The sequence below is a fragment of the Leptodactylus fuscus genome, chromosome 11 (genome assembly GCF_031893055.1).
Source record: "Leptodactylus fuscus isolate aLepFus1 chromosome 11, aLepFus1.hap2, whole genome shotgun sequence".
In the NCBI taxonomy this organism is placed as follows: Eukaryota; Metazoa; Chordata; class Amphibia; order Anura; family Leptodactylidae; genus Leptodactylus; species Leptodactylus fuscus.
In genome coordinates this window covers 10,045,709-10,173,340 of record NC_134275.1, presented here as the reverse complement: position 1 = coordinate 10,173,340, position 127,632 = coordinate 10,045,709, and the positions used below count along the sequence as shown (strand labels likewise).

The 127,632-nt window shown below is 50.7% G+C and overlaps 1 protein-coding gene across 1 annotated transcript; it reads right to left on the bottom strand.

The window, feature by feature from the left end:
• Positions 1-5,993: 5,993 nt before the first annotated feature.
• Positions 5,994-125,075, bottom strand: MED27 (mediator complex subunit 27). The gene is made up of 8 exons (XM_075260287.1): positions 124,867-125,075; positions 124,233-124,377; positions 87,549-87,679; positions 58,222-58,315; positions 19,084-19,191; positions 14,888-14,929; positions 8,877-8,954; positions 5,994-6,383 (listed from the first exon to the last, which is right to left on the bottom strand). Exons 1-8 carry the CDS (start codon positions 125,070-125,072, stop codon positions 6,249-6,251), a joined length of 939 nt encoding a protein of 312 aa, XP_075116388.1. The 5' UTR covers positions 125,073-125,075; the 3' UTR covers positions 5,994-6,248.
• Between the last annotated feature and the right edge of the window lie 2,557 nt (positions 125,076-127,632).

Here is a 127,632-nt window from a genome sequence, read left to right as displayed (position 1 = left end):
CCAGCAGAATAGTGAGCGCAGCTCTGGAGTATAATACAGGATAAGTAATGTAATGTATGTACACAGTGACTGTATCAGCAGAATAGTGAGCGCAGCTCTGGAGCGTAATACAGGATAAGTAATGTATGTACACAGTGACTGTACCAGCGGAATAGTGAGCACAGCTCTGGGGTATAATACAGGATAAGTAATGTAATGTATATACACAGTGACTGTACCAGCAGAATAGTGAGCGCAGCTCTGGAGTATAATACAGGATAAGTAATGTAATGTATGTACACAGTGACTGCACCAGCAGAATAGTGAGCGCAGCTCTGGAGTATAATACAGGATAAGTAATGTAATGTATGTACACAGTGACTGCACCAGCAGAATAGTGAGCGCAGCTCTGGAGTATAATACAGGATAAGTAATGTAATGTATGTACACAGTGACTGTACCAGCAGAATAGTGAGCGCAGCTCTGGAGTATAATACAGGATAAGTAATGTAATGTATGTACACAGTGACTGTACCAGCAGAATAGTGAGCGCAGCTCTGGAATATAATACAGGGTGTAATTTAGGATCATGACTATTACTGACATGGAGTTTTAGTTCTTCCTACCACATAATATGATGTTTAGTTTTTAACACTTCAGATGTAGAACTGCAAGTCCCAGAAATGTCTACAACCTTACTATCCCCCTCCCCCTATTTTAGAGGTTTGGCGAGGACACGGCTCCGCCATCGCTTCTCTGTACTCCTTGGATTAATTATTCATGGCTATGTTTATTTTGGTCCAATAAAGTCACCTTGTTCCTTGGCTTTGATGGGATGGGATTGAGGATGTGACGGGGATTGTCAGGAGGAAGCTCTGCCAAGACGACGAGCAGAACCGCACATAACTTTATCTTCTAATTTTTGACAGCAAAACTAAGAAACCGGCATGAGAGCGGACGGCGGGGGTCCCGATACTGGAGATTCTGCACTCAGACGCGTTACTGCACATCAAGGGTTTCAATGTCAATCACATTCTTTACAACAATATATCCAAGTGAGCACTCATCTAATGTGTCATCTGTGTAACGTATCAGATGGAGGAAACGGATTATATAATGTCCTGATAGAAAACAGAGAGCAGAGAGCACCCCGACATGTGCCCAGAAATAACCACAAAAACAAATATACATATATATATACACTAAAACTAATGATGGGGGGGCAGGCTGACACTCGGGGTACAGGATAATGACAGGCTGACACTCGGGGTACAGGATAATGACAGGCTGACACTCGCGGTACAGGATAATGACAGGCTGACACTCGGGGTACAGGATAATGACAGGCTGACACTCGGGGTACAGGATAATGACAGGCTGACACTCGGGGTACAGCATAATGACAGGCTGATACTCGGGGTACAGAGTAATGACAGGCTGACACTCGGTACAGGATAATGACAGCTGATACTCGGGGTACGGGATAATGACAGGCTGATACTCGGGGTACGGGATAATGACAGGCTGATACTCGGGGTACGGGATAATGACAGACTGACACTCGGGGTATGGGATAATGACAGGCTGATACTCGGGGTACAGGGTAATGACAGGCAGACACTCGGGGTACGGGATAATGACAGGCTGACACTCGGGGTACGGGATAATGACAGGCAGACACTCGGGGTACGGGATAATGACAGGCTGATACTCGGGGTACGGGATAATGACAGGCTCACACTCGGGGTACAGGATAATGACAGGCAGACACTCGGGGTACGGGATAATGACAGGCTGACACTCGGGGTACGGGATAATGACAGGCTGATACTCGGGGTACGGGATAATGACAGGCTGATACTCGGGGTACGGGATAATGACAGGCTGACACTGGGGGTACGGGATAATGACAGGCTGACACTGGGGGTACAGGATAATGACAGGCAGACACTCGGGGTACAGGATAATGACAGGCTGATACTCGGGGTACAGGATAATTACAGGCTGACACTCGGGGTACAGGATAATGACAGGCTGATACTCGGGGTACGGGATAATGACAGGCTGACACTCGGGGTAAGGGATAATGACAGGCTGACACTGGGGGTACAGGATAATGACAGGCTGACACTCGGGGTACAGGATAATGACAGGCTGACACTGGGGGTACAGGATAATGACAGGCTGACACTGGGGGTACAGGATAATGACAGGCTGACACTGGGGGTACAGGATAATGACAGGCTGACACTGGGGGTACAGGATAATGACAGGCTGACACTCGGGGTACAGGATAATGGCAGGCTGACACTCGGGGTACAGGATAATGACAGGCTGACACTCGGGGTACAGGATAATGACAGGCTGACACTGGGGGTACAGGATAATGACAGGCTGACACTCGGGGTACAGGATAATGACAGGCTGACACTCGGGGTACGGGATAATGACAGGCTGACACTCGGGGTACAGGATAATGACAGGCTGATACTCGGGGTACGGGATAATGACAGGCTGACACTGGGGGTACAGGATAATGACAGGCTGACACTCGGGGTACAGGATAATGACAGGCTGATACTCGGGGTACGGGATAATGACAGGCTGACACTGGGGGTACAGGATAATGACAGGCTGACACTCGGGGTACGGGATAATGACAGGCATCTACTACATTACCTGTACTCAGAGAGTTATCACTGTGTTATCTGTGATGTTACATAGGACTGCCGGTGACATCTACTACACTATCTGTCCCCCTACCCCTGGTGTGTGTGACCGCTCCAGCTCTGCTACATATGCAGTAGATTTTAGACTTCTTACAAGGACCTCTCCACCATATTGCGACTTACAATATAAGACAACACTGATGAATGTCACTTTCCTGCTGAATTATGGGGGACGTTGCGATCCTCGGGGGCTTCTGGATGGAGATGACTTTTACGACCTGATGATTCGGAAAACTTTTTCCCATAAATGGAAACAGAGCCCAAAGGGGACCCGGGAGGAAGCGCGGCCGCTGACAGGAGGCCTTGAGGAGGAAATTGCTCTGTTTTTCTATGTCTTGATCAATATGAGCTCCTGAGGCAAACAGAGTAACAGCAGCAAACGGCCATGAAAAATTCATGATGGGGGACTGGGGGGTCCCAAGGGGCACAAATTAAACAATCCCCTACAAGTGTACAGTATTGACATTGAAATGGAAGTGAGAAGAGGGAGGTGAAGGTAAGAGGACACGTCTGCTCAGATACGGCAGAAGATTCTCCGTAGATCTAAGACCTGAGCGGTCTCGGATGGGTCGTGTCTGGTATTTTAGTGAATGGGACTGAGCTGTGAGACCAGACAAGGAGTCGGATCTGGTCACCCCTGCCTTGTGCTAGACACTAAAGAAGGCTGGGGAAGAGAAGACGCGAAGCCTAAGAAAACGTCTACCACAATAGGGCGTCTTCTCGTAGGGGGAGGGTATTCTATAGGCCAGGACACACGATCACCCTATTCATGGCCGCACATGCGGAGACCCCCAGAGATACTCAACAGACTCGCAACCTCCACTCATTTCTATAGGAATAAGGAAGGAGCAGACGACATGTTGGGAGAATCTTCTCACTGCGACCGTACAAGTAGCTCTGACACCTGACAACACGACACCGCCACCACCGACTTCTATGGCGGGCGAAGACTTGATATGCCTGGACAGAAGTTTGCAAGACCCCTCCGTCTGCGCTGCGATGACTTCTTACAATTCAGATACGTCACATGACACAATAGCTACACGCAACGGATCAGCCAATACCAAGCGCAAACGGTGCAAGTCATTGAACATGGCAGATACATGGAGAGGGGGGAGTCTATAGACGCAGAGTAGACAGGTCCGGGCTCTCGTAATATATAGGGGGCATCTGGTGCGGGGTCTGATATTAATATTGGGGGATCAGGTCAATGGCCTGTTATTAATATTGGGGATCAGGTCCACGGTCTGATACTAGTATGGGGGGGGGGTCTATATACATTTTGAAGACCGTTCTCTACCCCATGAGACCACTCCCCTCTATCCTTTCAGCTTGTCTTGACTCTTTGGTGGATATGGGGGAGGGGGACGGGTTTTGCGTACCCTACAAACGAGTTAAAGGGGTCTTTCCTGGCGACAGGATCCCTGTAATGGACACAAGGCAGACCCCATCAGTAACACAGTCATCTCAATAGACATGGTGTATACGGCTGCACGTGCAATGGCCGTGAGAGGGTTAAGTCCGTCCAGGAACTGCCATAAAGCAGAATAAGGAAGGTAATTGTGTGGTGAGGGGATCAATAGCTCTTCTTCATCTTATTCAGGACAACCATCCTCCTGCCTTTTAAGTCTAATGGTTTGCTTGTAGCACAGGCCAAGATGTCACCGGGTACGTGGAGCGGAGCGATGGGACGCAGCGAGCCCCCCGCCCGAGGATCCCCGCAGCAGACTGACGCCAGACTTCTGCAGGTGAAACGGCCAAGCACTAAAAGCTCTGCCGGCCACCTCAGCGATAAGCAGCGAGCCCCATATATAATTAATACCGCTATATAGCGTCCAGAAAACGTGCTGCGGCCTGCAGATTCCTAGAGAACCAAGCCTTAAAGGGGAACTCCGGCCAAAACATAAAAAAAGAGTGATGACGACTATATGGATTGCTGCAGTCTCCTAACTACTTCCCAGGCACAGCGCCCCACCTTGTATAGTGGCTCTACTTGGTAGTGCAGCTCAGCCCTGTTCATTTGTATGGAACTGAGCTACGGTATGGCCATGTGACCAATGGCCGTGATGTCATTGGCCAGGGAACAGTAAGCGGCACTCTATATCACAGGCCTGGACAACCCCTGACTACCCTCGCCCCACAATTAAGGGGTGGTGATTAGACTAATACATCTGCTTTCTTTCAGGAAGAGCGCCACACCTGTCCTCAGGGAATGTCAGGTACTGCAGCTCAGCTCCACTAAAATGAATGGGATGAGTTGTAATACCACATATAACCTGTGGAGAGGAGTGGCGCTATTGTAGCAAAAACAACTCCTTTAATGGGATTGGCTAGTGTTATGTAACGGAAGGCAGATGACTCGATAGGAACATCTTCTACAACTTACCAACTTGTCTCACAATTTCTAAGATCTCCGCTTGCCGTCAGGGAATTCGTGCTTATATCCTGATACAACTGTGACAAACCCTCCGCTGTAATGTGTCTTCAGAACAAACCCCATCACCAATATGAACTCATTGGTCTTTCGTATAACATGGCGCCCGAGGCGTAGAAAGAGGGAAGTGGCGAATCTATAACGGAATAAGAGCCGTGCGCCAAAGACGCGCCATAATAACAGGGGTGTAGGCCAAAAACAGGCGCACAGGTCATAGTAAAATTTGTTGTTTTTGTTCCAGTTTTTGCAGCGAAACCTCATTAGGACGGGGATGGATTAAGGCGTCGCGGCGTTGGCTAATGATCTGCGCGCTCAGACGAAGCTTCCTGTTTGTGTGTGATCTCTCCATGAACCTTCTGGGGGCGGCGGGGGGAAATGATCTCAGCTAAAGGACCCACGAAATGGAGAGACGACTGCTGGGGATTTAAAGGAGAAGGACAAAATACAACAAGAGCGCCCCCTACTGCGGTTAAAGGGGATGTCCACTTTGGATAACCAGTCTATTGTATACAGCAGCCCTAGAAACGCTGGATTATTCCATAATTTGCCCCAAAACCCTTTCATTTCTTTATTAAGTCTCGGTATCTTTTTTTTAAGTCCCCCTTCCCCCCCATACAATATACCCCAATACATACACCCCATATGTGTAATACGGAAAACTCCTGTATGGCGTAGTAGTGCGGCACAGAGCAGAAAGGGGTTAAGATCCTCGCTTAGTATCGGTGTCAGTTCACATCACAAAACTCGCTTTTTTTCATTAAACACAAATATTTATATATATATATATTTTTTTTTTTAATAAAATTGAAAAAAATATTAATGGAAAATCCAAAATTTTTTGTACAACGCCAACTATGGGCCAACGATCAAACAGTCCACGTCTTCTTGTTCTTGCCAAATCCTTAACGCCCCTCGAGTCCAAGATCTGAGAAGTTTCCAAATGTCCCCATGGCGGCTGAGGCGAGGAGCGAGCTGGAACATGAAGGTCTCCTCCGTGCAAGGTCCGAGACCCCCGAAAGCTGCAAATATCTTCATCGCAGTCCAATAACTGTACAGAAAGCGGGCATGGGAGTAACACCCCCTCCCCCCAGGCCATAGGTGGGCCCCTACTGGCGGCAGGTATCATGGAAGGCCTCTAAGGTTCGGAAATCCCTCCACGTGGGTGGCAGACCGTCCTGCAAGAACTTTCCGCAGCGCTGGCACGGAGCCTGGAACAGCTTGATATAACTTCTTAACCAGGTCTGCAAAGGGAAGGAGGGGGGAGAAGAAGTGGAATCAAAAATGTCATCCTAGCTGTCATGTTTAATGCTCTGGGTGACGGGATGAGGCGCTCTGGCTCGCGCCCAGGCCAGACATGCTGATCTCACAACCGCCAAAGTGTGCAAATAACGCCACCGCTTCTACATCTCACAAGGTCACAAGAAAGCTGATATATAATAAAGAAAATAAGAAAAAAGTGCCAGAAATTGTATTTTTTTTTTTCTTTCTTTTTCCTCCAAGGCTCAGCGATCCTAAAAGCGGCATCCCATATGGCGAGGAAACGTTATTTACCCGGCAGTATGACCGCCATGGGCACCAGAAATACTCTGCGCTGCTCAGAGACAGAGATATTAATACAGCAATGTGAAATAGAGGGAGAAAAAATGTTAAAGGGGCGCTCCGCCCAAATCTTATCAATAAAGCCGGCTTAAAGGGATCGCCACTGATATAAGTGGTCGCCCCGTCAGCCATTGACAATCCCTCCGCCTACATGGTGAGCAGCCGTGGGGTCTACTGGTATGGCTGTGAAATGTAGTAGGATAAGGCTTTATTCACACTATTGATAGAATACGGGTGTCTACAAGTCGATGGAGTGGCCGCCTTCTACAAGTCTGACCCCTGGTTGGTCCCGTCCCCTTTGCCCCGCCCCTGAGGAACGGCCCTGTATTAAACATAGGGGTACGTTCTTACACTAAGGGCCCTGACATGATTATGGTGAGGCCGTTATCTTCTATGAACACCAGTGGGGTGATATCCTCGCTGGGTAAGGACGCCATGTTCTGCTATTTCTCTAGGGGCGTCCTCCATTAATGGAGCTTTCCTACACAGGCCCAGATGAGCTGCACAATGTTGTCCCTGCCATGTCCACCATAGGAGGGGGTACGGGGGGGCTCAGCAGAAAATGACATTTTACTAGATGTATTTCTCAGGCATTAGGTGCCTGTTCCCACAGTAACCAGCGAGTCCGAGACGTCTTCCCGCTGATGAATGAGACGATATCGGCGCCACATTCTGCGGCCGGCTCCCTTTGTATCCAGGAGGAACGCATCCCTCTAAAATCCTGACAGGTTTTGGGAAAATGAGAGCGGTGCGATCGGTGGGTAAATAAAAACCTGAGGGAGGCGAAATAGTTACAGACTCAATATGTCTTCCTTCAATCAATACGGAGGAGAGAATGAGGGATGGGATGCGGCCCGGGACGCACATTTGTCTGAGCTCCTGCAGAAACCGTCAATATCCGACATTGCAAAAAAACAAACACTTAAAGGGGCAGCCCCGCGATGGAGTCATAAAAGGGAAGAGAAGGATCTAGGACAAAGCTCCGGCTGCTACAAAAGACAAGATCCTTCATACATGGCCGACTCTAGACCGTGAAGGGTTAATGTGAAGTTTTTGCAAAATATTGTCGAACTATGCCGAGAGCTTGTGAGTGGGCCGCCCAATTCTGGGGTACACCCTGCTCTTATATAATGTAGACAGCCCATCACTCCCAGGATTGGTCTCCGGTCACTACATGGCGGGGGGCATATGGGTAAGATCTACACCTCAGCTGACCGGAGACGGGTGCAGGATATCGGCACTTATATTGAGCGTCTGTCAGACTCTTCGGAAAAAGGATCTCAGCTGGAGCTACAGCCGATCAATCGCAACGGCCGCAGAGTAACCCGCTGCTGACGGTGCTGCCAGGCTCCGCGTTTCCAGAATGTTCCACTTGTCAGACCAAATCTGGAAACACGGAGTGGGGGGTATAGATAAGTAGTGAGTGATATGTAGGTAATGCGAAGGCCATTAGACTGCAGGAACCCCTCCTGGGCCATATACATTAGGGCTCTATTCATAAGGTTGCAGTCCAACATGGCGACCACTGAAATCAATAGACATGGCTGCCTGCACCGGACGGCCTGGACCAGGCTCTCAGGTGGGTCGCAGGTGTCAGGGGACAGACCCTAAAGCGAACCCTAGCACAGCAGTCCAGCCCCGGCCGCCAAGGGGTGTGTGCTGTCCGGAGCCGGTCTAACGCCCGATACGCTGCACTAGTACCTGGATACTGTATATGGGGGTGATATATACTTCGCTGTATTGAGTGTTGTGAGTTATTGGAGTCTTAAGACATTTTAGGGGCTGGTCAGGGGTCTATGCATGCACTATAAATGAGCCTGCCATAGAGGTGACCTGACAAGTGTCCGATTATCAGATTAATTCCTGCCAGGATATCCGGATTAGAGGAAGTGTCACTGTAGCTACAGGTGTAATAGTAGAGATGGAGGAGGGGGAGGCGGAGGGGCAGGCGGGGGTCCCCTGGGTGAAAGTTTAACACAAGAAGATTGGAGAACAGAACAAGGGAAGGATAAAACACTGGAAATCAATAATCTCTGAATCGTCCATTCTGCAAATGCAAAAGACGTGATAAAGCTTCTCCCCTGCACCCGCCGCGCCTGGTTATAAAGTGGCGAGGCTTCTGGGCACGTACTCACCATAAAGGATCGCACCACCACGTCGGGCATCTGCGGCAGCTGGTAATGTAGCAGAGCTGTTGTGGCGTGGTCTGTAACCTGGAATATAAGACAAGAACAAAACACATTGAGTCAGGCTGGTCATTCTGGGACTTGTAGTACAAAAGGTTGCAAAGGGGAGGGAGCCCCAAAGCAAATACTAACGGCGAAATAATTTTTTAGTCCCCTCCACCCATCCGCTGTCTCCTTTGCATTAAGGGGCCATACTGGGACACAAGAGCCAGAGACCCAATGAACAAACCCAAATCTAGGATCGGTTCACTTAGACTACAGGGGGTGCACCAAAGCTAAAACCTGGAGGCAGTATTGGCCTAATGCAGAGAGTCCTGAGAATGGGGCATGGGGGCCCGGACTCCCTGGGGTCACAGCCGATGCACGGCACATGGGGGGAGGGAGGAATAAATGAAAGGGATTGGAATAGTTTGACGGAATTCTTTTTGGGATTAATTATAGACTGATGCGGAGCGGCCTGTGGCGCCCGGACGGAGGAGAGCGCGGCGCGGTGACAGGAGTTTGTAGTGACTCTTGTCTGGATCCGGAGAGGAGATAATAGTCAGCCGCAGACAGCCGCCCCACTGCAAATTCCCACCTTCCCGAAAATTATTTGACACATCTAAAAAGTGTAACTACACATCTGGTGAAACGCGAGCCTGCAGGCAACAGGGCTGTCAATCGCCGAGACAGCCTTTATCCGAGCAAACAGCGGCAAGAAAAACACGGCGAGATCAATGATGAACGGGGGAGACAAAAACAAAGCTGAGAAACATTGAGATGTATGGGGGGGAGGGAAGAGCAATGGCGGAAAGTTACCTGCCAGGGACAGGAGTGACGGAAGCGAGAAGATCAATAGGCGCAGGAGGTGTCAGCGCTGCCCTAATCTCTGCGCCATGATCGGGACATCCATGTCCTAGACTCGCGGCGGACTGTTGCAGTCAGTGGTATCCGTGTCCTCACCCACCTGCTCACTGCTTCACGTCTGGGCCATGCAGAGCCTAGTTCACACAGTGCAGTGCCGCGACGTCATCCTGCTGCCTGCGCCAAGTCAACTCAATGAGTTCTGAGCTGCTCCTCTTCATGTGGTAATAGAGAGCAGGGCGCAGCCATCATGGCGGTCGGGGACGATAGAATTACTTGAACAGAGTCCATCTTATTTCTATTACTTGAGTGCTTGTCACCCAGCTTTCCTAGAGTCCTGAACAGCGCGTCTGCTTAGATATGCAGTGATACTAAAGCAGGGTATATACCTTTGTCTAACTATACACATTCGACATTCAGGAATTTAAGAAAGCTGAGTGACAACCCACATAAGAGCCGTGTTAGTAATCATGTAGATTTTCACCCAGCTTTCCCAGAATCGTCTTAACACCCTGACTGAAGAGGATGACCCTGGAGCGTAAGATTCCTGGAGCCTCTTTATCTGACATATCATAGACTTGAAGTGGTCAATTCTGAAGATGGCTGGTGGTCACCCAGCTTTCCCAAAAAGAGATAAAGCCAAGGAGAAGTGATATGACCCACTTGGGAGCAATAAAAACGGTTAAACAGGAGGTCACCCAGCTTTTCCAAAAACGCAGTATCACTAAGGAGAGGCTGTAATGGCGGCCATGTTGGCCATCACCCAGCTTTCCTAGAACCCGCTACAAACTAGGGAGAGGCTACTCTAACAGTCACCCAGCTTTCCTAGAAGCAGTAAAAGCTGGTCAGATGACAGGTGTACCTATTTAGGAGCAGGTGCGATCGCTCGGCCCAGTTATTGACAGCTGGTAACGTACGCCGGGCCGGACATGATGAACATGTGACGCGCTGGGCTTCATGTCGGCGGTGCGCAGGGTATCGATCGCCCCCAACAAAGGAGAACTGATAAATACAATTTGCTTGTAACATTCTGACCCTATTAGTCTCATATTAAGGCTTCTGGGAAGACAGATGGCGGGCGGCTTGGTGAATGACCGTGAAGTTGCGCCCTCGCTCACCTTGAGCCCGGATCATCAATAGCCGGATCTATCGGCCTCATGAATGCATTCATGCTCCGCTCTGTAGCCGGCTTGCACGCTATTGACGGGAATATATTTTCATACATTAGCCGTATTGTCTCTGCTGCATCTTTGCAGTGTGGAGCGGGGAGGGGGCGTCCAGCCTGTGGCCTGATGGTACCTGCAGGGGGCAGGCTGGCTGGTAATGGCCGCAGAGGTCTGCGAGGTCCACGCTAATTATTTACTCGCAAATTCCTTCAAGGACGCCAAAACTTTGACTAATGATTTGATATTTTTAATCAAAAGTTTATTCTGTGAAAGGCTGAGGCTGAACCTGCAAGACCCGACTAATGCAGACTGGACGAACCCAAGATGGCGGCCTCCGCTGGGGGTGCACTTCCTGCAGGAAATGGTGGATATTTACTCTTTCAGTGTCTCGAATGGTGCACAGATCAGCACAACTGCCTAGTGACTCCTCCAGTTGTGTGTGTCAGTCTATACTGCAGCTCTGGCATTCTGTTTGTGAATCTGGAAGATCTGAATGCGCAGAGCAGTAGGTCCCGCACATATATTCATCTATATGTAGTCAGAGATGAAGACGAAGGGCGCTCTGACTTTGGCGGGTACGAGGCCCTCTAGACTGGCTGGCAGGATAAGGGTGAATGGAGCTCGCAGAGACCCAGGCACATTCAGAAGAATGGGACCGATTACCTGCCACAAATCTGCAGTGTGCACATTGCTTCGGCAGACTTAATGGAGTAACGACCTGCGAAACGGTTAACGTTGGACGCGATGGCGGCGGCTATAATCAGCCCGGCCTCCCGATGGGGCATTCATGGGCATTTTGGCTTTTGTTTGGTTTCTTCTGAAGCTCGGCATGCCGCGCGGCGCTGTGTCTACTAACTTACCATCGTCTATTCATCTCGGAGCTGGCTACCTGGAGTTCTGTCTGAAGAGCGGCCGCACACATCGGGGAGCGAGAGCGGCCGGACCGCCAGGACGCTCTAAACAGCCCATTTACTGGAGGAGTGTAAATGCCACCATGGCCGGAGCCTATCTGTGGTCGGTGGGGGGCCCATTCAGCCTCCATTGTGGCAGTGCCCCCTCCGGGAACCAGGCTCGCCTTTTATCCGCGGTCTATTGTGGCAGACAATACCAGTCAGATTTAGACTTGGACGACACAAAGGGAAGGCGTGGAGGGCGGCTCTGCCCCTAGGATCAGGTTCATGATCGCCCCGGAGGGTTTCAGTAATTTGTGCCGTAAATTAGTATTCAAGTCTCCGGATTCAGAGGGCAAAGGCAGAAAGTGACACCGCCAGACTCATTACAAGTACTCTGTGACACCCGCTATACACAGGGGGCTTTGTAGGGTCCGCATATCACCGAGCTGCTGCAACGTGGGCCTGAAAGAATCTTCAGTCTATGAAGGGGTTAAAGACAGATCGACTAGTTAGGATTAAAAACAATCATCTCCGGTGACCATCGTGTCCCCTCCAGGTCATAGGGACGCCCAGTGCAGCTCTACAGTGCGAGGGGCCTGACAAAGGCTCCACCGGCTTAAGGGGTAATTCACACAATGCGACTAAAACTTAAACGTAACCAGAAGGTCCCAGTCTAGAAATATATAAAGAATACAGATCTGAGCTCCTGCCGGTCTCTGCAGCAATGGCTCCTGTCTGCTCTGTCTGCCTGATGGAGGCTGACCTGCCCCAAAGAAGAAGTCAGGCCCTGCAGACTATTTATAGGAGAGCTCAGTGACCCCATGTCCCTAAGACCCTCTGGCTCTGTTCCCAACTATGCTCCGGTCTCAACCTGACCTCTCTCCTGACACTGACCCTTTTCTCTGCTCCTTACCTCTCTCCTGACTCTGACCCTTGTCTTGGTTCCTGGCTAGAGATGAGCAAGTACTGTTCGGATCAGCCGATCCGAACAGCACGCTCCATAGAAATGAATGGAAGCACCTGGTACTTCCGCTTTGATGCCGGCCGGCTGCTTAACCCCCCGCGTGCCGGCTACGTCCATTCATTTCTATGCGAGCGTGCTGTTCGGATCGGCTGATCCGAACAGTACTCACTCATCTCTATTCCTGGCCTCTCTCCTGACTCTGACCCTTGGCTCTGTTCCTGACCTCTCTCCTGACTCTGACCCATTGCTCTGCTCCTGACTATGGTCCAGTCTCTGACCCTTGGCTCAGTTCCTAGCCTCTCTCCTGACTCTGACCTCTCTCCTGATTCTGACCTTTGTCTCGGTTCCTGGCCTCTCTCCTGATTCTGACCCTTGGCTCTGTTCCTGACCTCTCTCCTGTCTCTGACCCATTGCTCTGTTCCTGAATATGGTCCAGTCTCTGACCCTTGGCTCGGTTCCTGGCCTCTCTCCTGACTTAGACCCTTGTCTCGGTTCCTGACCTCTCTCCTGATTCTGACCCTTCGCTCTGTTCCTGACTCTGACCTTTGGCTCTGTTCCTGACCCCTCCGCTGATTCTGACCCTTGGCTCTGTTCCTGACCTCTCTCCTGACTCTGACCCTTGTCTCGGTTCCTGACCTCTCTCCTGACTCTGACCCTTGGCTCTGTTCCTGACTACGGTCCAGTCTCTGACCCTTGCCTCTGTTCCTGACTACGGTCCAGTCTCTGACCCTTGGCTCTGTTCCTGACTATGGTCCAGTCTCTGACCCTTGGCTCTGTTCCTGACTACGGTCCAGTCTCTGACCCTTGGCTCTGTTCCTGACTACGGTCCAGTCTCTGACCCTTGGCTCTGTTCCTGACTACGGTCCAGTCTCTGACCCTTGGCTCTGTTCCTGACTATGGTCCAGTCTCTGACCCTTGCCTCTGTTCCTGACTACGGTCCAGTCTCTGACCCTTGGCTCTGTTCCTGACTATGGTCCAGTCTCTGACCCTCGGCTCGGTTCCTGACTATGGTCCAGTCTCTGACCCTCGGCTCTGTTCCTGACTATGGTCCGGTCTCTGACCCTTGGCTCTGTTCCTGACTATGGTCCGGTCTCTGACCCTTGGCTCTGTTCCTGACTACGGTCCAGTCTCTGACCCTTGGCTCTGTTCCTCACTATGCTATTGTTCTATTAGTGTTACTGCCACTAATAACTATTTTGGGGACTGCTCAGGAACGTCTATTCCATCACATGGGGGGTAAGGCTGAAGAACAGGCAGATTCCGTAGACTTCACTCCCCAGTTCAGCCAGCGCCAAACTGACTCTAGTTTAGAGGGTGCACATCTTAAAAGATAACATAACAGGAGATTTCTGGATGCCAGAAAAGCTGGGTGATTATTCCTGTCGGAGTCATGTTGGCCGTTACCCAAATTTGACTCTGATGGTTTCGTTTTTCGGTGGGGATGGGGGGCAGCCCTGTGAGATGTGTCTGGTAAGCTTAAGGCCTCGGAAGTTCAAGCTAAAAATTATTTCATCAAAGGTACAAGAATCTCCAGACTTCAGACGGCATCTTAAGGGGCGGGGGAGGGGCGGCGGCTGAGCTTTTACCCCTGTTGTGAATGATTTTGATGCCAGCCTGGGCAGTTTACAAGTAAAATGATCCTCAGCGCGGCGTATTGTGGAACGCGCTGCTCCCGACCCCTCCGGCGCGGCCGGCCCTTCATAAACAAACCTAATAAGGCAGATCTGCTGAGGCAGCGAATATTGGGGAATAAAGACGCAGGGCGAATTCATTTCTCTCTACCAGGGGGACGGCCGCTGGGGTAGAGGCCTCCCAAATCTCCAAGCGGGAGAAGAGAGTGAATCTGATAGTTTTGCACTGGTAATCGACACTGTACTATCAGACAGATGAAACGAATTCCAGCGTATTTTAAGGGATTATCTGTGAATATGAAAACATGGCCGCTTTCTTCCAGGAACAGCGCCAACCCTGTCCACAGGTTGTGTCTAGTAGTGCAGTCTCATTGAAATTAATGGGCTGAGTTGCAATACCACCTCTGGCCTGCACATGGGTGTGGCGCTGCTTTTGATAGAAAGAAATATCTGCTGCTCTTACCTTCTGGAAGACTTGATAGTTAGACTTCGACCAGATGTCCAGCTGAAAAAGAAAAGAAAAAAGGAGTGAGAGGTCGGTGACTGTTATATGATAACGGTATAATGCAGCCTCAGACCCTCACAGCTGCACTTCCACTAACCCACCATACTGGCATGGGGGCACTGCCGGACTTCTGTAAAGTGTAATTAAGCGCCGACGCCAGGCCGTGGGGATTTACATATTCAACGAGTACATGAATTATTAAGACCGGGCTGAAGATCAATAAGGACAGGGCTGCGGCTCCTCATCTCATACAAAGTGCTGGACCCCGGGATGTCCTTGGCCTGTGAGCCCGGTCTGACTATGGAGGATGGCAGAGATCAGCAACAGGCCCACTACCTAACACCAGGCACCCTGCTGCAGTATACAGTGCCCCACTGATGCCCAGATGCTATATATACAGTATATACTGACCAATGGTTCTGTAAATGTTATATATACAGTATCTACTGCCCCACTGCTATCCAGATGCTATATACACAGTATATACTGCTCAATGGCTCTGTAGATGTGATGTGTACTGTATATACTGACCTATGGCTGCCATATGCTATATATACAGTATATACTGGACCCCTGCAGATGCTATAAATACTGTATATGATATATGTATATAGTTCCCTAGATGCTAATCTCTATCTCTCTCTATAGTATATACTGCTCTACGGTTTCCCACATTCTATATGTAACTTGCACTGACCTATGGCTGTAATAGTTTTTGACCCTTTGCTCCCCAGTATCTCCCCCACCCGCCCGCTGTCTGGGCCCACGCTGCTCCCCATAGGGCGATACCTCAGACAATACAGCGATGTTCCCACCACGGTTGGATTTTGCAGAATTTCCAATAATTATTTCCAATCTAAATTTTAAGTCAAGTTCCCCCTCCCATAGCTAAGCTCTCGCCCGCCTCCCCAGCCGCTCGGACCCCGCACCCTCCTCGTATTTACTAGCATTGCGGGACAGGATGCCATTTTCTGAAGGTCGTCCGAATGATTTCAAAGTCGATAAACGAATCGCAACCTTCCTTGCATCTCATATCAAACGGGGACGGTGCCAGCCCCTATTATAGAAATCAGATTCCGCCCCCTCCCTGCCGGGGCGGCCCCCCCTCCCCCAGACAAGTTCTACGCTCGTCTTTGAAGTGGTAGGGAAGCAGGGATCAGAAATTACCCCAGAGACGGCTCTGGTGATCTTTGAAGCTCGGCTTTGATAGCTTTGTGCTTTTCACTTGCTGAGGTTGGGATGATGTGAGCGGCCGCTGACGTGGGGTAATTAATGAAGCCGTAGTCTGAACAGACGCCGCTGCTCAACAAGAGGACTCAATGAGGGCGCTTAAGCATCTAACTGCTACACAGGCGGGTACATGGACTACAGAGCCCAGGAGGGACGGCCGGAGCCCCAGAGGAGCCGCCTGCACAGAACCTACCTGTGCAATAGGAAGCCAGCAACTGCAATGCACCAGGGCAGACATGGCGGCATTAAAACCAGGGCTACAGGGCCACTTTTCGTGAGCGGTTACTCTGCGGCCTCACTGCTTAGGGACCAAGTCGCCAGAGATTTAGGAATTGCAGCACCAAGAGTGCAAGGAGACGGTGCAACAATGCAACCAATGACTGCGAATGTGGCCGTGCGGTAACAAACAAGTCACACAATCTCCCCACTTGCTACATTTTCGGCGCAGATTGCAAGTTGCAGGGAACTTTGCTAGCAGAAGCTTCAATGTAAAAGTCTAAAGGGTGTTGCAAATGCTACAAAGCCAAAAAAACCAGAAGGCTCCAAGGTGCAAGTTACAGACAAATTGCAGAGTTTCTTTGGCTGTGCAACATTAAGTTGCATATAAGTTGTACAAGCACAGTATTAAGCACTTTAAAGGGGACTTTTCAACCCCCTCAACCTCTTAGCATCATTCAATAGGTGGCGCTCCACTGATTCCGGTGCAGTTGGAGTTTTTCCTCTAGCCTGCACCGTCCTCGAGCAATCATTACTGTTAGTTTCAGCACAATTAAGGTGGGCGGATCCCTGGCCATCGGCTCCGCCCACCTGAACGCTGAGAGCACAATTGTGCAGAAAATTACAGAAATGATTGTTCGGGAACAGTGGGGGCTACAGAAAAAAATCCAACTGTTCTGAAATCAGGGGAGCGCCACCGATTGAAAAATGCAAAGAGTTGGAGTTGATGGAAGTGGTGAAAAATCCCCTTTAAAAAGTTTTTGCAAGTGTGTTGCAGCTGCACTCTGTACTCTATGGTAAAAAAAAGTCATTGATACCAAGCTTTATCAAGCAACTGAATGGCAAATAAGACCTGTCAAGATTGGATTAAAAGTATTTTAGTTTAGAATTCTTGGACAGTAAAAATCTCCCTCTGAAAGCGATATCTTTCAACAAAAATCTGACTACTAAAGCCGGATGAAATAGATACAATTCCAGACATAGGTAATGTATACACAGCATACATAGACAATATAGCCATAGAGTACACAATGTATCCACAGCATACACAGACAATGTATCCATAGCAATTAGACTGTTCAGAGTCTTCTGCATTGTTAATCAGATTTTTCTAAAAACTAATGCATATGGAGGACCTCTAACTCCCTGCACAGACAGACTACAGGGGTACTTGTGAGGGCTGCAGAGGTCACATGATGGAGATCGCCCCCCTTGCTGCTGCAGACTTTTCTCGACACCGCGCCGGTAAGACATCTGCATGCTAACAACCTCTTCTGCTGCGGCCTCTGCTCGTTACGATGTGGCCTTTGGGTCTGAAGAGCATTGTCTGAGCTACAATCAGTCAGGGAACCTGATTCCCATATTAATGCGATACATAGCGCTTCGTGGGCAGGCGTTCTGGTGTGGAATGGGTTAAAATTTGCGCCCCTTTAACCCTTCCTGATTTAGTACGGTGACTGGCGGCCATTGCCCCGGGTGGGCAGAGGGCCTTTCACTGCGACGTCGCGCGGTTAATCGCATTCTACTTTGTCATTTGCAGCACTTCGGAAACCGCAGATCAGTGGTTGTTGTATTTGCAGAACACGAGGGGTTAACACGAAAAGCCAATTACATGAGCACAGTCGGCTGTGAAAACCAAATTAATTTATTAGCTGTTCCAATGTTCCAGTGGACAGGAACGATATTTTTTTTTTGTTTTAACATATTCATCTGTTCCCGTCTGCCCTTTTTGCTCGTCAATAAATTTAGGGAACAAAATATCCCCGAGTAACCCCGATGTGACAATTACCAGCGCACCGGGAGAGACGGGAGCACGGGGGTGCGGGAGCCGGGCGGCGTGTTGTTCACAGCTCTGTAAATATCACAAGCGCCTCGGCGAGGTTCTGTTTGCCGCGGATCGCCGTGACCTCTTCATTCAGCAACTGTTGATGCCAACTGAGACCTGAGCCGCAGACTGGCAGGAGGCCGGGCCAGACAGGACAATATGGCAGATCACTCACCGTCTCATTTGTTCTGGGTTACAGGGGCTCTAGTCCATCGAGCCCATTCACATGCTACTGTTCTCTGGTATCAGCCATTACAGACCAGCAGAGATCAGACTCTGCCTTGTCAACATTCACATGAGGGATGAGCCCCATTTAATGAAATGTTTGAAGGGGCCATGGCGTCCAGGTGAAGGCTGCGGCTTCTTCCTAGTGACCTATGTCACACTGTCCTATGGGTTTCCCATTCAAGTTATTGGGACTGAGCTGCAATACCAGGCAAAGCCACTATACCAAGTACGGCGCTGTGCTTGGTATGGGGTGAGACGGCTGCAGTTCTCTCCTGAGTGCTCATTAATCAGCTGATCGGTGGAGGTGCCCCAACAATCTGATAGTAATATAAAAGTCACAGTAAACCCCTTTAAGGTGCACTGGCCCTTTAACAGAAAAGTATTCCCTATATGCAGGACACAGTGTAAGTGTCTGACTGTGTGGGGTCCACTGCTTAGATCAATAGAAGACGGAACACAATGTGAACAGAGCCCTGGCGCACATGTCTGCACACCGCTCCATCCACTTCTATGGGGCTGATGGAGATGGCACACGTGCACCGGCTCACATACTCCTGACTGATGGGGACACCCACGGACACTTATCTCCTATCCTGTACATAAGGATAAGTGTCCATAGTAAGACAACCCCTTTAAAGAGGTCACATGCTCTTACCTTGCCGTCTTCCGTGTACACATTTTCGTTGTAGCCCTTCACTATGGTGCGGTCGATGAAGAGGCTGCGCATCACCACAATCACTTTCAGCACTTTCCCCAGGGTCACCTGCAAAGAGAGGAGGGGTTAATAGCGGAAACGTCCTGCAATGTGCGAAATACTCCAAATCATCACAATCGTCAAGACCTCTGCTGCCTGTCAGTGAATAGGAACATCCTTATTACCTGTCCTGGCTTAAAGGGTTAATCTAGTAACAAGTGACTCCCGAACCACTGGATCTGAGGTTGTCCGAACACTTAGACCCTCACCATTGATGTGAACAGGGGACACGAACCCCATTAGATTGGAGCAGTGGTCGGGGTGATGGAGAAGGATCAGCTCTTGTGATCTGTGGGGGTCCCAATGTCTGCACCCTCTCCGATCAGTTACTACTGGAATACCCCACTAAAGTATTCCCATCTGATCAAGTGCTAGAAGAAGCCATTGCTTCATAATTTGTGGGGCCCGACCTCTGGGACCCCCGCCAGTCCTGAGAATTAGGGGGCCAGACCAACCCTCACCTACTGATCATACAGTAATGGAGTATATTTGTTGCAATGGCTTTCACCCTGCACAGTCAATCCTTGACCGGATTCAATTGTCACAAAACCTCAGCTGTGACAAGAACAGGTTTCCATTCACTGCCCCTAAGCCGAGACGACTCGCACCTCTCCCCTGTCCTGGGACTTTGTTACAATGTATCAGCGCAGGCGACTTATCTACAAGGAGTTGGTGATTTTTCTTTAGTTTGGGATGGTCTTTGATCCATCTGGCAGATGACGGAGCGGGCGAGGCTCGGCTGCGTGGCAGACATTTCCATGGCATCCAGGTCTATGGGGCTGGCACAGGGATAAAGGGCTTTTTATCACAGAAGACGGGACGGACCGAGCCGCTTGGCACGTCAACATGTTTCTTCCACTTATGGCGCTGCCTGCCCAAGTGGACTGTGTTGCAGTGCCAGTACAGACGGGCAAGGTCTGCCTCGGGTCACTAGCTGGAGGAATAGCCGCTGATCAGAGCTGGCACCGTCTGTGCCCAGATGGCAGATGGAACGGTTCGCTCCGCGCAGCTAAACTGGTCTACAAACTATTAAGGATTCATTTAGTAAACCCGAGGTGTTGCGTCTACTTGTCAGGAGAAGGGGCGGCTGGCATCGCCATGTGACATCTTAGGGGCACCCACCATGGATCCAAGAGAACTTCAAGAACACTTCAAAGAGGACCTGTCACCGCCTCCCTCTCTTTTCATCCCTTAATACCGGCCCTTCCACCGATTCTGGTGTAGTTACAAAATTTTCTCTAGCCCCCACCGTTCCTGAGCAATCAGTGCTGGTATTTATGGTGTCTGATATGGTAACTAGACTCCCTAATGACAAGTGGGAGGTGTCAGACAGGTAAGGGGGCGTGGCTCAGAGGCAGACCGTGTCACAGTGCTGAGTCACACCTCCTTACCTGCTCCTGCCTGACACCACCCACTTGTCATTAGGGAATCTAGTTACCAAAAGCTAACTGAACTTACTGCTTGGGAACGGTGGGGGCTAGAGGAAAAATCCCAAGTATTCCGGAATAGATGAGAAGAAATGGAATTGTTGGAATTAGTGAAAGGCCCCTTTAAGGGGAAACTCCACCAAAACAATTTTCCTGCTCTGTCCCAGATGCTTTAAGAGTTATTAGTAAATTTGCACAAGCTAAGCTGCAGTGTAAAGCATAGGGGACAGAGCAGCATGTGAGGCTCTAGTGAGCCAGGAGGAGGGCGTCATAGACAACCCCTGTCCATACAGGGAGAAAAGTGGCTGATAACAGGGGACAGTAGAATCCACTTCATTGAGCAGCTGCAGGTTTAGTCACTGACCACAATAACAGGGGGCAGCGTTGGCCTTAGATTGACAGCAGGGCAAGAACAAATTTTGCAAGTATCCTGGCAGTCCCCTCCCCTATGGCAGGTGGCGCAGGGACTCCGCACGTCGCCCCATCAGGACGGCTAATGAAGTATGACACCGCTTTGGCAGCGGAGAGGAAGAAGTGACAGATCGACATCTTCTGAAAGCCCCAGACGGAAGATCTGCACGAGAAGAAAAACTTTCTCAACCTTTCCAAAGACTGAACATGAAATATAGATGCGGCCAGACCGATCCCCCGCCCACCGCTTATTTAGCTAAATCCCCAAACAATTTCCTGGCCAGTGCCCTGGTACAAGCTGCGGGTCACCAAACAATTATCTCTGCGGCGTCCTTACAGTCCGTGTAGGTCAAGGAGCCTCAGAAGACCAACTCGGGGAAGAGGGGGCGCCACAGGAAAGATCAATGTGCCCCCCACCCCTTATAATACCACCGCATCCATATTCACTAAGGAAGCCCCCCCCCATCTAATGACAATTTGGTTCTTTCCCCCATTTATCTGTCTGCAGTCTCAGGGTCAAACCACCTGCTATTAGGGGGGGGGGGAACCATCCCAGAGACACATGGGTAGACGTTGCAGCCGGGGTGTTACCAGCTGGCACCTTCTTGGGCACGTTGCAGTTGGGGTGTTACCAGACGGCATCTTCTTGGGCTTTAACTGTATTTGTGAGATTAAAAAGTCTCAGAAAAAAAAACAAACATCTGCAAAATCTGCTTTATCTGACACGGAGAAGGGAATTAAGAGGAAGACGACGATTCTTCCAAGGATTTGGCTGATTCTGCAGGTTTGGGCTGATTTATAACATTCATGCAAATGATGAGATTTAAGAAACTCTCCTGACAGCAAAAACTTCATCACTGAGGTCTTCAGGGTTCCTCTAAGGAGGTTGGGGCATCTTGTAAGATGACGGAAAGGCCTACTATCTCCTAATACACAATAAAGGGGTCTCTCCCATCAGCGCCCCTATGTTAGAAGCCACCCCAGATTGTGACGGGTCACGGCCACAAATACATCGATCACAGTGTCCACGAGGTCCGTCAAAGCTTCGTAGGGGTGTAGAGATTTGGAATAATACACAATTCTATTCCTGACGTTTTTTTAATTTTTGGAAGTGTCAGTGACTGATGGTCTGGAATTATATTCTTAACCAAGATGCACCAGCCATTTTCATCCTTTAATAGTCACCACTCTGCTGATTCCAGTACAGTCAAAATTTTTTCTCTAGCCCCCATAGTTCCTGAGCAATCTGTGTAATTAGTTTTGGTGCCTGATATGGTAACGAGACTCCCTAATAACAAGTGGGTGGTGTCAGGGAGGAGCGGGCGTGTCTCAGAACTCGAACACTGCCCGCCTCTGATAGTTTAGTCACGCCCCCATCACAGACAGCCAGTGTCAGAGTCCCGCCCCCTTGCCTGCTCCTCCCTGACACCACCCACTTGTCATTAGGGAGTCTAGTTACCATATCAGGCACCAAAACTAACAGCACAGATTGCTCAAGAACAGCGGGGGTTAGAGAAAAAATTCCAACTACGCCGAAATCAGTGGGGAGGAGCCTATTAAAGCCTATAGAATTTGTGGAGGCGCTGAGATGTCTCTAAGACTGGGCCACATTGCACGACCTCCCAGGAAGACACAGCATAAGGAAGATATAAGAGATCGGCTTCTGTCTCTCGTCTGGCGGCTCGTCAGGGGTTAAATAGTCGGGGAAGTGAAGCTAACTTGATGCCAGCAGAAAATCAGGAAGCTCTGACTATAATACCGGGGGGATCGCCCTTGTAGGGCTGCACTGTACTCATTATATTGTTTTACTACAAAGCTATGAATTTCAAGCACTCGGGATCCTCGGGGGAAAGCTCTAAATCCCTATTAATAAGGAAACAATACCCCCCCCTCCCCCCCCATCTCACCTGCCGCCTCTGCCACCGGCGCACGCGGGCACAGAAACATCACAGGCACCCACAGAATGAATACAATTAGGAGAAACCCAGTAAATACAATTCATCAAGTCCTTGAATCGTCCTCGGCTTCTCAGGATTGCTTTACCAGGAGTTGTCACCCAGCTTTCCCAGGAGCAGATCGGACGATCTAGCGAGAAGGACCCCAACTATTCTTTATCGGGGGCAGTAAACTTTAGGCTCGTGTATGTGTTTCATTAGGGGAGGGGATCACTGCTCGTAGACATCAGGGCCACTCTGTGAGCCATCCAGTCGGGGAGGGGAGGTAGCATGGGGAACATACATCCCTAAAAAGGAGGGCCAATCTTTTCTTCAGTTACGGGGGGCCTCTGCTCTTCGGGCCAGACAGGGTACTATATTTTATGGGGATGATGTGGGGTCAGGCTGCCCTACACCACCTGGGCCATGGGCTCTCTGTCTTGCCCTATATTCCACCAGGGGGCGCTCTACTTTCTGTGTATAAAGGGTCTCTCTGCTGGTCAGTACACGATGCTTTGCCATTCTCCATGGGGCTTACTCCACCTTCAACACTTGGGGCAAATCTTTCCTTTAGCCTCTTGTTTATGTAGGGTGGGCTGCCAGCGTTGGATGCCGTGTCTTGCATGAAGGGCCACAAGGGGCGCTCTACTTCAGGGTGTGGCTGAGGGATTTCTCTACCCGTCACAACATCTTCCTTCGTGCTTCCATATGTGGCCCATAAAACCATTAGTATCTTTCCAAGTCTTTTAGTGCAGAGCCAATCATGTCCTGCAATCCCCAGGGGGCGCTCTCCTCATTGTGTGTACCTGGTTCCCTGCCCACTAGCACATCTAGCCATGTCCACTGGCATGTAGCTCATTCTGCCCTGTAGCATGTGGGGCGCATGGTGCCTTCACCCCGCAGTACAGATAGTTGCATTCTCCACTGGCGTATGCTCTGTCCTGCCCTAAGGTCAGTAGGGGGCGCTCTACTTTCAGTGTTAGAAGGGCCCCTTTGGAAAAAAAAAAAAAAAAAACTAGTACATGTTGTGCTTCCGTTTGCTGTGAGGCTCATTCCACCTTCAGCATCTGGCGCCCATCTTTCCTCTTGTACATGTGGGCCGGGTATCCCAGTGGGGGGCGCTCTGTCCTTCCCTAAGGTCCACAAGCTGAGCTCTAGCTTTAGTGCCCGCCAGTATATGTTGCACTGCCACCCGTACAGGGGAGTGTACCAGTAGTGGCCACTCTATATGGTCCTATGATCCCCAGAGGGCGCTCTATTGGTATACGTTGCGTTCTCAGGAGGGCCAAGCTTTACCCCTCTGAATTGTTAGGTAAGTTTCGGTAGTGAGCGCACAGCCCTGCCCTACATTTCTTAGTTGGCGCTGTACTAGTACATCCTGTTTTGCACATTAGAATTGGGATTATTCTACCCTGCACCATCTGGGGGCCACTCGTTCCTTCACATTACAGGATACTCCAGTAGTGGGCGCTCTCTGTTCTGCCTAAGGTCCCCCTGGGGTGCAGGAAGGAGAATATCTGTCCATAGTAATTGCTGTCTTACACTATGAAATCATGCTCAACCCATCTGTTAGCTCGAAGGCCAATCTCTTCCACCTTCAGTGCTGCAGATACTCCATTAGGGGGCGCTAAGGACTCCACAGGTTGCTTTACGTCCCACTGGCATGGGCCCAGTCTCTCCATCACCCTACAGTACAGTGGTGGGCGCTCTGCTTTGCCCTTGGTGCATGGCTCTCACTATACCCTTTCCTTCCCCTTCCACTAGGGGGTGCACTCTGCTCCTAATTTCTATCTTTACATTACAGTTGCAAGAAATAATCTCCTTGCAGAGTGCGCCCCTCCATGGCCGCCCCACCACACCAAGCATTATGCATGCCGGTGGCCGATCGGAGAGGCCCGACCTTGTCAGCGTGAGCGAGCCTGTTGTGTGCGATTACCGCCATCCCCACAATGTCAAACAAGGACAATCAGCACTTTTGTCAGATGAGACAGAACAAGGGGAACGCGCCGCACAAACTACAGCGGGATCGAAGGAGCATTCACAGCCCTAGGAGGAACTTTGAAGTGGAGAAAATGTGAGGTGCTGAAATATTAATTAAGTGCACATTACAATACATTCCTTCAGAGCCGCGGAGGGCGCCGCGCGCCTCGTGCAACTTTTAAGGAAGTGGAGATTGCTGGAAGATCCTCCTGGTCGCTAAACGGCCTAATTATTTCCCAAACACCTCTCGTCTGACAAGGAATTATCTGAGAAAAGTTTTGCTGACTGGCTGCGGGGCTTGTGTGCTCCTTAAACTTTGGTGACATTGGCACTCCCGAGGGAGAGAATTGTGTTGGCGGCTATAAATATACATCTGGTTACATCGGGTCCCGTAATGAGGACCAGCCAATTGTCTCTAATTTACACTGATCACCGCTGGGATGCCGCAGACTGACGCACGCAACGACAAGACCTTCCTGCTCCTCTGCACCCCACAAAATCAATTCCACCTTAAAAGGGGAGACTCGTTCTTAGTCATCACCCGGCATGGAGGACTGAGAACCAAGAAAGCCATCGATTCCAAGATCAACAGGGTTCAAGTTATTGGGGACATATGCCAAAATCAGTCCGACTGCCTGCGGGTCCTTTATACAGCACCCTGAGACATCCGCCTACCTACAGGTCCTAGGTACAGCACCCTGAGACATCCACCTACCTGCAGGTCCTTTATACAGCAGCCTGAGACAGCCACCTACCTACAGGTCCTTTATACAGCACACTGAGACATCCACCTACCTGCAGGTCCTAGGTACAGCACCCTGAGACATCCGCCTACCTGCAGGTCCTATATAAGGCACCCTGAGACATCCGCCTACCTGCAGGTCCTTTATACAGCACCCTGAGACATCCGCCTACCTGCGGGTCCTTTATACAGCAACCTGAGACATCCGCCTACCTGCAGGTCCTATATAAGGCACCCTGAGACATCCGCCTACCTGCAGGTCCTTTATACAGCACCCCGAGACATCCACCTACCTGCAGGTCCTAGGTACAGCACATCGAGACATCCGCCTACCTACAGGTCCTTTATACAGCACCCTGAGACATCCGCCTACCTGCAGGTCCTTTATACAGCACCCTGAGACATCCACCTACCTGCAGGTCCTAGGTACAGCACCCTGAGACAGCCACCTACCTGCAGGTCCTATATACAGCACCGTGAGACAGCCACCTACCTACAGGTCCTAGGTACAGCACCCCCGCACCATCCGCCTACCTGCTGGTCCTTTATACAGCACCCTGAGACATCCGCCTACCTGCAGGTCCTATATACAGCACCCCGAGACATCCAACTATCTGCAGGTACTATGTACAGCACCCTGAGACATCCGCCTACCTGCAGGTCCTAGGTACAGCACCCTGACACATCCACCTACCTGCAGGTCCTTTATACAGCACCCTGAGACATCCTCCTACCTACAGGTCCTATGTACAGCACCCTGAGACATCCACCTACCTGCAGGTCCTTTATACAGCACCCTGAGATATCCTCCTACCTACAGGTCCTATGTACAGCACCCTGAGACATCCGCCTACCTGCAGGTCCTAGGTACAGCACCCTGAGACATCCGCCTACCTGCAGGTCCTAGGTACAGCACCCTGAGACATCCGCCTACCTACAGGTCCTTTATACAGCACCCTGAGACATCCACCTACCTACAGGTCCTTTATACAGCACCCTGAGACATCCACCTACCTGCAGGTCCTTCATACAGCACCCTGAGACATCCGCCTACCTGCAGGTCCTATATACAGCACCCTGAGACATCCACCTACCTGCAGGTCCTAGGTGCAGCACCCTGAGACATCCGCCTACCTGCAGATCCTAGGTACAGCACCCTGAGACATCCGCCTACCTGCAGGTCCTATATACAGCACCCTGAGACATCCGCCTACCTGCAGGTCCTAGGTACAGCACCCTGAGACATCTGCCTACCTGCAGGTCCTTTATACAGCACCCTGAGACATCCACCTACCAGCAGGTCCTTTATACAGCACCTGAGACATCCGCCTACCTGCAGGTCCTAGGTACAGCACCCTGAGACATCCGCCTACCTACAGGTCCTTTATACAGCACCCTGAGACATCCGCCTACCAGCAGGTCCTTTATACAGCACCTGAGACATCCGCCTACCTGCAGGTCCTAGGTACAGCACCCTGAGACATCCGCCTACCTACAGGTCCTATATACAGCACCCTGAGACATCCGCCTACCTACAGGTCCTTTATACAGCACCCTGAGACATCCGCCTACCTGCAGGTCCTAGGTACAGCACCCTGAGACATCCGCCTACCTACAGGTCCTTTATACAGCACCGGAGACATCCGCCTACCTGCAGGTCCTAGGTACAGCACCCTGAGACATCCGCCTACCTACAGGTCCTTTATACAGCACCTGAGACATCCGCCTACCTGCAGGTCCTAGGTACAGCACCCTGACACATCCGCCTACCTACAGGTCCTTTATACAGCACCTGAGACATCCGCCTACCAGCAGGTCCTTTATACAGCACCCTGAGACATCCGCCTACCTGCGGGTCCTATGTACAGCACCCTGAGACATCCACCTACCTACAGGTCCTTTATACAGCACCCTGAGACATCCGCCTACCTGCAGGTCCTATGTACAGCACCCTGAGACATCCACCTACCTACAGGTCCTTTATACAGCACCCTGAGACATCCGCCTACCAGCAGGTCCTTTATACAGCACCTGAGACATCCGCCTACCTGCAGGTCCTATGTACAGCACCCTGAGACATCCACCTACCTACAGGTCCTTTATACAGCACCCTGAGACATCCGCCTACCAGCAGGTCCTTTACACAGCACCCTGAGACATCCGCCTACCTGCAGGTCCTAGGTACAGCACCCTGAGACATCCGCCTACCTACAGGTCCTTTATACAGCACCCTGAGACATCCGCCTACCTGCAGGTCCTATGTACAGCACCCTGAGACATCCACCTACCTGCAGGTCCTTTATACAGCACCCTGAGATATCCTCCTACCTACAGGTCCTATGTACAGCACCCTGAGACATCCGCCTACCTGCAGGTCCTTTATACAGCACCCTGAGACATCCGCCTACCTGCAGGTCCTAGGTACAGCACCCTGAGACATCCGCCTACCTACAGGTCCTAGGTACAGCACCCTGAGACATCCGCCTACCTGCAGGTCCTAGGTACAGCACCCTGAGACATCCGCCTACCTACAGGTCCTATATACAGCACCCTGAGACATCCGCCTACCTACAGGTCCTTTATACAGCACCCCGAGACACCCGCCTACCTGCAGGTCCTTTATACAGCACCCTGAGACATCCACCTACCTGCAGGTCCTAGGTACAGCACCCTGAGACACCCGCCTACCTGCAGGTCCTTTATACAGCACCCTGAGACATCCGCCTACCTGCAGGTCCTTTATACAGCACCCCGAGACATCCAACTATCTGCAGGTCCTAGGTACAGCACCCTGAGACATCCGCCTACCTGCAGGTCCTAGGTACAGCACCCTGACACATCCACCTACCTGCAGGTCCTTTATACAGCACCCTGAGACATCCTCCTACCTACAGGTCCTATGTACAGCACCCTGAGACATCCACCTACCTGCAGGTCCTTTATACAGCACCCTGAGATATCCTCCTACCTACAGGTCCTATGTACAGCACCCTGAGACATCCGCCTACCTACAGGTCCTAGGTACAGCACCCTGAGACATCCGCCTACCTGCAGGTCCTAGGTACAGCACCCTGAGACATCCGCCTACCTACAGGTCCTATATACAGCACCCTGAGACATCCGCCTACCTACAGGTCCTTTATACAGCACCCCGAGACACCCGCCTACCTGCAGGTCCTTTATACAGCACCCTGAGACATCCACCTACCTGCAGGTCCTAGGTACAGCACCCTGAGACACCCGCCTACCTGCAGGTCCTTTATACAGCACCCTGAGACATCCGCCTACCTGCAGGTCCTTTATACAGCACCCCGAGACATCCAACTATCTGCAGGTCCTAGGTACAGCACCCTGAGACATCCGCCTACCTGCAGGTCCTAGGTACAGCACCCTGACACATCCACCTACCTGCAGGTCCTTTATACAGCACCCTGAGACATCCTCCTACCTACAGGTCCTATGTACAGCACCCTGAGACATCCACCTACCTGCAGGTCCTTTATACAGCACCCTGAGACATCCGCCTACCTACAGGTCCTAGGTACAGCACCCTGAGACATCCACCTACCTGCAGGTCCTTTATACAGCAGCCTGAGACAGCCACCTACCTACAGGTCCTTTATACAGCACACTGAGACATCAACCTACCTGCAGGTCCTAGGTACAGCACCCTGAGACATCCACCTACCTGCAGGTCCTTTATACAGCAGCCTGAGACAGCCACCTACCTACAGGTCCTTTATACAGCACACTGAGACATCCGCCTACCTGCAGGTCCTATATAAGGCACCCTGAGACATCCGCCTACCTGCAGGTCCTTTATACAGCACCCTGAGACATCCGCCTACCTGCGGGTCCTTTATACAGCACCCTGAGACATCCGCCTACCTGCAGGTCCTATATAAGGCACCCTGAGAAATCCGCCTACCTGCAGGTCCTTTATACAGCACCCTGAGATATCCTCCTACCTACAGGTCCTATGTACAGCACCCTGAGACATCCGCCTACCTACAGGTCCTAGGTACAGCACCCTGAGACATCCGCCTACCTGCAGGTCCTAGGTACAGCACCCTGAGACATCCGCCTACCTACAGGTCCTATATACAGCACCCTGAGACATCCGCCTACCTACAGGTCCTTTATACAGCACCCCGACACACCCGCCTACCTGCAGGTCCTTTATACAGCACCCTGAGACATCCACCTACCTGCAGGTCCTAGGTACAGCACCCTGAGACACCCGCCTACCTGCAGGTCCTTTATACAGCACCCTGAGACATCCGCCTACCTGCAGGTCCTTTATACAGCACCCCGAGACATCCAACTATCTGCAGGTCCTAGGTACAGCACCCTGAGACATCCGCCTACCTGCAGGTCCTAGGTACAGCACCCTGACACATCCACCTACCTGCAGGTCCTTTATACAGCACCCTGAGACATCCTCCTACCTACAGGTCCTATGTACAGCACCCTGAGACATCCACCTACCTGCAGGTCCTTTATACAGCACCCTGAGACATCCGCCTACCTACAGGTCCTAGGTACAGCACCCTGAGACATCCACCTACCTGCAGGTCCTTTATACAGCAGCCTGAGACAGCCACCTACCTACAGGTCCTTTATACAGCACACTGAGACATCCACCTACCTGCAGGTCCTAGGTACAGCACCCTGAGACATCCACCTACCTGCAGGTCCTTTATACAGCAGCCTGAGACAGCCACCTACCTACAGGTCCTTTATACAGCACACTGAGACATCCGCCTACCTGCAGGTCCTATATAAGGCACCCTGAGACATCCGCCTACCTGCAGGTCCTTTATACAGCACCCTGAGACATCCGCCTACCTGCGGGTCCTTTATACAGCACCCTGAGACATCCGCCTACCTGCAGGTCCTATATAAGGCACCCTGAGAAATCCGCCTACCTGCAGGTCCTTTATACAGCACCCCGAGACATCCACCTACCTGCAGGTCCTAGGTACAGCACACCGAGACATCCGCCTACCTACAGGTCCTTTATACAGCACCCTGAGACATCCGCCTACCTGCAGGTCCTTTATACAGCACCCTGAGACATCCGCCTACCTGCAGGTCCTTTATACAGCACCCTGAGACATCCACCTACCTGCAGGTCCTAGGTACAGCACCCTGAGACAGCCACCTACCTGCAGGTCCTATATACAGCACCGTGAGACAGCCACCTACCTACAGGTCCTAGGTACAGCACCCCCGCACCATCCGCCTACCTGCTGGTCCTTTATACAGCACCCCGAGACATCCGCCTACCTGCAGGTCCTATATACAGCACCCCGAGACATCCAACTATCTGCAGGTACTATGTACAGCACCCTGAGACACCCGCCTACCTGCAGGTCCTTTATACAGCACCCTGAGACATCCGCCTACCTGCAGGTCCTTTATACAGCACCCTGAGACATCCAACTATCTGCAGGTACTATGTACAGCACCCTGAGACATCCGCCTACCTGCAGGTCCTAGGTACAGCACCCTGACACATCCACCTACCTGCAGGTCCTTTATACAGCACCCTGAGACATCCTCCTACCTACAGGTCCTATGTACAGCACCCTGAGACATCCACCTACCTGCAGGTCCTTTATACAGCACCCTGAGATATCCTCCTACCTACAGGTCCTAGGTACAGCACCCTGAGACATCCGCCTACCTGCAGGTCCTAGGTACAGCACCCTGAGACATCCGCCTACCTACAGGTCCTTTATACAGCACCCTGAGACATCCACCTACCTACAGGTCCTTTATACAGCACCCTGAGACATCCACCTACCTGCAGGTCCTTCATACAGCACCCTGAGACATCCGCCTACCTGCAGGTCCTATATACAGCACCCTGAGACATCCACCTACCTGCAGGTCCTAGGTACAGCACCCTGAGACATCCGCCTACCTGCAGGTCCTAGGTACAGCACACTGAGACATCCGCCTACCTGCAGGTCCTATATACAGCACCCTGAGACATCCGCCTACCTGCAGGTCCTAGGTACAGCACCCTGAGACATCTGCCTACCTGCAGGTCCTTTATACAGCACCCTGAGACATCCACCTACCAGCAGGTCCTTTATACAGCACCTGAGACATCCGCCTACCTGCAGGTCCTAGGTACAGCACCCTGAGACATCCGCCTACCTACAGGTCCTTTATACAGCAGCCTGAGACAGCCACCTACCTACAGGTCCTTTATACAGCACACTGAGACATCCACCTACCTGCAGGTCCTAGGTACAGCACCCTGAGACATCCACCTACCTGCAGGTCCTTTATACAGCAGCCTGAGACAGCCACCTACCTACAGGTCCTTTATACAGCACACTGAGACATCCGCCTACCTGCAGGTCCTATATAAGGCACCCTGAGACATCCGCCTACCTGCAGGTCCTTTATACAGCACCCTGAGACATCCGCCTACCTGCGGGTCCTTTATACAGCACCCTGAGACATCCGCCTACCTGCAGGTCCTATATAAGGCACCCTGAGAAATCCGCCTACCTGCAGGTCCTTTATACAGCACCCCGAGACATCCACCTACCTGCAGGTCCTAGGTACAGCACACCGAGACATCCGCCTACCTACAGGTCCTTTATACAGCACCCTGAGACATCCGCCTACCTGCAGGTCCTTTATAAAGCACCCTGAGACATCCGCCTACCTGCAGGTCCTTTATACAGCACCCTGAGACATCCACCTACCTGCAGGTCCTAGGTACAGCACCCTGAGACAGCCACCTACCTGCAGGTCCTATATACAGCACCCTGAGACAGCCACCTACCTACAGGTCCTAGGTACAGCACCCCCGCACCATCCGCCTACCTGCTGGTCCTTTATACAGCACCCTGAGACATCCGCCTACCTGCAGGTCCTATATACAGCACCCCGAGACATCCAACTATCTGCAGGTACTATGTACAGCACCCTGAGACACCCGCCTACCTGCAGGTCCTTTATACAGCACCCTGAGACATCCGCCTACCTGCAGGTCCTTTATACAGCACCCTGAGACATCCAACTATCTGCAGGTACTATGTACAGCACCCTGAGACATCCGCCTACCTGCAGGTCCTAGGTACAGCACCCTGACACATCCACCTACCTGCAGGTCCTTTATACAGCACCCTGAGACATCCTCCTACCTACAGGTCCTATGTACAGCACCCTGAGACATCCACCTACCTGCAGGTCCTTTATACAGCACCCTGAGATATCCTCCTACCTACAGGTCCTAGGTACAGCACCCTGAGACATCCGCCTACCTGCAGGTCCTAGGTACAGCACCCTGAGACATCCGCCTACCTACAGGTCCTTTATACAGCACCCTGAGACATCCACCTACCTACAGGTCCTTTATACAGCACCCTGAGACATCCACCTACCTGCAGGTCCTTCATACAGCACCCTGAGACATCCACCTACCTGCAGGTCCTAGGTACAGCACCCTGAGACATCCGCCTACCTGCAGGTCCTAGGTACAGCACCCTGAGACATCCGCCTACCTGCAGGTCCTATATACAGCACCCTGAGACATCCGCCTACCTGCAGGTCCTAGGTACAGCACCCTGAGACATCTGCCTACCTGCAGGTCCTTTATACAGCACCCTGAGACATCCACCTACCAGCAGGTCCTTTATACAGCACCTGAGACATCCGCCTACCTGCAGGTCCTAGGTACAGCACCCTGAGACATCCGCCTACCTACAGGTCCTTTATACAGCACCCTGAGACATCCGCCTACCAGCAGGTCCTTTATACAGCACCTGAGACATCCGCCTACCTGCAGGTCCTAGGTACAGCACCCTGAGACATCCGCCTACCTACAGGTCCTATATACAGCACCCTGAGACATCCGCCTACCTACAGGTCCTTTATACAGCACCCTGAGACATCCGCCTACCTGCAGGTCCTAGGTACAGCACCCTGAGACATCCGCCTACCTACAGGTCCTTTATACAGCACCGGAGACATCCGCCTACCTGCAGGTCCTAGGTACAGCACCCTGAGACATCCGCCTACCTACAGGTCCTTTATACAGCACCTGAGACATCCGCCTACCTGCAGGTCCTAGGTACAGCACCCTGACACATCCGCCTACCTACAGGTCCTTTATACAGCACCTGAGACATCCGCCTACCAGCAGGTCCTTTATACAGCACCTGAGACATCCGCCTACCTGCAGGTCCTATGTACAGCACCCTGAGACATCCACCTACCTACAGGTCCTTTATACAGCACCCTGAGACATCCGCCTACCAGCAGGTCCTTTATACAGCACCTGAGACATCCGCCTACCTGCAGGTCCTATGTACAGCACCCTGAGAAATCCACCTACCTACAGGTCCTTTATACAGCACCCTGAGACATCCGCCTACCAGCAGGTCCTTTATACAGCACCCTGAGACATCCGCCTACCTACAGGTCCTAGGTACAGCACCCTGAGACATCCACCTACCTGCAGGTCCTTTATACAGCAGCCTGAGACAGCCACCTACCTACAGGTCCTTTATACAGCACACTGAGACATCCACCTACCTGCAGGTCCTAGGTACAGCACCCTGAGACATCCGCCTACCTGCAGGTCCTATATAAGGCACCCTGAGACATCCGCCTACCTGCAGGTCCTTTATACAGCACCCTGAGACATCCGCCTACCTGCGGGTCCTTTATACAGCAACCTGAGACATCCGCCTACCTGCAGGTCCTATATAAGGCACCCTGAGACATCTGCCTACCTGCAGGTCCTTTATACAGCACCCCGAGACATCCACCTACCTGCAGGTCCTAGGTACAGCACACCGAGACATCCGCCTACCTACAGGTCCTTTATACAGCACCCTGAGACATCCGCCTACCTGCAGGTCCTTTATACAGCACCCTGAGACATCCGCCTACCTGCAGGTCCTTTATACAGCACCCTGAGACATCCACCTACCTGCAGGTCCTAGGTACAACACCCTGAGACAGCCACCTACCTGCAGGTCCTATATACAGCACCCTGAGACAGCCACCTACCTACAGGTCCTAGGTACAGCACCCCCGCACCATCCGCCTACCTGCTGGTCCTTTATATAGCACCCTGAGACATCCGCCTACCTGCAGATCCTATATACAGCACCCCGAGACATCCAACTATCTGCAGGTACTATGTACAGCACCCTGAGACATCCGCCTACCTGCAGGTCCTAGTTACAGCACCCTGACACATCCACCTACCTGCAGGTCCTTTATACAGCACCCTGAGACATCCTCCTACCTACAGGTCCTATGTACAGCACCCTGAGACATCCACCTACCTGCAGGTCCTTTATACAGCACCCTGAGATATCCTCCTACCTACAGGTCCTATGTACAGCACCCTGAGACATCCGCCTACCTGCAGGTCCTAGGTACAGCACCCTGAGACATCCGCCTACCTGCAGGTCCTAGGTACAGCACCCTGAGACATCCGCCTACCTACAGGTCCTTTATACAGCACCCTGAGACATCCACCTACCTACAGGTCCTTTATACAGCACCCTGAGACATCCACCTACCGGCAGGTCCTTCATACAGCACCCTGAGACATCCGCCTACCTGCAGGTCCTATATACATCACCCTGAGACATCCACCTACCTGCAGGTCCTAGGTACAGCACCCTGAGACATCCGCCTACCTGCAGGTCCTAGGTACAGCACCCTGAGACATCCGCCTACCTGCAGGTCCTATATACAGCACCCTGAGACATCCGCCTACCTGCAGGTCCTAGGTACAGCACCCTGAGACATCTGCCTACCTGCAGGTCCTATATACAGCACCCTGAGACATCCACCTACCAGCAGGTCCTTTATACAGCACCTGAGACATCCGCCTACCTGCAGGTCCTAGGTACAGCACCCTGAGACATCCGCCTACCTACAGGTCCTTTATACAGCACCCTGAGACATCCACCTACCAGCAGGTCCTTTATACAGCACCTGAGACATCCGCCTACCTGCAGGTCCTAGGTACAGCACCCTGAGACATCCGCCTACCTACAGGTCCTATATACAGCACCCTGAGACATCCGCCTACCTACAGGTCCTTTATACAGCACCCTGAGACATCCGCCTACCTGCAGGTCCTAGGTACAGCACCCTGAGACATCCGCCTACCTACAGGTCCTTTATACAGCACCGGAGACATCCGCCTACCTGCAGGTCCTAGGTACAGCACCCTGAGACATCCGCCTACCTACAGGTCCTTTATACAGCACCTGAGACATCCGCCTACCTGCAGGTCCTAGGTACAGCACCCTGACACATCCGCCTACCTACAGGTCCTTTATACAGCACCTGAGACATCCGCCTACCAGCAGGTCCTTTATACAGCACCTGAGACATCCGCCCTACCTGCAGGTCCTATGTACAGCACCCTGAGACATCCACCTACCTACAGGTCCTTTATACAGCACCCTGAGACATCCGCCTACCAGCAGGTCCTTTATACAGCACCTGAGACATCCGCCTACCTGCAGGTCCTATGTACAGCACCCTGAGACATCCACCTACCTACAGGTCCTTTATACAGCACCCTGAGACATCCGCCTACCAGCAGGTCCTTTATACAGCACCCTGAGACATCCGCCTACCTGCAGGTCCTAGGTACAGCACCCTGAGACATCCGCCTACCTACAGGTCCTTTATACAGCACCCTGAGACATCCGCCTACCTGCAGGTCCTATGTACAGCACCCTGAGACATCCACCTACCTGCAGGTCCTTTATACAGCACCCTGAGATATCCTCCTACCTACAGGTCCTATGTACAGCACCCTGAGACATCCGCCTACCTGCAGGTCCTTTATACAGCACCCTGAGACATCCGCCTACCTGCAGGTCCTAGGTACAGCACCCTGAGACATCCGCCTACCTACAGGTCCTAGGTACAGCACCCTGAGACATCCGCCTACCTGCAGGTCCTAGGTACAGCACCCTGAGACATCCGCCTACCTACAGGTCCTATATACAGCACCCTGAGACATCCTCCTACCTACAGGTCCTATGTACAGCACCCTGAGACATCCACCTACCTGCAGGTCCTTTATACAGCACCCTGAGATATCCTCCTACCTACAGGTCCTATGTACAGCACCCTGAGACATCCACCTACCTGCAGGTCCTTTATACAGCACCCTGAGATATCCTCCTACCTACAGGTCCTATGTACAGCACCCTGAGACATCCGCCTACCTACAGGTCCTAGGTACAGCACCCTGAGACATCCGCCTACCTGCAGGTCCTAGGTACAGCACCCTGAGACATCCGCCTACCTACAGGTCCTATATACAGCACCCTGAGACATCCGCCTACCTACAGGTCCTTTATACAGCACCCCGAGACACCCGCCTACCTGCAGGTCCTTTATACAGCACCCTGAGACATCCACCTACCTGCAGGTCCTAGGTACAGCACCCTGAGACACCCGCCTACCTGCAGGTCCTTTATACAGCACCCTGAGACATCCGCCTACCTGCAGGTCCTTTATACAGCACCCCGAGACATCCAACTATCTGCAGGTCCTAGGTACAGCACCCTGAGACATCCGCCTACCTGCAGGTCCTAGGTACAGCACCCTGACACATCCACCTACCTGCAGGTCCTTTATACAGCACCCTGAGACATCCTCCTACCTACAGGTCCTATGTACAGCACCCTGAGACATCCACCTACCTGCAGGTCCTTTATACAGCACCCTGAGACATCCGCCTACCTACAGGTCCTAGGTACAGCACCCTGAGACATCCACCTACCTGCAGGTCCTTTATACAGCAGCCTGAGACAGCCACCTACCTACAGGTCCTTTATACAGCACACTGAGACATCCACCTACCTGCAGGTCCTAGGTACAGCACCCTGAGACATCCACCTACCTGCAGGTCCTTTATACAGCAGCCTGAGACAGCCACCTACCTACAGGTCCTTTATACAGCACACTGAGACATCCGCCTACCTGCAGGTCCTATATAAGGCACCCTGAGACATCCGCCTACCTGCAGGTCCTTTATACAGCACCCTGAGACATCCGCCTACCTGCGGGTCCATTATACAGCACCCTGAGACATCCGCCTACCTGCAGGTCCTATATAAGGCACCCTGAGAAATCCGCCTACCTGCAGGTCCTTTATACAGCACCCCGAGACATCCACCTACCTGCAGGTCCTAGGTACAGCACACCGAGACATCCGCCTACCTACAGGTCCTTTATACAGCACCCTGAGACATCCGCCTACCTGCAGGTCCTTTATACAGCACCCTGAGACATCCGCCTACCTGCAGGTCCTTTATACAGCACCCTGAGACATCCACCTACCTGCAGGTCCTAGGTACAGCACCCTGAGACAGCCACCTACCTGCAGGTCCTATATACAGCACCCTGAGACAGCCACCTACCTACAGGTCCTAGGTACAGCACCCCCGCACCATCCGCCTACCTGCTGGTCCTTTATACAGCACCCTGAGACATCCGCCTACCTGCAGGTCCTATATACAGCACCCCGAGACATCCAACTATCTGCAGGTACTATGTACAGCACCCTGAGACACCCGCCTACCTGCAGGTCCTTTATACAGCACCCTGAGACATCCGCCTACCTGCAGGTCCTTTATACAGCACCCTGAGACATCCAACTATCTGCAGGTACTATGTACAGCACCCTGAGACATCCGCCTACCTGCAGGTCCTAGGTACAGCACCCTGACACATCCACCTACCTGCAGGTCCTTTATACAGCACCCTGAGACATCCTCCTACCTACAGGTCCTATGTACAGCACCCTGAGACATCCACCTACCTGCAGGTCCTTTATACAGCACCCTGAGATATCCTCCTACCTACAGGTCCTAGGTACAGCACCCTGAGACATCCGCCTACCTGCAGGTCCTAGGTACAGCACCCTGAGACATCCGCCTACCTACAGGTCCTTTATACAGCACCCTGAGACATCCACCTACCTACAGGTCCTTTATACAGCACCCTGAGACATCCACCTACCTGCAGGTCCTTCATACAGCACCCTGAGACATCCGCCTACCTGCAGGTCCTATATACAGCACCCTGAGACATCCACCTACCTGCAGGTCCTAGGTACAGCACACCGAGACATCCGCCTACCTACAGGTCCTTTATACAGCACCTGAGACATCCGCCTACCTGCAGGTCCTATGTACAGCACCCTGAGACATCCACCTACCTACAGGTCCTTTATACAGCACCCTGAGACATCCACCTACCTGCAGGTCCTAGGTACAGCACCCTGAGACACCCGCCTACCTGCAGGTCCTTTATACAGCACCCTGAGACATCCACCTACCTGCAGGTCCTAGGTACAGCACCCTGAGACACCCGCCTACCTGCAGGTCCTTTATACAGCACCCTGAGACATCCGCCTACCTGCAGGTCCTTTATACAGCACCCCGAGACATCCAACTATCTGCAGGTCCTAGGTACAGCACCCTGAGACATCCGCCTACCTGCAGGTCCTAGGTACAGCACCCTGACACATCCACCTACCTGCAGGTCCTTTATACAGCACCCTGAGACATCCTCCTACCTACAGGTCCTATGTACAGCACCCTGAGACATCCACCTACCTGCAGGTCCTTTATACAGCACCCTGAGACATCCGCCTACCTACAGGTCCTAGGTACAGCACCCTGAGACATCCACCTACCTGCAGGTCCTTTATACAGCAGCCTGAGACAGCCACCTACCTACAGGTCCTTTATACAGCACACTGAGACATCCACCTACCTGCAGGTCCTAGGTACAGCACCCTGAGACATCCACCTACCTGCAGGTCCTTTATACAGCAGCCTGAGACAGCCACCTACCTACAGGTCCTTTATACAGCACACTGAGACATCCGCCTACCTGCAGGTCCTATATAAGGCACCCTGAGACATCCGCCTACCTGCAGGTCCTTTATACAGCACCCTGAGACATCCGCCTACCTGCGGGTCCATTATACAGCACCCTGAGACATCCGCCTACCTGCAGGTCCTATATAAGGCACCCTGAGAAATCCGCCTACCTGCAGGTCCTTTATACAGCACCCCGAGACATCCACCTACCTGCAGGTCCTAGGTACAGCACACCGAGACATCCGCCTACCTACAGGTCCTTTATACAGCACCCTGAGACATCCGCCTACCTGCAGGTCCTTTATACAGCACCCTGAGACATCCGCCTACCTGCAGGTCCTTTATACAGCACCCTGAGACATCCACCTACCTGCAGGTCCTAGGTACAGCACCCTGAGACAGCCACCTACCTGCAGGTCCTATATACAGCACCCTGAGACAGCCACCTACCTACAGGTCCTAGGTACAGCACCCCCGCACCATCCGCCTACCTGCTGGTCCTTTATACAGCACCCTGAGACATCCGCCTACCTGCAGGTCCTATATACAGCACCCCGAGACATCCAACTATCTGCAGGTACTATGTACAGCACCCTGAGACACCCGCCTACCTGCAGGTCCTTTATACAGCACCCTGAGACATCCGCCTACCTGCAGGTCCTTTATACAGCACCCTGAGACATCCAACTATCTGCAGGTACTATGTACAGCACCCTGAGACATCCGCCTACCTGCAGGTCCTAGGTACAGCACCCTGACACATCCACCTACCTGCAGGTCCTTTATACAGCACCCTGAGACATCCTCCTACCTACAGGTCCTATGTACAGCACCCTGAGACATCCACCTACCTGCAGGTCCTTTATACAGCACCCTGAGATATCCTCCTACCTACAGGTCCTAGGTACAGCACCCTGAGACATCCGCCTACCTGCAGGTCCTAGGTACAGCACCCTGAGACATCCGCCTACCTACAGGTCCTTTATACAGCACCCTGAGACATCCACCTACCTACAGGTCCTTTATACAGCACCCTGAGACATCCACCTACCTGCAGGTCCTTCATACAGCACCCTGAGACATCCGCCTACCTGCAGGTCCTATATACAGCACCCTGAGACATCCACCTACCTGCAGGTCCTAGGTACAGCACACCGAGACATCCGCCTACCTACAGGTCCTTTATACAGCACCTGAGACATCCGCCTACCTGCAGGTCCTATGTACAGCACCCTGAGACATCCACCTACCTACAGGTCCTTTATACAGCACCCTGAGACATCCGCCTACCAGCAGGTCCTTTATACAGCACCCTGAGACATCCGCCTACCTACAGGTCCTAGGTACAGCACCCTGAGACATCCACCTACCTGCAGGTCCTTTATACAGCAGCCTGAGACAGCCACCTACCTACAGGTCCTTTATACAGCACACTGAGACATCCACCTACCTGCAGGTCCTAGGTACAGCACCCTGAGACATCCGCCTACCTGCAGGTCCTATATAAGGCACCCTGAGACATCCGCCTACCTGCAGGTCCTTTATACAGCACCCTGAGACATCCGCCTACCTGCGGGTCCTTTATACAGCAACCTGAGACATCCGCCTACCTGCAGGTCCTATATAAGGCACCCTGAGACATCTGCCTACCTGCAGGTCCTTTATACAGCACCCCGAGACATCCACCTACCTGCAGGTCCTAGGTACAGCACACCGAGACATCCGCCTACCTACAGGTCCTTTATACAGCACCCTGAGACATCCGCCTACCTGCAGGTCCTTTATACAGCACCCTGAGACATCCGCCTACCTGCAGGTCCTTTATACAGCACCCTGAGACATCCACCTACCTGCAGGTCCTAGGTACAGCACCCTGAGACAGCCACCTACCTGCAGGTCCTATATACAGCACCCTGAGACAGCCACCTACCTACAGGTCCTAGGTACAGCACCCCCGCACCATCCGCCTACCTGCTGGTCCTTTATATAGCACCCTGAGACATCCGCCTACCTGCAGGTCCTATATACAGCACCCCGAGACATCCAACTATCTGCAGGTACTATGTACAGCACCCTGAGACATCCGCCTACCTGCAGGTCCTAGGTACAGCACCCTGACACATCCACCTACCTGCAGGTCCTTTATACAGCACCCTGAGACATCCTCCTACCTACAGGTCCTATGTACAGCACCCTGAGACATCCACCTACCTGCAGGTCCTTTATACAGCACCCTGAGATATCCTCCTACCTACAGGTCCTATGTACAGCACCCTGAGACATCCGCCTACCTGCAGGTCCTAGGTACAGCACCCTGAGACATCCGCCTACCTGCAGGTCCTAGGTACAGCACCCTGAGACATCCGCCTACCTACAGGTCCTTTATACAGCACCCTGAGACATCCACCTACCTACAGGTCCTTTATACAGCACCCTGAGACATCCACCTACCGGCAGGTCCTTCATACAGCACCCTGAGACATCCGCCTACCTGCAGGTCCTATATACATCACCCTGAGACATCCACCTACCTGCAGGTCCTAGGTACAGCACCCTGAGACATCCGCCTACCTGCAGGTCCTAGGTACAGCACCCTGAGACATCCGCCTACCTGCAGGTCCTATATACAGCACCCTGAGACATCCGCCTACCTGCAGGTCCTAGGTACAGCACCCTGAGACATCTGCCTACCTGCAGGTCCTATATACAGCACCCTGAGACATCCACCTACCAGCAGGTCCTTTATACAGCACCTGAGACATCCGCCTACCTGCAGGTCCTAGGTACAGCACCCTGAGACATCCGCCTACCTACAGGTCCTTTATACAGCACCCTGAGACATCCGCCTACCAGCAGGTCCTTTATACAGCACCTGAGACATCCGCCTACCTGCAGGTCCTAGGTACAGCACCCTGAGACATCCGCCTACCTACAGGTCCTATATACAGCACCCTGAGACATCCGCCTACCTACAGGTCCTTTATACAGCACCCTGAGACATCCGCCTACCTGCAGGTCCTAGGTACAGCACCCTGAGACATCCGCCTACCTACAGGTCCTTTATACAGCACCGGAGACATCCGCCTACCTGCAGGTCCTAGGTACAGCACCCTGAGACATCCGCCTACCTACAGGTCCTTTATACAGCACCTGAGACATCCGCCTACCTGCAGGTCCTAGGTACAGCACCCTGACACATCCGCCTACCTACAGGTCCTTTATACAGCACCTGAGACATCCGCCTACCAGCAGGTCCTTTATACAGCACCTGAGACATCCGCCTACCTGCAGGTCCTATGTACAGCACCCTGAGACATCCACCTACCTACAGGTCCTTTATACAGCACCCTGAGACATCCGCCTACCAGCAGGTCCTTTATACAGCACCTGAGACATCCGCCTACCTGCAGGTCCTATGTACAGCACCCTGAGACATCCACCTACCTACAGGTCCTTTATACAGCACCCTGAGACATCCGCCTACCAGCAGGTCCTTTATACAGCACCCTGAGACATCCGCCTACCTGCAGGTCCTAGGTACAGCACCCTGAGACATCCGCCTACCTACAGGTCCTTTATACAGCACCCTGAGACATCCGCCTACCTGCAGGTCCTATGTACAGCACCCTGAGACATCCACCTACCTGCAGGTCCTTTATACAGCACCCTGAGATATCCTCCTACCTACAGGTCCTATGTACAGCACCCTGAGACATCCGCCTACCTGCAGGTCCTTTATACAGCACCCTGAGACATCCGCCTACCTGCAGGTCCTAGGTACAGCACCCTGAGACATCCGCCTACCTACAGGTCCTAGGTACAGCACCCTGAGACATCCGCCTACCTGCAGGTCCTAGGTACAGCACCCTGAGACATCCGCCTTCCTACAGGTCCTATATACAGCACCCTGAGACATCCTCCTACCTACAGGTCCTATGTACAGCACCCTGAGACATCCACCTACCTGCAGGTCCTTTATACAGCACCCTGAGATATCCTCCTACCTACAGGTCCTATGTACAGCACCCTGAGACATCCACCTACCTGCAGGTCCTTTATACAGCACCCTGAGATATCCTCCTACCTACAGGTCCTATGTACAGCACCCTGAGACATCCGCCTACCTACAGGTCCTAGGTACAGCACCCTGAGACATCCGCCTACCTGCAGGTCCTAGGTACAGCACCCTGAGACATCCGCCTACCTACAGGTCCTATATACAGCACCCTGAGACATCCGCCTACCTACAGGTCCTTTATACAGCACCCCGAGACACCCGCCTACCTGCAGGTCCTTTATACAGCACCCTGAGACATCCACCTACCTGCAGGTCCTAGGTACAGCACCCTGAGACACCCGCCTACCTGCAGGTCCTTTATACAGCACCCTGAGACATCCGCCTACCTGCAGGTCCTTTATACAGCACCCCGAGACATCCAACTATCTGCAGGTCCTAGGTACAGCACCCTGAGACATCCGCCTACCTGCAGGTCCTAGGTACAGCACCCTGACACATCCACCTACCTGCAGGTCCTTTATACAGCACCCTGAGACATCCTCCTACCTACAGGTCCTATGTACAGCACCCTGAGACATCCACCTACCTGCAGGTCCTTTATACAGCACCCTGAGACATCCGCCTACCTACAGGTCCTAGGTACAGCACCCTGAGACATCCACCTACCTGCAGGTCCTTTATACAGCAGCCTGAGACAGCCACCTACCTACAGGTCCTTTATACAGCACACTGAGACATCCACCTACCTGCAGGTCCTAGGTACAGCACCCTGAGACATCCACCTACCTGCAGGTCCTTTATACAGCAGCCTGAGACAGCCACCTACCTACAGGTCCTTTATACAGCACACTGAGACATCCGCCTACCTGCAGGTCCTATATAAGGCACCCTGAGACATCCGCCTACCTGCAGGTCCTTTATACAGCACCCTGAGACATCCGCCTACCTGCGGGTCCATTATACAGCACCCTGAGACATCCGCCTACCTGCAGGTCCTATATAAGGCACCCTGAGAAATCCGCCTACCTGCAGGTCCTTTATACAGCACCCCGAGACATCCACCTACCTGCAGGTCCTAGGTACAGCACACCGAGACATCCGCCTACCTACAGGTCCTTTATACAGCACCCTGAGACATCCGCCTACCTGCAGGTCCTTTATACAGCACCCTGAGACATCCGCCTACCTGCAGGTCCTTTATACAGCACCCTGAGACATCCACCTACCTGCAGGTCCTAGGTACAGCACCCTGAGACAGCCACCTACCTGCACGTCCTATATACAGCACCCTGAGACAGCCACCTACCTACAGGTCCTAGGTACAGCACCCCCGCACCATCCGCCTACCTGCTGGTCCTTTATACAGCACCCTGAGACATCCGCCTACCTGCAGGTCCTATATACAGCACCCCGAGACATCCAACTATCTGCAGGTACTATGTACAGCACCCTGAGACACCCGCCTACCTGCAGGTCCTTTATACAGCACCCTGAGACATCCGCCTACCTGCAGGTCCTTTATACAGCACCCTGAGACATCCAACTATCTGCAGGTACTATGTACAGCACCCTGAGACATCCGCCTACCTGCAGGTCCTATGTACAGCACCCTGAGACATCCACCTACCTGCAGGTCCTTTATACAGCACCCTGAGATATCCTCCTACCTACAGGTCCTAGGTACAGCACCCCGAGACATCCGCCTACCTGCAGGTCCTAGGTACAGCACCCTGAGACATCCGCCTACCTACAGGTCCTTTATACAGCACCCTGAGACATCCACCTACCTACAGGTCCTTTATACAGCACCCTGAGACATCCACCTACCTGCAGGTCCTTCATACAGCACCCTGAGACATCCGCCTACCTGCAGGTCCTATATACAGCACCCTGAGACATCCACCTACCTGCAGGTCCTAGGTACAGCACCCTGAGACATCCGCCTACCTGCAGGTCCTAGGTACAGCACCCTGAGACATCCGCCTACCTGCAGGTCCTATATACAGCACCCTGAGACATCCGCCTACCTGCAGGTCCTAGGTACAGCACCCTGAGACATCTGCCTACCTGCAGGTCCTTTATACAGCACCCTGAGACATCCACCTACCAGCAGGTCCTTTATACAGCACCTGAGACATCCGCCTACCTGCAGGTCCTAGGTACAGCACCCTGAGACATCCGCCTACCTACAGGTCCTTTATACAGCAGCCTGAGACAGCCACCTACCTACAGGTCCTTTATACAGCACACTGAGACATCCACCTACCTGCAGGTCCTAGGTACAGCACCCTGAGACATCCACCTACCTGCAGGTCCTTTATACAGCAGCCTGAGACAGCCACCTACCTACAGGTCCTTTATACAGCACACTGAGACATCCGCCTACCTGCAGGTCCTATATAAGGCACCCTGAGACATCCGCCTACCTGCAGGTCCTTTATTCAGCACCCTGAGACATCCGCCTACCTGCGGGTCCTTTATACAGCACCCTGAGACATCCGCCTACCTGCAGGTCCTATATAAGGCACCCTGAGAAATCCGCCTACCTGCAGGTCCTTTATACAGCACCCCGAGACATCCACCTACCTGCAGGTCCTAGGTACAGCACACCGAGACATCCGCCTACCTACAGGTCCTTTATACAGCACCCTGAGACATCCACCTACCAGCAGGTCCTTTATACAGCACCTGAGACATCCGCCTACCTGCAGGTCCTAGGTACAGCACCCTGAGACATCCGCCTACCTACAGGTCCTTTATACAGCACCCTGAGACATCCGCCTACCAGCAGGTCCTTTATACAGCACCTGAGACATCCGCCTACCTGCAGGTCCTAGGTACAGCACCCTGAGACATCCACCTACCTACAGGTCCTATATACAGCACCCTGAGACATCCGCCTACCTACAGGTCCTTTATACAGCACCCTGAGACATCCGCCTACCTGCAGGTCCTAGGTACAGCACCCTGAGACATCCGCCTACCTACAGGTCCTTTATACAGCACCGGAGACATCCGCCTACCTGCAGGTCCTAGGTACAGCACCCTGAGACATCCGCCTACCTACAGGTCCTTTATACAGCACCTGAGACATCCGCCTACCTGCAGGTCCTAGGTACAGCACCCTGACACATCCGCCTACCTACAGGTCCTTTATACAGCACCTGAGACATCCGCCTACCTGCAGGTCCTATGTACAGCACCCTGAGACATCCACCTACCTACAGGTCCTTTATACAGCACCCTGAGACATCCGCCTACCAGCAGGTCCTTTATACAGCACCTGAGACATCCGCCTACCTGCAGGTCCTATGTACAGCACCCTGAGACATCCACCTACCTACAGGTCCTTTATACAGCACCCTGAGACATCCGCCTACCAGCAGGTCCTTTATACAGCACCCTGAGACATCCGCCTACCTGCAGGTCCTAGGTACAGCACCCTGAGACATCCGCCTACCTACAGGTCCTTTATACAGCACCCTGAGACATCCGCCTACCTGCAGGTCCTATGTACAGCACCCTGAGACATCCACCTACCTGCAGGTCCTTTATACAGCACCCTGAGATATCCTCCTACCTACAGGTCCTATGTACAGCACCCTGAGACATCCGCCTACCTGCAGGTCCTTTATACAGCACCCTGAGACATCCGCCTACCTGCAGGTCCTAGGTACAGCACCCTGAGACATCCGCCTACCTACAGGTCCTAGGTACAGCACCCTGAGACATCCGCCTACCTGCAGGTCCTAGGTACAGCACCCTGAGACATCCGCCTACCTACAGGTCCTATATACAGCACCCTGAGACATGCGCCTACCTACAGGTCCTTTATACAGCACCCCGAGACACCCGCCTACCTGCAGGTCCTTTATACAGCACCCTGAGACATCCACCTACCTGCAGGTCCTAGGTACAGCACCCTGAGACACCCGCCTACCTGCAGGTCCTTTATACAGCACCCTGAGACATCCGCCTACCTGCAGGTCCTTTATACAGCACCCCGAGACATCCAACTATCTGCAGGTCCTAGGTACAGCACCCTGAGACATCCGCCTACCTGCAGGTCCTAGGTACAGCACCCTGACACATCCACCTACCTGCAGGTCCTTTATACAGCACCCTGAGACATCCTCCTACCTACAGGTCCTATGTACAGCACCCTGAGACATCCACCTACCTGCAGGTCCTTTATACAGCACCCTGAGATATCCTCCTACCTACAGGTCCTATGTACAGCACCCTGAGACATCCGCCTACCTGCAGGTCCTAGGTACAGCACCCTGAGACATCCGCCTACCTGCAGGTCCTAGGTACAGCACCCTGAGACATCCGCCTACCTGCAGGTCCTAGGTACAGCACCCTGAGACATCCGCCTACCTGCAGGTCCTAGGTACAGCACCCTGAGACATCCGCCTACCTACAGGTCCTTTATACAGCACCCTGAGACATCCGCCTACCTGCAGGTCCTTTATACAGCACCCTATTTCCCCCGTAAAAGATGAGACTCAGAAGTCATTGCCAGCGATGGAGGTCTGAGAACCAAGACTGGCACTGAGATCAGCAGGGTTGATGTGCTCGGTAACACGGCACAATCCTTCTGTCTAAAGGCAATCTCTTTAAAGATAGATTCCACCACAAATTATTTTGGCCCTCAGACTTGATGTAAAGTGTGACCGCTGAGAGACCTGTCCGAACGCAGACTACTCTCCCCCAATTATTGTGTGACCACAACTCGAAACATGCACTGGAAAGCAAAGGCCGCCCCGCCATGCTGGTGACTGTAGTTACAGCCTAAGAACAAATGTGGGAAAGAAAGCCAAGAGCGAGCGATTACCAATGTGCGGCCGCGTGCAGGCTCCAGCTTGAGCCGCATTAATGGTGACAGCCTCCTGTTCTAGAGGAGAAACTTTCCCCCTTATGTCTTAAACTTGTTCTATCGATAGCCGGTTAGACAGCCCTTCGCTTTTTAATATTTCGCCTGTAGGACGTGAGCCAGCGCGACCTTGATGTGGAAAATTTTAATTCAAATCAATATGTGAGCAAGGTCAATGCAAAATTCAATTAATATGAATGGAAATGTAAGACGCGCCATTCCTGCAGGAGGACGGGGAGTGCGAAATACCCGAGTATTGTAATGTGGTTGTATTAATTTCTATCTGTAACAGCACGTAAATAAGGAGAGCGGAAGTAAAGAGAGATACAGAATATTCTAGAAGAGGATAAAGTGATATCTGTAGTCAGAAATATAATCTACTGACCACGTAATATTAGAAACATCACTATTACTATAATACTGACCCTACATGCAAAAATATAACCACTGTAATACTGCCCCCTATATACAAGAATATAACTACTATAATACTGCCCCCATACACAAGAATATAACTACTATAATACTGCCCCCTATGTACAAGAATATAACTACCGTACTATAATACTGCTCCTATGTACAAAAATATAACTACTATAATACTGCCCCCTATGTACAAGAATATAACTACTATAATACTGCTCCTATGTACAAGAATATAACTACTATAATACTGCCCCCTATGTACAAGAATATAACTACTATAATACTGCTCCTATGTACAATAATAATGTATATTCTTGTACATAGGAGTAGTATTATAGTAGTTATATTCTTGTACATGGGAGCAGTATTATAGTAGTTATATTCTTGTACATAGGAGGTAGTATTATAGTAGTTATATTCTTGTACATGGGAGCAGTATTATAGTAGTTATATTCTTGTACATAGGAGGTAGTATTATAGTAGTTATATTCTTGTACATAGGAGTAGTATTATAGTAGTTATATTCTTGTACATAGGAGTAATATTATAGTAGTTATATTCTTGTACATAGGAGCAGTATTATAGTAGTTATATTCTTGTACATAGGAGTAGTATTATAGTAGTTATATTCTTGTACACAGGAGCAGTATTATAGTAGTTATATTCTTGTACATAGGAGGTAGTATTATAGTAGTTATATTCTTGTACATAGGAGGTAGTATTATAGTAGTTATATTCTTGTACATAGGAGGTAGTATTATAGTAGTTATATTCTTGTACATAGGAGGTAGTATTATAGTAGTTATATTCTTGTACATAGGAGCAGTATTATAGTAGTTATATTCTTGTACACAGGAGCAGTATTATAGTAGTTATATTCTTGTTCATAATACTTCCCCCTATAGACGTGAACATGAAGCTGACTTGTCGTACTCTGTATTTGGCTTGTTGTAGCGGTGGAGTAACGTTCAGGGTTTGGGCTCGCATCCATACAAGGTGCTGACGCTGGCAGTAATGTCCTCGTTTTGGGGCCGCAGCTCTCCTGCACGTGCATGCTTGTGTTTGATGAGGCTTGTTAGTAAATAGCAGGATAGGTTGCAATTAAGCCATTAGTTCTCAGAACAAACACGGCTTGTAATTCGCTCCTTGTGCGCGGTGTTGCGGTGCTTTGGAGGGGCGCCTGGCATTTACCTTTCATTAATCTAACTTAATTGCAAGAGTGCATGTTTTGAGAGCAAAGTCAACACGGGCTGCGGGCGCGGGGCACAGGCTGGCGAGGGCTATTTTGCTGGGTAAACACCGCTGACAGCAATTATTCCTTCAGTCTTCCATAAGGTTACCTAAAGGTTACACGACTGCGGCGCTCTCACCTAATGAGCCGTGATACGGCCTTCATAGACCGCACAGATGGCCGAGTGGGCTGCCCACGCCGGAGACGAGCCCAAGACAAGGCAAGGTTACAAGCAGCGGCTCCTGTCAGATACGTGTTAGACCAGACAGCAAGCAGAGCTACTGGAAACTGAAGATTTATTGAGATGGCGGTTTTATAATCAAAAGTGCACTGGGATAAAACATGGCGTCTATTTGGCGGTCTGTGCATCTGGCAAACACTTAGACAAAAATATCCGTCTCTGGTACAAGATACACCAAATCTGTTGGTCCCCGATAGCAAACCCCCCAAAGTCCTAAGAAGTTGCAGGTATTACCGTCGCCTGACCATGTGACGTGCGGGGTCGCTGACTTTAGACTAGGTGAACCGCCAGATCGTACACAATGCATACTAAACCGTCCATATGGATCGAGCACGCCACATTCCACCGCTGTAAAAGATCAACGTGACATTTCCTAAACACCCGGCCCTTTAATTTGATCGGTTGTAGTAACCTTGTGAGACGCAGGTAATGACTGTTAACAGGAGCGCGGCGCGGCGGCGAGCTGTGATCTCACGCCGAGTGCTAGCAGGGCTCCCGCAATGTGGAATGATTTAATTACATGTGCTGCAGAAACGCCTCAGTGTGCCGCTCATTAGTACACATTAGCGGGATGGGAGCCAGCGCCGGGGGTGGGGGGAGAGGGCTGCATCACCCCATCTGCACGCTACACCCTTCAGGGACCGAATTACAGAACAGTCACTATGGGGTCTACATGTCCGACCACCGAGGAAGAGACCGAGACTGGAACTATAGGGGAGTCCATAAGAGCTCCTGCTGCCTGATATTTCCCACCACTGAGAGGCGCCATTGTCACCAGATTAATAGCATTCACTTGTCAGTGGTTTTAATGTTATGTCTTCCACATTCGCCAGTCTATACGGTCATAGTCATATACTATATACAGGGTATGAAGTATATACTAGATAGATCTTACGGCAGAATAAAGCTGGGCCATCCCAAAATCCGGCCACCTGTAATGTCCATGTGAGCAGCAGGTGGCGCCATTCCTAAACCTAAGGGCCGACCCTATACCCTGGACTGTACGAGGAGACGCCACAAGGTACAGACTACAGGCCACTAAGTAGTCACAAGTGCAGGGAGGGGTCGGGGGGGGCGACGTCGGCTCGGACCACGGCCATAAAAAACCTCATCAGTTCTTCCTCAATTAGAAGTGGCCGTCCTTGACCCGCGAGGGCTCTTATTAGGAATGACAGCTCCGGAATCCATCACCATTTACTGGAACCGCAAATATGGCAAAAAGCAGAAAATCCACAAACAGGAAACGAGCGGCGGAGAAATCCGGAGATATTATACAGTGTACATCTATATATATACACATATACGGAGAGAGACCCAAACTAGCCACAGCAATACCTGGGCAGGGTATATACCATCAGCCTCTAGTGCTGTCCCTGGGCTGGGTATATACCATCAGCCTCCAGTACAGCCCAGTGTAGGGAATATACTATCGACCTCTAGTGACTGCCCCTGGGCTGGGTATATACTATTGGCCTCTAGTGCTGTCCTTGGGCAGGGTATATACCATCAGCCTCCAGTACCACCCCAGGGTAGAGTATACACCATCAGCCTCTAGTGACTGTTCCTGGGCTGGGTATATACCATCGGCCTCTAGAGAATGTTCCTGGGCTGTGTATATACCATTGGCCTCTAGTACCACCCCTGGGCAGGTTATATACCATCGGCCTCTAGTGCCGCCTCTGGGCAGAGTATATACCATCAGCCTCTAGTACCACCCCTGGGCAGGTTATATACCATCGGCCTCTAGTACCACCCCTGGGCAGGGTATATACCATCGGCCTCTAGAGACTGTTCCTGGGCTGTGTAAATACCATTGGCCTCTAGTGCCGCCTCTGGGCAGGGTATATACCATCGGCCTCTAGTGACTGTTTCTGGGCAGGGTATATGCCATTGGCCTCTAGTGACTGCCCCTGGGCTGCGTATATACCATCGGCCACTAGTACCACCCCTGGGCAGGTTATATACCATCGGCCTCTAGTACCACCCCTGGGCAGGGTATATACCATCAGCCTCTAGTACCACCCCTGGGCAGGTTATATACCATCGGCCTCTAGTGACTGTTCCTGGGCTGTGTATATACCATTGGCCTCTAGTACCACCCCTGGGCAGGGTATATACCATTGGCCTCTAGTACCACCCTTGGGCAGAGTATATACCATCGGCATCTAGTGCCGCCTCTGGGAAGGGTATATACCATTGGCCTCTAGTACCACCCCTGGGCAAGTTATATACCATAATCCTCTAGTACCACCCCTGGGCAGGGTTATTACCATCGGCCTCTAGTGACTGCCTCAGGGCATTTCGGGGCACTTTTGTACCACATGTCACATTATCCCCTTTATGAGGATTGTAGTGAGCGGGGTAATACATTATTGAGCACGCAGCGGTGGCAGCGGTGTACACACTTACAGTCACTACTACACGGTGCATCGGGGCGACTGAACGGCGCAGACTTATTTAACCCCCACAGTCCCAAAATTCTGAACATGGCAGCCAAACAGAAATAAAAAGTGACCACTTGGACATAGGGGGCGATACCAGACATCTGAGGGGGCAGAAGTCAGACTTTAAGCATTAACCCTTCGATTTATAACCTTCGGCGACCCTTATAATAAGCTGTGAAACGTGACAATGGGAACATATAAAAGTGGGAGGCATCAGAGGGCCCGAGACGAATGGTACACGGGGCCGACACCTCAGCAGTGATCCATCATGTCAGGGTGCGGGGTGGCGGCGCTGCGATGAGTTATCTCTCCTCTCACACCATGTTCTGGAATGGACTGTCTGCGTTCATCGATAATTTAGGAGCCCGGGTTCGTTCTAATTTATTGCGCTTCGGCCTAATCCTTTTGTTCCATGGTGGACATGATGAGTGTGACACGTCCCTCAGGAGACGGGGATCGAGAATAATCGCCATATCTGTGTCTCCCGAGAGTAAATCAGGTCATATAAGACACAACGGACAGGTCAGTCTAATGAGAGAGACAGAATATGGCAGAAGCAGGGGGGCCCACTGGTCAAGATGGCCGACTGACTGCATGAAATCAATGATGGAACGAAGAAGAAGGGGTCAGGGCAGGAGAAATACTGGGGTCAGAGAAGGCGGGAGAAATACCAGGGTCAGGGCAGGCGGGAGAAATACCTGGGGTCAGGGCAGGCGGGAGAAATACCTGGGGTCAGGGCAGGCGGGAGAAATACCTGGGGTCAGGGCAGGCGGGAGAAATACCGGGGGTCAGGGTAGGCGGGAGAAATACCGGGGGTCAGGGTAGGCAGGAGAAATACCGGGATCAGGGCAGGCGGGAGAAATACCGGGGGTCAGGGCAAGCAGGGGAAATAGCGGGGTCAGGGCAGGAGAAATACCAGGGGTCAGGGCAGGTGGGAGAAATACCGGGGGTCAGAGTAGGCAGGAGAAATACCGGGGGTCAGGGCAGGTGGGAGAAATACCGGGGTCAGGGCAGGTGGGAGAAATACCAGGGTCAAGGCAGGCAGGAGAAATACCAGGGGTCAGAATAGGTGGGAGAAATACCGGGGGTCAGGGTAGGCAGGAGAAATACCGGGGTCAGGGCAGGCGGGAGAAATACCGGGGGTCAGGGCAAGCAGGGGAAATAGCGGGGTCAGGGCAGGCGGGAGAAATACCGGGGGTCAGGGCAAGCAGGGGAAATAGCGGGGTCAGGGCAGGAGAAATACCAGGGGTCAGGGCAGGCGGGAGAAATACCTGGGGTCAGGGCAGGCGGGAGAAATACCTGGGGTCAGGGCAGGCGGGAGAAATACCGGGGGTCAGGGTAGGCAGGAGAAATACCAGGGTCAGGGCAGGCGGGAGAAATACCGGGGGTCAGGGTAGGCAGGAGAAATACCGGGGTCAGGGCAGGCGGGAGAAATACCGGGGGTCAGGGCAAGCAGGGGAAATAGCGGGGTCAGGGCAGGAGAAATACCAGGGGTCAGGGCAGGTGGGAGAAATACCGGGGGTCAGAGTAGGCAGGAGAAATACCGGGGGTCAGGGCAGGTGGGAGAAATACCGGGGTCAGGGCAGGTGGGAGAAATACCAGGGTCAAGGCAGGCAGGAGAAATACCAGGGGTCAGAATAGGTGGGAGAAATACCGGGGGTCAGGGTAGGCAGGAGAAATACCGGGGTCAGGGCAGGCGGGAGAAATACCGGGGGTCAGGGCAAGCAGGGGAAATACCGGGGTCAGTGCAGGCGGGAGAAATACCGGGGGTCAGGGCAAGCAGGGGAAATAGCGGGGTCAGGGCAGGAGAAATACCAGGGGTCAGGGCAGGTGGGAGAAATACCGGGGGTCAGAGTAGGCAGGAGAAATACCGGGGGTCAGGGCAGGTGGGAGAAATACCAGGGTCAAGGCAGGCCGGAGAAATATCAGGGGTCAGAATAGGCGGGAGAAATACCGGGGGTCAGGGCAGGTGGGAGAAATACTGGGGTCAGGGCAGGCAGGAGAAATACCGGGGGTCAGGGCAGGCGGAAGAAATACCGGGGTCAGTGCAGGTGGGAGAAATACCGGGGGTCAGGGCAAGCAGGGTAAATAGCGGGGTCAGGGCAGGAGAAATACCAGGGGTTAGGGCAGGTGGGAGAAATACCGGGGGTCAGAGTAGGCAGGAGAAATACCGGGGGTCAGGGCAGGCAGGGGAAATAGCGGGGTCAGGGCAGGAGGGAGAAATACCGGGGGTCAGGGCAGGCAGGAGAAATACCGGGGTCAGGGCAGGCAGGAGAAATACCGGGGGTCAGGGCAGGCAGGAGAAATACCGGGGGTCAGGGCAGCCGGGAGAAATACCAGGATCAGAGTAGGCAGGAGAAATACCGGGGGTCAGGGCAGGCGGGAGAAATACTGGGGGGTCAGGGCAGGTGGGAGAAATACTGGGTGTCAGGGCAGGCGGGAGAAATACCGGGGGTCAGAGTAGGCAGGGGAAATACCGGGGGTCAGGGCAGGCAAGAGAAATACTAGGGGTCAGGGTAGGCAGGAGGAATACCGGGGTCAGGGTAGGCGGGAGAAAAACCAGGGTCAGGGTAGACAGGATTATATAATAGGGTCGGGGATGCGGGTGAAGTATAACAGCTAGCAGAAGAAGTAAGGGTATGTTCACACAAAGTTATTTGTAGGCTGAAAAAAAAAATCAGCCTCCACTCGATACAGTTTTTCACATTTTTTTATGTCTTTTTTTTTTGTTGTTGTTGCATTTCCCCCCTAATCCAGGCCTCCTCATGCAGAATGTGTGCACTCGGAGACGCCGCGTCCTCTCGGAGTTCCCGCTTTCATCCTGTCGCTGTTGACACTGGAAATATCAGATAATTAACTATTAAAATATGGATATAACGGCACGAAAAGTAAAAAATCCATGAAATGCCACAATCCGAGGCAGCCCCCACCCCCGGGCCGCCTGCTCACCCGCGGATGGCCCCCTGTTCCCACACTGCTTAAACACAGCACTTTGCAGCAGTGAGGATGCCGCAGGACGCGCTTTGATGTGCGTTTAGAGCCAATCAGGCGGCAGCTTCAATACTTACCCCTCACCCTCCCCAGTAACTTACATAATGGACTAAACTTCTACTTTGTTACTAATGTTTTTCCCTCCGGAGCAGAACTCCTGACACGGGGCGGGGGCGAGCTCGGCATGTCGGACAGATTACTGCAGGTAGGAGATGATTCTTCTCTGGACGTTTCGGTAATTATCACCCTGAGATTAATCACGTGAGGGCGGGAATGGCCAGCCCCTGTAAACTAGGCCGTGTAACCCCTCGTCATACCATAACTAATGGTGCGGGCGCCGTGACCACCGGAAAACACTCTCGGCCCATCTGGCACTAAACTTAGGTTATATCACACTGTCCTCTCCTGTCACACCCAAAGCTGCATCCAGGACCCACTGCACTCTAAAGACCAGATTAATTTCAGCTATGCAGCAAAAGAAGTGACCATCTGCGGGTGCTTTGGATGTGACTAGAGGAGAAAAAAATAAAATGACTACAAAACAGAACAAAATTCTGTCAATTGCAATGGTGTAAAAATAAAGGAAGACTTGTGGCGGAGATTCTGAGCGTCCCCTTGTGCAGACCCCGTACAGGTTGGGGGGACGGTGAGCTCGCCACAGCCCGGGGAAGGCAATCAGCGGCGGCGTTGGGCGAGATGTAAATAAGCGCGCTCTCCCAATTTGTTTATAAATTGCAGCGGATTACAATCCATCAAGGTAATAGATTGGAGAGACGCGCCACATGGTGTCAGATGAAGAATGGCAGCCGCTCCGCCATCCGTCACACAGCTCAGGTATACGGCGAAGACAGGAAGGCGATATTACCAGGGAACAGGAATTAACAGGACGCCATGATCGACATCCACAAGGAAGGACGCCGGGGGCCGGATAAAAGCCTGTGGGGGGGCCCAGGGGCAAAAAAGGTGAGTGCAACAGCAGCTACCAACGTAATACTGCCATACTGAGACCAAATAATACCAACATACTGTGCCAAACACAGAGCCCATGTAACACCGCCACACAATACTGAATGACACACTATACACTACCAATATAATAGCACAATACAGCGCAACATACAACATACCTATACAAGTGTACCAACACCATACCACCATAAGACTGCGAGAAATATCACCACCATCATAGTGCCAACAGAAATGTGACGGCAGCTCTGGCAGTGATTGGAGTATACGTTGACAGCAATGATACTGCGTGTGATAAGAAAGGTAAATGTGCTGTGGCCCTTTAAATACCGCCCATCGCGTGACAGTGGCGCGTTCAGACGGCAGCCGCTATGTGTTGGCCTGATGAACAGCGGGCGGACTTTTTTTGGGGGGTGTTTTGACGCTAATTGGAGGAGACACTGAATATATTGTGCATCTTTTGCTGGCGATTAGGGTTTGTTAATTACCGCCATCCTATCGCCTCCCTCCATTGTCTGCTGATTGGATTTGGCCGCCCGGCCCCCCGGAGCAGGTGTTCACTTTACTTTTTAATTAGAAGCCCCAGAAAGGCGGCGATTTCTTTTCAGATTCTTCCCCTGAGGCAGCGCTCGATCTGCTTCCCAAAACATCTTCAATCTGCCGCCTGGACGCCGGCTCCAAGGAGGAAAAAAATCGCCACCACCTACCTGGAAAACTTACACAACTTTCTTCCTCCCCCGCCCCACTTACAAGCCCCATCATTTGCAGCTCTGTTTTCTGCAGAACTAATACTGGTTACAGCTGAGGGTTTGTTACAATTGTATCAAGGCTCGGAATATCACATCAGCGTTCGGGGAGTCCGCTTGGGAAGCGTCTCTACAATATGGCGCTGTGACTTTGTCCACTCGCGGGTCGCTGAGCATCCGCACACCTGAGTAAGCGGCAGTGGTGAGGACATGGACGCTGTGAGTGCTACTTCTGCCTGACAAGGCGGCGTCTGGCTCCGTAGGGACACACGAGTGCCGACATCCATGAGCTAATGGCCGAGGCGAGCGCTCCATCCCAGCCCATTACTGATCTATGGCCATGAGCACGCGACTATCCACCCGCTACACTGGGCACCCACAGGTTGTGCGGAAACATAGGGTTTAGGCAACATCTCCCCAATAAAGATAAGACCTTGAGTGTGTACTTGGGAAAGATGGGTGACAAGTCATTTGACTGCCAATAGAGTAGACACCCAGCTTTTTTTTCTTTTTTAAAGCAGTCATCCATACTAAAAACAAGCAGATAAGCCTTACAGGACTCTAGAAAAGCTGTGACATATACAATATTACATGTCAGGGAACTAAATACGACAATTATTACTGTGGGCGGAGCTGTGACTACCCCAAAGTGGGAGGAGCCTGAAAATATCCTGGAGTTATACAGAATGCCGCACTTACCAGCAGCATGGCGGAAGTCCCATTGGGTCTTGATAAGTGGATGGTCATCTCTGGGAACATGCGGTCAATCCGGGTAATGACGTCATCAATGTATCTAGGGGAGAAAGTGGAAAAGAAGGGAATTTAGTAACCATGGCAACTTCTAATAGTGCAGTATATAATAGTGTAATAGATTGTATTCCCCTGTCCTACAGTCGGCCTCTCCTGACATGGCTGATAACAGATGGTAATAGATTGTATTCCCCTGTCCTACAGTCGGCCTCTCCCCTCCTGACATGGCTGATAACAGATAGTAATAGATTGTATTCCCCTGTCCTACAGTCGGCCTCTCCCCTCCTGACATGGCTGATAACAGATAGTAATAGATTGTATTCCCGTGTCCTACAGTCGGCCTCTCCCCTCCTGACATGACTGATAACAGATAGTAATAGATTGTATTCTCCTGTCCTACAGTCGGCCTCTCCTCTCCTGACATGACTGATAACAGATAGTAATAGATTGTATTCCCCTGTCCTACAGTCGGCCTCTCCCCTCCTGACATGGCTGATAACAGATAGTAATAGATTGTATTCCCGTGTCCTACAGTCGGCCTCTCCCCTCCTGACATGGCTGATAACAGATAGTAATAGATTGTATTCCCCTGTCCTACAGTCGGCCTCTCCTCTCCTGACATGACTGATAACAGATAGTAATAGATTGTATTCTCCTGTCCTACAGTCGGCCTCTCCTCTCCTGACATGACTGATAACAGATAGTAATAGATTGTATTCTCCTGTCCTACAGTCGGCCTCTCCTCTCCTGACATGACTGATAACAGATAGTAATAGATTGTATTCCCCTGTCCTACAGTCGGCCTCTCCTCTCCTGACATGACTGATAACAGATAGTAATAGATTGTATTCTCCTGTCCTACAGTCGGCCTCTCCTCTCCTGACATGGCAGATAACAGATAGTAATAGATTGTATTCTCCTGTCCTACAGTCGCCTCTCCTCTCCTGACATGGCTGATAACAGATAGTAATAGATTGTATTCCCCTGTCCTACAGTCGCCTCTCCTCTCCTGACATGGCTGATAACAGATAGTAATAGATTGTATTCCCCTGTCCTACAGTCGGCCTCTCCTGACATGGCTGATAACAGATAGTAATAGATTGTATTCCCCTGTCCTACAGTCGGCCTCTCCTGACATGGCTGATAACAGATAGTAATAGATTGTATTCCCCTGTCCTACAGTCGGCCTCTCCTCTCCTGACATGGCTGATAACAGATAGTAATAGATTGTATTCCCCTGTCCTACAGTCGGCCTCTCCTCTCCTGACATGGCTGATAACAGATAGTAATAGATTGTATTCTCCTGTCCTACAGTCGGCCTCTCCTGACATGGCTGATAACAGATAGTAATAGATTGTATTCCCCTGTCCTATAGTCGGCCTCTCCTGACATGGCTGATAACAGATAGTAATAGATTGTATTCCCCTGTCCTACAGTCGCCTCTCCTCTCCTGACATGGCTGATAACAGATAGTAATAGATTGTATTCCCCTGTCCTACAGTCGGCCTCTCCTCTCCTGACATGGCTGATAACAGAGAGTAATAGATTGTATTCCCCTGTCCTACAGTCGGCCTCTCCCCTCCTGACATGGCTGATAACAGATAGTAATAGATTGTATTCCCCTGTCCTACAGTCGGCCTCTCCCCTCCTGACATGGCTGATAACAGATAGTAATAGATTGTATTCCCCTGTCCTACAGTCGGCCTCTCCTCTCCTGACATGACTGATAACAGATAGTAATAGATTGTATTCTCCTGTCCTACAGTCGGCCTCTCCTCTCCTGACATGGCAGATAACAGATAGTAATAGATTGTATTCTCCTGTCCTACAGTCGCCTCTCCTCTCCTGACATGGCTGATAACAGATAGTAATAGATTGTATTCCCCTGTCCTACAGTCGCCTCTCCTCTCCTGACATGGCTGATAACAGATAGTAATAGATTGTATTCCCCTGTCCTACAGTCGGCCTCTCCTGACATGGCTGATAACAGATAGTAATAGATTGTATTCCCCTGTCCTACAGTCGGCCTCTCCTGACATGGCTGATAACAGATAGTAATAGATTGTATTCCCCTGTCCTACAGTCGGCCTCTCCTCTCCTGACATGGCTGATAACAGATAGTAATAGATTGTATTCCCCTGTCCTACAGTCGGCCTCTCCTCTCCTGACATGGCTGATAACAGATAGTAATAGATTGTATTCTCCTGTCCTACAGTCGGCCTCTCCTGACATGGCTGATAACAGATAGTAATAGATTGTATTCCCCTGTCCTATAGTCGGCCTCTCCTGACATGGCTGATAACAGATAGTAATAGATTGTATTCCCCTGTCCTACAGTCGCCTCTCCTCTCCTGACATGGCTGATAACAGATAGTAATAGATTGTATTCCCCTGTCCTACAGTCGGCCTCTCCTCTCCTGACATGGCTGATAACAGAGAGTAATAGATTGTATTCTCCTGTCCTACAGTCGGCCTCTCCTCTCCTGACATGGCTGATAACAGATAGTAATAGATTGTATTCCCCTGTCCTACAGTCGGCCTCTCCTCTCCTCACATGGTTGATAACAGATAGTAATAGATTGTATTCCCCTGTCCTACAGTCGGCCTCTCCCCTCCTGACATGACTGATAACAGATAGTAATAGATTGTATTCACCTGTCCTACAGTCGGCCTCTCCCCTCCTGACATGGCTGATAACAGATAGTAATAGATTGTATTCCCCTGTCCTACAGTCGGCCTCTCCTCTCCTGACATGGCTGATAACAGATAGTAATAGATTGTATTCTCCTGTCCTACAGTCGGCCTCTCCTGACATGGCTGATAACAGATAGTAATAGATTGTATTCCCCTGTCCTATAGTCGGCCTCTCCTGACATGGCTGATAACAGATAGTAATAGATTGTATTCCCCTGTCCTACAGTCGGCCTCTCCTCTCCTGACATGGCTGATAACAGATAGTAATAGATTGTATTCCCCTGTCCTACAGTCGGCCTCTCCTCTCCTGACATGGCTGATAACAGATAGTAATAGATTGTATGACAGGGGAGTCCTACAGTCTCCTACCTGCACTGATACAATGTAACAAACCCTCAGTAATACTAATAAGTCAGAGCTAGGTAATATAATACTGAGCACGGCTGTAGTTTCTTTATTATTATTATTCTACTCCAGTCACACCCAAATCTGTTACTTTGCAGTGAGCGCCTAGTGATGCAGGACGAGGTTTGCTGTGCCTTTGCTTTGGCTGTAACCACAGACACTAATCGCCTTTTCTTGGCGGGGTTCTCCTTTAGGCTGCTCATTAGTGCAGTGTTGCTGACCAGCCTGGGCGAGGAGGGGGCAGGAGAGACACTTGTTTGTTGAACTTGTGACATATGATGGCGGCTCTTCCCACTTTTTTGCGGCTGAGTGACAGGCGGCACATTACCGCAGTCCTGACGCCGGCCGCTCGCTCAGCAAAACTGTTTTTTTAAAAAGTCTTGTCGCTTTGCAGGAGAACAAAGGTCACCGCTAACTATATGCTAATAGAGACATCAGGAACGCAACTCCAGCCAAACCACGATCAATACACATCTCCAGCGCTGGACACTGGCCGGACCCTGCAGAATGTAATGAGGCCGCAGATCTGCAGCGCAACGGCACAAGGAATTGGAATGGGGGGGAGGGGAGGAGGTGTACACCGCTCAATCTGCGGCCGCACCAGGACAACAACTCTCAGCTTAACCCATGGAAATAAAAATATGAGGAGGGGGCAGCAGAACACACTGTATGTAGGAGGCCCTACTGAGGCAGAACCAGTGGCCAACACCTCATTCACCTTCATAGCCAGTGGCCACCACCTCATTCACCTTCAAAGCCAGTGGACAACACCACCTTCACCTTCATAACCAGTGGCCACCACCTCATTCACCTTCACAGCCAGTGGCCCCCACCTCATTCACCTTCACAGCCAGTGGCCCCCACCTCATTCACCTTCACAGCCAGTGGCCCCCACCTCATTCACCTTCATAGCCAGTGGCCCCCACCTCATTCACCTTCATAGCCAGTGGCCCCCACCTCATTCACCTTCATAACCAGTGGTCACCACCTCATTCCCCTTCATAACCAGTGGCCACCACCTCATTCACCTTCATAGCCAGTGGCCCCCACCTCATTCAACTTCCTAGCCAGTGGCCCCCACCTCATCATCTTCCTAGCCAGTGGACACCACCTCATTCATCTTCACAGCCAGTGGCCACCACCTCATTCACCTTCCTAGCCAGTGGCCCCCACCTCATTCACCTTCCTAGCCAGTGGCCCCCACCTCATTCACCTTCCTAGCCAGTGGCCACCACCTCATTCACCTTCCTAGCCAGTGGCCCCCACCTCATTCATCTTCCTCGCCCGTGGCCACCACCATACTCAACCCCAAAACCAGTAGCCACAAACATATTCACCTGCAAAGTGCCAGCCAGGGGCCTAGGGACATCATCCCACCAATCAAATACTGAAAAAAAAACACGTCACATGACCACCCTCTGCGGTTTTCACCCTTTCTTAAAGGGATTTGACATGCACTTTTCTTAAAGGAAGGGTCTAACTTTGCAAATAGCGTTTTTTATGGTTTCAATGTATCTAAAGCTTTGCAAACCGTTACAAATCTTTGATTGTTTTGTGCCTACAGCTTCTATGTCTCCATGGTAACAGACTACAGACACACGGGGTGTAGTCATGGGGGTGGATTTATTAGGACCAGCACTTTTTGATGCCCCGCAGCAGTTCACACCTAAGTTATGGCGGCTGGTCAGGACTATTTGACTCACGGGCAGGTTTTTGGCTGTAGGACTGTGGGATCAGACTGCGCAGGGTTTCGCTTGTTGTCTGAGGCCATGGAGACACCTAGCTCTGTATAGGAGCTGCAGGCAGGAGAGTCTAGGAGATTTTGGCTAGATCTTGCTTCCATTGGTCTGGTATACAGTCACATGTCTCAGCGGGTAGCATCGGTAGGGATCACCGCTCCCCGTCCCAGCTCTCACGGTCAGGATCCTCTCGCTGCTCCTTTCTACAGCAACAGCATCAAAAACCACAAAGCGACAAAGAGCGATTCTCAACACCCAAAATTGTGATTAGCGCCTGGACAGATGGCGCCGAGCCTGACCCCTCTTCTTCTGGAGCGCTTCCAGTGCTGGTGCGATGCCGCTCGGCTTCAGAGAGATTTAAATAGCAATGAATCCCACACAGCGCAGGAGACATGCTGTTCACTCCATACACCCCTGCAAAGTGCAGAAAGTAGGCAATTCTGGCAGCAAGACAGCGGCATGAAATAATCACATGAGAAGACGCCGAGCGCCGGCTGCAGGACCGACCGAGGCTCGCAACGTGCTGCGCGGGGTGGAGGCCAACATGACCTGGAGCTCAGGAGAACGGGCCGGCACTGGGGAACCTACAAGAGAAGTCCTTAAAGGGATATTCCAGCATTTCCATTTCACTAACAGAGAGGAAGGCGGTAACTCCCTCACATTGGCGACCGTACTGCGTAGTGTGAATAGACTCTAAACGGGAAGAAAGAGAAATCCGCAGCATGTCCATGAGTGTACAGAGGTCACACCCGCAGCATGTCTATGAGTGTACAGAGGTCACACCCGCAGCATGCCCATCAGTGTACAGAGGTCACACCCGCAGCATGCCCATCAGTGTACAGAGGTCACATCCGCAGCATGCCCATCAGTGTACAGAGGTCACATCCGCAGCATGCCCATCCATATACAGAGGTCACATCCGCAGCATGCCCATCCATATACAGAGGTCACATCCGCAGCATGCCCATCCATATACAGAGGTCACATCCGCAGCATGCCCATCAGTATACAGAGGTCACATCCGCAGCATGCCCATCCATATACAGAGGTCACATCCGAGGCATGATCATCCATATACAGAGGTCACACCCGCAGCATGCCCATCAGTGTACAGAGGTCACATCCGCAGCATGCCCATCCATATACAGAGGTCACATCTGCAGCATGCCCATCCATATACAGAGGTCACATCCGCAGCATGCCCATCCATATACAGAGGTCACATCCGCAGCATGCCCATCCATATACAGAGGTCACATCCGCAGCATGCCCATCCATATACAGAGGTCATATCTGCAGCATGCCCATCCATATACAGAGGTCATATCTGCAGCATGCCCATCCATATACAGAGGTCACATCCGCAGCATGCCCATCAGTATACAGAGGTCACATCCGCAGCATGCCCATACATATACAGGGGTCACATCCGCAGCATGCCCATCCATATACAGAGGTCACATCCACAGCATGTCCATCCATATACAGAGGTCACATCCGCAGCATGCCCATCCATATACAGAGGTCATATCTGCAGCATGCCCATCCATATACAGAGGTCACATCCGCAGCATGCCCATCCATATACAGAGGTCACATCCGCAGCATGCCCATCCATAAACAGAGGTCACATCCGCAGCATGTCCATCAGTGTACAGAGGTCACATCCACAGCATGCCCATCAGTATACAGAGGTCACATCCGCAGCATGCCCATACATATACAGAGGTCATATCTGCAGCATGCCCATCCATATACAGAGGTCACATCCGCAGCATGCCCATCAGTATACAGAGGTCACATCCGCAGCATGCCCATACATATACAGGGGTCACATCCGCAGCATGTCCATCCATATACAGAGGTCACATCCGCAGCATGCCCATCCATATACAGAGGTCACACCCGCAGCATGCCCATCCATATACAGAGGTCACATCCGCAGCATGCCCATCAGTATACAGAGGTCACATCCGCAGCATGCCCATACATATACAGAGGTCATATCTGCAGCATGCCCATCCATATACAGAGGTCACATCCGCAGCATGCCCATCAGTATACAGAGGTCACATCCGCAGCATGCCCATACATATACAGGGGTCACATCCGCAGCATGTCCATCCATATACAGAGGTCACATCCGCAGCATGCCCATCCATATACAGAGGTCACACCCGCAGCATGCCCATCCATATACAGAGGTCACATCCGCAGCATGCCCATCCATATACAGGGGTCACATCCGCAGCATGCCCATCCATATACAGAGGTCACATCCGCAGCATGCCCATCAGTGTACAGAGGTCACATCCGCAGCATGCCCATCCATATACAGAGGTCACACCCGCAGCATGCCCATCCATATACAGAGGTCACACCCGCAGCATGCCCATCCATATACAGGAGGTCACATCTGCAGCATGCCCATCCATATACAGAGGTCACACCGGCAGCATGTGCATCCCTATACAGAGGTCACATCCGCAGCATGCCCATCCATATACAGAGGTCACATCCGCAGCATGCCCATCCATATACAGAGGTCACATCCGCAGCATGCCCATCCATATACAGAGGTCACATCCGCAGCATGTCCATCCATATACAGAGGTCACATCCGCAGCATGCCCATCCCTATACAGAGGTCACATCCGCAGCATACCCATCCATATACAGAGGTCACATCCGCAGCATGCCCATCCATATACAGAGGTCACATCCGCAGCATGCCCATCCATATACAGAGGTCACATCCGCAGCATGCCCATCCATAAACAGAGGTCACATCCGCAGCATGCCCATCCATATACAGAGGTCACACCCGCAGCATGCCCATCCATATACAGAGGTCACACCCGCAGCATGCCCATCCATAAACAGAGGTCACATCCGCAGCATGCCCATCCATAAACAGAGGTCACATCCGCAGCATGTCCATCAAAGGTCAAATGTGCAGTAAATCCATTCAAGTCAATGGAGAAAACCTGCAATGTGCTCAGGCCCGAGGGCTGTCAGACTACAGGTAGGCCCGGGGTGAGGAGTTTGTCCCTAGAAGGTGGAAACTTTGGGGGGACCCTCGATGCAAACAATGTCGGAAACAGCATCAAGTCTCGTCATCTCGCGCAATGATAATAAACTGCACCAAAGGTGTCAAAATATAATAAAAATTCTTCAAAAAAAAAAATATTTTTTTTCAAATTCATAAATAACCAACCACGCGCCATGCAAATTACTATCCGCTCGGAGACGCATCCTGTTGATGATCCCCCCCATACTCCCCTCCCCCGCCCTCTTTGAGGTTGATTTTTGATTTATTTATTAACCTCTGTAGACGCGAGGAGCTGATAATTTCCTCGTGTGCGCAGCTGTCTCCCGCACAAGTCCTTACATGTCAGCACGCCGGCCGCCTCCGTCCTCCCAGCAACACCAATTAACAATGTTTAATAAAGCAGAAGAAGATGGAGGAGAATGCTCAGTGATATTCCCGACGCCGAAAACGCAATGGAGACCATTCCCTGGGGGAGGGGCGGCTGATACTGGGCACAGGATAGATGCAGAGACAGTAGATGGAGGGTGAAGAGGAACAACCCCAAAATATAGAAGGATTTAAGAAAAGATCTGTTCCTCAGAAAGCAGGAACAATATGGTGGGATTACTAGCCCATGCATACACCCCCACCCCCACCCTGCAGGGAGTATACACCCCCATTCTTGTAGTTTCCTATTCAATTCCACCCAGGGGGCTCCGGGCTGAGTCTTTGCAGGATGAGAAAGCATCAGATCACTGGGACCTGGGAAAGTGGCCGGAAATAGCAGAGAGGCCCTTGTCATACAGCCCCATATACAGATGGAGTAACTTTTCGGCCCTGGCTGTACCGCCCCATATACAGGTGCCCACTGGATGTTGTTACTTTTCGGCCCCGGCTGTACCGCCCCATATACAGGTGCCCGCTGGACATTGTTACTTTTCTGCCCCGGCTGTACCGCCCCATATACAGGTGCCCACTGGATGTTGTTACTTTTCGGCCCCGGCTGTACCGCCCCATATACAGGTGCCCGCTGGATGTTGTTACTTTTCGACCCCGGCTGTACCGTCCCATATACAGGTGCCCGCTGGATGTTGTTACTTTTCTGCCCTGGCTGTACCGCCCCATATACAGGTGCCCGCTGGATGTTGTTACTTTTCGGCCCCGGCTGTACCGCCCCATATACAGGTGCCCGCTGGATGTTGTTACTTTTCGGCCCCGGCTGTACCGCCCCATATACACGTGCCCGCTGGATGTTGTTACTTTTCGGCCCCGGCTGTACCGCCCCATATACACGTGCCCGCTGGATGTTATTACTTTTCGGCCCCGTCTGCACCGCCCCATATACAGGTGCCCGCTGGATTTTACTTTTCTGCCCCGGCTGTACCGCCCCATATACAGGTGCCCGCTAGATGTTGTTACTTTTCAGCCTCGGCTGTACCGCCCCATATACAGGTGCCCGCTGGATGTTGTTACTATTCGGCCCCGGCTGTACCGCCCCATATACAGGTGCCCACTGGATGTTGTTACTTTTCGGCCCTGGCTGTACCGCCCCATATACAGGTGCCTGCTGGATGTTGTTACTCTTCGGCCCCGTCTGCACCGCCCCATATACAGGTGCCTGCTGGATGTTGTTACTCTTCGGCCCCGGCTGTACCGCCCCATATACAGGTGCCCGCTGGATGTTGTTACTTTTCGGCCCCGGCTGTACCGCCCCATATACAGGTGCCCACTGGATGTTGTTACTTTTCGGCCCCGGCTGTACTGCCCCATATACAGGTGCCCGCCAGATGTTACTTTTCTGCCCTGGCTGTACCGCCCCATATACAGGTGCCCGCTAGATGTTGTTACTTTTCGGCCTCGGCTGTACCGCCCCAGATACAGGTGCCCGCTAGATGTTGTTACTTTTCTGCCCCGGCTTTACCGCCCCATATACAGGTGCCCACTGGATGTTGTTACTTTTCTGCCCTGGCTGTACCGCCCCATATACAGGTGCCCGCTGGATGTTGTTACTTTTCGGCCTCGGCTGTACCGCCCCATATACAGGTGCCCGCCGGATGTTGTTACTTTTCGGCCCCGGCTGTACCGCCCCATATACAGGTGCCCGCTGGATGTTGTTACTTTTCGGCCCCGGCTGTACCGCCCCATATACAGGTGCCCGCTAGATGTTGTTACTCTTCGGCCCCGGCTGTACCGCCCCATATACAGGTGCCCGCTAGATGTTGTTACTCTTCGGCCCCGGCTGTACCGCCCCATATACAGGTGCCCGCTAGATGTTGTTACTCTTCGGCCCCGGCTGTACCCCCCATATACAGGTGCCCGCTAGATGTTGTTATTATTCGGCCCCGGCTGTACCGCCCCATATACAGGTGCCCACTAGATGTTGTTACTATTCGGCCCCGGCTGTACCGCCCCATATACAGGTGCCCGCCGGATGTTGTTACTCTTCGGCCCCGGCTGTACCGCCCCATATACAGGTGCCCACTGGATGTTGTTACTTTTCTGCCCAGGCTGTAAAGCCCCATATACAGGTGCCCGCTGGATGTTGTTACTTTTCGGCCCCGGCTGTACCGCCCCATATACAGGTGCCCGCTGGATGTTGGTACGGTTTGGCCCCGGCTGTACCGCCCCATATACAGGTGCCCGCTGGATGTTGATACTTTTCGGCCCCGGCTGTACCCCCCATATACACGTGCCCGTTAGATGTTGTTACTCTTCGGCCCCGGTTGTACCGCCCCATATACAGGTGCCCGCTGGATGTTGTTACTTTTCGGCCCCGGCTGTACCACCCCATATACAGGTGCCTGCCGGATGTTGTTACTTTTCGGCCCCGGCTGTACCGCCCCATATACAGGTGCCCGCCGGACGGAGTAACTTTTCTTGCCAGACTGCTCAGCCAGCAGAACGGTTGCAATTGGAAAATAGGAAAAATTCTGCTCCATCAGCAGAGGTGACTCCTGCATAAAAGATCTGGATACGTCTGGCGTCCGATAGGACTTGCTGGAGGGGAGCGTTCCCTTTAATGGGGGGAGGACAGGGATCCTGTGCCAGGCAGTGATGGATGGGGCGCTATGGTGTCAATGCACAGAATCTCAATACTGTCGCCATATCGCTGCACCTGATAAGACTACACAATGCGCCCGTCCTGCAGGATTGATGGAGCCGGAGCACGGGGCGGCTGTTAACACCGTGTGCCCCATGGCCAATAACCAGGAGGGCATGTAGTGGGCACTGCCAGCATAGTACATTGTTGCATGGCCGGTTTAACCCTTTCAAGCCTCATTGACAGCCTATACATAGGATTCGAGAAAGAACAGGCTTCGGCCGCTGCAGCTGCGCAATTCATTTCTACAGGGCTGCAATACCAAACACAGCCACAAGGACAGCGGGGCTCCCATGTGTGGCCCTTTCCATCTGCTTATTGTCTGTAGGCTGGGTCATAACTTAAGGGTTTATCATAGAAAGAGAAAAAAAAATAATTGAGTGTTTTTACCCTTAAAGCAGCGCCACATTTGTCTACAGGTCGTGTGTGGTACTGCAGCTAAACTGAAATCAATGGAACAATTGAACTACAATAGCAGACACCACCTGTACCCAAGTGTAGCATTGTTTTATTGGAAATCCCATTAACAGAATGTAACCACCTCTGCTCCACCACCGGTCTACATTAGGAACAGGGGCATAGAAACCCACTGCCTTAGAACAACAGGGGGCGCTAGTGGTTAATTTCCCACACAGATACAGGGCACCCTACATGTGCGGACATTACAGGGGTGTATACTTTTGCAACGTTCGTGTTGCCGTTTTGTGTATGCAGCTCCTCTACAGTCCTGCATTGCACCTCCTCAGGTAGGTCTCTGTCCAATTCCACTATGGGATAGGCCGGTCTACACCAGACCACCCATGATGGCGCCCATCGCTCCCACCCCGCGCAGTCCCACTGATAACGCGCTAATAAATGCAGATGGATCTATTTAAAGCCGCCACGCACGGATCTCAAGTTCTAGCAGGAAGAAAGTTGCCGTCTTGACGTCGGACTCCGCGGGGAGAAGAAGCTGCTAAAACCCCACCTTGTACTCCAGAAGACGCAGCTATTCCCATGGCAGGCGACGTGTTGAAAGCTCGCGTTCCTTATGGCTGACTGTCTCGGAATAGTACGCGGTACGGGCTGACATATGGCCGCATATGTTCAGATCTTATAAATACCGGCAGATGAGGCGCTGGAAGGAATGCTGCGAAACTCAAAAGTAACTGCAGCAAAAGTACAAGATCCCGGAGGAAGGTCCCGGCCATACGTGAAGCGGGAGCCATGTTTAATCTGCCTTGTAACTTCCTGAGTGACAACCAATATGGCTGACTTTTTAGGTTACTATTTTCGAGGGATGTTCCAGGTTAGAAAACATTTCTCTGATTGAATTGAGTTATTTAATGTGTTCTCCATTCACAACCAAAGCTGCATCAAGATTCTGATGGGGTAAAAAAGAGCCTTATGGAATATGGTAAAGGGGGAGACACCTGTAAAAGGGTGAAATAAGTCCCGGATCAGACCCTCCTACCTGTCCCCTTCCACCCCTGACCCTCCTTATCCTGACGGCCTCCGTCCCCCTGTAGTGACTCCATTGCAACACCTGCCATAAAGCACCTCGGTCCAGAACTTGGAGCCCACGACTACTCTTAAAGCTACAGGTCCCTATTCCTTCCGTCATGTAAGTGGGGAGACTCCTTAAGATGCGAGACGCGTCATATTGTAATTTATTTATCTGGTGTAGACGTTCTGCAATGCAGCAGGATAGGTGTGAGAACGAAAACAATGGGACGTGTGAATACGACTATGTTAATGCCGGAGGATCGCCCCCTAATCTGCAAGGAGGGGGGGACGAAAACCACAAGATGGAAGGAAGGGAGGGGAAGACCTTGAGGAAAGCCATACCAGGCCAATGACAGACATGAAAAAGTGGGAGATCTGCAATACCAGACATGACAATGGACAAGAGTGGCGCTATCTGTGGGCAAAAGCAGCCATCACACATGACATGGCCATGCCTGGTACTGCAGCTCATTGCAATCACTTAGATGATTTAAAGGGATCATAAACAGAAATATTGTTTGTTGCATTGGTGTTGTTACAATGTATCGGCACAGAGAATCCATCCACAGCAGTACCGTGAAGTAGAAACAGGCTGAGGAGTGAATATGGGGGTGGGTGGTGGGTAGGTGGGCACTGCAGAGAGGCGACCACCAGGCCATCCGACTCATTAGTAGATGTGATGGCAGAAGATCAGGACAAGGCGCAACCATATACAGAGCGGAGCGCAGCCTGGAGAAGCCGCACAGCCGGAACCGCGGAGAGAACGCAACTAGTCATCATGTACTGATCATATTCATTGTGACACGAGAGAGCAACTCCGATACCGCACCTGTTACTAGGATACGAGAGCCCCGAATTACATCACCTGTACCCCATAAAGAGGTGGCAGACCCAACGCCTACTGTATGCCCATAAGTATCTGTATCTATTACTATCTGTTATCAGCCATAACAGGAGAGGAGAGGCCGACTGTAGGACAGGGGAATACAATCTATTACTATCTGTTATCAGCCATAACAGGAGAGGAGAGGCCGACTGTAGGACAGGGGAATACAATCTATTACTATCTGTTATCAGCCATGTCAGGAGAGGAGAGGCCGACTGTAGGACAGGGGAATACAATCTATTACTATCTGTTATCAGCCATGTCAGGAGGGGAGAGGCCGACTGTAGGACAGGGGAATACAATCTATTACTATCTGTTATCAGCCATGTCAGGAGAGGCCGACTGTAGGACAGGGAAATACAATCTATTACTATCTGTTATCAGCCATGTCAGGAGAGGCCGACTGTAGGACAGGGAAATACAATCTATTACTATCTGTTATCAGCCATGTCAGGAGAGGAGAGGCCGACTGTAGGACAGGGGAATACAATCTATTACTATCTGTTATCAGCCATGTCACGAGAGGCCAACTGTAGGACAGGAGAATACAATCTATTACTATCTGTTATCAGCCATGTCAGGAGAGGAGAGGCCGACTGTAGGACAGGGGAATACAATCTATTACTATCTGTTATCAGCCATGTCAGGAGAGGAGAGGCCGACTGTAGGACAGGGGAATACAATCTATTACTATCTGTTATCAGCCATGTCAGGAGAGGCGGACTGTAGGACAGGAGAATACAATCTATTACTATCTGTTATCAGCCATGTCAGGAGAGGCCGACTGTAGGACAGGAGAATACAATCTATTACTATCTGTTATCAGCCATGTCAGGAGAGGCGGACTGTAGGACAGGAGAATACAATCTATTACTATCTGTTATCAGCCATGTCAGGAGAGGCGGACTGTAGGACAGGGGAATACAATCTATTACTATCTGTAGTAAACTAGCACAGGTTGATGTCCAGGTAATGGACGGCAGGTTCTGTCTGTATTCTTGATCCCCTGTCAGTTGAAGACTTTGCACCTCTTGGACATTTTGTTCTCTTTCTGGCGTGTATCACTACTGCCACCCCCTTATCAAGTTTAGCACAGTCCTCTCCTGAAATACTCTGTGCTGCTGGGACCCTGCTCCTTGCACTAAGTAACAATTATTACAATACTTTGTTCTGCTAGAACAGGATCCTGCTTGTCCAACTGTGACCTTCTATAATACCAGTATCCCCTCCTCCTGAATTACTCTGTGCTGCTGGTAACCCTCTCACAATTAATACTCGGTGCTGCTGGGGCTAGGCCTGATCTTGCTGCCAATCTTATCAAGGCCAACTGTGGGCGACTATGGAAACTTACTGACACATGCACATAAAGGAGACCCGCCTGCCCTTCAGGGTCTGTGGAAAGCTTTGTGGGTGCAGATATAGATGTCACTAGTGGCCAGGATTTTAGACACCCCACCCCCACCCCCCACCCCTGCCCATACAGAGGACTATTCATGGACGTGCAGGGCCCCATCATCTCTCCTTCCCATGATGCCCAGCGGCTGTCTAGTTAACAGCTGGAGCCTTGAATCCTCTCCTCCATCTTCCAGCACATTTATATGCATCTCTTAGAATTTCAGGAGGGTACGACCTGCCCGGTACACAGCTGGAGCCACACAGCGAAACGCGTGCTGCAGATGGCTCTCATGCAATTGAATTAGAGCGAGCCCCTGCCTCACCCGGCACCAATAGGAAGGGTCAGCGAAGAGGCAGCGCTGGAAGAGACAGTAATTACACCGCCGCTGCCGGCTGAAATATGCAGATGATTGGCAGGGGAGGCCATGCTGCAAGGTCACCCACACCTTGAGATGACACGGCCGGCCCCGTGCTGGCGCGGCCTCCTGTCTGTGACAGCTAGCAGGCTCCAGCCTTCACCTCGCTCACATCTTCAGGAGATTGCACTGGTAGAGAGAGGAACAGGTTAAAGGGGGTCCTAGAGATGGGGCCGAGTAAATCACAGAGGTGGTCGCAGAATTAAACAATACAGAACAAATCCTGGTACAGAAAAATAAAACAACATGAACTGGTTAAATCAGAGAGAAGACACCCAAGGCCTCACCACCTACAGTCCCATAGGGGTTGTCAGCCTGAAATCTGCAGACCCTAAGAGGCAAATATATCTGCAGGTATAGCCCAGTCAATTCAATTTTCCTTGTGTCAGTCTTCACTGTAGCGTTGCATTAGATTCAGGATGAAAAGTGAAGGACTCAAGGAGAGAGGTGAGAGCCGCTATAGGTGCCCTGGAATCAGCTTCACTCGTATGTGTAGGTTTGTTACAATGTATCTCATCCTCTGACTCTCAGTTGATACAATGTATCAGTGCAGATGTAATGAAGAGATGTGTTTAGTGTATACCGGATACATTGTGACAAACGCTCTGTATAAGACATGTCGCTGGTCATAATATTCTATATACCCAGAGTAACCTGTGAGCGGTGCCCAGGCTGCGGCGCTGGCACCTGTCCCTCTCCCCCGGTGTGTGCCCATGCAGAAGGAGGACGAGCAGATGTTTTGCGACATCATGGCAGCCGGGCAGCCTGGTACAGTGTGTCACCCCGCAGCCACAACACAGTCCCTGCACGCCGCCTGACACGACACGCTCAGCTCTGCTGCTACGTCAAGCATGTTTTCCGCGAGGCTGTCGATTCGTTTGGCAGGTAATCACCCGCGCCTCGGGAACGTTCATTAGGGCGACTACACTGGGTATTGACCCGATCGTGTGTGATGGAAGAACTGCCGAGACTGGAGGCGGCTGCTGTGGGGATGGGCATGTCAGACCAGCCGGCTGCCAGGCTCCGCAGACCCTGTACATAGGGCAGGGGGGACGTTCCTAAACACAGACACCTTCACTAAAAAACAGAAAGTAACGGACTACAAAAACATGGCTGAAAGCAGCGCCACACCTGTGCAGAGGTTGTGTGTGGTACTGCGGCACAGCGATTTCACTTGAATGGCCGGGCTATATAAGTCACGGACAAGGGTGGCGCTGGACAAATCAGGGTCGCGTCCAACGGACATCATGTAATGCCTTGTGTCCCCTGTGGAGGCGCTGCAGGAGAGCTGACCACTTGCTGCAGAATGAGACACAATTCCTGGAGATTGTCTATAGTGGAGCCCCCAATTAATGGAACCCCAGGAAGGACGAGGCGCTTACTCCTGTTGGTCAGAGGCTGCAGGTGGCGGTTTATGGCATTGTTGTAAAACAGTTTGATGCAGCAGATTGTGCAGAAACAGGGATTTTCTTAAGAGTAATTTCTATAGAAAACAATTAGCAGTCAATTAGGCGGCGGCTGCCAGCTGTTCCCTCCCACCGCTCTCTGCAACTGACACTAATGCTTCAAGGTGAGAAAAGTAGCGTCTGCCGCAGCCTTGTGCCTGGCGACTACAACCAACGACAAGAGGAGCGTCATTCACACACTGCAATATAATCACCCACAAAGATGGATACCCTGGGCGTATAGTCACAGAAAAGAGAATACCCCGGGTGTATACCACCAGAAAAGGTCATCACCTGCAAGGATAACCACAAGGCAGATAGATCCCCGGGTGCATATGCCCAGAAAATATAATACCCCGGGTGTAAATCCTCATATCAGGAAAGTAAAACCTCCAGTCACAGCCAAAGCTGTACCTACCAAGTAGCCTTCCCCACCATCAGACCAGATACAACGACCTCACAGCTCGAGAGTGATTTCTCCCACAATGCAGTGCAGAATCTGAGAAACATTCTAAATACAGCTTTGTGTGTGACTGGAGTAGAAGAGACCAGCTACTTCCCCTTAGCTGACCTTCTACAGAAGTGAATACACTGAGCGGGTGAGTGAATCCGTGATATCGGGTGCCAGGAGTGGCTGCTGACCCGCATCGCCCCCTACTGTTAGGAGGATCCACCAGGGATTGTCGATCGCCGGCTCGCTCATCACAACATTCTCCTCCAAACTGTGAGAGCCTAAACTAGGATTCACCTCCCAGTGGGAATCGCTCCTGGCCTTGGAGTATAGATTTACTTAACAAGGCGCCAGGAGGAGGGGGCCATAGGAAATAAATAGACCTCGGGGTCTCCTCACTCAGACCACGGGTGGTATTATACAGAAGACATAGCAGGGAAGAGGGGAGGGGGCGCTAGGAGTCAGCAGGTCACCGCCACTGTCTACTGGTATGGCGCCAATATAAATTACACCAATGTGAAGTCAATGGGAAAAATCCTAATAGAAATAACATACTGTGCGTATGGAAACGAAGAGAGGAGGGCGGAGAGGGGGCGACATGGCACCAGGAAAATGGGCAGTGGGCACAAAGGAATAGGGCCCAAGTCATCAAGCTATACCAACCATGTAGGATAGAGGAGAGGTGTCACTGACCGAAAGGTCTCCAACTGTAAGGCACCCTAGTGACAATGTCCCAGCCCAGGACACTAAACCAGTCACCAAATCCGTCCCAGTACAGGACACTCCACCAGTCACAAGATCAGTCCCAGTACAGGGCACCGCTCCAGCTGTTGGGTCCATCCCAATCCAGGACACTTCCTCCAGTTGTTGGGACCGTCCCAGAACAGAACAGAACACTCCTCCAGTTGCTGGGTCCGTCCCAGTACAGGACACTCCACCAGTCACCAAATCCGTCCCAGTCCAGGGCACTCCACCAGTTACAAGATCCGTTCCAGTCCAGGGCACCGCTCCAGTCGTTGGGTCCATCCCAGTCCAGGGCACTTCCTACAGTTGTTGGGTCCGTCCCAGAACAGAACATTCCTCCAGTTGTTGGGGCCATCACAGTCCAGGACACTCCTCCAGTTGCTGGGTCCGTCCCAGTCCAGGACACTCCTCCAGTTGCTGGGTCCGTCCCAGTCCAGGACACTCCTCCAGTTGCTGGGTCCGTCCCAGTCCAGGACACTCCTCCAGTTGCTGGGTCCGTCCCAGTCCAAGGCATTCTAATAGCTCTATCTTATACTATGAAACACAAGGGGTTGGGATCTATACTAAAGAACTAGATCTTCTCCCGAGAGCTCAAATGGAGTGCTGATAAAGGCCTACTAAATCTTCTGAGGGCTTTGACCAGAGGTCTTCATCTTTCCAAGTGTTTCAGTACCACAAGTCCCAGTAAGGACCAGGGATGTTGGGGCATATTGGAGGTTGCTGTAGAGCACTGGGCTGGACCAGCCAATGGTACAAAGTCAGTGCACAGGACATCCCAGCTACCAACCCACTGGCCGGATGGGTCCATCTACTGGGACTTGTAGCCACTCATCCATCCTCTACCTTATGTAGAAGATTTTTTACGGTTTGCTCCCTGTAAAATTAGGACAACAGAGATTGTACGAGGAGAACGGAGACGAGAGGAATCCGAGGAGACAATAGGAATAAATTAGCTGCGAGAATTTTATTTTTAGCCCATCTAGCACAATTCCAGAATTGATTTTCTGTCTGTAGGATTCACACAGCTGTCTCCGAAATAAAAATAATAAAAAGGGATCCAGAGTTCTGTTCAGAAAACCTCAAACATGGAGGAATATTCCATCTGGTCCCCACTGGATACTAAAAATACCCCAGATGAGCCGACCCCACTTCGGCAGACACCAGCCTTTGTATGGAACAGAAGACTTAGTCGGAGTTTGGATTTATTGCCTTAGAAATGACAGGGAACCCATAAAACGCATATCTGGAGAAGGCTTATAAGGGGGGAGCGGAGCTAGAAAATAAATTTAGGATCCTCATTTGTAAGTAAGAGCAGCTACAAGGTGGTCTCTCACTCCGGAGGACCTGCCATGCCCTGGCATTGTAACAAATAGGGTGTAATTCTAAATTTTTCCACTGGTGTCACTGCAGGGAAACTGAACACTTGTGGCTAAAAACCTCCACAGATCGCAGCAGATCACTGGGGTTTCCAACAGGAGGACAACCTGTGATCGCTCATGGTCAGGATACTACTCTAACAAAAAGGAAGTGTCCAGTGCAGGCCACGTAGGTCTAGCTCTATCATATTAACAGCAACAAAAGAAGTAGTAATAAATCCTGGAACCCCGATCCAAGATCAGAACCAGGGCTGACTCCTCCCATTAATATTACTGGTACCTTCTCATGTGACAGAGAGACCTTTGGGCCCCCTCACCAGGCCCAGCTACCATCTCTGCACCCCAAACGCTGTACAAGTATCTAGTAATAGTCACCTGTTAGATTAACATTTGCTTCTCCATTTATCCTTAAAGAGGACTTTTCACGTCCTGTGGCATTAGCAGGACGCGCTCGGGTGCCGAAGATATCCCGAATCCAATGTAGTTGCAAATTGCTCTATAGCCCCCCCACCATTCCTGAGCAATGATTGCTCTTAATTTCAAAACCATTATGCTCTTGATTGTCAATTGGGCGGTCTCTGTCTTTCTACTCCAGCATAGGACCGCCCATCTGACAGTAAACGGCATAATGGTGCTGAAAGTAAGAGCAATGATAGATCGTGAACAGTAGGGGCTAGAGAGAAACCACCAACTGTGCCAGAATCCGGGGAGAACGCAAAGAGATGGCTGGACCCCAGAAGAAGGTGAAGATATAATGGCCCTCCAGCATGGCAGCGGCATAGAATGGGGTGCACTTATTCATAGCGGATATCAGAACACTCCTGAGCGCATAAGATGGAGTTAGATTTCCAGCCAAAACGCGAGCGGCGCGAAGACAAAATCTGGTATATTTCAGGGCATCGCAATCGGGATGATAAGCAAATGCGTCTGATTGACTGGCAGATAGTCAGCGGAGCTTTGTAGCTCTTCCAGCCCCCCCATGTCCCCCCCTCGCTATAACAAAAGTGCTAATTGGAAGCGCAGAAGCAACATCAGAGCTTTGATGTCGGCTTCAAATGTGAACTTGAGCTGACTTTTCTGTCTCTGTCCAACTGTATTAAATGCCTGAAATATGGAGTTCACAGGAGAGAGGAAACTTTTACCGTGAATACTGATTCGCTCAGACAGTTCAGGGAGGAATCCGATACTTCTGTGACACCTATCGGAGGTTAACGAATTCTGCAGATGGACGCAACGTAAATCCAACGCCCAACGCGCTTCTGTATTCCAAGCTCGTGCAAGGCCTGGTGGCGGCACTTATGTATATTTCAAGAGGGTCTACAAACAAATGGACCCAAAAATGTGACTACTGCGTGTGCACCCCCTCCCCTGAGCAGCAGCGTATACATGTGTGTGCATGTATATATAGCGGGATCACACGTACAGGTATCCATACCTATTGGGTTTCGACCAGCTCTCCAAGGAACTCTATGGCAGACAGCAATTCCACTACAGAAGAAACTCAGAATTCAACATGCGCCACTTTGGGGAACTACGGAGGGGGAAGGGTTATTCTATAGGTTAACTAGATCCACCGAACCTACAGAAACCAATAGACAAGGATTCCTAGTAACCGTGGCCGGTCCCTCTGAATATGTATCTCTAGCAGCAGCCTATGGCCCCCGGCTCCTTTAAGGCCCCGGTACAGTATTCTTTATTATTTAGCAGGTGCTTGTTAGCGCAGTGCAGGACCATTTGTGGGATTTGCAAGGTACGGGTGAGCAGGTTTGCTGGAAAGAGGAAAAAATAATAGACATTTAATTCTCAGCGGGGACGGCGGGATAGAACTGTCACCGGCTACTATCAGCTGTCAGTTCGGGAGGGAGAAGAAAAAGAGCTGCCCAGATTAGATCAGCGCGAGCAGACGGGAGGTGAGACAGACACGGGCGCTGAGGAACATTTAATATGGTATCAGATAGCACTGAGGCTGCAGATAGACATGTCAGGAGGATGCGCCAGTCACCATAGCTTCGCCATAGCGTAAGAAGCCATTATTCTAGGTGATGGATGGCACCCCGTGGCAGGGGGATGTAGGAGGCCATAGGGGAGGTACTGCCATCACAGATAGACAGGTCAGGGCATGAGATCTTGTAAAAACCTCCCTGCAGCAAAACTGGCTCTTAGAATGGAGCGGAGCTGGTGGAGCGTACGCAGCAGAGAAGAAGCCATACTGGGTATCTGCAAGTACAGCGAGGAGTTAATACAGCAGGTAGTGACACTGGCTAATACTTGCCAAATCCTGCCAACAAATTGCAATTCTTCCCAGCATGGCCAACTCTTGCCAAAGGGATCACAGTCTCCCCGACACTGGTCTGTTCTGCCTGGCACATACACAGCCACTGCTTCAACTCTTCCAGATGTTGGTCACAACTTGGCAACAAAATTCCTTATCTTCCCAGCATGGCCAACTCTTGCAAGACTCCCATTTCCTGGCTGATACACAAGAATTTGTTTTTCAACACCTGTTCATACCATCACATTATGACCCCAAATCCAAATTCTACCCAGCTTCACCAACCCCTTGACAAGTCTTGCCGAAAGGTTCTGACGGGTTACACGCACGATCGGTTTCCAACAAAGTTCAACTCTTCCCATCAAGGCCAGCTCATGATAATGTTGATCAACGCTCCAAAATAAATTCCAACTATTCCCAGTATGACCAGAACTTGCCTACGGGATCAAAGTCTCCCTGAGAATCTGGAAGACACACAGAGTCTACTCAACTTACACCAACATTTACAATGCTATGGGACGCTGGCCAACTCTTGACAACAACTTCCACCTTTACCAAGCAGGGCCAACTCTTGTCAACACTGGTTTATTCTTGCCAACAGGATCCAACTCTGACCGAAACCAGTTAACTGTTGCCAAATGGTTCCATCTCTTCCTAGTATGGTCAACCCATGTTGACAAACATTGACCCTTCTCAGCATGGCCAACTCTTGCCACCAGGTTCCATATCTCGCCTGTTCTCGCTCTATTCTGCCACACTGACTTCTGCTGATACCTCCAACTTTTGACAATTTCTAACTATCTAGCCAACGCTTGTAAATTCTTGCCACCAGGTTCCAACGCTGGATGAGATGTTAACTTGTGCCATCTGGTTCCATCTCTTCCTAGTATGGTTAACTCATGGTGACAAAGGTCAATTCTATGCAAGGTCAACTCTTGCCGACAGTTTCCAACTCTGGCCACACATGCTAATTCTTGCCAACAAATTTCAACACCATCAAGGACAACACAAACTGTTGTCAAGTTCCAAATGTGGCCAACACATTATCGCTCAATCCAACAGTTTCCAACCCCTCACCGCAAGAATTTCCAGCTCTTCCCAGCTTCATCAACTCTTGCCATCAGAATCCAAGTCTTCGTTTCAACCCACACCAACTCAGAGCCAACGCATTCCAATGCTAGCCAACTCTACCCAACATGGCCAACTTTTACCAACAGGTTCCAACTCTGGCCAACAGACACATTAAGGCTGGACAAATGGTTCCATCCGTTCCTAAAAAGGTCAACCTATGATGACAAATGCCAACTCTTCCCACCATGGCCAACTCTTTCCCAAAGGTTACAGGACTTGCTGGCTCATTGTGACATAAACAGTGAGAAACCCAAACACAAATTGCTGCCGACACTGCCAAATAATGACAGCAAATCCCAACAGGTTAGAGTTTTGGCTACAGATTAACCGTTTTCAACTCGTCAAGGCCGGCTCATACAGATGATGCTCAACAAGTTCAAACTTTGCCAACACATGACAGTTCTTGTCAACAGGTCCCATCTCCTTACAGCAAAGTCAACTCATCCCCAAAAATTCCAAATCTACAACGAATGGCCAAAACTCTTGAGTAGTGGTCAATTCTTCCTTGCTGATTCCAACTCTTCCCAGTACAGCCAAATCTTGCCAACTATCCCTGACGGGTTCAGACTGTCCCTCCAGGTCTCACCCGGGGCCTATTAGAAGGTTGCACATCTTCCCGTCTGCTACATAGGGAGTAGCTTTTATGACACCACAGGCCTCCGAGTCCTCTCCATTCTCAAGGAGTGATTCTTTTGATCTTCGCCTGTATTTATAGGTATATTATGGAGTCAATTAAAACTATTTTTGGGCCACGGGAGCAGGTCATATGTCCGATAATTACGAACACGCTTATAAAAGCCTCTATTCCTGTCTCGTCTCTTTCAATGTCATTTCCTATAGATTGATATCCATCCTAGAAAGGTCCATTTGTCTTTGTCTGCTAATGTCCTTGCAGCAACGTGTGGTCAGACCCTGCCCATCCCCCACCAGGTTCTGTGGGTGCATTTGCTTGGATGCAAATACAAAAACAAATATATCTACTCTCTCTATATATATAATCCAAAGGCTGTGGCGCCATTAACATGAATGAGGTTACAGGGGGCATCGCGGGGGCTTCTAACAAGCTGCTAACGACTGTGACTCAGAAGCGCTGGCCTTGTATCGCGGCTATAATAGCCTGACGTCTAGGCGCTGTATGTTTATAGGATACATGAAGGCGAGGACAGGAGACCGTGTTTTCTATCTCGCACCCAAACTTTGAGCTAGTAATAACCAACATAGTCATTATAATCTGCTAATGATCAATTACTTGGTGATATATTCATCGCGAGCCCCGGCACGGCCGCTCTATAATTGGTTACGTCTGGCTGGGAGGGTGCGGGCGCCACTCATGTCCTGATAAATACATGGACACTAGTCTAAAAACAGGAAAACTACTGCAGAGCCCTACACCAAGGAACGGCGGGCTAGGAGGCGGAAGGCCAGGATCGTCAAAGGGGCCAACTCATAAACCGGAATAGGTTTGCATTTCCCATAATATAATGTATTCGAAGACTCCTCTGTCTGACAAGGGCCTATTGGTTTGTTTGTCCTGAGCATCCTGGTTCATGAATAGATTAATAAATTCATCTCCCCTCCTAACATGGCTGATAACAGATAGTAATAGATTGTATTCCCCTGTCCTATAGTCGGCCTCTCCTGACATGGCTGATAACAGATAGTAATAGATTGTATTCCCCTCTCCTACAGTCGGCCTCTCCTGACATGGCTGATAACAGATAGTAATAGATTGTATTCTCCTGTCCTACAGTCGGCCTCTCCTCTCCTGACATGGCTGATAACAGATAGTAATAGATTGTATTCCCCTGTCCTACAGTCGGCCTCTCCTGACATGGCTGATAACAGATAGTAATAGATTGTATCCCCCTGTCCTACAGTCAGATATGAGGTGTTGTGTCCCTTTACAGTGGGCAGTAAGATGGCAGACACCGCGTAGGTTTGGTATATCCCTCGCACCGCACTGATGTCTCTGGAGCCGCGGTGATGGATAGATAAGACGCAGACGCCACTTCCATTCATGGAAACCATCAAGCAGCCGGACACGTGCTGGAAAATTGTCTAGAATGGAGCGGAGTAAAGTGAATTTCGAGTCCAGGCCGGGAATTCTCATATAACATCCTGAGGAGTCGCTCGCTGCTCTGGAGTACGTTAATGCGATTGGTCGGCCACAGGAGACTCTTCAATAGCTGAGAGAGCGCCGGATGGCTCAGTAATCAAATATCCCACGGAAAGTGCGCCCTGATGAAAAAACATGAGAAGGCTGCCACGCCAAAAGACTCCCCCATATCATGTGACCTCCAAAACCAATATGGCTGCCACAAGACATGTCCCAATACATCACTGTCCAACTAGTCCTGCAGGAACCTGGGAATGCTGAGTGACAACCTGTGTGATAGTAACGGTAACAATGGGCAGCAGACTATTGTACTCCTTACCCCAAACCACCCAGGATGTCATTATTAACCTCTTCACTGCCCTAGGCCACCCGGGATGTCATTATTAACCTCTTCACTGCCCTAGGCCACCCGGGATGTCATTATTAACCTCTTCACTGCCCTAGGCCACCCAGGATGTCATTGCTAACCTCTTCACTGCCCTAGGCCACCCGGGATATCATTATTAACCTCTTCACTGCCCTAGGCCACCCGGGATGTCATTATTAACCTCTTCACTGCCCTAGGCCACTCAAGATGTCATTATTAACCTCTGCACTGCCCTAGGCCACCCGGGATGTCATTATTAACCTCTTCACTGCACTAGGCCACCAAGCCTATTATTTCCTCTAATTTCGCTACCATAGGCCACCAATAAGGTCACTATTAACCACTTCACTGCTGTTGACCACCAGGGATTTTATCTTTACCCTCATTCACATGCCAGAGCCCATGGAGACAGTATTATTAACCATTTTACTGCCCTAGACCACCAGGGATGCCATCATTAACAATGAGATGACCGTTTCCTAGAGATTAGCAGCACATGGTGTTTGGTCACAGGGGCCCAATGTTGTACACATCGATACTGCTGTGCAGTCTTGCATCCTTCTGATGAACCAGGAGGCTCAGGATGAACACTGCAGGAGAGGAGACACATGAGAACATCCAGGTGATGCATTAGACAAGTCTCCATAGATATAATACTCCGTAAGTGATGGCGGTCGCCTCTCCCCCCTCCCCCTCTTCACTCCACAATTATCCTAATCAAAAAGCCATTTAGCCGCCATGTAAAGGACTGAAATAGCCGGGGTTCCCCCTCTCCGGAGCGCAGCGTGGAAATCCAGACACCGGCCATTAATTCTGCCAGCACAACGCCAAGCAGACGATCCCTAAGGTCTCCGCTAATGGCTGTGGCGTAGTGAAGGATCTGTCAAGTGAGCGGCCGCCGTCCCCGGCCCGATGATTTTGTAATGATGTTCTCTAGCGGTGAGAGCGGCGCTGGGTTAACAAGCACACACGCAGGATGATAACACGGAGCCTCCCCGTGGGGGATAGACCGGAGATCGCACCGCGCCCACAACTTGTACACACATGAAGGATCGCAAAAGTGACGACAGTCGTGTTAATGAAAAAATCTAATTATAGGTGGGGGGTTATTATTATTTATTTATTAATACTCCCATCCCCCGTACAGGTTGCAGAAAAGAATATAGCAATGAGCTGGGGATCTGTTAATCAGTTATGTCCCTGATTTCTACAAGACGGGAAGATCTGGTGAGGGTCTGTAGATGCAAAGACTACAACTCCCAGCATGTCCTGACAGCCAGATGATGGAGTCCAGACCTCAGACTACCAGAGGGAGGGGTGTAAGTAAGTGCTCTGCAGGACCGCACTGGAGTTCCCCTTTAAGGGGGCATCTTTTGTACCATCTTCTGAACCAAATTCCCCCACCTGAACAGGAGATACATGAGACAGGTTTCGGTTTTGCAGACGTGGACTGACCTTCTACCATGGCTACGGGGCAGACACATGGGCTCCGCTGCTGCAGCTCTTAGGGCATGATGGTTTCACCTCTGACAATGACTTCAAGGGTTAGTTTATGTATCTGGTGGTCACAGACTAATCCCAGCCTGCCATGACAACACAAGGGGGTGGCCGGACCCCTGTGCTATACAGTACAGTAACGTCCAGGGTGCAGGATTAGGCCCGTCACCAGCCGCTGATATTCCAGAGCCCGCTCAATGTTGGATTAAGGAATTGTCCGGTATCTTACATGTTCTGCTAGCACAGAGTCCAGTATATCGGACCCTACAAATCCTAAAGACAAGACGTCGGTGAAGAGGATTATAGCGCAGACTGCTCAGCCATCGCTGTTTGGGGGACAAGACCCAGACTCACCAGACTCACGTGTGTCTGAGCTCGAGGTGTAAGGAGATTAGACTGAGATTAGTCAAGGTCAAAAGTCACAGGGAAAAAAACCTAAGAACCTGAAGCAGAGTCCAGACATGGTGGAAAGAACATCCAGTGACCTGCGGCCACCTGAGCGGCATCTACATCCCGATATACCAGACGGCGAAGAAACATCCACAACAGACTCAGCAATACCTATAGGCACAGTTCTGTAATGGTGGCCGCACCGGTTGTCACCCAGCTTTCCCAGAAAAAGATATAACCAAAATAAACCTGCAAATATCATTGTCTGTAATAAATGTATCCATGAGGCAAGGAGGAGCCGCCTATACGCTATAGGAGAGCGCAGGAATGACTTATTATGTAACCGCCTCTAATACCGCTAATATATAACCCGCTCATAAATAATCCGCTCAGCGCGCGTCATCTCCAATTATACTTAGTCTCGTCTTCAGGACGCAGCACAGCTGTAGCGAGGATCATCGCCAGCCTATAGAGGGCGCTCCGCTCATACACGGCCTGTCTGCTGCCGACTGGGAGATATTTCTTCGGCTTACAGGTTGACTCTACCAACAAGCTTTTGTTCCCTGTTATCAGCCAAGGAGATGAGCGCCGGACGTGCAGACCCATCTCTCCAGAGACCCTTGTATCGTGTGACTGATGTTGGTGACCAGGCGTCCGTCACTCCTTGGGGGGTCACAGATACCTGGCGCATATAGAAGCTGCCATACTAATTCTCATTAATGCGGATTACATGGTGGCAAACACCAGCGGGTGCCTAATCCTATTTAGTGCAGCAGCGGCGAGGACACGGGCCAAGGCGGAATTACACAGGACTCATCCCCATCAGCTGACCTAATAGGGGTACAGGTCACCTGTAGGGTGTTATGCAGGGCCTACTATTATTTTGGGATATTCCAACCATGGGGTCATAGACAAGTCTAGCTACAGGATATCTGCAACACTCGGGCAAGTGCTACGGCCCCTACAAACAGCTGATGGGCCAGTGTGCCAAGAGTCAGACCCCAATGGGATCTAATATGGATGACTTCTCCCCCCAAGCCATCAGTTATAAAGTCCTAGATAACGCCTTTAATTCATCAAAGATATGGAAAGTAAACCTCAAATGCCAGTACCCAGCTTTCCCAGGATCCAGAGTAGCAGACAGTTATACTGAGCTGAAGACTTTAGGTCAGCCATATATGTTCCAATAATGGTGGTCACAGAGATATATGGGAAACAAGGCGACCACCAATATGGCTGCTATTACAGCACGTGATTCTTTGAGTGGGGGCTCTTTAGATTAGTCTTCTCCTGTAAGACCCCTCACTTGCACTTCTGATAAGTTTCGGGCAGTGCAGGATGACGGGTAAGTGTGGCGAGATCTGTTGCCAGTGTAAAGCTGTTCTTGTGGGTCGCGGCGGCCCAGAGGAGAGCGGATGAGCCGCCTGATAATGAAACTTATTGGCCGCAGATCTGCTTCTTATTAGCTCAGCCCCGGCCTTGTACAAACACCTATCTGCAAGAGCTGCAAATGCAAACAGTGTTTTAATTTTTAATCAGACCGTTCTCTGCGCTGCAATTCAGGAGAGGAGCCGGAGCGCGGGCGTGAGGATTACTACTTCATTACAGGTTATCTGCGCCCTATCCCGACAATATTGCCAGTTAATGCTCTGCAATAAGACGGAGGAGTCTATGGCGAGACCCCTGGAGACGGGAAATGCAAAGTATGGAGAAGAAACAAAAGAATAAGAGAGTGCGCACCGGCTCTGCTACATCTACAGAGGTGCAGGGAGATCCCTCTAATCCGACATCAGATGCCTCAGGAACGCCAATAGTCTGGTACAGGGCTGCAGGTTGTCTATCCTTACAGATTACCCAGGACATAGGGTAGGGGGACATGTACAATGCCAGAGGGTGCAGATCTGAGATTTAGTTTTGAAGAGTTCCCCCCTTATTTGCACAATTGGGGTCCTCGGTGCATTGAACATCACTTCCACTTCATATGCCGTGTACAATCTCACATGGCCTGGTCGCCGTTCAGTCCCATTCAAATGAAGGGTGAGCTGTGTGATACTAAGAACAATCACTATACAATACAAGGCGCTGGGCTTTGTAAGTAGTGAAGGGGCCGCAGCTCTATCCAGTAAGCTGATCGGGGGGGATCCGCCATCTATTAATGACCCATCCAAAATAGCTTGGACAACCCCTTCACCAATCCGCCCAATAAAGTCTGGATGGAGCATCAGCAATAACACACGGCAGACACAGACCCCAGGTGAGAATCCCAGAGCTTGGACCCCCACAGATCACCCATGGACAACCTCTTTATGACACAGATTAGGCCACGTTTTACTCACTGAGGCGGCAGGACCAGGGTCGTGGGCTGAGCTTTGGGTCGTCTCTTGGCTGACACTCCCATCTGGTTGGCGGAGCGCTTCAGGGACTGCTGGTTTAGGAGACCAGAAGCAAGGCCAGCGTGGTACTGCAACTGGGGAGACAAAGGCAAAGAATGGGTTAAATCCTATTACTGGGAGGAAAACATCCAACAATATAGACAGACAGACAATATCAATGGTGGGGGGATAACTGCTACTGGAAATACAGGGGACAACCAACATGGCCGCTGTGACCCGCCTTCCTTGGTACTATATATCATGAGAGGATAACAGGTGTGTCGTGTTCATCATGGCTGCAGGCTCAGACCATATTACCAGCACTCAGACAGTCCGCAGGGACCTCATTGTACAAGGCAGAGGGATGGCGGTAACCTGAGAGGACCCTTGTGAGGCTGCACTGGCACAATCCCTGCAGGGTAACCCGGATGTAAGGGCAGTGTTCACACTGGATAATGAGCTGTGCAAAACTACCTGCACAGAAGAGCTAGCCACACATATATGTACATGCTCAGCACGGGGAGAAAAGAGTAATCCACTGGTATACCCCTGGTGGTAGCTTATATTCCCGAGAAGAAAAGGAATTGACATCATATCGTCAGAGGGTCCTAAAAAGTTACTGTATAGACTGAATGATAACAGATAGTAATAGATTGTATTCCCCTGTCCTACAGTCGGCCTCTCCTCTCCTGACATGGCTGATAACAGATAGTAATAGATTGTATTCTCCTGTCCTACAGTCGGCCTCTCCTCTCCTGACATGGCTGATAACAGATAGTAATAGATTGTATTCTCCTGTCCTACAGTCGGCCTCTCCTCTCCTGACATGGCTGATAACAGATAGTAATAGATTGTATTCTCCTGTCCTACAGTCGGCCTCTCCTCTCCTGACATGGCTGATACCAGATAGTAATAGATTGTATTCTCCTGTCCTACAGTCGGCCTCTCCTCTCCTGACATGGCTGATAACAGATAGTAATAGATTGTATTCCCCTGTCCTACAGTCGGCCTCTCCTCTCCTGACATGGCTGATAACAGATAGTAATAGATTGTATTCTCCTGTCCTACAGTCGGCCTCTCCTCTCCTGACATGGCTGATAACAGATAGTAGTAGATTGTATTCCCCTGTCCTACAGTCGGCCTCTCCTGACATGGCTGATAACAGATAGTAATAGATTGTATTCTCCTGTCCTACAGTCGGCCCCTCCTGACATGGCTGATAACAGATAGTAATAGATTGTATTCCCCTGTCCTACAGTCGGCCTCTCCTGACATGGCTGATAACAGATAGTACTAGATTGCACACTATAGGGTCGGTGTCTCTTTAAATCCGGCTGGATATTTATGGCAGCGACCACCGCCACCGGGGACAGATGAAGTACAACATCTCCTAGGAGACGGCGGTGCGGATCAGATGTGGGGTCTACGTCCGCGGCGGCCTCGCACCATTCCCACTGTTCATTAAGTGAAGGCTGCAGAGAGTGATTGAGATCGGGAGGATTTAATGAATGCGAGAACTGAAGGTCCGGGCAAGTTCAGGCGGAAAATGAGTAATTGACACCGATGACAGATGAAACACTTTTCTTCCTAAAGAGACACGAAGGAGCGGCGCCAATTAAATCCTGGCCATAATGGTAGCGGCGAGCGGCGGGCGAGTGTGTAATGTGAGTGCCGGATTCCCAGCCGCTGTCATCCAGGCCTTCCAGGCAGACGTCCTATAGACGGCTCTTTTAACGCCAGCGTTCCTCTGTTCACATTCCTGCCTGTGGGGACGACGTCTCAATATCTGAAGTCTTTCTACTGTCAGAATAGAAGATCCCCCCCAACGCTGCAGCTGCTGCGGAACTGCACTGTATTAAAGGGAACCCGCCGCCCCTAGGATTAGGCCTCATGTAGCATGTCACATCAAAGCTTTACTAGGTGACGCTATTCTACTCTCAAAATTACCCTTGAAATGATCTCGGGAGGTGGGGGGGGGGGGGGTTGCGGTGTACTATCCCACAGAGGACCCTGGGTAGGGTAACTAGGTCAGCTCCGAAATGTCCCTACTAGGGGCAGCACCATACCTTTACAGCAAGGTGATGGATATGCAAGTGCATTGGAGCTGGGGCCTTATATGCCAAAATTACCCAAAGATAACCATGACCTCATAGTTAAGGCTGGGTAGCAAATTTCACCTAAAATTAGAAAACCCGCCCCCAAATGGGGGGGAGGTATAAGATGGTGATAAAATCTAGTATTCCTAAACTGCCCAGTCCTCTGGGGTGTAAACCATACAGCTCAACCAATGAGATGATCTTATCCCTGCTCATGGGCGGAGCTATGAGATCCTCCCGCCCTCGCTGTCCCCTGCTTGTACATTGTGCTGATATTTCCCATCTACATACCAGGCAGACGCGACAGAGCAGGACATGATTGATTCTACTGATATATTCCGGCTGCCTGCAGATAAACCCTATGGAGAGAGATTCTGACAGGCTGGGTAACAAATCACATCTAAAATTAGAATTCCCCCCCCCCAAATTTATTTCCCCCTCAATGGAAAATCTATAAGATAAAAGAAAAAAAAAACATAAGGGGGCCGAGCGGCTTTGAGAATGTCAGCGTCTGGCGTCTTCGATCTCCGGCTCTGGGAATCTGCAATGAGAGCAATATGCAGAGAGCGTCATGGAATAAAAGGCAGACAGCTCGGCAGAATTCACACTCTGGAATGTTCCTTTCGCTTCTTCTCTGATCTCCGTGAGATGCGGCATATTAAAAAAGATGGCAGCGAGATCAGCCGCTTAATAGGCAGCGAGATACGGCGGATTTAAAGTAAGATATCTGCACCAAAGGAGGGATCAGGAGACGGGCTTACCAAGTTCTGATGGGAAGGGGGCACAAACTTGTGGGAGTGGGCGGAGGTGTCGTTATATTAACTACTTCTTCTCTGTGGTCCATGGTGATAAACTTGGCTCGGCTACTTCAGTCTAGTATGTGTAGACATTGCAGCAGCAGGTGAGTGCTTTACGGCAGGCCCCAAAGATTAATACAGGAAGTGATGGAATACAACGGTCAATGGGCAGAGTCATAGCAACAGAGCAGTAAAGCGAGCCTGTAATCGCAGCTATATCTTGTGTGCCCTGGTGGCCAGAATATAGCAGGAATACCGCTAAATCTACCTTAAAGGGGATGTCCAGAGACTTGTGCATAGCTTACTTTGTCTGGTGGACTTTCATGCAGGATATGGGGTCATATTATTGGAACCAGCCCCCGTCCCCTGGGTTGCTCATCCTGCTCCCTGTTTTCACCTGTGCTATGGCTTTGGTGGACTATAATAAAACAGCCCCATACAAAAGGTATCTGGCAGGGGACGGGGCTGGTTCCCATCATGTGACATGGAGAGAGAACCATCCCTAAGTTATTGCCGGCCACAGTAAGTTACATAGAAGTCTCTGGACAACCCCTTTAAGGGGCGATCCAACCTCTGCAACTCCCACCAATCTATAAATCCTTCTACATGTTCTCCTATCTGCTCTCCCGATTGAGGCTGAGCAATAGATTCCTCCATTCTCCAGATCGGGAGGTCCCAGATGTCCCAAAGTTCTGGCATCTCCTTCCAATACGCCATGACTTTACCAGATGGGAACATGGGCCATATCATATGGTTCACAAAACGGCATATCCCCCCTGAACCCCCATACGGCTGATGTGTCCCCCCGAGCTCCATGGCTCATATGTACCAAACTCAGAGAGATCCAAAAAGTGGCGGACACTTGGACGGCGTCTCCTCACCCTGCCGTGTCAGTCCTCTGGATACCTTCCATCTATAATGGTGGAGTAAGACCAGAATCGGGAAAGTGAACTCTCCCCACACAGAAACCCCTTGTCAAACCTACCGCCAGATACAAAATCCTTCCTGCGCCCGCCGGCCCTTTATCTGTCATCTCTACGTGCCTTGAATGAGACGACGACGCGCGGAGAAGATGAATCAAACCCAAACATAAAAGGATCCGATACGGTAATGATATAATAAAGTAACAAAAACGCAACGCGATAATAAACCAGGAGAGAAAAGCGCACGAAACGCCGCAAATAAAATACAAGAGCGTAATATAACATAATAACGCAACGCGATAAAAAGGCGAGAACAACAAGGGAAGGACGTAAAATATAATTACAGGATATAAAACCGCGCAAACGGAATATAATTAAAGTCATCGCAACTATTAGACAATAGAAAGGGAGATAAAACCGGGCGATGGAGAATGTACGGAATAAAGTTATCGAAGCGATTATACGATATAAAATAATCTCGCTTTACATGACAGAAAAAAAAAAAATCAGTGTGACCCCCCCTCCCCCGTGTGCGCGCGCGGCCCTCTGCATTATTTAGGCGGCCCCTGTATTCCGGCCCATACATATTTCATCTTAAGGTACCAGAACCTGAACGTTTCCAGGTCGCGACTCCCGGCCGGCGAGCGTGCGATGGGAATCTGCATTACAAAACCTCTCAGTTATTGTGTGCGCCCCCGACCGGAGACGCGGAGTCCCGCTTTACATCGCAGGATGAATAATGAAATAATGTGGGTAAGGGGGCGGCGGGGGGCCCGGGGTACAGACTGGATTATTGCCGCACGGATTTGCATGTTAAGAACCGTACAAGAGCTGGCGGAATATCCCGGGAGCTGCGAGTAACACGGCAGGAAAACAGCTACCTATACGGGGAACTGGGTCAGCGATATACATATATACATTAGACGCCTGCAGCGGCCACAGCAGACAGCCCTAGGGGGGTGTTCACATCTGCATCACAGGTTACTCTAGGCCGTACTGGGCAGAATAACACATCAAGACCAGTCTGGTATAAGTGCAGATGTGAACAGAGCCTTAAAGGGATCCCATACATCTTAAAGGGATTTACACACCTCAACAGTATCCGATGGTACCAAAGAAATAAACAGGGCAGGGTTGCACCCGCGTGATCATGGTTTCATTCTGACTAAGGAGACAGATATGCCCATTTGTAGGAATGGTGAGGTCCCAGGGGTTGGACCCCCCCCCCCCCCCAAAGCTGCAGCAGAGATGCAATTTAACCCTAATTTGGCCTCTTCCATGTCAGGGAATTAGCCTTCTATTCACCCAGATTGGGGAAAACACCAAACATCGCCCCACCTGTCCTCAGGTTATGTGTGGTACTGCAGCACTTCAAAAGGAGATAAGCTTCAATTCCACATACAACCTGAGGACAGGAGAGGCGCTAGTTCTAGAATTAAGAACCCAAGTTCCCCTAATCCGCACCCAATACTGCAATAATAAGTTGTATCCTTGATTCAGAGCTTGATATTGGGGCTTTCCCATTTCCGCTATGCTTTACACTACATCACCGACTCATAATGACGGTAATATAAGAGTTTTACTAGACTAAACTACTGATCTATCCTTAGCCTAGGAAATCAATCTGTGATGAGTGGGGGTCCGACACCGGGTTTTGGAAGAGGCCGCGATGCTCGCGAGCACCATGTCCACTTCTGTGCGTCAATGAGGTCACGTACATTAGGCACAAGGTACAAGTGGCACCTCAGATACTGTCAAGTCAATGGGGCTGCAGTACCAAGGACAGTCACTATACAATTTAGGGCACTTGGTATTTCGGCTCGGCCTTTTCAACCAGCTGGTCAGTGGGGGTCCTGGATGTTGGGCCTCCACCGATCACATACTGATGGAATATCCAAATTCCTGAAAACCCCTTTACAGTGGTATGCCTGTAACAACAAATGAGGCGCTATCTGAAGGACTCGGCTGTCTCCGACTGCTCTGACACATGGCGGTATACATTGATGACACCCCGTTCTCATGACCAGAGGGGTTCCAGCAGTCAGTCCTCCACTGACCAGCAAGGTACCCCGACCCATTGGGTAACTTCTTGTTAGTGTAGCAAGCCTAAAGGAGTGTGTCTAGACGCCTGAGCTACTCGGCAGAGCCGGGCGGACTGATTCAGCACCTGCCGTCCCCTTTTCCATTCTTTACACTGCATCGCTGCTTGTATACATTACCTGCCACGTATAAGCACAAGCTCAGCAGAAATCCAGAACACGGACAGAAAATTTCCATCACGGCAAGGACAGGACGACTTTAATCTACAAGCAGATCAGCAGAGAGCCGAGGGGAGGAGCCTCCAGAAAAGAGGCGGGGCCTATAGAACCATAATCTGAGCGGAATCTACGTAAGAGACGATATTAAGTAACAGATCCTATAGAAAAGTATAAAGCAGATGTAGGCACCTCGCATCCCCCCTGATCTGACATGGCAGGAGCGGCGTCCCCCTGACGATTCTATTAAAAAAGCGCAATTTCTATTGTTTTAAAATAACGCAGCGGAGATGTGAGTGGTGGTGTCAGGATATCTCCTCTCCCCGGGGGGATGGATGCATTATTTAGCAGATGCCGGGGACTAATCGGCGGCACAGGCGCTTTATACATGCATTTGGCATACGCGCTTCTGTTCTCTACGTTTTTTTTTTTTTTCGGCCCTTGTTTCTCCTCATTAAAATCGTTTTCTTCCCCCGTTAATGAGGGAGACTTTCTCTTCTCAGAGACAAATGCGGCTCATCTTTTTTGAAGGCGACGAGGAGCGCGCTGCCCCTGGTTTCATCCTGCGAGAAGAAAGACGGCGAAAAAGAAAATTACGCGCCTTTAATTGATTAAAGTGAAGCTCGGCGGTAATGAGGCCGGTTTGGGGAATGTTTGTCGTTCAAACAACGTTTGATCCGATAACGGGGAGGTAAATTCTCAACATGGACGAGCGGCGCATTTGGCGCGGGTCTACGGTTTACTTACACCCCTCCGCACTTTGTTCTTCTCCCAGATTTCGGGGCTTTCAATTAACAAGTAACCGGGGCGAGCGGGGGAGACGCGCTCTGTTTTCTGCTCCAATTAGATGACCATTAGGGAGACTTTGCCGAGCGGTGGGAGGGGACGGCAGGAGGCGACGCCGCGCACCGAACACCCGCAGGGTCAGGGAATAATGGCCCCGCAGAAACCTTCAGCAGGAAAATAAAAACTGCAGGGTAACCCCGGAGCGGCCGCCGACCAAATACAAAGTATTCCTGCTGGAACAGAAAGAAGAGAAAAGTACCGAAAAGTATCTTAAGACAATCGATCATCAACAGAACAAAACACAAGACCTCAAGGGGGAAAACGAAGACACAAAAACATTGCAAAGGTTATCAAAGGTCAGAACAGCGAAGACTCTGCGACGACAAGGTCAAATGTCAGGAGCAGCCAAAGAGGGCAGAACCAGAATGGGGGTAACAATGTAATAGACCCAAAATAAGATTCTGCCTATTCAAGGCAATCGCAGGAAAAAAGCAGCTCGGCACAATCCTCACCGATCAGACTCAAAAAGCTCATGAAGTTCTAGAACCTTCCACAGTAATTGCTCAGGAGCGTTCAATGAGATTCCAGCATTAATAATCTCAGAGTATCAGAATCGCTTTACAGTCAGGACGTGGAAGGAAGAACAATCCGTCATAGATATGGCATCTGGCAGTGCCCCTTAAAATAGCCAAAATGAGATCACATTTGTGATGAACAGGTCTGTAACCCATGAAATGCCAACTGGAAAAAAGAATACTACCTCCTATGTACAAGAATATAACTACTATAATACTACTCCTATGTACAAAAATATAACTACTATAATACTACTCCTATGTACAAGAATATAACTACTATAATACTACTCCTATGTACAAGAATATAACTACTATAATACTGCTCCTATGTACAAGAATATAACTACTATAATACTACCTCCTATGTACAAGAATATAACTACTATAATACTACTCCTATGTACAAGAATATAACTACTATAATACTACTCCTGTGTACAAGAATATAACTACTATAATACTACTCCTATGTACAAGAATATAACTACTATAATACTACTCCCTATGTACAAGAATATAACTACTATAATACTACTCCTATGTACAAGAATATAACTACTATAATACTACTCCTATGTACAAGAATATAACTACCATAATACTACTCCTGTGTACAAGAATATAACTACTATAATACTGCTCCTATGTACAAGAATATAACTACTATAATACTACTCCTATTTACAAAAATATAACTACTATAATACTACCTCCTATGTACAAGAATATAACTACTATAATACTACTCCTATGTACAAGAATATAACTACTATAATACTACTCCTATGTACAAGAATATAACTACTATAATACTACTCCTATGTACAAGAATATAACTACTATAATACTACTCCCTATGTACAAGAATATAACTACTATAATACTACTCCTATGTACAAGAATATAACTACTATAATACTGCCCCTATGTACAAGAATATAACTACTATAATACTACTCCCTATGTACAAGAATATAACTACTATAATACTACTCCTATGTACAAGAATATAACTACTATAATACTGCCCCTATGTACAAGAATATAACTACTATAATACTACTCCTATGTACAGGAATATAACTACTATAATACTACCTCCTATGTACAAGAATATAACTACTATAATACTGCTCCTATGTACAAGAATATAACTACTATAATACTACCCCCTATGTACAAGAATATAACTACTATAATACTGCTCCTATGTACAAGAATATAACTACTATAATACTATTCCTATGTACAAGAATATAACTACTATAATACTACTCCTATGTACAAGAATATAACTACTATAATACTACCTCCTATGTACAAGAATATAACTACTATAATACTACTCCCTATGTACAAGAATATAACTACTATAATACTGCTCCTATGTACAAGAATATAACTACTATAATACTACTCCTATGTACAAGAATATAACTACTATAATACTACCTCCTATGTACAAGAATATAACTACTATAATACTACCTCCTATGTACAAGAATATAACTACTATAATACTGCTCCTATGTACAAGAATATAACTACTATAATACTGCTCCTATGTACAAGAATATAACTACTATAATACTACCTCCTATGTACAAGAATATAAGTACTATAATACTGCTCCTATGTGAGTGCTTGTGCTGCTTCTGACTGGCACTGAGTGCTCTGTAAAGTTTTAAGCCTAGTTTCTGAGCAGCCAAAGCATATAAGTCCATATAGAGCCTACATATCACTTTTATACGACTCTGGCATCTAATGTACCAAAGAGGAGAACAATAAGCTTATATCTCAATGTTCAAGGTGCTGCTGACTGGCACTGAGAGCTCAATGATAGTTTAAACCTGATCCCTGACCATCAATGAGACCTCCAAGAAAATACAAACTCCAAATGGAACTTACCTGTGTGTTTAGATTTCTGTGAAAGTCTAATGTGTTACAGAGGAGAAGGAAAGCTGACGAGAGACTGCTGACTGGCATTGAGTGCACATGGTTCTGCTGACTGGTACTGAGCGCTCACTGAAGGCTTAAGCCCTTTTCCTCAAATCTCAGTGAGGTCTCTAAGCAAACAAGTTTCCACCAAGTGCTAACATGTCATCTTTGGACATCTTAGGAAAGCAAATCCCAACAGGAGTGGCCATGGATACTGGTCAGGAGGCCGCGACTCTCCGGTTGGGACCGCATGGCTCTAGTGCAACATTAGCGGTGACCTTAGAACATTTTTTTTGTCTTCTGATAAAAATAAGACTCTGGAAGGATTGGGAAATGCCGTCTTAGTATAGCTCATGGGCTGAAGAGGAAAAGTGGACATGCGATTACTCGTGGTGCTGCTGACTGGTATAGAGCACTCAATGGTGAATTTTACCGAATCTCAGAGAGCTTTATAAGCAAAAAGATTGTCCAAAGAGACATAAAATGTCACTTTCAGACTCTTAGGACATCTACTGAGCTCAAAGAGAGCAGGAAAAGCTGTAACATGAGTGCTCGTGGTGCTGCTGACTGGCACTGAGCGCTTAATGGTAGAAGCCTAGAACCACCATGTGCTAGTATTGACCAAAGTATCAAGTATATAACCCCGAAAAAGGCCAAAAACATGAGCCAATGTAATCTGTCTGGGATGTATAACGCAGCAGAAAGAAAGTGCCCCCCACGTCAGGTCCCTGTAATAGCACCCTCTCACCTTTAGTATGGGGTACTCTAAGTTTCCATCACAGAATTTGGGTTCCCCTTTGTTGGCCTTGACCTTTCCCTTTATACAAGCTTCAATGATGTCCCACTAAACACGGCGCACCCCCTCCCCCCCTCGTCTACCGCGCCAGTCACAGCAATGTTATAATTTATACATAAAGCGGCTCTCCGGGGGGAAGAACAAGGTACAGAATTTTAACGGAGTTTCAGGTCAAAGATAAAACGAGAAATGACTTTTTCTCTTTCAAAGGGAAACAATTACGTGTAAAGGATTTTCATCCCAGCTCCGAGTCGTCAACATCTGAAGACAACAAATCAGTCACTTGCTATGAGCAGCAAACAGGCGGCTCAGATGCCTCGTCTTTCGAGATGCCGGCCCCGAAATGCGTTTGTGGGCGCCCTCCAGCCGCTTTGTGCTGCTTTTCTTCTAGATTATTATGATGAGCGTCTTAGGCGAGGTTCTGCTCTTTCCGCCTTGAGTGATGTTTTAATTACCTGGCCCCCTTTTTGGAGAGCTCCTCTGTTTTTGGGCCCTCTATTTTACCCTCATGTTCTATAAACATTTCCCCGGAGGGAATAAACCGACTGAGGAACGCGGCGCCCGTCAAACTCGTCCTTGATTCTCAGTTGAGCTGACAGAGGTGGTATCATTTCAATGGGATCAGCAGTACAGGGACTGGTAGCGGGAGGCGTACACGAGGCTGGTACAATTCAGGAGAGTCCACGGCTGGAGGAATATCTAAATGTGACAGCACTAATCATCCCGACTGTCATCCAAATCAAGGAGATCCCAGCAGGCAATGACAGGAGGACACAGAGAGCGCACTGACAGTCACAGGGAAATTCACTAGTTATACACAACTGAAGCCGGGCCCCGGTACAAGACCCAAAGTCACAGGCGCCTAGCTAACTTCATGGTGCCATGAGGACTAGAGAGTGCGCAACAGAGGCCGATTGAGAGGGGAGTGCTTAACAGAGGGCGAGCAACAGAGGGGAGCGATCTACAGAGGGCGAGCGATAGAGGGGAGCGATCTACAGAGGGCGAGCGACAGAGGGGAATGACCTACAGAGGGCGAACGACAGAGGGGAGCGATCTACAGAGGGCGAGCGATAGAGGGGAATAACCTACAGAGGGGAATAACCTACAGAGGGCGAGCGACAGAGGAGAGCGATCTACAGAGGGCGAGCGATAGAGGGGAATAACCTAGAGAGGGCAAGTGACAGAGGAGAGCGACCTAACAGAGGGCGAGCAACAAAGGGGAGCGATCTACAGAGGGCGAGCGATAGAGGGGAATAACCTACAGAGGGCAAGCGACAGAGGGGACCGATCTACAGAGGGAGAGTGACAGAGGAGAGCGACCTACAGAGGGGAGCGATAGAGGGGAATAACCTACAGAGGGCGAACGACAGAGGGGAGCGACCAAAAGAGGGCGTACAACAGAGGGGAGCGATCTACAGAGGGCGAGCGACAGAGGGGAGAGGCCGACAGAGGGAGAATGACAGAGGGAAGCGGTCAACAAAGGGTGATCAAAAGAGGGGAGTGGCCCACAGAAAGCGAGCGACAGAGGGGAGCAGCCAAAAGTGGGCGAGCGATAGAGGGGAATAACCTACAGAGGGCGAGCAACAGAGGAGAGTGACCTACAGAGGGCAATGAAAAGAGGGGAATGACAAACAGAGGGCGACCAAAAAAAAGAACGGCCAAACGAGGGCGATCAAAAGAGGGGAGCAGCCAACAGAAGGCGAGCGACAGAGGGGAGTGGCCAACAGAAGGCGAGCGAGAGAGGGGAGCGGCCAACCAAGGACGAGTGGCCAAACAAGGGCAATCAAAAGAGAGAAGCAGCCGACAAAAAGCATGCGAGACAGGGGAGCGGCTGACCGAGGGCGAGCTATAGAGGGGAGCAGCCAGAGGGCAATCAATAGAGAGAAGCGGCCGACCAAGGGCGAGCAAGAGAGAGAAGCGGCCTACCGAGAGCAAGAAAGAAAGCAGGCAACAGAGTCAGAGAGCAAGCAACAGAGAGACAGCAAGAATGTGTGTACCACAAAAGTTGAGAGCATGGACAACATAGGACAACTAAGAAAGCATGCACGGGCAACGTAGGTCAAAAGAGAGCGCGCATGGGCAACGTAGGTCAAAAGAGAGCGCGCATGGGCAACGTAGGTCGAGAGACAATGAGCAACAAAGTGCAAGACAGGGGAGACTAGCAAGAATGAAAGAGGGGAAGAATGAGAGTAAGTGAGAGTGTGAGCAACAGACGGAGAGCGCAGAATATGGACTGTAGGGGGAGACCCAATATCACCAGCCCTCCATTGTGATATTGGTCACAGATGATGTGAGACAACCTGAAGGAATCTCCGAGTGATTGATACAGCGGGGGAGGGAGTTTTTTCTCTCCAGCCGCTCTTGCTTTGGTCTAATTTGCTTTCTCGGCCGTTTTGCACTATGCGGCACATAAATCAAACAAATGCTAAGAGAGGCGCATGCATCATGGATTGGCATTTCAAAACCACTTGCAAAACGTGTATTGGACACAGGGCATGAGACAGAGCAGGGTGACCCGAGCAGGCGGGCGACAAGGAAAAGGCCAGCGCAGGCGAGGTGTTGTGGTTAATTAAGACGAGAAAACTTCCTTACCAATGAGGTTGTACAAAGTAATTCTCCAGACAAAGACTCGAGATCCGAGACTGCAAGACGCGGCCGATCAAGTGCTGCAAACCAATATGGCCTCCAGTAAATGGGCCCTTCATATAACCAATGAAAGCTGTGGCCCTACTCGGGGTATGGGGGGGGAATCACTGATGTAAGCCGCTTGTGCAAGACCTTAAGACAACAAGTAATGAATTTCAAGGCATGAGACGTCCACATCAGGCCCAAGGAGTGATGATGAATGGACGGAGGCCATTGGGGAAACTTTCCCCGGTTTGTCCTTGTGGACTTCGGCCTATAGAATACAAGGTATAGGGACCGAAACGAACGGCCGTGGACTGGAGGGGACCAAGTCAGACCATAACAGGCCAATGCCTGCTCTTCAGTCCTGCTGCAGCCTCCTCTGTATACACACAGACACTACTATCTATATACAGTGATGGATCGCTTCTATTCGTTGCCTTCCCAGCCAAACAGCTACTATATTTATAGGAAGGAAAATAAACCAGCAAGAAACGCACCGAGCCGCTCAGGATCCCTGGAGAGCCCAGTCACAGAGACAATCGCCGGCATTCATCTCCCAGGATCTCAGGAGAGAGATAACATATAGGAAAGAGAAGAGCACGAGGAGCGTGACCTCACCCAGCGCAGCGGGAAACGGGAGAACAAAGAGGGAAACAAGAACAGACAGAGAACAGAGGATGTGCAGGACCAGAGGAGGAGCGGGGAGCAAAATACTGACCCAGACGGAAGAAATACTGCACCGCCAGGAGGGGGAGCTCATGAGACTGACACAGAATGACATATAGGTGACCAATGTCAATGTAATACAGAATAGTGAGCGCAGCTCTGGAGTATAATACAGGATAAGTAATGTAATGTATGTACACAGTGACTGTACCAGCAGAATAGTGAGCGCAGCTCTGGAGTATAATACAGGATAAGTAATGTAATGTATGTACACAGTGACTGCACCAGCAGAATAGTGAGCGCAGCTCTGGAGTATAATACAGGATAAGTAATGTAATGTATGTACACAGTGACTGCACCAGCAAAATAGTGAGCGCAGCTCTGGAGTATAATACAGGATAAGTAATGTAATGTATGTACACAGTGACTGTACCAGCAGAATAGTGAGCGCAGCTCTGGAGTATAATACAGGATAAGTAATGTAATGTATGTACACAGTGACTGTACCAGCAGAATAGTGAGCGCAGCTCTGGAGTATAATACAGGATAAGTCATGTAATGTATGTACACAGTGACTGCACCAGCAGAATAGTGAGCGCAGCTCTGGGGTATAATACAGGATGTAACTCAGGTTCAGTACAATGTATCAGCTGGTTTGTACAGTAAGTTCAGCGTATACTGGATATAACTATTTTAGTTACAATGTATTTTTTATTTTGTCAATATTATAAAAACCTCATACTAAAAACAACAATTTGGTATAACACGCCCGATACCCCCCGCGGCTGTACTGGTGATGAGTAATGATATCACACGGCGGTATAAACCTTTATCACCGCAGACGTGCCGATTACCAAGAAGTAAAACATCATTACCGCATTACTCTACAAACATCTCCATGGAAACCTCAATGTAAGATCGCGTCCGCTCGCTTCATCATTAGAGCCGGGTTTTTTTATTTCTCATTACATCGAGATTTCTGGCAATAATTACACTTGTGAAATCGCAGGCGACAAACACGATAAAAACCACACACAATTCTCTCAAGACGTAAAAATCAAAGCCATAGCGGCTGAAGGGAACTCGTAAGGATCAGATCACCCACAACTTCCAGGTCATTGAGCAGTCTCTGCAGGTCTCCGTATAGAGCAGAAGTTTGCACTCCAGAGCTGCTGTTCTTATTCTAATTGTTGAGTTGTGATGATTGTCGGCCATGTTGGAGGTTAAGGATAGCTTTCCTTGGCCTCGGGTCACCAAATACATTGAGATCCTTCCCAAATCCTTCCTCCTGGGGCGTCTAGTGGTTATAGAGGCCACCACCGACATCTAGTATTACGGCAGCAGCTGGATATAAGGATAGGATTCTGCATAGACGGTGGAACGTGCCGCCATATTGGTCACCCATGGACCAGGCGGGAGTGACGTGACACAAGGCGCCCACCTCCTGTAGTAACACTTGGGTCATTGTATTGGCAGGCGCGGGCTCGTACAATGGCAGATGCATTCCCGCCCACGCCTCAATTAATCTGAAAATGCTCCCAGGTTGGGAAATAATGAAGTGGAGAAGATTTCTGTGCTGGTTGTGTCTGGTTACCCGGAGGTGGATGCTGTAGGCGAGGTGCAGGATTGTGCTGGAGCTGAATGAGTGCCAATGGAGAGAAAACACACCAAGGCTTCGTGACAGCGAGGAGTCCCATCCACAATATAGAACTGGCGAGCGCTGGGGACTGAGCCTTCTGCGGGGCTGTCACTGTGTACCAGGGCGGCCATGTCTAGGGAATCACCCCGGTCACAGACACATCCATAATGGACAGATCTGCCTGTCCGGAGTCTACGGGGATGTCCACATGGAGGAACCTGGAACCGCCACAAAACGGACTTTAGATTCTGCCTAAAATTTGCCTCCTGTTCATTGAAATGGGAAGGGGGGGGGAATAGCTAATTCTATCCTGCCAAAAAGTGTCCCGCTCCTCGTAACCCTTTCAAAGACAAGTTCCACCTCGGATTCCTCGTCATGTTTCATCCCCCTCTCCCTGCCCAACTTTCAGCCACAGATTGGGCCCGGATCAGTGAACGGGCTGAAAACCGGAAAGATCCACTGACAGCAAGCGGAGACGGCGAGGAGCAGAAGCAAAGTCTAACAGTAAGCTGCAGAATTTTCTGGTACACAAGGGTTCCATAAAGCCCAGACTCCCCCCCCCCCCCTCCATGAGATGTCAGGACTCCCCACCCCCACGGAGACATTAGGACCCCCCCCACCACCACCGAGACGTTAGGACCCCCTCCCCCATACGTTGTCTCATAGGGTTCTTCTACCGAATACACTTTGAGCATTTAGCAACCTTGTCTCCCCCATCTACGCCCTCAGCCGGCAACCACGGCGGTGATTTATTAGCCAGGAAACGATCCCTAATTGAGCGGCATTATTGGGGAATGATTGATGGCGCTTTCTTTTCCCGTGCGTCAGCTAAGTTGTGCGGACGGACGCGGCAGAGTAATCGCCAACAAATGGCAGGAGCCTAATTACCTCTAAACGCCGCCATCTCCGGCCCCGGCTACAACTAGTGCTGTGTGCACACAATGCCGGGACAATACCCACCAGGAATATACCGCACACCATTATTTATCAAGTCAGCAGGAGCCTCGGTGGCCGTCCGGGCCGGAGTCCACTTCTGAGAAAAGGGCAATGCGGCTGCGCGGGGGAGAGGGCACTGAAGACTACAGATGGGCACTAGGTCACCCAGGACGATATCAGCTTGGCGGCCGCCGCGTTCACCCCTGGCGAGTCGGATCCTCCATAGGAGATGCATTTCTATGGGGTCTGCGGGCCGTGCAGGCAAAAAGGGGCCAGTGGGGTGCAACTCTTTGAGGTGCTCAGCTCTTAAAAGGGATTGTCTGCCCCTATTAGAATGTTCTGGTGCCGGACAACCCCTTTAATGGGCGGCTTCTCTTACCCCAGCAGTGTACAAAGAGGGTCCATTAGATATTAAGGATGAGGCAACCCTCCATGTGCTGCTCAACAACCCCCCCCTCCGAAGACCAGAGGGGACAATACTTGTGGGACCCTGAGGTCACATATAGGGGGGCCATAGATAGCGCCCACCCAGCGTTAGTGACAACACAGCACTCTGCACCGGGAGACAAACAGTTAACGGCCGTCCCCATCTGCAGCAAGTGCAAAAGCAAAATGTGCAAGAGGAAACCACGGCGTACCTGCGCTGTGCACGCGGCCCAACTGAGCGGCGCCGCTCGCCTGGAATATGCAAATCACTCGCTAAGATTAAATACCTACTTTGCTTAAATACTCTTGATAATGAGTTTTGCCTTTTTTTAAGCATCTTTTAAAGGGTGTTTCATGTCAGCGGCGGCGGGAATCTGCGCTAAATTGTTTTAATTCGTAACAGCACCATCTGTTGTTAACACAGGCGAGCTGGAGAGAGGAGCGGTGAGACGGCGCTGCGGAGGGGCCCCCTGCGATATCAGGAGGAAACGGGGGGGGGGGGTCGCAGCTGAAAAACACTCACTTAGAGGAGGGAGAGAGTCCGAAAAGATACCGAGCGGATTAATACCAGACATAATGACGGTAACAAGAATTGCGCAACGTTCACTCGACGCTCGCCAAACCATCATTAATCTTCAGGGGTGGAATGGACGGATCAATAGACATGTGCGGTCCGCTGTGGATCTGGGGGAGCGATCATTTGTAATTATTACTCCAACGCTCCCGCCGGATCGGCGCTACAGAATACGAGAAAGGCAGCCGGATACAGTGGAAAAAGCCAGCCGCCATATCTACGGGGCGACCGCCATGTTAGGCTCTAAAGACCCCCCATCAGATATATAGAAATCACTCCATGACACTGCTGTCTGGGTCTACTACACATATACGGAGGGGTTAGGGGGCGACCTCCTCCCCCAGGGATAGTGTACGCCGCATGATGACCGCCATGTTAGGTTCTCAAGACCCCCATCAGATATTCAGCAGAAATCGCCCCAAGAAACATCTCGACATTTTCGATCCCCACCCCTGTATAGATACATCGTTTCTCTGAGGTCCACGGCTGTGAGGTCTTGGCATCTTCTAGGGTGGAAGGAGGACTCTGGCCTTGTACCCAATAAGACATAGCAAGGCTGCTCCAGGAGGTCTCCCATTGTCCACGACCATCTCCATCCATCACCTCTGAGATCCTCCTTCTTCCTATAACACCGGCAGCCCAATTACTATCACCGCTGTCCGAGGTGCTGAAGAGTCAGAGAAAGGGAACCCGAACAATAGGGCGAATGATACTGTGATATAGTCAACTAATACTGCCATCTAGGGGTCAGAAAGGGCAGAAGTTTTATCTAGACGGATTACAGAATACACAATAACTGCAGTAATGAGCGCAGCTCTGGAGTATAATACAGGATAAGTAATGTAATGTATGTACACAGTGACTGCACCAGCAGAATAGTGAGCGCAGCTCTGGAGTATAATACAGGATAAGTAATGTAATGTATGTACACAGTGACTGCACCAGCAGAATAGTGAGCGCAGCTCTGGAGTATAATACAGGATAAGTAATGTAATGTATGTACACAGTGACTGCACCAGCAGAATAGTGAGCGCAGCTCTGGAGTATAATACAGGATAAGTAATGTAATGTATGTACACAGTGACTGTACCAGCAGAATAGTGAGCGCAGCTCTGGAGTATAATACAGGATAAGTAATGTAATGTATGTACACAGTGACTGTACCAGCAGAATAGTGAGCGCAGCTCTGGAGTATAATACAGGCTAAGTAATGTAATGTATGTGCACAGTGACTGCACCAGCAGAATAGTGAGTGCAGCTCTGGAGTATAATACAGGATAAGTAATGTAATGTATGTACACAGTGACTGCACCAGCAGAATAGTGAGCGCAGCTCTGGAGTATAATACAGGATATGTAATGTATGTACACAGTGACTGTACCAGCAGAATAGTGAGCACAGCTCTGGAGTATAATACAGGATAAGTAATGTAATGTATGTACATAGTGACTGTACCAGCAGAATAGTGAGCGCAGCTCTGGAGTATAATACAGGATAAGTAATGTAATGTATGTACATAGTGACTGTACCAGCAGAATAGTGAGCGCAGCTCTGGAGTATAATACAGGATAAGTAATGTATATACACAGTGACTGTACCAGCAGAATAGTGAGCGCAGCTCTGGAGTATAATACAGGCTAAGTAATGTAATGTATGTACACAGTGACTGTACCAGCAGAATAGTGAGCGCAGCTCTGGAGTATAATACAGGATAAGTAATGTAATATATGTACACAGTGACTGTACCAGCAGAATAGTGAGCGCAGCTCTGGAATATGCAGGTTCATTTTATGTGAAATCAGACTGACATGCGTTTTAGACACTTGGTAAATATGACTATATTTTCGGCCTCCTCTCTGACATTCTCCCAGTGTTTGAGCCCTGTCACTGTTATATTCCGGATTGTTGTTCGTCCTTGTGGATAAAACGCTTCTTTTTTCTTCCTCGCAGGAAATAAATATATTTTTCGGTTTCGCAAAATCGAACAATTGATCTGAAATTCACAGCTTTCTGCTCCCGAAAACAAAACATGACCTCTCCCAATATGTTCCACATCGAGCCTTGTACGTGAAGGTTCCTCTGCGGAGATTTGGTGACGGCGTCTAATGTTTGTCACTGAGCACTCAGGCGGTTTATTAAATAAATCATGGCTTCTTCACGCGCTCGGTGCAGAGGTTCCCACCAGCCCGGGCTCAGGGCTGACACAGCACATTGTGCAGAGGTAAAGCAGGAGGGACCCAGGGATGAGCGAGGCGCAGGCTACTGAATACACTGCGGCCTCCCCGGGGACATTATGGATGTGACTACTGCAGACGCTTCTGGGTCAAGTTACTGCTGATCCTAAGGTCAATGGTGAATTAATTGCTTTACTGTGAATAAGGATCTGAAGCCCCAATGGATTATTTAAGAAGTCAGCACTAAGTGGCCTCTAATGGAGAAATGGGGACGGAAATTAATGACTGGGAACCAAGAGGTTAAAAAGAAGCAGGCCACAGTGGGACTGGATACAAGGTTGCATTGTGACAATTCTTGAGAGCTGACTTGATACATTGTATCAGCAGAATGGAGACAACAGGTACAGTATAACAGCCCTCAATGCTAAACGTATACAAGGTCACTAGTCCCACCCCCAAGCATTCATAGCCCCACCCATGAGGATCCATAGTACAGCTTTTACTCTCCCCAAAATTACCTGTGGACCTGCAGTGGTCACAAGCCCACATAGCCACACAGCAGAGGACACTTGCCACGAAGACCAGATTGGATTTGCACATTTTCACACACATGAATATTATTGTCATTTGTCCGGGCCATGGTGCCATGTTCGGTGTTCCCCTTTAAGGCAGTATACAATAAAGGTCTTTGTGGATCTAGTAATGTGAATAGTCACCAATATACAGCCAAGCACAGACTTGTACATGTGAGGAGTACGCAGCTCTGACTGCACAAATCATCTGGATTACAGGAGTCACAGACAAGACGTGAGATGGGGACACTGGTGGCGGCTGACGGACGCTTCCCATCTGTGTTGTGATGGAGTCTCTGCGTTTGTTTGACAAGATTTGGTAACTTTCTGCCGTCTCCGGAGCTGTACGTGGAGAAGCCATTGTAGTGAGGCAGCAGCGATCAACCACATGGAGTGACAGGAGGGAGGACGCACAGCCAAAGCAAGCAGGAGGGGGCGACGTGGGGCATTACTGTATACTATAGAAGGGTGACGAGAGGATATAGAGCACAGTACACACTACAGAGCGACAGACTGACGACAGCAAAGCTAGCAACGGAACGTCTCACGTATCGCTATATCTGATAGTGTCCTGCTCTAGTATATAGTCCCGAACCAGGAGAATACAATCTATTACTATCTGTTATCAGCCATGTCAGGAGAGGAGAGGCCGACTGTAGGACAGGGGAATACAATCTATTACTATCTGTTATCAGCTATTTTATGACAGGTATGGACTGTCTACACGTGTGACCGATATCAGCTGTTCTTACGATCCTCTAGAACTTTTAGGTCACCGTCCCTTTAATTAGGCCAAATAAAAAGTGATCTTAAGTGACTCCTTTCCTGCAGGATACTTTGCACCACCGTTGCGTCCATCAGTCAGACTCGCTGTTCCACTTAACCACCGTAATGTTTCTTGTGAAGCCAAAATGGCTGAGCACGTGCAATCCTGATACGGAGAGCGAGGATAACATCTGTCTCCGGTGCCAATTACAGTGAAATTATGTAAAGTACGAGCCTCAGACAGACAAACAGCGCCATAAAGGAGGCATTGTTAAGGGCACGGCTGTTATAGCGTCGCACAAAGTCGCCCAGTGGAGATCGGCGCTGTCGAGATGTGCGGTCTCATTCTTCACGACTTCAATGTTTGGCCGCGGCCCATTCCCCAGGAACGCTCGGCTAATAGGCAACAAAAGCTACAATGAGGCCGGACGCAGCGGGAAGACTTCATCTTACCTCCTATTAAACGGTATCTTGAACGGAAGGTCACATGGGCTAATTGGCACGAAAGCTTCCAGCGCGGTGTTTAAGGTCCTCGCTGGGCGACGGTGGAGGTTAAGATTCATTACTGGAGGCCTCGTACGGCAATATCTGCCCCCAGCAGGGGCCTGTCAGAGGAGACAACAAGGCCTGGTGGTATCCATCCTGGAGAAAGCGGAACGGCGAGAGAGGGAGGCGAACACTGAAAACTCGCGGCCACTGATCAGGGGACACGGGGGGAGAAAGGGTTAACAAGCATTTACCCATAAAATCCAAGAAAGTGTTTGACAATTCCTTTATCTCTTAGCTTCTTATTGGGAAAGTTGGGTGACAAACAATATGGCTGCCCTACAAACAGCGGCCTGAGCTCTCCTGGGTCCCTGGGCGGTAAATGTGCCCCTGTACAAAGTGATGGGGACCGGAGAGGGGGCAAAAGGGAGACTGTGAGGAGGCATAAGTGTCTGGGAAAGCTTCATCCAATGTGGACACTGTCATGGTGGGTCTATTAAATGCCACCCAGCTTTCCAAGGAACAGATAGAACCAAGACCTGCAGTTCCCATGGTGGTGTCATTCAGCTCAGTAATTCACAGATGTGAGGACAAGGAAAGTATCGCTGCATTACCAGGAGGACCAGTGAGCAGGAGCGCCCCTCATGGTCAGAGCTCTGCAGGCGCCATATTGGTCCACCCCCAGCTTTTTGGGGTTTTCTAGGACTACTTGAATACTTCATTCCCTGAGGATCTTTAGGATATCAGCAGGACTGGCGGATCCAGTGAGTGAGCGCCGGCTGAAGCCTCTCGAGTGGCGTTACAAGACGGTGGGATAATGAAGCGCGCGGCTCTGCCAATCTCTCCGCCCGCAGACTCTGTACTGTGCAAACATCATTTACTGACCTTTCGCATCTGAAGGACAACTCTACAGTCGTCTGTCTACAAAAAACTGGTGCTCTAACCTTTACACGCGTCTCCCTCCGACCGACCGCTCACCAAACATCGAGTACTGGAGGGATCGGGCTGGTAATGACAGGTCCTGGAATCGGCATCACGCAACGTTCTTCTCTGTGCCAGCGAACTGACCTGCACTGACACACTGTAACAAACCTCCAGCTCAAGGAGCAATGTGTCATAAATTTTCCATTCACTGGCAGTAAGCAGAGGTCCTGAAGTCTATTAGATAGCTGCAGAAGCTAAAAATGCTTTCAGCCTGACATCGCGAACACCGAGCAGTCAAGACGAGGCTGAAAACCGCACCTGCGTTATATTGGCCGCCATCGTCAAAGAGAAAGACTATCAATATGAAATCCGCATAAAACAGAAGGTCGGCACAGGCGCGTCTCAGGTACCCAGCGGCTGCCATGTGAGACACCCGTAGTAGCCGATGTCTGCACAATCTTGCTGATAATACCATAATACCTTCAAATCGTGCGGACGATGGTCACAGCAGGGGGCGCCATTCCATGTGTGCTTGTACGTGCTTGAGGTTGCCATCATGTGCCCACCGCCACACCCACACGGTATAACAGGTAATATTTTAAGACTGCGCAGACCCTTTAAGTATATAAGCCGTGGCCCTCTCGCACACGCTATAGTCCTGCTTGGCTCCTAACGTAAAGACGCCTGGTCTTGACCTTCCTGGCGGCGGCGCTGGCATCGCGCCACATATCACCGACTGGAAATTAAAATAAATCTCTAACAACTGCATTTTCACATAAGCGAGAGCGGTTTAGGGTTGACAAGGTCGGGTCAAAGGGACATATGGAGTGAGAATTAAGCCCACAGATAGACCCGCCGAGCCCCCCGCCCCCCACTCCTGACAGCATGTACTGTCTACACACAGCGGGGGGCACTTACTTCTGCTATCAGGCCAGAAATCTGCAGACATTGCAATAATGTGCCGAGACCGAGCCCCGTCCTTATGAAGGGCCATATTCACTATTACGGAGGGAAACGGTAAAAGTGGGCGTGGCTATTACACTAAGAAGGATTGGGGGGGGCACCAGGTACAGCCAGACCCCCCTAGAGACTTGCAATGACAGTGATATATGAAGGCGGCTCGGCCAGGATAAAGCGGCTGTCATGGCGGATTCCACGGTGTCAGATTGTCAGGTGAATGGATTCCAGATTATCCCTTTTACTGTCATGAGGGCTTCGCAACGTGTCAGGAGTCGCATCATACACCACAGCGGAGGACTGGGGGCGCCGCACTACAACTACAACGCTCAGCATGGCCATAGAGAGAGTGCAACAGTCGCATCATACACCACAGCGGAGGACTGGGGGCGCCGCACTACAACTACAACGCTCAGCATGGCCATAGAAAGAGCGCAACAGTCTTATCATACACCACAGCAGAGGACTGGGGGCGCCGCACTACAACTACAACGCTCAGCATGGCCATAGAAAGAGCGCAACAGTCTTATCATACACCACAGCGGAGGACTGGGGGCGCCGCGCTACAACTACAACGCTCAGCATGGCCATAGAAAGAGCGCAACAGTCTTATCATACACCACAGCGGAGGACTGGGGGCGCCGCGCTACAACTACAACGCTCAGCATGGCCATAGAGAGAGCGCAACAGTCGCATCATACACCACAGCAGAGGACTGGGGGCGCCGCGCTACAACTACAACGCTCAGCATGGCCATAGAAAGAGCGCAACAGTCTTATCATACACCACAGCGGAGGACTGGGGGCGCCGCGCTACAACTACAACGCTCAGCATGGCCATAGAGAGAGCGCAACAGTCGCATCATACACCACAGCAGAGGACTGGGGGCGCCGCACTACAACTACAACGCTCAGCATGGCCATAGAAAGAGCGCAACAGTCTTATCATACACCACAGCGGAGGACTGGGGGCGCCGCGCTACAACTACAACGCTCAACATGGCCATAGAGAGAGCGCAACAGTCGCATCATACACCACAGCGGAGGACTGGGGGCGCCGCACTACAACTACAATGCTCAGCATGGCCACATAGAGAGCGCAACAGTCGCATCATACACCACAGCGAGGACTGGGGGCGCCGCACTACAACTACAACGCTCAGCATGGCCATAGAAAGAGCGCAACAGTCACATCATACAGCACAGCGGAGGACTGGGGGCGCCGAACTACAACTACAACGCTCAGCATGGCCATAGAAAGAGCGCCTCAGTCGCATTATACACCACAACGGAGGACTGGGGGCGCCGCACTACAACTACAACGCTCAGCATGGCCATAGAAATAGCGCAACAGTCGCATCATACACCACAGCGGAGGACTGGGGGCGCCGCACTACTACAACGCTCAGCATGGCCATAGAGAGAGCGCAACAGTCGCATCATACACCACAGCGGAGGACTGGGAGCGCCGCACTACAACTACAACGCTCAGCATGGCCACATAGCGAGCGCAACAGTCACATCATACACCACAGCAGAGGACTGGGGGCGCCGCACTACAACTACAACACTCAGCATGGCCATAGAAAGAACGCAACAGTCGCATCATACACCAAAGCGGAGGACTGGGGGCGCCGCACTACAACTACAACGCTCAGCATGGCCACATAGCGAGCGCAACAGTCACATCATACACCACAGCGGAGGACTGGGGGCGCCGCACTACAACTACAACGCTCAGCATGGCCATAGAGAGAGCGCAACAGTCGCATCATACACCACAGCGGAGGACTGGGAGCGCCGCACTACAACTACAACGCTCAGCATGGCCACATAGCGAGCGCAACAGTCACATCATACACCACAGCGGAGGACTGGGGGCGCCGCACTACAACTACAACTCTCAGCATGGCCATAGAGAGAGCGCAACAGTCGCATCATACACCACAGCGGAGGACTGGGGGCGCCGCACTACAACTACAACGCTCAGCATGGCCATAGAAAGAACGCAACAGTCGCATCATACACCACAGCGGAGGACTGGGGGCGCCGCACTACAACTACAACGCTCAACTTGGTCATATAAGAGAGATGACCATGTGCTCTCTGTTGCTCTCGTGTGTCTCTGTGTTTGCAGTTGGAGCAACCCTTAGTGTCGCATGCGATACAGCCCCCCAATATTCTGACACCCCAGTTTGCCCAGTACACCCTGCTAGTCACTATAAACCATCTACATTTGGGGGGGGGGGGGTTCACATAGTTTACAGGTCGGCGCAGTCATTGACTGGTGCAGAGAGATGTCTTACGGATGTTGTAGTGTGCCGGCTCATGATTCTGCTGGATGAGCCTCCTATCAATAGCTATTAGGCAGCCTGGGTGAGGGGCGCACACGCGGGAGGGGGCAGGGAGGCCGCTTAATCCCCCCCTAATCCTGCAGCAGCCACAGCCGGGGTTTACAGACTGTGGGAAATTCTACCGTGTTCGCTGTTTTCACCACGTCTAGGACCCTCCACAGAAATCACTATCCCTGCTGTATGTGAATAGGACCCTCCCGGGACTGAGGGCCAGCAATGGTAACTATTTCAGTGCCAGGATGAGAGTCATATGAGATCCTGACCGCATAATGGAAGGCAAAGACCAACTTTAGTGGCCTCTGCCCTTGCTCAATTCTATAGACAGTGCCACATCTGACCGTAGGTTGTGTCTGGTATTGCAGCTCTGCCCAACTGAAGTCAATGGGACTGAGCTGCAGTGCCAAACATAACCTGTGGGTGGGGGTGGCGCTGTTATAGGAAGACGTCAACCCCTTTAATGCTGTATAATGTGCTAAGGAGCCGAGTCCTACAAAGTAGGGTTCAGGAGGCAGCATATTGGGGGAAGGGGTGTTAGCTATCCTGGTTAAAGGGGGTTCATAAAAGAGATTGACTGCAATGAATTAGCACACTGACCCCGACGGCACACCCGCCCACGGAGACCATTTTCATTGATGGGGATGGGACCCAACAGCTATTATCCTGCATAATATAAGGCGTTTCATGGGGCGATGTGGGGGTTCATCTAGCTCAGGTTTGCCCCCCAAAGTTCCATCACACCACAAGCGTCACATGCCGTATTTAAGATGTGGTGGGGGCTATAGGTGACAGCCCAGCCTATGATAACCCCCTCCTCCAATCCTGCATGTGATGCATGGGGGTTCTGTGGCACCTCAGTCATTTCCCCTCTCAACCTTCCTCCTCTATGACAATGTCAGGAATCAGGCGCAAAGAGATAGGGGTGGGGGGCAGCGGCAGAGACACCTCGCTCATCTGAGGAGACACCCCCACAATGTGCCTCATTATCCTGACCTCGCTCTATATCCGCCTGGTAATGAGACGCGCGACCGCTTCCCAGCACAGAACTCGCCAGTTGCAGGGGTGGACTGGAAAAGATGGGCGACAAAAAAAGTTTTGCCTCAGAATGATTAAAAGAGTCTTCATCCTAATCTCTGCCCCCTATAATTTCTATTTCGGTAACGAACCCTTCAGCTGGGGAGCCGGGGCCGCCAAGATAACACGAGGAGGGGACCGAGAGCGAGAGACAGAACACAGGGGAACCTCAAAGACTCCGCCATGTCTGGAAACCATCACACAAGATGCAGAATATTCACATAGAAAGAGGAGAAGAGAACAGCACAAAGCCCGGAATGGCTGATAACAGATAGTAATAGATTGTATTCCCCTGTCCTACAGTCGGCCTCACCTCTCCTGACATGGCTGATAACAGATAGTAATAGATTGTATTCCCCTGTCCTACAGTCGGCCTCTCCCCTCCTGACATGGCTGATAACAGATGGTAATAGATTGTATTCCCCTGTCCTACAGTCGGCCTCTCCTCTCCTGACATGGCTGATAACAGATAGTAATAGATTGTATTCTCCTGTCCTACAGTCGGCCTCTCCTGACATGGCTGATAACAGATAGTAATAGATTGTATTCTCCTGTCCTACAGTCGGCCTCTCCTCTCCTGACATGGCTGATAACAGATAGTAATAGATTGTATTCTCCTGTCCTACAGTCGGCCTCTCCCCTCCTGACATGGCTGATAACAGATAGTAATAGATTGTATTCCCCTGTCCTACAGTCGGCCTCTCCTCTCCTGACATGGCTGATAACAGATAGTAATAGATTGTATTCTCCTGTCCTACAGTCGGCCTCTCCTCTCCTGACATGGCTGATAACAGATAGTAATAGATTGTATTCCCCTGTCCTACAGTCGGCCTCTCCTCTCCTGACATGGCTGATAACAGATAGTAATAGATTGTATTCCCCTGTCCTACAGTCGGCCTCTCCTCTCCTGACATGGCTGATAACAGATAGTAATAGATTGTATTCTCCTGTCCTACAGTCGGCCTCTCCTCTCCTGACATGGCTGATAACAGATAGTAATAGCGACATGATGCTGCAGCTAACAATAAGCTTCTATCTCACCCCAAGTGCTTGTTGGAGTTATGGAGTTATCTCACACATCATACACCGGCCATCACTAGTGTTACTCATCATGTGCAGCTTGTTCCTTAGCTCGATGAATTTGGATAAGACAAGGTCTTGGAGGGGTGGGGGGTGCGGGACAGGGTTTTGGCCTAGGAGGGCGCTATGGTGACTGCAGTAAGGTCAGTGACTTCTTCCAGCTAAGTCTCAGGTGAATTGTTCTGTAACCCTTTACATGCTGCATCTGCATGGGGTGTCCAATTATTATGACACAGCAGTAAAGCGTCACCACATTCTGCTCCACCAGCGCGAGTTGCGGCATCGCAGAGACAAGACGAGGCTTGATGGCCGGGGGTGATAATAGCCGAACTGGGACAACAAATCTGCAAAGTATGTGTTATTTACTACGCCGGCCCTTTAATAAGAGCCGTGTGCCTAATAATGGCCTGCATGGAGATTAACCCTTTCCACCATTCCCTTCCTCCAGAGCTGGAGACGTTAATGTGTTCGCCATCTCTGCCGCCGCAGCCGCTCCGTTCACATAACTCTTGGCACAGAGCTGCGCTCCCCTCCCAGGCATAATAGTCAGTGAAATGGCTACAAGGAAGCTGTCCGCGCTCAATTGGCCACGCAGATTTATGGAGATCTCTGGCGCTCACCGTTAACTAGGACAATTGATGGCGCGCTTCACGTGCGCTGATAATGGATGCCCGCTGACAGTGACAGGGAATCGACAATATGGATGAGGCCGCAACGGAGGATAAAAAGACAAGCCCCGGCTGCTGCGCCGATCGCTTAGGGTCTAACAGGGGGGGGCTGTGACCTATGACATCACCCAGGCAGTGACCTCGTACAGCGGAGGGTTTGTTACAATTGCATCCTCTGATCTCCAGGCGGATACAATGTATCAGTGCAGACAAGAGACCGTAACTGTAACAAAGCCTCAGATGTCAGAAGGTTCGGAATACCGAAGTCATTATTATATAAGTAAAGGTGACAACAAGTTACCCCCATTGACAGGATACTGACGGGGGGGGTTACCCATCAAACCTGCTGCCCCCCCTGCTGGAGCTGACTAACAAGTCATAAAGGTGTGCCGCCAAGGGTAAGGGAACCAATGCAGGTAGCTGAATGATGGGGCTTTACTATCTTGAGTGAAGGGGGGGGGGGTTGTCAGTAGATAGGGGGTAACAACCAGAATACTCCTTTTAAAGGGACGGTCCTGGATTATAAATACAGATGCTTTCTGACAAAAACGGCGCCCCATCTGTGCACACGTTGTGTGTGGTATTGCAGCTCAGCCCTGTTCCCTCATCTGTGATTCCAGATACAACCTGCAGACACGGGTGGCGCTGTTTCTAAAGAGAAAACTGCAAAACAGGGCAAGTGTATGACACAGCTGACATTTCCGTACGACGGCGTATTTGTGTATGAACAAATTCTGCGGTTACGGACAGATGAGCCCAGTTCTTTCCCGCACATGTGCACTGGGTTCCAAAAACCCTATAGACATACATTGGATACAGATTAAGCCATGTAAATCCTGACTGTGTGAACAGAACCCTAAACCTACGGCAGCCTACCTGCTCCAGGACAGCCCGGCGCCTGCACGGCCGCAGCCATACTGTATACGGTGACCGCACGAGGCAAGCAAGTCCCTACAACCCTGAACTGCAGCGGAGCGTGACTTGTGAGGACACGGGGGGCGTTCTCAGCCGCCCTCCCCCTCTTATTAATATCTCTGCGCTCGCTATAAGAACTTATGTAAGACGCCTGAACAGATGGCGCCGGGTACGGAGCATATTCTTGCTTGAAATAAACTTTTTTTGTGGAGTGGGAGGGAGCCGATGGCGGCACGAGGAGGGGGGGGGGGGCGCAGATTTTTCAGAGTCTCTTCTTTTTTGACTTGAAGATGAAATAAAAAAAATACATATTAGAAAAAAAAAAGGTTTTCAGGTAAAAGCGGCTTCCACCGCAGGGACACAAGACGCAATTAGCATCCGTTTCATCCGCCGCGCGGACGCCGCGCTTTTATTTGTTAAACGGCTGATTATCAACAGCGAGAGAGAAATTAATCTAATGCGGGAATGAATTAGTAAATATTTTATATGCGGTTCAGCAGATTAAACGGATTTCAGCGCAGCCTGCAGGGACAGCGCCAAAACTTTCTGCCAACGATTAGAAGACGCTTTCATGGTGGAGTTCATTAAGGCGAGGGGAGACGGTAACGCGATCGGGGTCACGGTCGCATCCAGAGAAGCCGATCTGGGGTCGGACCTTGAAAAATGCAAACTTGTTAAATCACGCTCTAGTCACCTCCAAAGCTGTACCCACAACTCCACCAATATGGAGCGTGGCCTTGTGTATAGGGGCAGTATATACAATGTATACAGGAGTAACGTAGGGCTCGGCGGGTACCGATAGGTGTCGTACTGCAGCTGTATACAGCCTGTCTTATAGTCGTGTGCATGAAGTCTTACCACAGCAGCAAAATTTTGAATGCTGCTTTGGATGTGAATAGAGTAGACAGCAAGATCCGTAAAGCGAAGTACACGTAGACTCAGGAATTGTTGGTTCACTTTTCGGATAATCTGGAATAAACTTATTATTACATTGTTAATTGTTGTTTTGTTAACTCTTTGGATACCGCAATGTAAAGAATGGTGGATATTCTGGCTGTCATGGCGTCGTCCAGGGTCACACTATACTAATATATCCACACACTTATCTAGGAACGTAAATCTATCCCTGACAACCCATGTGTTTTGGTTAAACCGACACCTGGATAGGGTGGACTAGGCCCTGGTTGGGGACCCCAAATTAGACATGTGGGAGGGGCTTTGCAAAAGAAAGACCCATATATATATATATATATATATATATATATATATATATATATATATATATCTCAGATGCCAACACGTGCATGGCTGTGGCTCTGACAACCACAATGGAGTCCGCTGTGCTTTACCCTGCAGGCTGGATCCTGACAACCATAACAGGGACAAGCTTTCTATTACAGAGAGATTCGGATTTTAGTTCTCGACTCCCATTCGCCTCGCCAAACCCAAGTGCACAACCTGCGACAAGTGAGAATGACTCGTGATGAGCAGCCGAGAGAGTGTTGACAGAACAATTATCGTCTCTTGACCGTTGTCAGAGCGCGGCAGCACCAGCCGTCACCGCTCGCACACTCTCCGCCGCCGCCGCACGCTCTAAGGAACTTTCCTTCTCTTGTATAAACACGAACGCTGGAAACATTTTCTTCTCTTTCCCAGGAGGGAATCTCAGAGGAAGAAGAAGAAGAGTCTGGAAAGGAGCCCTGATGGCGGCCGAAGTGCCAGAGCTGGAACCGGAGAGAAGGACTGAACACGGCGTCCTCTGGAAGACGAGGGAAGGAGAGCGGGGGTGGGAGGAGGGGAGGGGGTGTCAGCTAGTACTCGCTGTTATCAGCCAGGTCACTGGGGCAGGACGTAGATCACAACTCTTATAACACTCCTGCATTAGTATAAGCTGCTGGATTTAGGGTGATTGGCCCTTTAATAGATCCCTCCATTACTCTTATTGTCAGAAGACGCTCGGGGCCTGGAGGACAATGAGGCTTCTAGACTTATGTGTGTGACTAATATCTGCAGACTTTAGGATACCGGCCCTTTAAGTGTCACACATGATGGGATTTTACTACATTGACACCAGGTCTCTGCAGCTGATCAATAGGGGTTATAGAGGGTTGAGAGCCCTTCACAGCGAGCGATCGACTACAGCGAGGAAAGAGCAGAAACTGGAGATGGAAAAGACACAAGAAAATCAATAAAAGGAGAAAAAAACAAGAATAATAAAAATAATGAAGAATATTAAGACAATTAGAGAGACAGATTATTAACAATGGGGTGAGGTCAGCTGATGCGGGACAAAGACAACCTGTCCCAGAGAGGAGTCACCCAGCTTTCCCAAAGCCCTTAACTATATATTCTGGATTTTGGGAAAGCTGGGTGATTTCCGATGCAAGTGGAGGAAGAGAAGAATTGAGGGTAACAATGTGCAAGATTATATATATATATACACACACATACGGCGGGCTACATATACACCTACAGGCGGGTTACATATACACCTAGGGGGGTCACTACGGGCCGGCTACATGACTCTCTCTAGCTGGTGACACAATCATGGAGAAGGGGCATCGCCAAGCACTGATGGGCGCCCTTCCCCCTTGAGCCAAGATGGCCGCCTGCTGCAGCACTATTACCTATAACCTATAAATAGACCGATAAGATGGCGTCAGGGACCGCACAGCCCCCCGTTCTGATTTTTTAGTACTATTAACGCTTTTTCCTCATTAACACACAGATAAATTAGTCGCTGGCGTTTCCTCTTTTAATTGGTGTGAACGCCAAGAGGGGAAAGAAGGAACAAAATCCCTCCCATAAATAAGATGCCGCGGCAGCCGAGCGGTTCCATCTCGCAGTCACCGGGGATTTCATGCAAATTTGTTTTTCCTGGGGCGAACTTGACATGGGCAGATAAACCTTAACAAAATTACGTAAGGAGAGCGCGCGGTTACCCTGGAAGACGAGCCGCGCCAAAGACGTCAGAAACTGATGTTACAAGGACAATAGAGAAGTAAGAAGCACTGTATCCAACACCACTCATAGGAAGCCACTGACCGGCCCCGCGGGGCCCTCAGAGCTCTCAGGGGCCCCTGCTGAAATCCTTAAAGGGATCTGCGCTGTGTGTCCCACAAGCTCAAACATCATGGAGCATGCTCACAGCCGCCACATGTCAGACCCCGCCCACCAATGAACGCAGGATTATACTGTATACTTGTGAATTGTCGGTGCTGTGTGCCGCTAACGCTCTGCGAGTATACAACCATTACACACTGGATTAATACATTCCACAGCTGCAGGTTTTTTACAGTTGTATCCAGTCTAGACGATTCTTTGTAGCTGTCACCACACTTTACCCACACTGACACACTGTAACAAACAGGGCAGGAGAGAAGACGAGGCTGCTCTGATGCTAAACTGGAAGCAACTGTAGCAAAACCTCAGCTGTGAGAAATGCCAAAGCTAGAATAATGGTCAGGGATTGTAAACTTTTAGGTTACATCCTTGTCCTGATCACAGCCTACTGCATAGGTGGTGACAGGGCCCTGCGGGGCTCGCATTCTATTCACTGACAGCATGCTAGATGGCAGACCTTGCGGTTCAGGGGCATTGTTGCCTTGCAGACAGCGCAGGAGGAGACGGATGTGGATGCTGGATGTGGTCCATGTGCTGGAGGGTGAATACAGATGGCACCCCCAGGGGCCTTACACTTTGGGTGGGGGGGGCAGGGATATTTGGACTACATGAGATCTGTCTGCTCTTTGCTTACATCCAGAGCTGCCGATGTTGCTGACACAGGGATTATGCTAAACCCCGGTGAGCGCAACTCCCAAATTCCAAGCGAGAGCTTGTTAAGCGCCTGAAGTTTGATGTCGGGTTGTACATTATCACTTCTGCCCTTCACCGCCGTCCTCTGCAATCTTGGCCTGTTTTCCCTGCTTGCATGCTATCTGCCTGCCACATAGTTACTCAAGCAAGCAGTAATGTAAGAACAGGCAGAAGGAGGGAGGGGGGAGATGCCCTTATCTCAGCTCATCAAATATACAAGGTGGAGGCAGAAAATCTGGTGGGGGGGCCGGGGGGGCACATTAATTATTGAGATGAAGGGAAAACAAAATACAGAACAGCAAAAAACAGCTGCCACCTCAAAAGGAGGACACGAAAATGAGCAGCGGCGGGAGGGTGAGGGCGCGGAGCGCGGTGGGGGGACCGAAGGTCAGAGCGGCCGAGGGTGCAAAACCAGCAGAACCGGCGTCTGAGGAAACCAAACCACAAGCCAAAGTCACTGACCCGGCCTTAATAATGCACTAGGAGAACACTTACTGGCAGCTCTACAGGCATGGACGGATTTAAAGGGGCGGTAGCAGGATCTGCAGAGATCACGTACACATCAGCGAACATCTCCCAAATTCTCCCCATACCAGTCAATGAGATCTAAACCTGTCCAGATCTATAGTATGGATCCTGCGTCGCCCCACAGATCCAGATCGAATTCTATGAAAACAAAGATCCATAAAACGCATCGAAACTCCCCAAAGAAAACGATCACAAAGATGGATTTTTTTTTTTTAGATTCCATCGAAAGGAGAAACCGATATTATCAATGGGGTGACATTGATAGGAACAAAATTGGCGACAACTAGATCTGACGTCATTGGGCGCATCAGTTGGTCTCTTACTCTGTTAAATTTAAAGGGGTTCCCAGGCAGGAGCGAGAAGGGGCACTGGATGGGGTAACTACGCCATTACCTTTCTCTAGCAGCCAGGATGTTATTTGCTCCTGCTGTCCCTGATGTCCGGGCTCCGGGTCCTTGTTACATATTACATTTTGTCCCCACCTTGTCACTACCACTGCTGCGCCTGGACACCAGCCATTACTCAACCACAAGGCCGGGCGTGGCCATAAAGGTCCATGATCATGTAAAAAAACATTACCTGACCGCTTGTACCAGGACTGTACCGTCTGCCTGCAATAAGTCATGTTAGCTGTAACACCCTGGATGTTGGTCTAGATTTTAGCTGAGGAGCACGGGATCCAGGAGTGATAAGGAATGTACCCAGTCATGAATGAGGCCCACCTTCCATCAGCATGGAGGACTTCAAGCCTGGCGTATAAGAGGCTGGCCTTGATCCCCCACCACTGTGTTGGCGCTGCAGTAACGGGGAGCACTGGCGCCCCTTCATTCTACTAACCAGCGTGTGCCCCGGATACAGTGGCCACCTATCACACTCACTCCCTAAGGATAACAGAAGGCATCTTGACATCGGTCTCTGCTTGCAAGAGCATAGTAAAAACGAAGAAAATGGCGGCCAGGTGTGGCGAGCCCCCTGAGGTACGAGACATCCCATCCCCCAGGACAGCGATACTGCAGTAGATATAGAGGAGTCGCCTCTGCGGGTGAGCACATAACTGATGATCAATTAATATCCGTACACTTCTGCGGGATCCAGCAATAATGAGTGGGTGTCAGGCTCTCATCTTCTCCTGATAGATGCAGCTTAAAATATGAAGTGTCTAGACGCCCCAACCGGCTCCCCGCGCCCGCGGCAAAAGAAAGCGAGAGAAAAAAATCCAGAAAAAGGAAAGTTTCAATTTGGACTTTTGAAAGATTGGAAAATGATAGAAGAATCTATGAAGATGAATGTCTGCGTGCCGCGCGGCGACTCTAATAAATCAATCACACATTCTCATTTCAGCAGATTACTGCAGTAAGCAAAAAAAAAATAAACCGCCAACGTGTATGGAAAACGGCTGACGGCATCAAGAGTGCGGGAGACACTGACAAGAGCTAGCCACCGACTCGTCACCAGAAGATTAACCCGACCGGGCCGCAGCTACGCCGCAAACCACAAGTCAGAGGGCTATTGGATTCTGATAACAGCGCCACACTTGTTCATAGGTTGTGTGTGGTATTGCAGCTTAGCAGAGATGTAAGAGCACATACCCAGTGGGCAGGTGCAGGGCTGTTTCTGGAGCAAAGCAGCCTTTCCTAATCCAGGGCAACCCCTTTAAGGGGCTATTTCTCCATTAAAAGCATTTAAAGGGACATTCTGGAAGTTACAGATTGATAACCTATGCTGAGGATGTCTGCAGTATGTGACTAGTGGGAATCAGATACCAGGAACCCCTGTTCATCAGCTGGTTGAAGAGGTTTCAGGTGAGTGCCATACATATCGTATGGCCAGTGGTGGGTATTGCAGCTCAGCCCCATTCACTTGAATTGGACTGAGCTTCTGCTGAACCTTTTGACTAATGCAAATGTCATCACTGGAACAGGGAAAAGGCCACAACACTTGTGAGCGCCGCCAGCTCCTTACACCCTCAACGACCTAACCGAAGTACAGGCCATTGATATGCAAGTCACAGAGAACCAGTTTAAAGGAATAAGCAGGTTCTGAGTTGTTGGACCGCAGCCCTCCACGTGAAGAAGAGCCCCTTGCCCATCACTGCTGTTCCTATAAGTCCCACTGACATGAATGGAGACATATGCGTGTACGTCAGTGACCACCGCGCCGTTCATTACAGGAGTATATAGCTTTATCACTGTATGACTGACGAGGGTCTGACCATTAGGACCACCATGGATCAGCTCTGTGTACATGTAGCTGTGTCAGCCCGGAACAGACCACAGATGGAGTGGTGGCCCCTTTGTTCTGCTGCTCAGGCCGCACTGATCATACATAGATAGCACCCCTAACATTAGCTCTGGAGAACCCCTTTAATTCCTCTCAATGAACTCGACACAATGATAAATCGCTGGACCGGACAGCTCACCACTTCATAAAACCCCAAATGACTTTATAGAGCGTCGCCATCTCACGTGTCATGGTCACTGCTTGCGGTCACACACTCATAGACTGAAGTACAAACCAAGCTGTGACTTCCCACAGCTGAGAGTTTGTTACAAGGCAGAATTTTACAAAACCATTAATGAGATTGAGTGTGAGGAGGTGGGAGACGAATACCCCCATGCTTACTGTCTATGTGTGGGGTTGTATAAAGCGTATAACTAGACAGATTCACAAGTCATTGCACTTATAGACTTCTATACAACCCCACACAGATCCAGTTACCATTCAGGACTCAAGAAAAGCCGGATGACAATTTCTATTACATTGACAGTACTCATTTAAATAGCACCAGGATATTCTGCAGCACTATATAGAGATCACTCATATAAGTCTCTGATCTCATGGGGCTTGTCAATCTAAATTCCAAGTTAACCCCATGTTGCCCCAGTGCTGGAAAGTAACAGCGCTACCTGCTGAGCCGCTTCGCTGCCCTTACTGAAGACCAACATGGTGGTCAGCGAGCTTCTAACAGGTATGATGTGTGTCTGATTGGTGAGGATACAACCACTGGAACCCTGACCGATCACACAGATGGGGGGGGGGGGGGGGGGGGGCGGGCGCACCTGGCCCCTGTTTCTAACAACATAAAAGGAGGATGGGATTGAAGAGCTGCCAGCACATAGACATCTCAGTAAAAGTGCCCCACTGCCTTCATGTGATGATGAGGATCCCAGTAGTCAGGAAATACAACCAGTATGAAGGGGTGGGACGGTGGTCTGCAACTGGTGTCCCCCCCCCCAGCTGTACCACAGTATGCTAGAAGCTGCAGACCAGTAATAGGGGGCACGCCAGACCCTTGTCTTACCTTATTGGACCACTTATAAGCCTGCAGCAGCTGGCTGTACAGCGGGGTCTTGTCGTGGACGGGGTCCAGGCTCAGCAGGCCGCTATTATGGAGCGGATGGTTCTCCGACGGTTTCCCCACCAGATTACTGAGACGTTCCAGCTCACTGAGGAGAAAGGGGAGAGAGAGATCAGCAAGACATCGAACTGTAACAGGACTACAACTCCCAGCAAGTCACCTGCCCCATATATCAAATATTACAGTGGACCAGGTCAGTGGCCAACAGCCCTTAGGGGCACCGGGGCTACCAGGAGGCTACTGTATGGGCACACAAACACTGCGGCCACTGCCAGGTATACGCTATACGCCGACCATCAACTAACAAGGATCCTTGTGATACTTATTACCAGCGCTGACACATTGTAACAAAGTAACAGCACAGACTGACTAGACTGAATACATTGTAACAGCACAGACTGACTAGACTGAATACATTGTAACAAACCCTCAGCTGTGATCATTCACTGACGACAAGCAGAGATCCAGCAAGAGAGACTACAGAGCACCCGAGGCCTGCCCGGACATTCCGAGCACACTCCACAGGCCTCTCTCCCCCCCCCCCCAGCAGCCCCTCCCTCCCCGCCTGAGCCCATACTTGAGGTCCCGGTTGACGGAGTGCAGGTTGTCCTGGAAGTCGCTGATGAAGGATCTCTCCCGGGCCTCCTGGCTCTCCTTGTTCTTCATGCCATCCTTCAGGCAGTCAAACACCCGGGTGACGCTGGAGCGAAGCGCCTGGATGGAGTGAATGGCCTGGGAGAAGGCCTCCAGGTTCACCCCGACGTTCAACGGGTCCGCCATCATCTCGTATCGGCGCTGCTGTGGGAACAGTCCCCGAGTGATGACGTCACAACCGCGCAGGGGATGCCGGGGAATGTAGTGCGCGCTGGGAGTGAGGCGTCCTGTCGCTATGGGTGCGGGTAGTGGTCACCATTCTGGGCTCTGGGAAAGCAGGGTGATACTAGAATGGCTGCTGTTCCATAGTCACTCGGCTCTACCTTACTAGGAAGAATACCTGCCACTCAGGCGTCTAGGAAAGATGGGTGAGTGAGTGGCCCCCAGGGATACCCTGATACAGAGCATATTTTCTGGGCTTTCATCCAGCTTTCCTAGGTTCCTGATAAACTTGGCTTGGTATACAGTACTAAACAACTCTTCCACTCAGGAGCAAAGGAAAGCTGGGTAGTTACAATATGGCTGCCAGTTCATAGTCACTCAGCTTTCCCTTCACGGTATAGAAGTGATAACGTGATACCGCGAACCCTTCTTGGGCCCGGTTCACATCTGCATTTGGTATTCCATTCGGGGAGTCTGCTTAGTAATAACCTGATACAGAGAGGCTTTATGTAGCATCACCCAGCTTTCCTGAATGACAGACCGGCCTTGCTATACAGTAATATGACATCAGTAGCTATCTAGCCAATTCTTCCACTCAGGAGACAAGGAAAGCTGGGTGACCACTGTTCTGGGTATAGCAAGATTTCTCACCCAGACAAAGACCTGACCTCAAAGCTGGTGAATTCAGCAATTGGGATATCTCTGCTTGCTGTCAGTGAATGTAACCATCCTTGTTTATATGCCAACCTCTGGGGGTGATCAGTGGTATTAGGTTGGGGGCGGGGGGAGAGGAGGCTGGGGGTGATCAGTGGTATTAGGTTGGGGGCGGGGGGAGAGGAGGCTGGGGGTGATCAGTGGTATTAGGTTGGGGGCGGGGGGAGAGGAGGCTGGGAGTGATCAGTGGTATTAGGTTGGGGGCGGGGGGAGAGGAGGCTGGGGGTGATCAGTGGTATTAGGTTGGGGGCGGGTGGAGAGGAGGCTGGGGGTGCTCAGTGGTATTAGGTTGGGGGCGGGGGGAGAGGAGGCTGGGGGTGATCAGTGGTATTAGGTTGGGGGCGGGGGGAGAGGAGGCTGGGGGTGATCAGTGGTATTAGGTTGGGGGCGGGGGGAGAGGAGGCTGGGGGTAATCATTGGTATTAGGTGGGGGGAGGAGGCTGGGGGTGATCAGTGGTATTAGGTTGGGGAGAGGAGGCTGGGGGTGATCAGTGGTATTATGTTGGGGGCGGGGGGAGAGGAGGCTGGGGGTAATCAGTGGTATTAGGTTGGGGGCGGGGGGAGAGGAGGCTGGGGGTGATCAGTGGTATTAGGTTGGGGGCGGGGGGAGAGGAGGCTGGGGGTGATCAGTGGTATTAGGTTGGGGGCGGGGGGAGAGGAGGCTGGGGGTAATCATTGGTATTAGGTGGGGGGAGGAGGCTGGGGGTGATCAGTGGTATTAGGTTGGGGAGAGGAGGCTGGGGGTAATCAGTGGTATTAGGTTGGGGGCGGGGGGTGATCAGTGGTATTAGGTTGGGGGCGGGGGGTGATCAGTGGTATTAGGTTGGGGGCGGGGGGAGAGGAGGCTGGGGGTAATCAGTGGTATTAGGTGGGGGGAGGAGGCTGGGGGTGATCAGTGGTATTAGGTTGGGGGCGGGGGGAGAGGAGGCTGGGGGTGATCAGTGGTATTAGGTTGGGGGCGGGGGGAGAGGAGGTGGGGGTGATCAGTGGTATTAGGTTGGGGGCGGGGGGAGAGGAGGCTGGGGGTGATCAGTGGTATTAGGTTGGGGGCAGGGGGAGAGGAGGCTGTAGGTTATCAGTGGTATTAGGTTGGGGGCGGGGGGAGAGGAGGCTGGGGGTGATCAGTGGTATTAGGTTGGGGGCAGGGGGAGAGGAGGCTGTAGGTTATCAGTGGTATTAGGTTGGGGGCGGGGGGAGAGGAGGCTGGGGGTAATCAGTGGTATTAGGTGGGGAGAGGAGGCTGGGGGTGATCAGAGTTATGAGGCCGGGGGAGGCTGATTATTCTCTCTGCTACTTGTCCATTTTTCTCTTGTAACATTCCAATAAAGAGAAGATCGATTTGCTTTTCATAAGTGGCTGCTGTGAAGTTCCAGCTTTCCATGTTGTTGGTTCAGCAGAAAGTTCTTCTCTCCATCTCCGTCTCTCCGGCCGCTGCCTTAGATATGCTCAAAGAAAGATGATTTGCCAGCAGAGGTTAACCCCTGATGCTCCGACCAGTTATCTACAAGTCCCTACAATATCCTCTCCATATCATGTCCTGTGACTCGGGCACAAGGCTCCTGCTTCTGACTCCTCTGTATTTGCATCCACTTTACCTCTCAGGCTTGGTTCACACAGCGCTTGCCACTCCGTATGGAAAATCCATTCCCCTTCCCGCAGCACTTTTCTTTCCCCAGTTTTAGCCCTCTTCGGGCAGAAAGTGAATGGAAACCCCATAGACTATAATGGGGTCCACGGGTTTCCTAAGGTAACCGCTTTTTTATGTGCATTAGGTTTCCGTTCAGGAGGGTCCCCAAGTTTGATCTATGTTAAA

Excerpts from the sequence above, each read along its gene's own strand:
- MED27 (XM_075260287.1), bottom strand. The coding sequence starts at position 125,072 with ATGATGGCGGACCCGTTGAACGTCGGGGTGAACCTGGAGGCCTTCTCC. Across the intron at positions 58,316-87,548 it reads ACCCTGGTCCTGCCGCCTCA|ATACATTGATGACGTCATTA; the intron begins GTGAGTAAAACG and ends TTTCTCCCCTAG. Across the intron at positions 19,192-58,221 it reads GGACTTCCGCCATGCTGCTG|GTGACCCTGGGGAAAGTGCT; the intron begins GTAAGTGCGGCA and ends CTCTCTTTGCAG.